Source organism: Scleropages formosus, chromosome 15 (genome assembly GCF_900964775.1).
Source record: "Scleropages formosus chromosome 15, fSclFor1.1, whole genome shotgun sequence".
Classification (NCBI taxonomy): Eukaryota; Metazoa; Chordata; class Actinopteri; order Osteoglossiformes; family Osteoglossidae; genus Scleropages; species Scleropages formosus.
Window position 1 is genome coordinate 8,653,961 of NC_041820.1, and position 135,190 is coordinate 8,789,150.

General features: G+C 40.8%; 3 protein-coding genes across 6 annotated transcripts; 2 read left to right on the forward strand and 1 right to left on the reverse strand.

Annotated features, from left to right (window-relative positions):
• Positions 1-26,451: 26,451 nt before the first annotated feature.
• plcb1 (phospholipase C beta 1) lies at positions 26,452-89,607 on the reverse strand. 4 transcript variants are annotated; one of them, XM_018733371.2, is made up of 32 exons: positions 89,255-89,607; positions 86,839-86,916; positions 77,082-77,150; positions 60,310-60,450; positions 59,821-59,900; positions 59,277-59,330; positions 58,845-58,920; positions 58,497-58,597; positions 57,883-58,049; positions 55,412-55,558; positions 54,827-54,984; positions 53,207-53,289; positions 49,099-49,183; positions 47,958-48,132; positions 45,581-45,648; positions 45,208-45,304; positions 45,032-45,116; positions 43,494-43,618; positions 42,973-43,127; positions 42,304-42,468; positions 42,092-42,191; positions 41,907-42,011; positions 41,078-41,187; positions 40,784-40,919; positions 39,570-39,623; positions 39,251-39,470; positions 38,137-38,317; positions 36,366-36,442; positions 36,120-36,209; positions 34,188-34,245; positions 33,837-33,923; positions 26,452-28,441 (listed from the first exon to the last, which is right to left on the reverse strand). In XM_018733371.2, the coding sequence occupies exons 1-32, from the start codon at positions 89,351-89,353 to the stop codon at positions 28,217-28,219; spliced, it is 3,651 nt and encodes a 1,216-aa protein (XP_018588887.1). In that variant the 5' UTR covers positions 89,354-89,607; the 3' UTR covers positions 26,452-28,216. The 4 variants fall into 4 exon arrangements, with proteins under 4 accessions (XP_018588887.1, XP_018588894.1, XP_018588879.1 ...); XM_018733378.2 differs by having other exon boundaries at positions 26,452-28,438; positions 38,137-38,320; XM_018733363.2 differs by having other exon boundaries at positions 38,137-38,320.
• Positions 89,608-94,901: 5,294 nt separating this feature from the next.
• Positions 94,902-107,361, forward strand: tmx4 (thioredoxin-related transmembrane protein 4). The gene is made up of 8 exons (XM_029258760.1): positions 94,902-95,211; positions 99,276-99,391; positions 102,601-102,646; positions 104,225-104,353; positions 104,961-105,006; positions 105,444-105,545; positions 106,101-106,164; positions 106,976-107,361. Exons 1-8 carry the CDS (start codon positions 94,970-94,972, stop codon positions 107,212-107,214), a joined length of 984 nt encoding a protein of 327 aa, XP_029114593.1. The 5' UTR covers positions 94,902-94,969; the 3' UTR covers positions 107,215-107,361.
• Positions 107,362-111,805: 4,444 nt separating this feature from the next.
• On the forward strand, positions 111,806-119,213 carry hao1 (hydroxyacid oxidase (glycolate oxidase) 1). Its single transcript, XM_018730800.1, has 8 exons — positions 111,806-111,995; positions 113,077-113,228; positions 113,939-114,194; positions 117,359-117,534; positions 118,060-118,151; positions 118,398-118,556; positions 118,713-118,782; positions 118,976-119,213. The coding sequence occupies exons 1-8, from the start codon at positions 111,859-111,861 to the stop codon at positions 119,041-119,043; spliced, it is 1,110 nt and encodes a 369-aa protein (XP_018586316.1). The 5' UTR covers positions 111,806-111,858; the 3' UTR covers positions 119,044-119,213.
• Positions 119,214-135,190: the final 15,977 nt, after the last annotated feature.

The window sequence follows — 135,190 nt, forward strand, 5'->3', positions numbered from 1 at the left end:
AACTGTAATTTAATTTTATGATCAGGGCCAAGGTGTGACAGGCACAAAGGGGAAACTCATTTTTAATTGGTAAATAATGGTAAGTAGACAAACCTGACATTTTAAGTAAGCTTTAACAAAGGTGTCAGCTAAATAACAATTAAATTAACAAATCATTTAACAATCTTATTCCCCTTTATATCATTTTTTTGACAGTGGTCATTTATAATAAGAACCTGTTTTCCAAACTGCTGGAAAAAAACTGAAAGAAAAAAATTGTGCCAATATGTTCCATAAAGGTCTGACTAATGCTCCTGCACTGCAGTCCATTTAAATACGTTCAGCCCATTTGTTCCACAGTTGACAAGTTTAGTCCACAAGCCAATATATTATTTAGTAATTCTGTGCAATGGGGTTACCCTGATAAATGGTGGCATTTGGCTCTAGTAAAATGTCAGAATCGCCCTCAAGAAACTCAGTTTTGTAAAAAGTTTCACCTTTTGAAAACAACCTTTGAGTCATCAGATTGAGCTGTAACTGTGACTAGCTACTGGCATATATTAAACACTTCCTAAGTACAACTCTTTAAAGGGACTGTCTTAAGTAGTGATTGTTATTTAAAGGTGGTGTTCAAAGATTTACCTCTCTTTTTTTGTTGAAATCGATAAGGGAAATGCGTTCAAGGTTCTAAGTTCATACCGACATTTAGTTGCTATAACGTAAAGTTTGTAGCTAGAGCTCTGCTGAACGACTAAATTAATTTCCTTCCTCTGTTATCTTTTGTTTCCATGAACATTGCAAAAAGTTTAATTCGCAGGTGTATTGATGAGATAAATCTTCAGAATTTATTTTATTAATTTAGCCCATACTTTAGGGTGAGGAGCTCAGTCACCCGGGAGGAGCTCGGAGTAGAGCCGCTGCTCCTCCGCATCGAGAGGAGCCAGTTGAGGTGGCTCGGGCATCTGTTCCGGATGCCTCCTGGACGCCTCCCTGGGGAGGTGCTCCGGGCTTGTCCCACTGGGAGGAGGCCTCGGGGCAGACCCAGGACACGTTGGAGAGACTATGTCTCCCGGCTGGCCTGGGAACGCCTTGGGGTTCCCCCAGAGGAACTGGAGGAGGTGTGCGGGGAGAGGGAGGTCTGGAGTACTCTGCTCGGACTGCTGCCCCCGCGACCCGGCCCCGGATAAAAGCGGAGGAAGATGGATGGATGGATAGCCCATACTTTTGTCCAAAGCAACTCACACTCTCAGGTTTGTGTACTAGCCTACTTAATTTACATTTATTCATTCAGCAGATGGTTCTCTCCAATATGACGTACATCTCAGAACAAAAGACAAAAGTGCATTACATCAACAGATGGAGAGAAGCAGATACAACAGTTGAGTACATTCAATTTCTCACATTCCACTCTATAAATCAGTGGACAATATGCAAGTAGCTGCATGTAGTTTTTTTTTTTTTTTTTTAAACATAAACAAGTAACATAGCATGTTTATGAAGCCCATAGAAGATAAGGGGAGAAGAACCTGAGCTCAAAAGAGATGTCTTTTGAGATGCTTCTTGAATGCTAAGAGAGATTTGGCAATTCTAAGAGAGGAAGGTTGTTCCACCACACTAGAGCCAGAATTGAAACCTTTGTGGAATTCATTTTTTTCAATTTAAGATTCTCTGGAGTTCTCAGTTACAAGACACAATAAGCTAAAAAAAACATTGGTTTATTACACTTCTCACCACATGTTGTTCATCATAGATGAGCACTTTTCACCAGATATTTCCTATCATTGCTATACATTTGCACATCTTTTTATGTTGGTAAACCAGTCTTATTTCTTTGCACCAGACAGAAAGATCTTCCAAAGTCTTCTTGACCCAATCCCAGTTCAGTAGAATTTTACCAGTAGAAACAATCTGTTTCAGAAAATTCTACAGCAGGCTATATCACAGACACGAATGAAGCACATACAGATGAATACAATATGGTGAAAACTATACAGAATAATAACATGGAAGAGGTAAATATAAAACTAAAGCATAATGCATATATAGGAGAAAGAAAATGATCTAGCCACAATATCATCATGTTATGATTTACTGAAGAGGCCCTGTAGAAGGTGTCTTTTAACAGGTGCCCTCCTGGTTTCGGTGACTGCTCGGCCTTCATCACTGCCCCATGGATGCACATCAAACTCTTAGCAACTCTTGTTTCACTTGGCTGCGGATCCAATCCCGTGTAACTACAAAGCCTTTGCAGGTCTCAGGGAGCAAAAGCGGATTATCTGCACCACTAACATGCAAGCCTGCGCTTGCCTAATTTGTATCTAGTATGTCCATCACGTAGCCTTGAAGTGAATGGAAGCAAATAGGCCCATTTAATTTCTCAGGGTCATACAATCCACGTAAATATATGTAAAGATGTATCTAAATATGTAAACAACTACCATTATGGTAAAAGGTCATGGGTTGCAATGGAGAAGACATGAGCTGGTGGATTATGGTGCCAAAAACATTTTGGATTGGGAAAAAAAAAAAAAAAAAAAAAATTGCCCAAAATGTTCAGAATACACACACACACACACATTTTCAGAACCGCTTGTCCCATACGGGGTCACGGGGAACCGGAGCCTACCCGGGAACACAGGGGCGTAAGGCCAGAGGGGGAGGGAACACACCTAGGACGGGACGCCAGTCCGTCGCAAGGCATCCCAAGCGGGACTTGAACCCCAGACCCACCGGACAGCAGGACTGTGGTCCAACCCACTGCGCCACCGCACCCCCTATGTTCAGAATATGTAATTAAAAATAAATAATTAAACCAATCTATGGTAACTGATGGTTATCAAACTCTGGTAATTCAGGATTACCTGTCAGAATATCAAATTGCGGCGCTGCTGGCTGAGCACACGGCAAGGCTCCAGGGAAAGCTTTTATTGCTTTCCAAGCATAATAAAACAGAGGCCCTAGCTCCAGGCCTAGGCCAAGGCGCTAAAAACGCTAAAAGTGGCAGCCAATAGCTACTTTGGCCATGTGCTCTGATCATTTTGATCAGACAAGCTTTTATTCTGCACCCAAAAATAACCGATTCACTGAACTTCAGACCGGAACAAAGACGCCTGAAATGAGATGGCGGGCCAATTATTTTTGCTCGTAAAACTTTTGGTGAAAAGGAGACAATCTGAGGCTATTCAGAAAGGGCTCAAATTAGAGCTAAGTAGCTGATGCCATCCAGACTACAACTTGTCAGTCGGTAAAATGGAACAAAGTACCCAAGGTGTTTTAAATCTGTTTTTCAGGTATCCTATCTAAGGGCGCAGTTTTTCTCGTTTGTGATTTTCCAGAAATGTACCGACCAAATATGGTAAATGGGAAAAAAGGGAAACTGAGCACTGCAGTTAAAATTATTGTGAAATAAACTGAGATCTGAAAGAAATGCTGTAGACCTCTTATATTTCTTGAGACTGTCTTGTTCAGTTTGCAAAAAGTTTATCAGTCGTATTGCATATTAATAGTCTATACATGCAGTCAGTACTAAGGTAATACTTTTTTGTTGTTGACATTTCTGAAAAGATGTGATTTAAAATGTTTTATTGTAATAAGCAAATGTACCTGTCTGTCAACCTACTGTATATCATATAATAATTATTAATAGTATTTTTTACTTTTTGCTTTGTGAAAGCTTTTCTGAAAAAAAACATCTTGTTAACATGTCCTCTTCCACATTATGTGCTTTTAAATGATTCTTGGAGCAACTTAGGTTAATACTAGTTCTGATAAGTCTTACAGAAGAACTTTTACTGAGACTTGGAACTGCAGCCATGTCCTCAACAACTGTATACACAGCTTTCAGCTCTCTCAACGTTTTACACAATTATTTTCCGCTAATATTGGAATTCTGTGAGGAGACCATGATTAAGCCTCTGTCTCTTACGTTGAGGGAATTTTACCTCCTTCATTAACAGGTCATTGACACGAGGTGGTGGTGATCCCCCCCATGACTATAGATTAGCATCTGAATATTTACATTTGCAGGTGTTAAATTATGCAAAGTAAATCAAAACTTTTCAGAGCAATAACAGACATTATTGAAGTTTCCTGTGAAAAATGAAAGTGGTCATGCCAGAAACAATAATAAAATAATAAATTAATCTAAATTGCTTTGCTGTGGGTTGTCAGTTTTTCTAAAAAGAGTTTTAATTATCTTTGTGGCGATGATTGATGATATAAATTGGGCAGCAAAGCAATCTTTGTTTAATGTGTTACTCCTACATATAGATTTATCAGCCTATATTAAATTACACTAAGCAAATCATACCCCCCTCCCCCCAGTCCTAGGAAAAGGCATCTGAGCAATTAATTAAACGATGATAACGCAGATGAAATAATGAATGAAAGCCAATTAGCAAGCATTTAGCTCATTTCGGAAGAGAGACGCTTAGACAACATGACTTTTTGACTTCCTCTCGGATTCTCGAGCATTTACAAAAAAAGACATACCCAGACAACTGGTACGCGATGATAGCTATTAATTATGCCTTTCTTTGTGTTGCCTCTCATGTAAAGTGGGACATAAATTCTTTCATAAGGCCCTGCACTCAGGCATTGTAATTATCTTTGGCAGCACAAGTGTTGTTGTAAGCGTCATCTCAAGCGTGACGTTACTGCCAAGCAACCTTGGAGAGCATCACACCTAAGGGAGACAATGGAGACCAGTGCTGAGATCCAGGCCTTCGAATTCCACCGCACCGACTCAGCCGACAAAGCTGACAAGATCAGGTACGCAGGGCTCGGCACACGCATGAAAGGGTGATGTCATAAATTGCTTAATTTAATGGATATACATGGAAAGGATTATTATAGAAGAAACTGCTAAGGAGACATGCTTGTTGCATGTATGGCTTTGCAGTGCATTCCAGGAACAATTTCAAAAAGTATTTCTTTTAGATGACAAGAGTACTCTAAAAATCACAGTAAACCGAGACTAGCTCTAACAATATATAATTCAAGCTCATAAAATTTGAATCTCTGATGCAGACGGAATGACACGAAGCAGGAGTTGTGCAGTCTGTACATTGCCATTCCGGATATAAGCTATCAAACCAGAGAGTAAAATTAAAAACCTTACCCAGTGAAGGAAAGTGACTGCTAGATGAATAAATGTAAATGTAAATGAAGCCACAGGTGCTGGAGAAGTCAGTCTAAAAGGAAACCTACTGCCAGCTAGTAACTAACCCACTTTAGGTACTCAAAGTGTATAAAAGTGGTATAAATAAGTGCATAAGTCCAGGTGCCTGAATTCGAAGACGAATCCTTCTCGTTGAAATGTAAAAACACAGTAACAGACAGACTGTAGTCCTCTGTGACGTTAAAATAACCATTGTTACGGCAAGTCAGAGGAATAGTAAGAGTCGTACCTCGAGAAACTTCAACCTACAAGAACTCGGCTTTATGGGGAGCTCCATTTAACTCCCTTACATTGTTTTATGAGATATTTCTTCACATTTATGAGGACTGAATTTTGCATTTTATGCACCTCCCAATAGCTGAGTGACACTACACATTTACATTTATTCATTTAGGAAGCACATTTCCCCAAAGTGACATTCAAGGATTATTAACTAATACTAGCAGGCACCATTATCCAAGAATACTTACATCAGAACACCAGGAGGAAATCCACGCAGACATGGGGAGATGCAGGGGGGATTTATTCATGGGAAAAATGGCCTTTATATGTGTTTACATTCCTTTATTTATGTTTTTGTATTTTCTGTTTTATACACAATTAGAGTTTATTTTGATAAACTTGATTGGTATTGAATTTTCTCTTAATTTTTATCTTAGTACAAGTTTATTGTAGCAGATCCCAAGTTTACGTGATGCACCATATGTTTTACGTGGTGTAGCATATTCCAAGTTTATGTGCTGTCATTTCCATTTGCAATAATTCACTTAGCAGGCACTTTTCTCCAAAGCAACAAAGAACTCAGAGTAAACAGAAATGCATTTCACAGACAGAATGAGTTATGGATGCAGACATGCAGTACAGTCCCTCAGTCTAAAACCACCGTTTTTGCCAGCGCACATTAGGAGTAGCTGCACATAGAGCTGATGACAAAACTTTGCGTCACATTCAACTTAGAAACGTTTTGAGCGAAGAACCAGCCCTCAGCCCCAATTAAGCTCGTAAATCGTGGACCAATTGCACTTTCCACTCAAAAGCAGAAATATATGTTTTGATTAATTAGAAATTAAGCTGACACATTTTTCTGAAGCAACTTACAATATGAGGTTTGTATATTGAGTAATTTATAATTATTCACCCACTCATGTAGAGGGGTAATATTTACTGTATCAGTTCATGGTACGTATGTTCAAGGGGTGGGATTCAAACCCAGGAGCTCTGAATACAAAGTAAGGACTTTAACCACTGTAAATCCATTATTCTGGGAGAACATTGTTTGCTTGATCATGAACAGAACACCCCCCTGCCCTTGTTATGCCAGTGATCCCCTAGTAGCTGACAAGGCGTTACATCCATGTTTTAGGCAGAAAAAAGTTGATCATCAAATTCAGAGTCAGTCTCCTTTGCATTTCTTTTTTTTTCACCCAAAAACTTCTGTAGAAGTTGTTCTGAAAAAAATGCAACAACAAAATATCCATTTTGTTACATGCAATTCAGCATTTCGGGGGCTCATATCTCTGAGACATTGGGTTTGCAGCAGAAACAGCTGCTCGACTCCTAGGCTGTGAAGCCAAAGTCACCAACAGCATATTTTGGAGGTGGAGGTGGGGGTGGGGGTGGGGGTGGGGATGGTGGGGGGAGGGGGAGCACACCTCATCCAGCTAACAGCAGATGCTCTCGCAGACTGTGTTAAATGAGCTGGATTCCTGGAACAGCAGAAACACACACATGGAAAGAAGAGATACAGTTCCAAAATTTAAAAGGTTTCACTAAAACAAAATGATGTATGATCCAAACGAGTAACACCGGCTTTCCTTCACATATTTTCATCATCCCTCCTATCACGTTTGTTCAATTTCCTCTCTTTTTTTAGATGCAAAATTAGGGCAGATCCCTGCCTGACATAGTATATGCTAAAAATAAATGTTCCATAGCAGAGAAACAAATCTAATACATATAGCAAATTCCAAATATATATTTTTTCTATCAACACTGGTCATACACTTTTTTTTTTTTATTCTGGCCTGATGAGATCTAAAGAGTAATAAGCAAAAACTGTCACATATTTTGGTGTGTAGTGTATTACGTGTATTCATGTCGGAACAGGCTGCAGTTGACTACAGTCCCATCCGGGCTGTACCTCTACTAATGTAATGTCCAGTGATTCAGGAATAAGCTCCTGACTTCCATGACTCTGACAAGGACAAGTGGTTAATGAAAGTGAGGGTTGTTTGAAAAAGTAATAATAGATGAGAAAGAGAAAAATACTGAAAAAGTCTGAATTTGTGTTATCATGGAATGATTTTATTACTTTTTTCAAAAGTTTATTCATACTTTTCAGATTAAGTAGATGGAAGAAGGCAGTACTATACTATGTAAAATCATCATAGGTGTGGTCTTTTGATACCAAACCTTATACAAAAGGTTTCTTTAATTATTTAGCAAAGGTAAAAGTGTGCTCCACCAATGTATGGATGAGTGACCCATTCTAAGTAGTGTATCTAGCAGAATAAGTTACCTTGGTGAATAAGGTGTGTGGGCTGGTAACACGACATAGGGTTCATTCGAAATCACTTTGGAGAGAAGTCTGCTAAATAAATAAATATGAATGTAAAAGTAAAACCAAGATTTCTGTGATTTGTCTGCTAACAGAATACCATGCTACACAGTATTATTACACCGATTTAATTAAAATTAGAGAAAATTCAGTCTCCATAGTTTATAGACGACAGTAGGCTATAAATCTAAAAAAAATCGCAAACTATAATTGCAAATAAAGGTTTTTGTTGGGCATGACACAAAGCAGACTGCTGTCAACCCTGTGAAACACAATCTCAAGCGTACTACAGCTTCAGCAACAATATGATTGATTTTGAAGTGTTTTGTTAAGTGTAATTGACACATGTATCTGTACTTCCACTTGAATGCATAGTTCTTAACTCTCAGCTTATGATTTTAACATTAGCATATTTTTTCTTGGGTGCTCTGTAGTTAATAGTTTTATTCAAGTTGTCAAACCTTCATTCAACCTCTATTCTTATATTATTTACTTTGCTTTTTATTTATGACTACTTACGTATACTGAAAACCATTACAAATTACACTGTAATCAAAACATTTGCATGTGAGTATCATGTTGTATGGCTAATGTGTGATCTATATTATTTATGAATAAAATATAAACAACGAATAATTAGCTATAAATGATAAGGTATGTGGCAAAGTGGTGCACCAAGGCAAATGTGTGTTATTTTCATCTGAACAAGTAGGTTATGACTTGCTAACAACTTTTTTTTTTTGTTTAATAAATTGCCAGTCCTTCCTTTATTTAGTCACTGATACTGTATTTTATTTTACTATATTTTCCTTATTTTTGTTTATATGTCTGTGTATGTACAGTGGACAATTTAAACATTACAGATTATACTGGTGAGACCTGTTCTTGTCAGTGTTGGATAATTTAGTTTTACGCTGTAGTGCAATGTGCGTTATGCATTATTCATTAATGAAACGAAGAATAATTAATTCTAAATAATGAAGCAAACTGAGTTCAGTCATCAGAAACTGAATAGCAATCAAAGAAACAGATTGTGTAAATAATTATAGTTCGAGACAAAAGGACAGTTAGAGATGTCAAACTAGTTGAGGAAAATTAACCAAAAAAATGTTAAAATTAGTTTTGGACATTTCTGTGTCTATTCCCAGTGCAGTATGTATTGATGGTTAACTAAATAGGTTTGGGTAAATTACCGGTGAGCTGCAGCACTGCATTGATAGCCTAGGAGTTCAATTTTTGGTAAATGCATAACTGCTGGAATGCTATCCTGACCAGTCAGCAAGGTGGACTAAAAGTATTCATAGTACAGCGGCTCCTATCGTTACCCCAGCGGCTCACAGAGATACACCGTACACCACCGTGTATAATAATAGAGACAATTATGTAGTCTCCCTACAGAGGAGAATCTGTCCTGATCTGCCACGACTAATGTGAAAATTTGCTGCAGATTTGTCTGCGTTTTCCACACTTGCCTTAATTCTTGCATTGTACCTCATGCTGCTTGTGTTAGATTTCTTTTTTTTTTTTTCTGTCAGAATCAGGCTCGAGGGCCCATTGTATCGCATCTGCATGAAAATGTCAGGCCGTAATGAATGGCAATTAGGCACATTTCAGCTTTCAGCGCCGACATTGCGCCAACAGTAACAGCACTTTAATCTTTTATCCATTGATTGTTCCGCTTTGTGAATCTCATTCTGGATTTCAGCGGCTGTAAAAATTTCATCAGTGCAAAAAAATAGATGGGATGGAAGACGCACGAGTTAAGGATGCAGACGAGGTTTAAGCTGAAGTGATCTGGATTTTTTCACAGATTCATTCCTTGGATTGTCGTAAATCTCAACGTGATACCAAAAATTCCTACATGCACCTGTTGTACAATGTATGATCTGTTTTTGTTTGGAGTGCTGCTTTTTCTAACTTTTATTTTTAACGATAACATTGTTCTTTTCTAAGTTACTGAAGATTTCTGAAAAAAGGGAATGCATTTCAGCAGTGTATACCATTTACTTTAATAAACTCACCTTTTCCAGACTCATTTAGCCCGTGATCTCTTAAGTTCATGTAAGGTGTAAATGTTCATGCACTATAACTTTACGATCATGTCCAGATAAACCTTTACATAGCTACTCCTGTAATGTAGCTTAAATGTTTATATGTATCTGAAAAAAAAAAATATTACTCAGAAGGTGATCAGGAATCGTGAATATTCTGATGAAGTTTTATGCAGATACTCGTGTAATGAACATTGATTCATATGCTGGAAAGAAACCAACTGACTGTACTTAAGAATCACGCGTCTGCATTTATGTCTCTCTTCCTGCTAATGTAAAGTACACATTGTATTTTGTACGAGATGTACGTTGCTTTGGAGAAAAGCGTCTGCTAATTGAATACATGTAAATGTAATTACTAATATTTTGCTCTGCAGCTACCCATTGTTTCCCATAAAGCCTCAGCGTCAACCTGAAGCTGTTTTTGTCCTAAAAAGTACTATATAAAATCAGTCTGGCTTAAAGTAGTCATATTGGTGCAAAGGTACATGGACTATTCCTTGCTGAAGATATTTGTTTACTGTAAAAGCAGTCTGCTACATAATTTGAGTCTTTATTTTTTTCATTCCATTATCCATTATCAAGAACTGCTGGTCCAGGGCAGGGTCACGTTGGTCCAGATTCTATCCCAGAAGCATTAGGTGTGAAGCAGGGTATACCTGAAGTGGGATGCCGGTCCATCACATTGGGTTTTAAACGTAAACTACAAATCTAAGACACATCTTACTTCACACCCCGTAATCCAGTCAATTCCCCTTATTTCTTTATGTTAGGCTTTTACTCTACTTATTATGCTGTCCTTAGACACATCCGCAACTCCATACAGCTACTTAAATGTTTTCAAAGAACTTCTGTTCTGCTGTGCTGCATATTTTGTCTTCATGGACTTGATCTCTATACAATATAATAAACTACTTTCCACATCATCCTGCATAAACCCTAAAAGTATTGTTTCCCATGTTAGGAAAATCGAACAGTTTTCGTTCTTATATAGTTTCACAGTGATCATACTTAAATGTGTGGTATTCTGTTTTAGACTAGACAGCACACTAAAGGCACAATGAAACTTTGTGATATGACATCCCAAAGTGCCTAACAGCTTAGAAGTATTTAGGAACCAGATTTGGTTTTTTGCAGTGTGACACTGTAAAATATAGTGTCACTGTTTTTCAGTACCACAGTATTGTGGCAGGTGTGCAGGTTCCAAACTCGGTATAGCACGTTGTTTTTACCCTGATTTTTCTGAATGCGGCAGAGAGAGCGAGGGCCGTGTTGTCCCTTGTTTCTCAAGGAGAAATAAATGTCTGTACCTGTCAAGAGAAAAATCCCCCAGCCAATTAACTGGCTTCTTTCATCGTACACTGAGATTCTCAGCACCGTCACATCCCCTCGGGGGTGAGAGAAGAGAAGTGGGTTTCCGAAAACAGCACTCTTACAATAATTCAAATCTATTTTTGAGAATTACACTACCTTATTCCGTTGATTTTTTTTTTTTGGACTGTAAAATTGACTTTAACAACAGGAGCTGCTTTACAAGAAAGGCATCCATACTATTTCATATGGAATTCGGCACAGGAGAAGTCTCTTCACTTTGGTTTGTATATCTGAAAATGAATTTGTAATCTGAAATTCTACAATTGCCAGCTGATGTATGCAATAACCAAAGAACAGCAAAAAATAACAGAATAACATAGATTAAAGCAATCAATCACAGCACAATGCAGTGCATCCTTGGGGTGTTAATACAGCATCACGGTGCAGTGTAGGCCTCAGTGCAGTGTGACATGGAGTCAGCAAAGATCTAGACCTCTGGATGAGTCATTAAACTCTCAGTTTCAGTGCTCCACTCCACACTTCATACCATGCTCCACACCACAGCAACTTCCCGGAGGAGGACATCACTGTTTTGCACACCTCACTCTCATTCTGTCACAGGAGTCACCAGTCCTGGTCCTGCTGGGCCCCAGTGCTTATTCATACTTTATTCGGCCCAAGCACTTGACTGATGCTTTTTCTTAAGCTATTTATATCCTAGATTAAAAGATTTTGGTCAGTATTTGACTGTTAAAGTTTCTGAGATCCAAACTGCTGAATATCTCTCCAGGTAGTATTGGAAGACAACACAAAGGTCATTGGAAAAGTCAGACCTGTCTTAAATTTTTCTATTTAAATTGTTATTTATTTACTCTTTGATTATTTCTCTAATTTAAGATTTTAAATCCATTTTAATGTTATAATTGTGAATAATTATTTTTTAGAAAATTAGGTGTAAATTTAAAATACTGATTCTGTCATTTGCCCATAAGCTAAAATGCCATACTTTTCTTTTTTTCAGGTTTGCCCTTTCCATGGAGTATTTGTTCTAGTTTTTTGTGTCCATCTGTTATCTCTTCAGTCTCTTTTACAGAAGACATCATGTCAGTGGAACAACTAGAAGAGTCATTTATGTAAACTACACAGAAATGACTAATATGAAAATAATGTCACATCCTGATGAAGTACACAGAAATATAACAATAGGAACTGAAACATCAGAAACCTACAAACTGAAAGAATGGAGCCGGTTACGAGTAAATCCATAAATATTTGGACAGTAACACAATCTTCATCATTTTGGCTCTTCACGCCACCACAATGGATTTGAAATGAAATAATCAACATGTGTTTTATGCAAAGACTTTTTTAATTTGAGGGAATTTACATCCACATTGGGACAGCAATGTAGGAATTACAACAGACGTTATATGTGGTCCCCCTTTTTTAAGAGACCAAAAGTATTTGGACAATTGGCTGCTCAAGTGTTTAATGGACAGTTGTGTTATTCCCTCACTATTTCATGTACAAGGAAGCAGAGAAAAGGTCTAGAGCTGACTTCAAGTGCGACATTTGCATTTGGAATTTCTTGCCGCAAACTCTCAATATGAAGTCCAAAGAGTTGTCACTGCCAGTGAAGCAATCTGTCATTAGACTGAAAAATCAGAAAAAACCCATCCGAAAGACAGAAAAAAAACATTAGGTGTGGTCAAATCAGCTATTTGGTACATTCTTAAGAAAGAATGCTCTGGTGAGTTCAGGAACACCAAAAGGCCCAGGAGACCATGAATAACAACTATAGTGGATAACAGAAGAATTGTTTCCCTAGAAAAACCCCTTCACAACAGTCGGCCAGGTCAAGAACACCCTCCAGGAAGCAGGCGTATCTGCGGCAAAGTCAACAATCACAAGTAGACCTCTCCAGAGTAAACACAGAGGGTTTACCACACGATGTGGTAAACCTCATTGGTAAGCCTCAAAAACAGGAAGACCGTATTAGTTTGCCAAAAACATCTCAAAAAGTCTGTATAGTTCTGAAATTACATCGTATGGACAGATGAGACAAAGATCAACTTATACCAGAATGATGGGACAAGAAGAATACAGAGAAGAGAAGGAACTGCACATGATCTGAAGCGTACCACCTAATCTGCGATGCACAGTGGAGGTAGAGTTATGTCATGGGCATGTATGGCTGCCGGTGGAACTGGTTCCTTTGTATTTATTGATGATGTGACTGCTGACAAAAGCAAAGGATGAATTCTGAAGTGTATAGGGTTATATTACCTACTCAGATTCAGCCAAATGTTTCAAGACTCATTGGATGGAGCTTCACAGGGCAGACTGACAGTGATCCATCGTAGCAAACTGCAAAAGCAACCCAAGACTTTTTTAAGGCAAAGTAGTGGAATGGTCTGCAATGGCCAAGTCAATCACCTGACCTGAATCCAACTGAACATGCATTTCACTTGCTGAAGGCAAAGCTTGGCAAAACACCCCCAAGAACAAGCAGGAACTAAAGACTACTGGAGTGAAGGCCTGGCAGAAGATCACCAGGGAAGAAACCCAGCGTCTGGTGATGCCTATGGGTTCCACACTTCAGGCAGTCATTCCTGCAAAAGATTTGCAACAAAGAATTTTTTTCTTTTTTTAATAATTGTTAGTTTGTCCAATTACTTTTGAGCCCATAAAATATAAAATATGATTGTAATTCCTGGTTTATACTTTTAAATTAAACCTGAAAGTCTACACTGAATAAATGATGAAAGTTGTGTCACTGTCTAAAAACTTATGGACCTAACTGTATGTTCTCAGCAATGAGCAAAACATTTTTGCTCAACATCACGCATATATATATATATATATATATATATATATATATATATATATATATATATATGTATATATATACCACCTACCTAGTGCAGGTAATTTCTTTTTTACTATTAAATTACCCACATAGCTTCACAGATGGGCTTCTCTGGTACATACCTCTGTTTATATTACATAACACAATTTTTTTTTTGTTTATTTTTTCTGGCATTCGCACAGTATGACGAGCACAGCATGCGCCACAGTTCAATCATTCTGATTTAACGCCCTCATCATAACGGGATGCATTTTGAAAAGGGAAATGGCTGCTTTCGATGTTCCTTAAAGGGAAGTGAAGCGCACAAATGTTAAAACCTGTACATTAATAATCATTAGCTAACAAGCTAGCGTGCACCATATGCTACCATTTCTCAAAGCACAAAGTGACAGTAGACAGTTTATACTGAGTCAAACTGCCATCTAATGTTTAATATAAACACTGCATCACCAGATTCATCACCAAATTGCATATTCACAGAATATCAACTGGACTCCAGACCCTCGTTGCATATTGGAGTGCAAAACCGCTTTAGGTGCATTTCAGGTGCTGGATTTTAACTTTGGTTTTTCCCGCAGATTTAGTAGATGGAATAAAATGCAGAATAAAGCAGCAATTCACTTCTGAAGCTGCTTTAAAAATAGCAGCCCTCGGTAGCAGCTCCCGTCCGTGAAGCGGCTTAATGTCACCGTGAGTTGTGGAGTAGTACAAAAAGTAAGGAAAACTTGCCTTCAGTAGCACAGACTGATCTAATGTTCCCAGGTCTCTAAGACAAGGATGAATTGCCCTTCCTCTGAGCTGCAGGAAAGTGGTGTGTGGTCGAATTAAACCGGGGTGTAGGTGCCCAAGGGGTTGAGGAAGACATAAAAGCGCTCCGCTTACGCCTCAAAATTGGCTTTTTCTTTTTTTTTTTTTTTTTTTTTTCTCGTGCTCATAACACTTTGGCATATTTGTGCTTATCTGAAGGATTGCTGCTTCTTTCCATAATTTCCCTTCATTAAATAACATCTGTTTGTTCAAATGCTCATTATGTACCCAGTGTCCATAAATGTTTGCCATTCCGGTGAAACGAGATTAACAAACCACTTCTTCAACACTTCTTCTTATAATAAATTTATGCAGCTAAAGCCAAGCAAGGAGCGTGACAAGGGCAGTTATCCTGAAATATGACACACAGCTAAGTGCCTCATTGAGACTTAATTAAAGGGAATAATTTTTAATAGACTTTCCTAAGTATAAATGGCCTCTCGGTGGCCTCTCCATTCCTCTCCGCTGGTGGTGGCAAGGAACCCACACATTTCCACTTCTGATGAAAGCTGACCTGAAAGAACCCCCAAGTTCAGAACAGGATCGGGTGACTGGACAGACACGACTTATAGCACACGGTTCACTAGTCTCGAGATTGAAGTGCAATCTGTCATAAAATCTTGGGTTTTTTTTACAATTTCAAGTTTGAAATTGATTCGCTTGAGCACTGCCAGCTGCTGACAGGAGAGAGGGGAGTCAGTGAAATGTTTGGCCACACTCTTAAAGAAGGGTGTCAGACTTGGTTCCTGTAGTGATGCCATGGAGGAGGCATTTTTGATTCTCTAAGGAACACATTAAATAGTGAGGAGAAAACCAGCATGGCCAAGTCTGACTCAGTCTGTGTCGAGTTCTCGCATTTTCCCCGGTTTCACAAGAGTGTCCTAGAGGTGCTCTGGTTTCCTCCCATAGTCCAAACACTTTTCAGGTTTCAGGTGAACTGGTGACTCTAAATTGACTATAGTGTGTGTGTCTGCACTGCAATGGACTGGTTTCCTCTTCAGGGTGTACAGCGTTGTACACATTTCCAGCATAGGCTCTGGACCACAGTGACTCAGCATTGGACAAGAGGTTATTGATAATCAGTTAAGGAATCAATGAAATCCAGAATGTACAATATGTCCTAACAACCTCTTGTAGGCACTCGCCGTCACTGCAGAAACAAGTGTCAGTTTCCATCTTAACACTTCCCTGTGTTTCCCCATCTGATACGAAATGAGACTATAAAAGCAAGCAATATGCTGACAGTTACTGGATACCACAAGTTGGAAAAAATAAAATAAGACAGTCTCTGCTTTTTTTTTTTTTTTTTTTTTTTAAATGTCCGTGCCCTCTCCAAACCCCGCGTCCTTCCTCCTTCAAACCGTTGCCAGAAAAGGGTAAAAAATAGGTTGTTGGTTTCGAGGGGCTCCTGTGAAGTACTGCTCCTGCGCTGTGCAACGTGGAGCAATAGGGTGTGTGAAACCTCGCAGCGTTAACAACGCACCGATGTGCCGGCGAGACGCTCCAAGAATTCTTGCTATGACCACTGGCTACAGTTGCTTCTGATGCCTCAGTTACCTTGGCTTCAGTTGCCCTAGAAACAAAACAAAAACAGGTAGTTCAGGAAGTGACACCTGATACCCAATGGATATTGTTTAGATTTCTCATATCTATGGCAACAGTTTGTGAGAAACAATGGAAGGGGTTGCATGCATGACCCTCCAGCACAATACTTGGAAGCCTTTCTTACATTATATTTTGCATCTGTGGACAGTTGAGGAGTGCGACTACTAGCGAACGCAGGAAAAAGTGGAAACAGATGACAGAAGTGAGGCGGTTCTGTCCAGCTGTGCCTTTCAGTGTTCTGCTACTATGTTTTACCATGCAAAAAAAAAAAAAAAAATTCATGAAAAGATTGAGGAGATACTCAGCTGGAGCTTTTTTCTGGAGCAATGAAGGTAAACCATCTTTCTCAAGGGTATAACAGCAGGGCCCTCTTGGGGCTCGAGTTGATATTTTTCTGGTTTCCCTTAGCCTGCGAGGCGCTTGGTTTTTAAAATAGTGCTTAAAAAAGCTTTTGGGAAACATGGTGATTGTTGAGGTTGATGAAACCACAAAAAAAGGAGATTTATGAAAACATTATGGACTGCCGTAGGATAAACAGAAAATGGATGTTGTGTCTTCGGCCTCAAAAAGGTAGAGAGTTATCAAAAACAAGCAGAGAGAGCTATCCAATTACTGGAAATGTTTCCATCCGTCTGAAGATCTCCATTCATAAGCCCTGGGGCTAATAAGTTATTATAAACATTGCACCAAAAGCCATGCATACTTTATATAATATTGTCGGCATAACTTGCTATATTTTTAAACCTGACCTGGAACCTATTCTGCCAAGTTATTAGAGTATTGCACTGCAAGAGCTATGACTTTTAATATCGTTAACATATTTTATAAGGTGAGTTAAATGCCTGTATCTGTCTGCTGTCACCCTGCGTGTGTTTTTCTTACACCGAGCCTCTCATTACCGGGCCAAGCCGCACGCACGAGTGAAAGCGAGAGCAATTTGTGTCAGCCTGAGCGAGAGGAGGAGAGAAAAGCAGAAAAGATTATTGTAATTCACCATTCATGAAAGCACCCAGCTTGGATCTCCCTTCTTGCTCACATCCTTGGAACTCTGTGCTCTTATACTGTCTGTGTAGCGTGTTCCAGTTTATGAACGTGTCGTAATGATCATGAGTGTTGCTGCAGGGGGTGTCCTAAAACAGGGTCGGGGAGGTCCAGAGTCTAACCTGGAAATACAGGCCGTAAGGTAGGAACAGAACGCGAGTCAAACACACTTGCTGACTCGCATACTGCCCTTCCCGCTGCACCACCGTGCTGCCCAGCAATATTTCATTCAAAGCAGACTGGTTTCTGCAGGTCGAGGCTATACTTTGAATGATATGCCTGATAGGGAAAATCATGGCCACGTGTGGATGGATGATCTCATTCACCACTGTCTTCAGCAAAGTTTGATGAGCTTGTTCATCCGAAGTTTTCCGTTAAATGCGTCCATTTATCCCACGCTTGGCGCAACATCACACATTGTGGGAAAACTTACTTGATGCCCGCTGAGGATTGTCATGGTTACTGAATGAGATACTGAAGAAGAGTACAAAAAGGCCGAGATGGGAGCGCGACACATGCAATACGAAGAGATGAACAGGTGTGGTGGGGCATGAAAGGTTCTATAAAGGCATCATAAAAAGTCTATCGTCTCAGACTGAAAGCTCAGTAATTGAGCTATATTGAGATAACTATTTTTCTCTCCACGACCAGAAGGTGTGTAAACGCAGGAGGTGGCATGGTGGTTAAAGTCGTCGCTTTGGGCTCGGATCCCTGCGGTACCATTGTTAAAAGTATGTACTATGGATTGTTCCAGCAGAAATGCTTCAGCTGTCAAAATTGGTAACATTCATTGCTAACTTTGAATGTAAATCTGAAACTATTTCACCTTAAAGGTATTTGCTAAATAATGTATAATGATTGGGTGGCATAGTGGCATAGTGGCACTGTATCATGCTGGTGTCTAAGTATCTGGGCTGTGGGTTTCACTTCCACTATGCCTGTGTTGAGTTTGCATTTTTCCGTGTTCACATGGGTTTCAAGTGCTCTGGTTTCCTCCCATAGTCCAAAGACATATTTCAGATGGGCTGGTGAATGACTGTAGGGAGCTTAATGTAATGTATCAAGTATTGTAAGTCACCTTGGATAAAGGTGTTGGCTAAATGCTACATAATACATTACTTTGGAGAAAAGTATCTCCCCAGTGAAGGAATGTAATCGTAAATTCCAATAACACTAAAATTAAATTAAATGTAAATTAAAAGCAGAAACATTGCTTTTAAAATCCTATATAAAAAGGGCACAAAACAGCTTGAATAATAATAATAATAATAATAATAATAATAATAATAATAATAATAAGCAGGAGAATGTTTTCTGCTCTAGGTAATGTTCTTTTGTGTCTCTGACCTGCTGGAAATTAATTATATCAGATTTGCCCCCAAGGAATGCTTTAATAATTTTGCGGCACACTAGAGAAAATTACAATGCCTTTGACATGCAGAATATAAAATAACCAATACAGTATTCACCAGACAACTGGAATTAAAATTTCTGCCATGTCTGTCAAGCTAGATAGGGTTGCCATTGTGTTATTATGTTTACATCGCTGGAGAATGTGCTGCCTTCTTGCTGATTAGATTCATGATGCTTTCAGAGGAAGTTAAAACTGATCAGCCAGCTGATTTCTTATGCATTCTGAATTTATCACCTAATGAAAATACCACGGGTGATTTCTTTCCCGTATTTTCATACTGCCAAAAACATATAATGCAATATTCTAACACCAATAAATGAAAAAAGTGAGAAACTTGTATCCTTGATTTGGTTAAGGTGTTAATTAAAATTAGAGTACTGTTTATTCTAGTTAAGGCTGTTGCTTTGTAATCCGAAGGTTTTGAATTGCCATTCTGCTATAGTAGCTTTGATCATGTTTCTTAAGCTGAACTGCTCGACTAAAAATATCCAACTGTTCTGTGTAATTGGTTAAAGCATTGTAAAGCTTCCAACACTGTAAGGTGCCTTGGAAACAAGTTTCACACATATAAAGGTTAATAACATTAAAATCCAGGTAGTGCTATATGCATCAGCTGTTGTTCACATTATTTTAATCCATCCATCCATCCATCCATCCATCCATCCATCCATCCATCCATCCATCCATCCATCATCAATAACTTCTTGTCCAAGGCAAGTTTGCGGGGTACACACTGCACTCTCACTCTCATACTCTAGACTCTAATACAGATTTAAGCACACACACTAAAGGCAGTTCAGAGCCACCAATTCACCTGAAAAACATGTCTTGGGACTGTGGGAGGAAACCAGAGCACCTGGAGGAAACCCTCAGGAACACAGGAAGAACATGCAAACTCCATACAAACCAAACCAGGTTCGAACCTGCATCTGCTGCATAATATTGTGCCACCACACCATTACAGATAACTGGTAAAAAATTTAACCAGACTGGTTGCGTGTTGATGTATTTGGTCCTGAATCACAACTCATGTATATCACAGAGCAGCAACTGTCTCTGCAGCATCTACCGAAAAGAAGCGTCGCAAACAAGGTTGTTGATGAACGTCTCCTACATGCATAATTTTCATTTTATCCGGGGGAAATTTCTCAGCTGTCACAGTTCACAGTAAGTCAGTACCCTGAAAATTCAGCGTGGTAATAAAGTCAGTCAAAAAAAAAGGTAAAAGGGAAATGAGCATACCATATGTGGCAATTTACATCTAATTTGAATAAAATATACAGTGTCATATTACATTAAAAAGGTTTGAGGAAAAGTCATAATTCACCAGTATCTTTCATTCTGCTCACTGATGAGTTATGTTATAACTGAAATATCATGGGAAGACAAGCAAAAAAAGCACATCTGTATTACTAATGCACTAATTAAATATTTTCCTGTTTCTATTCATTTCAAGATTAAGTGTGTAGAAATGACTGTTTAAACATAATTAGTACTGATAGAAGCATTGTTGTTTTTATTATCATGATCACCACTAAGATATTTTAATTACATCATCTGAGTGAAACATTCTGCAACAGATTTTTAGACACATCTTTCAAGGGCTTCTATGAGGAGTTATTATTTTAGAATATGCTGGTTTCAGCTGATTATGTGAAGCACACTATATTATTGTAATTAACTTTAATACCAAAATGAAAAGGATATCATGGGAGCTTTTAGTATCAAGTGAGCATAATCTACTGTAATTGTGGCAGCTCTGAGACAGTTTGTCATATTGAGTCACGCTACTCAGTAGCGGAAATCTGCAAGCTTGGATATATGTAAATAGTTGTTAATGTATATGTTCTGATGTTTTGAGTGTGTGTGTGTGTGTGTGTGTTTGTGTGCTGAGCACCCAGTGCGCAATGGAAAAATGTTCCTTTTCTGGTATGGAGCCACACCCTCAGAGGTATTCAGCACAGCTTTTACCGAGCATGTAGAGCATTTATCGGAGGTCAGTGGCTTTTAAATAAAAGTCAGAATGGAAATGTTTGGCAGACTTACTTTTAGAGATAGTGGATGGAACAGAAATGAATACCAAATTATTGCTTTTAGCCAGCCACTATGTTTATGCAAAATTTTAATCCATCCGTTATCAGTAACCACTCGTCTGATGCTGTTTCACTGTATTTATTAAGTATGGGATTTTTAAAAAATATCCAGCACTGGACAAGCGATTATAGATAAAGAATGAATAAATTATTTAATAAGCTAAATATGTAATAAACTAAAACATCTTAAGTTAAGTCAGGGGTGTGGTGGCGCAGTGGGTTGGACCGCAGTCCTGCTCTCCAGTGGGTCTGGGGTTCGAGTCCCGCTTGGGGTGCCTTGTGACGGACTGGCGTCCCGTCCTGGGTGTGTCCCCTTCCCCCTCTGGCCTTACGCCCTGTGTTGCCGGGTAGGCTCCGGTTCCCCGTGACCCCGTAAGGGACAAGCGGTTCTGAAAATGTGTGTGTGTGTGTGTGTGTATCCAGCACTGGACAAGCGATTATAGATAAAGAATGAATAAATTATTTAATAAGCTAAATATGTAATAAACTAAAACATCTTAAGTTAAGTCAGGGGTGTGGTGGCGCAGTGGGTTGGACCGCAGTCCTGCTCTCCAGTGGGTCTGGGGTTCGAGTCCTGCTTGGGGTGCCTTGCGGCGGACTGGCGTCCCGTCCTGGGTGTGTCCCCTTCCGCCCTGTGTTGCCGGGTAGGCTCCGGTTCCCTGTGACCCTGTATGGGACAAGCAGTTCTGAAAATGACATGACATCTTAAGAGCAAGGGACATATCATCATTGCTCTCACTGGTTGTAATGTGTTGACCCCTCATAGCAATTTCCTCCACTGCTGCTTTGCACTAGGGAAGATACACCCAAGATCAGTGTTCCAGTGAGGCCCGTATTGCTCTTTTCTTAGTTTGTTGTGCAGACAGGCCTTAGAGCTCCACTTACAGCTCACGTCTGGACTTTGTCACTTTCTGACTGTGACCAGGAGCCATCTGGTGGCTGAGCTGTAGCCTTAATACGCAGGGAGGTGGAATGCTGCAATGGGCGGCACGGTGGCACAGTGAGTAGCACTGCTGTCTTACAGTGCCCGAGTGGTGCGAGAGGACGTGGGTTTGACCCCCACTCAATTTGTGGGGAGTTTGTATGTTCTCCCTGTGCCTGTGTGGGTTTCCTCTGGGTGCTCTGGTTTCCTCCCACTGTCCAAAGACATGCTGTTCAGGTTCACCCACAGTGGGGAGGGACAGAGAGAGTGTGTTCCACTGATGTATGGATGAGTGACCCATTGTACGTAGTGTATCTAGCAGTGTAAATCACCACGGTGAATAAGGTGTGGGCTGATAATACTACATAGAGTTCACTGGAAGTTGCTTTGGAGGAAAGCGTCTGCTAAACAAATAAATGGAATGCTGCTCAAGATGATTCTAATTCTGAATTCTAACTTCCCCCCTCACCATTCTCAACAGCACCGTGTCAGCCGTGGAGTCCTTCAGGTTCCTGAGTCCTACAATCTCCCAGGACCTGAAGTGGGACACGTATATTGACTCCATGGTGAAAAAGGCCCAACAGCAGATGTACTTCCTTCGCCAACTGAAGAAGTTCAACCTGCCACATAACCTGCTGATCTGGTTCTACTCAGCTGTCGTTGAGTCTGTCCTGCGCACTGCAGTAACTGTCTGCTTTGGCTCGGCTACCAAATCGGACAGAATTGGGCTGCAGTGGACGGTCAAGACGGCTGAGAGGATCCCCTGCCTACCCTTCAGGTCCTGTACAAGTCCAGAATGAGGAAGCAGATGGGCAAAATCTTCAGTGATCCCACACACCCCGGGCACAAACTCTTCACACTTCTCCCCTCGGGCAGGCGATACAGAGCATTGTCCCCCATAACAAGACACAAGAATAGTTTTTTTTCCCTAGGCCATCACCCTCATGAACAGTTACACTCCCCTATAGGTCTCCTATCAGTACAATATATTCCATCACTTTTGTAATATTTTTTTGTATTTGTTCTTTTTACTCTCTAAATATGCTGTTTATTTACACACGTTGACTGAAACCGCTTGTCCCGAGCAGGGTTGCGGCAAACCGGAGCCCAACCCGCCAACACAGGGCACAAGGCTGGAGGGAGAGGGGACACACCCAGGACAGGATGCCAGTCCATCACAAGGCACCCCAAGCAAGGCTCGAACCCCAGACCTACCGGAGAGTAGGACCCGGTCAAATCCGCTGCGCCACTGTGCCCCCTGCTATTTATTTATTTATTTACTTATTTTTTTCTCTCATTTATTCTGTGTCTGTGTCAGCTGTCTTGTCTACTGTCTGTAATACTGAAAGCACCAAGCACCAAAGCAAATTCCTTGTGTGCGTCAGCACACTTGGCAAATAAAACCTCATTCTGACAAAGAGTAAAGCGGCACCACTCTGTCATAAGTAACTATGCTGCTGGCTCAGGACACGGTGTGGTGGTCAGAACTGTCACCTCGCAATATGAAGGTCCACAAAATGAATCACATTTCTCCTGTAGAAGATCCAGGTAGTTACCCTAAATTGATATGGTAAGAATGCCCTGCTGAATTAGTGGCCAAGTGTACAAAGCAGACAGGTAAACAGTGATGAAAAATGTTAAACATGTAATGAACTTTAAATATATTGTATCATATTGAATATTAAAGGTATCATAAATGTATCATACATCATAAGGTATGAAGAACATTAGATGTATCGTACCTTCTTTTACTGTATATCAGTTTCCACGCTTGTGAAATGTGATTTTTTTTTTTTTTGTCAGCTAGTTTACTTTCTGTCTATTATTAAATGTTTTTTTTTTTATTATTTTTACTTGTACGGCCACCGGATTGTGCAGTTATACTGTGAAATTACGTTTCTGGCAGTCGCACAAGGTTCTGTCTTCCGTATTTCTTCTCAACCTTTTCTGTCTTTGATGCTCTCTAGATTTTGATGTATGGACAGTCCGCGTGGTCTAAAACGTACCACTTGCCTTGATGATTGTGCCGACTCATGCTTTCAGATTTTTCCTCAGATTTTGCCATGTCTAGCTTCTCTTTCGCTAATGAATCTCGTATTTCATAAGATTTACTGCCTCCTCCTCGAAATACCTCCTAAAATGGCTTCAAAGCGATTCTCGCCCCTGAAGAACGCAAGGAGTACCGCAGCGTCCTCACCTCCTCCTCATTAGTATCACGGCCTTTTTGCTTCCTTTCTTCGATTTTCTTATATTATCTACTTGATCCTCCTCGGTATCAATACAAACTTCTCACATTTGTAATTGACTCCCTGCACATCTTTCCCTCTGATCTTCTCCTCCTCGGCTCCACATTTCCGTGTGCTTTCTGTAATGCACTTCATTCTCTCCTTTCATATTCTGCCCACTTGGGAGTCTTCGGTTGGGCATATTTTTGGTTCTCCTCCTAGATTTTAGATTGCTTCAGTCTTCGCTCTGTGTCTGCACACTTCCCCAAGGTAGTACCTAAATTATGCTTCTTTGATTGTTCCTTAAGCAAAGCAGACATATGGGATGAACACAGTACTAGGATGTAAAGGCCAAAAGCTGCATTTGAACATAGTAAAATAACTGCTTGCTCTAGCTCACTGCCATCCATATATATTTGAATATTTATAAGAAATGTGGTAATTTTTTTTTTTTTTTTTTTTTTGGTCAGTTAAAACAATTTGTTCATGTCATTTGGATTTTTTTTTTTCAATCCACTTGTTTTCTCACATAATCTGTGTGAAGTACTAATGTGTATATTCAATTCAATTCCATTTATTGTTATAGAGCCCTCTTCTCACACAGCGACACAGAGCGCTTGAACAAAAGCATAAGGCAAAGAAAACAAATACACCAAAGAAGACAGTTGACTACGGACCAGCGTAATACATTATCAATACATTTATCGAAGTTATAAGTATGCCTACTAGCCATGGAGGAAAGGAACAAAAAAACTCAACTGAAAGTCAAGGGATTAAAAAAAAAAAAAATCTCTGTGGGGCCAAGTGGCTGCCCACCCCTCCTGAGCATCCTAGATTAAACAAGACTTCAAGCAAGTACAACTAATAATAGCATTGTGGCTGTATGGTAGCTCGATTTTCCAGTTCACGAAGGTACTTCTCGTCCATCATAACGGTTGGTCATCAACTTCACTTGGCATGGGGTGCTTGTGTGATGGCCAGGGAGACAATGCAAGAAACAACAAACAAAAAATTGTTAGTAATTTATAACTTCAAGAAGTTAGTATTAAATCATTAGTAATATGGTTGTTTGAAAAACCCTCCAAAATTGTTCTGGCGTTACGTCTGAGTCTTCTTAGTTAATATCGCATCCTTAGCTGTACTGAAAACAGCATCAGAGAACATGTGCGTCAAGTCCCTAAACGGCTCCTTGCCTCTTTCTTGTGTTCCTCTTTCTTTTGGATTCCAATATCACCTTAAAGTGTCTTAGTACCCTTCTCCTTCTCCAAGAGATGTACGACTGACCCAAGCAGAATGACCCAACGGTGAATGAACTCTGATCACGCAGTGGACAGGCCATCTTTCTTGACACAAATATTGCTCCTGTTCAGATGGTGCAGGGAAGGACTTCATGGCTTCCTGTCAGCGGTGGTCCTCTGTGTAGCTCTTTGGCTGAACTTTGATTAGCCAATGAAATATATCTGATATTGGAAAGATGGACCAATAGATACAAATTTAGAAAACACTTCATAGTCTTGTACATCAACAAATCCATAATATGAATATCTGGAATAAAAAAACTCCAAACGCCCAATTTAGCGAGTTATTTCAGTTTTTATTGTTTCTTTTGAAGGAGGGATGGCAGCACATTAAAACAACACATGGAAGTCGTCATGCCACAAAATTGCATAGAATATTTGTATCTTCAGGAAAAAAAAATTGCCAATGATTTTTAGTAAATAATTCAGGTAAGCAGAACACTAGCTGTGCCATAAGCAAGTATAGTTTTGATCACATTATGGACACAAGAAACCAATCACAACATAAATAATATCAATTTTACACCTAATAATTCCTAATCATATTAAAATCTGATCAATTTAAACTGTGACATTTTAGATTCCTTGATATAAAAAAGAAAATCTGTCTTTAACAACTAAAAACATTATTTATACTGTATATTATTAAAGAAATGAAACAATATTATATATTAAAGTAAAAAGAGTAAACATCTGACATTTTAATATAATGTTCATTAAAACAAACCAAAATTCATCTGAAACTCAGTAGTGTTATTGTATTAAAATTGCACATAGTCTTAAAATACAAAATTTCATACCACAACAATTTACACAAAAATGCAGTTTGTACAATCCACGTCCCACGACAAATACATTGAAAGGCACAAGACTTTCACTTTAAGAAACTTTAAAAAAAAAAAAAAATTCATTATTAATAAAGTTTTTTAAAATACATTTGTTTTAAATATGAATATTTCAGCTCAACTCTTGACTTTTTGTAAATGTTCTGTCTTTTAATATGTACATTTTGAATGGACTTTACAGAGCTTACTTAAAGCAGAAAAGCTTTCTGTCATAAGAAACACTGTAGACAATTGTATATTTAAACGTGTTAATGTAGTATTAAGTATTTAAAAGCTTTATTTAAGTATAAACTGAATAAAAAAACTGAAATGTACACAGTAATTGATAATACATATTCAGTAATTTCTTAACATATGATATACAGTGGAAGAGTTAAAAGCCCCAGTGAAAAGTAGACCAACCAGATTTTAATTTTCAACCATACTCATTCTCAACTGTCACTCTGAACAGGCATATGATGATAATAATAATAATAATAATAATAATAATAATAATAATAATAATACACCTTGGATGTTTGTTTCCACTCTGAAAATTATGGAAGTAAAACTCCTTTCTGAAGGCCACAACTGCTATATAAATATATATATGAGGAAAAAAGAATTTGCACAGACTGAGCTAAACAACAAAAATGTAAGATTCAGCTCTGTTGCCCTAAATTAAAATGGTTTCATATAATGAAAGCAAAGCATTTTAACAAAACTAGTTTTGGTACTAACACCACTGTTAGCCAAATCCTTCTTTCTTTTTTCATAAAGTGTTCAGTAAAGATTGATATTCACCACGTCTTGAGTGATGTTAATGGTAAGCGAACTGAATGACCATTTTACAGAAACAATACAAATACATCATCCCTCTCAAGGGTCATGCCTGCCGTGTTATTCGGTTTCACGAGGCCACTAAAGTTTATTTTGAGTAATACTGATCAGTTGCTCATCAGCAGTAAAGTGAATACTTATCTTTTTGAACGAACAAAGGTCCTTCATTTTTAAAATAAAAAGGTGTGTTGTACTGTGTGGAATGTAAAGACTCATGTATAAAAACTAAGACCAACTTTTTTCTTGATAGACTACTTAAAAATAGTACTTGAAAATATAAAATTAAAAAAGTTTAAAAAAGGTCATTCTTTTTTAACCAAAACAAATGAACATTTAACCTTATACATTATAGCCAACATTTCACAAGTAACTCTGTAACATCACAAAATTAGTGCGAATTATTTTCTCATGCATTCATGGAACTTCAATAAACAGTCCAATACAGAACTAATAACCGGTATTTCAGAACAATGTACTGTATAAATCCAATCTGACAAAAAAATAAAAACTAGAAAACAGTTACAATAAATATCACTGCTATATTGATTTATAAGATGTAACTGAACTTGGCAAGCCACCAGTGCTTGCAGACCAAAGCAAATGTCCGTAATTTTTCGGTGCAGTACGGCTGCGTTTCGTGAGTTATATTGCATACACCCAGAAATGCGATATGATGGGTGTATCCTGTTTTTTTTTTTAAATCTGCAGTGGATAGAAACAATTTGCTTTGCCTGCCACTTAATAATATGACCACAAGCGTAACACCTACAGCATCACTTTAAAAACACAATTCAACATTCAAACTATTTTCCATGATTAAAAAGGTCTTAATAGTCATTATGGTAGCAGTAGACACAGAAATTATAATACTGACAGTAAATTCAGTCTTAACAATATCATACAGTAATTTATGCATAAATCCAAGAAACTAGCACCATGACCCACCACAATAAAAAATAATATGTACCGGACTACGCTACTCTATAGTGGTTGCTGTTAATGCAATCTATAAGAATAATGTGATCGTGTAAAAAGTTACTTCATATCCGTGACATAGTTCAAGTACGTCCCCCTCGATCAGTTTAAGAGCCCTTTTCTTAACCCAACAGGTGCATACACAACTGCTACTGTTTGTTTAAAGTTACATGTTAAACATAGAAACTTAAATTAATAAATTAGCCTGAATCCAAAAATGTGCCTAGTGTGTTACATCGGAGGGCCGATCTCTGCTCTCGCTCTCAGCTTCGTCCTCAGAACAGGCGCTCTTGTGGTTCGGCTGCTCGGATGTCGCTGAGGGAGGGAGCGGGCTGTGCTTTCCGTCCTCGTTGCCTTTCCCCTTGGTGGTGTCCTGCACAAACTCCTGGATCTCCAGAGGAAGCCTCCGGAACTTGTCCTGGTACTCCTGGTCGAGCTCGGCTTGCTGCTGCAATCACAGGGTACAGCGGTGAGCAGTTTTGGTGCGTTCTGGCACCGGGGAAGGAAGACAAGGCCTCGGCATGATGGCCGGTCTCCGTTAGCTTCTCGTTGGACAAAATGTTTCACGTCGAACGCATTCTGGCATCATGGAAAACAAGGGCTCCTCGTGATGCCCAGATTCTTTTTATTGAACTCAATGATTTACTGCAGAAACACCAAGGGGGTTTGTTACACATTTTACACTGCGCCGCAGTCCAGAGAGGGGACACACCCAGGACGGGACGCCAGTCCATCTCAAGGCACCCCAAGAGGGACTCAAACCTCAGACCAACCACACAGCAGGCTTCGGCCAAACCCGCTTCGCCACTGTGCCACCGCACCCCCTGCACTGATGTCATTATTTAAAAAATCAAGAAGACAGAATAAGCCTGCAGGTTTACACCAGTGGTGTTTCTCCTTGCATTTTACAACATACAAGATATATTTTAAGTGACACATATATAAGTGATCATGAAGACCATTTATACAGAATGACTTCATTGCACTGTTGTACTATTAGACCATTTAAATACAGGTGGTCCCCAGCTTATGATGGTTTGACATACAATTTTTCAACTTTACAATGGTGAACTGGTGATAGACATTCAGTAGAAACCATACTTTGAATTTTGATTTAGATGTTTTTCCCAGGCAAGCGATATGCAGTGTGATGCTCTCTCTCGATGCTGGGCAGTGGCAGCAATCTGCATCTCCCAGTATGTCATGCAGAGGTGTGTGTTAGATGTATTAAATACATTTTCACACACACATTTTCAGAACCACTTGTCCCATACAGGGTCACAGGGAACTGGAGCCTACCCAGTAACGCAGGGCGTAAGGGGAGGGGACACACCCAGGATGGGATGCCAGTCCATCACAAGGCACCCCAAGCAGGACTTGAACCCCAGACCCACTGGAGAGCAGGACCCGGTCCAACCCACTGCGCCACCGCACCCCCACTATGTATTAAATACATTTTCGATGTACAAAATTTTCAACTTACGACGGGGTTTCGTGGAATGTAACTCCATTGTAAGTTGGCGACCACCTGTAAATAGTTATGTTAGGAATTAACTCATTGTGGGACCAGTTGGTAGTTTAATGATTAGAGCTGCTGTCTTTAGAGCTGCAGGTTGCAGCTTCCATGCCCACCTCTGGCTGTAATACCTTTGAGGAAGGTATTTACCCTAAAACTGGGGAAAAAAAAAAAAAAAAACCAGCTGTATAATTGTAACCTTAATATTGTAAGTTGCTTAAGAGAAAAGCATGAATGTTGTTAACTGAGGGTCTATTCTTACAGGTCATAAGGTTGTATAATCAGTTTTTAAAAATTCAGTAATTTTTATGAAAATTCATAAAATTTACAAAGTTAAAATAGATTTCTTGTGAGAGCTAAAAAATAAATTATATATACTTCTTAAAAAGTAAAGTGTAAACAAAACAAAAATATTTAGATAGAATGTTTCTAAAAGCAGTCAAATTCAGTATTTGGAAGTAATAGTTTCTGAGCTTGCCAAGTTTTCCTTTGATTCTTTTTTTTGTTATCTGACAAATTTTTGGCCATGTCTAAAGAGGTATGACTTAGTTCATAATATATAGCTTCACTGGCAGGCAGGGTAGATTCGAATTTATAAAAGCTCTTTATTCCCAGTTAAAGTGCCCTAAAGCAGGTTTAAGACGCTGGATGTATCGGCTCAGTCCACATAACTGTGCTGTAATCGCCATCCATGGAATGAAAAGCTTTGTTTTTTCAGACTTCCTGCTACACTTGTCTGCCTTATGAATCCTTCATTGTGAAGGAACTAAAGAATCCTCTAAAGCAAGCCAAATCAAACACTTTGGTTTGAAATACACTCAGCGCCCAAAGGTCACAAAAATATTTTCAGACTAAAGGAAAAAGCAATTCATAAAAGCCCTCAAAATAAATCCATAACAACAAATTTATGCACTTAGAGTGAGATGAACTGTGAACTATTTTACTATTTTATTGTACAGCTACTGATACAAAACTAACATTTAGTCATGCAAATTTGTATTCTATATTAAGACTGTAGTTTATTGGAGGGAGGGGGGGTGCAGTGGTTTGACTGGGTCCTGCTCTCTGATGGGTCTGGGGTTCAAGTCCTGCTTGGGGTGCCTTGTGATGGACTGGTGTTCTGCCTTGGGTGTGTCCCCTCCCCCTCCAGCCTTGCGTCCTGCGTTGCTGGGTTGGGCTCCGGCTCCCCGCAACCCCACGTGGGACAAGCGGTTTCAGACGTGTGTGTGTGTGTGTGTGTGTTTATTGGAGCTATTATAATAATATCTAATACCTTTTTTGTACAAGGAGCTCTGATGAAGAACAGGCCACTAAGGGCCACTATAAATCATTATCATACACCATACTAGGTAAGTACTCCTTTTTGCTATAAAAATAAAGTCACAGCCTGATTCCCCATGCCTGGACTTCTAACTCGTTTTATTTTTAATGTCCTTAAAATAGCATGTACTTTGGCTATAAAACCACAATTTACATTCAAACACAAGTCGGGTACGCGTGTGGAGAAAAGGCTGCTGAGCTGAGAGGGATACCCATGCTTAGGGGCGGCAGATGTGGAGGGCTTTTGGCCACGACTGCCATGGTGGGATTCAGAGACACTCAGCCGCTCAATATTAGTCATGCTGCAATTGCAGAAGATGTTCTGGGTTGGGTAAAAGGTTATAGATCTACTAATATCCCATATCAAAGTCTTATTTATTGTTGTGCAAGGGTGTGTGGGCGCTGATCAAAGCGCCACAATCGGCCTGGAAGTGACAGCTGTCAGAATAAATCTGTGAGATTTGTGAACATGTATCTTGCGGTGAGCTTGTAAATGACATGTAAATGAAGTACTGACTTAGCAGTGATTTTTCTCATAAGTCGTGAAAGTCTGACAGAGGCAAACAATAACGAAGTCACAATGGCGATGAAATGGATGATAGACGCGGAAGAGCAATGATATCTGACGTCCTGATATTTCTGACAGAGGTCTTTGGCAAACGCATCAAATCGACGGAAAAGACGGAGTCCGCGCTGTTTTGGACGCTGAGATGCTGCACAGCCTCTCACCTAAATGAGGTAGAACACAGCAAGTGAGGAACACAGGATTCCTTATTCAGTTGTTGAAACCAGTCCGAAGCTTTTTCTTTCACAAAATATACAGTTCAGATCGAATACAGAATCAAAACTGTGGAAAAATCTATCACTGGGTTTCTGCCTTTCATTTATATGTGTTTATGTACCTGTTACAACACTGCAGTTCAAAACATAAGCAAGTTAGGTTATCAATAAAAGGTTACAAATATTTACATTCGCTAATTCAAATACAAGTATATATATTTACAAGTATACCCCAGTATAATGACTCCCAGTTTACAGATTTTCAGTATAGTGGCCCCATTAAAGTTGTACCCGTGTTCGGTATAGAGACCGAGCGCTCCAGGTATCACAGACTTTTTTCACGTTTTTCAGGCAGACGTTTGATTTGGAAGTCATTAGCCAATCAGGCACAGACTTTTCCCCGAAGATGTAGAAATCACAGGCCAGTAAGGTGCAGACTTTTCAGCGAAGCTCAACGTCTCCTTCTTTATGTTGCATTGTCAAGTTATTTTATTACAGTTTTGAGAAATGTTTTCCTTTAACGTTTTTTTTGTTCATATACCTGCCTAAATTCAAGAGGGCTCTCAAAACTCTCGCCTTTCTGACTGACCTCTCCCCTGATCTTGTAAGCGCTCCATAAGCATGAACGTGAATACATGTATATATATTTTATATACAGCATATATTGTGCGTTTTATATACACTGTATATAAAATACACTATTGTGCACGTTATACATAGTATACTGTATATATGAAATACACAACAGTGGCATAATGTAATGCCCATACAGTAGGTTTTAATTATGTATTGTGTGTATTACATATACTGTCCTATCATACTGTATAATTACAAATAAAATATTGCAGATTTCAATTTCTGTGGGTTAAAAAAGAATCTAACTGTTCACATCCACAACAGCAGAGTAACTGCAGACTACGAGAGAACACAGCTCTGAGTAAAGGCCACAGACAACTCAAACTCTGTCACTCTGCGGGTCTGCTGAGATTATTCCGGAACAGAGGGGTGTAGTGGAGTCACAACCAGTTTTCATCATCATCATCTATTCAGCAGCACAGCTGACATGTTTCTGCTTTAGTATTAATGGAATGATTTATTCAGGTTTGGATGCAACACGGCTTGTCTTCCTCATCAGAAGAACTCTCATCCTATAATAATAATAATGACTATAATAACTATAACAGCAATACAAGCTGCCTATTTGTGATTTTGAACTGTGCATACAGCTTTGGAGAAATAGTAATGATGAAGTGCAGAAGATGATGATACAGGTGAATAATGCTCTGATTATCTAAACGCTCATAGGAGATGTGCCAGTTGTGCAAAGAGCTGCATGGTTACCCAAATTGTAATTTGTTTGCTGAGTTTCGTATCATGACTACTTTAATTTGAATTAATTCACTCATTCTGAAAGCACAGAAATAACCGTTTTTAGTTTAAATTATACTTCTGCCAACACACAAGTTTTCATTATGGGCGCATATTGTGTAATTATGCCAACAAATGTGTACGACAAACGTTTTGAGGAGCTCTCGCATTAAAATAAATAAATGAATACCGAGAATAGATACTGTGATTTTGCAGCTTTATCATCGATATGAAAAAAAAGACTAGCCAGCATTTGGGAAACAAAAGTGTGTTTTTCGGCCATGGTTTTCTGTGGTGCAGTAGGTTTAGCCATGGCCTGCTCTGTGGGGGGTCTGGGGTTTGAGGCCCGTGGCAGACTGGCATGTGTCCACACCCCTCATGCCCTGTGTTGCTGAGTTAGGCTCCTGTTTGCCACGGACCACCGGGTGTATACTTATTGTATTACAAGTTCCGAACAATTGGGAGTTGCGTCAACTAAGATATGATGTGTTTCCCATGAGGACATGCATCACATCTGCAAAATTAATTATTATTCAGTAAATAGTACATTAAATATTTAATTATCTGAGTGGAAATTCAGTATCAGACAGGACTAAACTGGAATACACACCCTTGTTCAGGGGGTCAGAGACCCCTTCGTTCAATATTAAGAAGCTTTCAATATGAAATGCAAATGTTGTACAAGTAATGTAGGTTGTGAAGTATCAATTTCTAGCATAAGCTTAAGTGGAATGTTGTCAGGGCCTCTTTGCGAGATTCAACATCTTTTCCTGAAATCCACGGAGCGTGAGGCAGGAGACCTTCATACAGGTGTGTTATTAAAGCACTCGACAGCAACAGGCCTCTCAGTCCTGCTTACCTTTGGCTTTTCATCCAGGATTTGCTGCTGAATATCCTTATACTTCTCTAGAAGTTTCTCTTGTCTTTTGCTCTGGGCATCTTCTAACTATGGGACAAAATGCATTTGTGAAATAAATACATGATACTCTTTACACTGGTACTTTCACCTCAAAAATAAGGGAGGTTCTTATTACTGTATTAACTGTTCATAAAGCACGACATCAAATAGGCAAAGACTATCTATCGCATTTACAACTGCACGGATATTCCAAAATTAACGTAACGTTATACATTTATTTAATGCTATGATCATTTTTCAAAGAGCGGTTAGATGCCCAATCTGGGTCTGGAACTGGTCTCTGATGCTCACTCGTTTGATGTGCTGAACCACCTCATTGACGTAAGACCTGTTAATCTCCAATTTCTCCCTGTAAAAACAGACCTTTCTGTTAAGGACACTTTAAATGCATTGGCAGCACAACATTAAGAAGTATTACATTTGCATTTATTTACTTAGCAGATGCTTTTCTCCAAAGTGATTTCCAATGAACTCTATGTAGTGTTACCAGCCCACACACCTTATTCACCGTGGTGACTTACACTGCTAAATACACTACTTACAATGGGTGACTCATCCATACATCAGTGGAACACACACACTCTCTGTCACTCACACACTATATTAATATATCCAATCATGAGAAAAAAAAGCTGTACTGAAGGAAGACACTCCACTCATTTCACCTTCTGGTTCACTGTTCACCATAAAAATCAAAGTACTTTCAGGTGCAGGCCACCAGGTGGTGCAGTGGTTACAGCTGCCACCTTGAATTCAAAGGACCCAGGTTGAAATCCCATCTTCTGCTGAAGTACCCCTGAGCACAGTACACTCAATGAACCGATGAACTAAAAATTACCCAGCTATTTAAATGGGGAAATCATTCTAAGTACCTTAATGCTACAAGTCATTTTGCAGAAGCGCACCGGCAAAATTAATAAATCATAATAACATCCACTTTGCACTGGCAAGGATTAGATGTGGCCTCATATTGACACAAGTCCTCCCACAGCGTGAAAGTGTAATGTAGGCACTGAAGCAGGCCAGATCTGAGTGTGTTAAAGTTGCCTCTTGAAAGCAACTTTTTTGTGGAAAAAGTCAGGTTAAGTACCCTTACATGTGAGTTTCTGTTCTCTCCGACAGTTATCGAGGACGCAGAGGGAAGAACGATCCATGTCCACCTTTTGAACAAATGTAGAAATCGTTCTCACCGATTTCACAGTAAATGACACTGAAGCACATATTAGCACCGGAGTAAAATGGAAAAACGACCAATGTCCATGTATTTAGCAGGCAGTGTAAATATAGCCCAGGACGAAAGAACGATCAGAATCCACAGGATAAGAACGAGGCGATGTGCTTAATGGTGTTTTCAGTATGACGTGTGGTCGTGAGTCAAGTTGTTTCGTTGTCATCAGTTGATTAACTTCAGCTTAGAAAGAGTTTACATCTGAAAATTCTAGTAAAGATGGACTATTCTGGTGGACTTCCAAATCTGAACAAAGTCTGGGATAGCAACACCATGGAGGAAGAGGATTAAGTTACTTTATGATTGTCTGACACCCATTTCTACACCTTTGTCAAAATACTTTTACACAAACATAACTCTCTGAGTCATAGAAACTTAAAATGATTTTTCTTGGAATTATGTTTCTGGACCTTGATCGTTCTTCCCGCTGCATCTTTGGTTAATCCTGTTATAGGTTCTCCATGTCCTTCAAAGGTTCCTTCAAGTGTAATTTGTCCTTCTAAATTCATCAAGCAGATAAACTTTAATATAAAAAATGTATAAAATAAAATATTAGTAAAATACAGAGTCCTTTTATTGCCCATTTCCCTATATTTGAAACAAACTGCGGTGATTTAAAAGAAATACTAGTGTTGTGCTCGTTGTTATACTTCACGTTTAGTGCCAAGTCCAAAGGGAAGCTGCAAAAAAGCTGGCAAAATAAGCAAAGACTGAGATTCAAAGCAGCCAGGCTTTCAGAACAATATTGATTAGATTTTTTGTACATTACTCTGTGCTTTTCTAAGTGTAAAAAATACTGTCGGGCACACTGCAGGGATCACCCCCCCCCCCCCCCCCCCCCCCCCCCCCCGCCCCTTTGCATGCCGCTGCTGTCGGACTTACTTAAGCAAAACTTCCATTCGCTCCCAGGCAAACCAACAAATACCCCCAATTCCCAGGTAAACAAGGTAAAGCCTGCAGTACTTCTGCACTCGAGCACACAGTGCTGTACTCACTCCTCTGTCAGGTGCTTATCTTTCGATTTGGCTTCGTTCAGCTTCTCCTGCCTTTTCTTGTCCATCTTCTTCTTCAGCTCTTTTTTCTCTCTGCGCAAAAAGATAAGCGGCCAACAGCACGATAATCAGAGGGGCCCTGTGACCTCGGCGATGCGGGGCTTGCTTCCTGTACCGAAGTACAAACACACACGAGTCCCTGCTCCACTTCGCATTGCCCGGAAAAGCCCAGCCGGAAACGAAACTTACTTCTCACACAACTCTTTGAGTTTCTTTAACTGGTTATTCTGACATTCTTCTGTCACCAAGGTCAGTTTCTCCATGAGCTGTAAAAGAAGCAGAGGTTTCCCATCAGACTTCCCCTTCAGACGTGAACATTTTCAGATTCATAATTCTGACACACAGCTCTGTATATATATATATATATATATATGTGTGTGTATATATATATTTTTTTACCTTTACCTATGCAACTGCTCTACTTTATCTGAATTTTATAATTCACTTTTTTCTATTTCAAATTATAAGAACTGTAAATGGTGGGCATTGGTATAAACCAGCAAAAACAATTTAAATAAACAAAATTTACTTGAAATTATCAGGCTTTGTTTTATTGGTTTTAGTGGAGGCAACATCAATTTTAAACATCTGAAATAGTACCATAAGTCATAAAAGACATGAGCACACACAACCACTGGAATTTAGGGAATTAGCGCCCCCTGGTGTCCATTAGAGGTACAGCCGCGCTGGTTCATCATGCTGTCTCACACTTAAATTTATTCATCATCTGGTGCTTTTCTCCAAAGCAACTTACAGTATTAATCTACCTACAATTCCTTATTCACTTATACAGCCAGGTAATTTCACCAGGGCAGCTTGAGATAGGTACCTTGCTCAAGGGTACTACAGCTGGAGCTGAGATTTGAGCCTGCGATCCTTCGGGTCCAAGGTAACCACTACACTACCAGTCTCCCCCCCCCCCCCCCATTTTTCTCTGCTTCTCCAGGTAGTACAAATAAAAATGTTTCAGCATGATAAAACACTGGCCACTTGCAATTCTTCAAAAAACTGACATAGCTCACTGTAACTAGCATGAAAGAAAAATAAAAAGAAAACCTTGTAAGACCTACAGGTAAAGTAGCACAAGGCCTGATTTGACCCATATTAGGCTTTAAAATATATTCTGTACTACATTACATATATTCTGTATTTCTCAGGCTTAGTGATGAGCAGTTTGCAGCCTTGCACAGCATTTACAAGGTTAGGTGACCAGATGCTGACAAACAGGTTTATGTGGTGAATCAGTCACTTTCTTGCAGCCCGTGAAACAGAGGGGATTTTAAAAGTGAAATTCTTTTTCAATATGATGTGTGGAAAACAGGATATGTAGGATAAAAGTCTTAGAGCAAATGATCAGTTCATTAAAGGTTTAGAATCAGAATCAGATATATATCTTACATATTTAACAGAACGTTACCCATGAATGAATCAATATTGTTGTGATTAAGCTGTATTATTACGACTTCGTCCACTGCAGTTGATACACTTACAAACACTTCTGAGTTATGAACAGACCACTGGTCCGACTTGTGTTTGTAAGTTGAGGTGTAAGTGTATGTCTTTGATCATCCCAGAATGAAACAAATTTATATGACACTTTTCTCCTAAGTAACAATGTTAAGATACTTTTTTATTTTATATTTTTTTAATTTACTCCATGTTGAGCTATTATTTTTTGTATTACTTTTATTTACCCATTTATACAGATGGGTAATTTTACTGGAGCACTATAGTACTTTGCTAAAGGGTACTACAACTGGGCTTCAAACCTGTGATCTTTTGGTCCAAAGACAGCAGCAGTAACTTCTGCCCTACCAACTGCCCTTTTCCATAATACAAATTTTAATATTTAGGATGATGGCGATAAGAATAATAATAATAATAATAATAATAATAATAACAAGCATCAAAGTGACATCACTATTCCCAGTACGGCAGCAACTGCACAGCGCATGAGAACCTGCTTTATGTGCTCCTTCTTCTGGTACTTCTCGCTGTAGTACTGCTCTTGCCGCAGGTTCAGCAGCTGCTGCTGCTGCTGCTCTTTCAGCTCGGCCAGCTTCTCTCTGCTCTCCTTGTCGAGGGCGCTGAGTTCCTGCTCGACCGCAGACGGCTCGTGGCCCGGGCCCGGAGACAGGCACCTGCCGCACACGGGAGGACGAGGCAAAAGAGCGCTGTTGGAGAGCGAAGTAAACGTCGTGGCAGACAGCAAAGCAGTATTACAGGCGCAATACGCATGGAATGCAGCAGGTGGCATAGTGATCACGGTCCTTGCCAAACAATCTGAAGGAGCCTCGTTCAAGACTCATCCTGCACCTAGTGTTATACCTTTAACCAAAGAACTTATCTGGAATCAATAGAGTAAAGATTGTTGTAAAGTTGATTATCTAATGCTGTACATCAAAGGAGGCACATAAATAAAGAGTAATAGTACAGAACATGTGAAAAGTATGTACTGCACAGCTGCTGGAAAAAGTTTTTTTTGTTTTTCTTTTACACTGAAAGTACCTAGTGTAGATATTTCAACTATCACTTAAAACACTTATAGGTTTCATATACAGTTCTGCTTCAAAGTATGTGAATCCCTTGCGTCCCTTAGTTTGACCATGAAATTGTGGTCTAAATGAGAAGTGCTCTTTCTCATCTGGTGACCAGTTCCATATGTTGCTTAAGAGGAAATTGTGTGTATAGTAGAAACACGGAAGTAGTGCGGTGTATAAATAAGTGAACCCCAAGTTGCATTGATTAAACCGAGTAGGTAAGTAGGATCAGATGTGTAAATCATCGTCACTTATTATTTTATAAGGTTATTTCACGATCAAGTATTTTGAATTAATGTTTCTTTCAGTATTTTAGACTTTTAGGAATAATGACCATCCCTATAGGGTTCACATACTTTCAAGAAGCACTGTATAATATAATATAATATAATATAACTATGAGAACCACATGTATAAATGCCATTTGACATCGGGAAAGATCCAAAAATTAGCATGCAAAAACTGGTTCCGTTTTGAAAAGGAAATCCATGATGTGCGAACGCGTGGAAAGAGCACGTGTGAGAAGAGACCTACCTTTTCTTACCATCTCGTTTTGCCGATTTCTGGAGGGCGGCTCTGCGTCGCGAGTACTCGCTCTGGATGTCGTTGTACTTGACCGTGTGGTCCTTGATCATGTCCGTGGTTTTCTTATGGTGCTTCTTCACCAGCTCCTTCATCTCCTTGTACTGCCTTCTCTGCTCCCTCACATATGGTTTCTGCTGCTTCAGCTCCTCTAAAGTTTGGGGGTCCACTTCTGAAATGACAGTAGAATGATTTCAATAAAAAACTGCAACTTACAAATATCTATCTATCTATCTATCTATCTATCTATGATGTTTCTGATGCCTCTCACCTGTGAGGACACTTTGAATGAGATCTTCAGTCTTCACAGAGGTCTTTGCTGAGACTGAAATACACACATTAAAAAAAAATTGCAGTAATTAATTTTAACATGAGGGGAAGCTGGTGCTGTAGTGATTAGAACTTCTGCCTTTGCGTTGACTCTTACCTACCGCTGCAGTACCCTTGAGCAAGGTACTTACCCTAAACTGCTCCAGTAAAATTACCCAGCTGTATAAATGGGTAAATAATTGTAAATAGATTAACACTGTAAGTCACTTTGGAGAAAAGCAGCAGCTAAATGAATGAAGGTAATGTGACGCAATGTGTGTTTTCAGTGAAGCGTTTCAATAAAAAATAACTCAAAAACAAATACAACACACTAAACGACACTTATGAATTTACTCTTCTCCGTTCCTCATTAACAGTGTATATTCTTACACTGTGGGGTGCAGGTAAGCGCTGTCAAGTCAAGTCGACTTTTGGCAACCAGTCGGTGGGTTTTTGCCATGAAGGAGAATTCAGAACCACTCAGATTTACCAGGGCATTCTTCCACGCACGTCTTTGGATTGTGGGAGGAAACCCAAGCGGATACGGGGAGAACACGCAAACTCCCCGCACGCCGAGCTAGATTCGAACCTACCCAGGAGCTGTGGGCATCAGCGCTACCTGCTGTGCCACTGTGCTACAGTTTTCTACAAAGCCAGTGGCAAATGCTTTGAAAAGCTTCTATTTTTGAGGTCGTACTCAATCATTTACTTTAAAAACCCTTTTGTGTGAGACGTAAAGCTGTAATTTAAAATCGCTGAAAGTTCCTATTTTTCCCCTACATAACACACACACACACACACATTTTCAGAACTGCTTGTCCCATACAGGGTCGCGGGGAACCGGAGCCTACCCGGCAACACAGGGCATAAGGCCGGAGAGGGAAGGGACACACCCAGGACGGGACGCCAGTCCCTCGCAAGGCACCCCAAACGGGACTCGAACCCCAGACCCACCGGAGAGCAGGACCGTGGTCCAACCCACTGCGCCACCGCACCCCCCTCCCCTACATAACAATGCATCGATATTTTAGTTCAACTTTTTTTTGGTTTTTCAGTGGTGTTTGAGACAGGGGTGGTGTGGAGATCGCCGGTATTCCCGCTACACCGACTTGGTTTGGAGAGGTTCTTCGTGTTCCTCTGCACTTGACGGCAGTGTGGGCGATAGGTGGGGCATACCTGTGGACGGGGCCTGCTGAGTCACCTGAGACGCAGGCTTTGGCGCCGTGTTGGCCGCGTGGCTCACGCCGTTCTCCGACGTCACCGGTTTCGGGTCACTTTTGGGCTCCGCAGGCTGATCCGTCCTCTGCTCCACCTGGGCAGAGACACAGTGACGCTCACGGTGTTGTAGTGCAACATTTCATCTGCAATGGGCCAAATGTGGAAAGAAAATACTCCAAAAAACAGCAAAAATGAAAGGAACAAATAAAATGAAATCCATTATGAGATGTATGTAAGACAAAAGAACGGTACCTCCTTGACAACTTCCTCTTCCTCTTCCAAGGTCAAGGCGGCCAGTTGCTTGGCTCTCTGCTCCATTAAATTCACGTATCGGATCGGGTTCGATAGTGCCTCGATCACATCTGTACATAAACACATGCGGAGGGCAGCAATGCAACATGGGAAGAGCACAGAGAACGTCGGGGAAACATCACGTTTATTGATGTCCACACATACTGGTCATCCCCGAATTACGATATCCGACAGTCAATACGCATGATAGCTACCCCAACAACCTTAGTATATTATTTATAAGTCTTAATATTTTGTCATGACATCTAAATAACGACAGCTCCGTCCGCTCTATAGCAGTTCAGTTGGCCGCCCCGCAAGACCCCATGTCTCTTTATCGACTCAACAGGTGTGTCTATCAGAATTGTGTTTTATTTACAAAAAGCGTTTTTATTCAGTGGATAAATAATTATTTTTTCCTCATGCTAGCAAACGAAAATGTGAATACTCTTGCGGTGCAGAAAATACAAAACAAAACAGATTCAGAAAGTAGGGCAGCAATGGAGTAAATAATACCGTACAACATCTATATTGTTATTCATTTATATTAGTATTATTTTAACAGGAATAATATGGGAAATTTGCGAAAAAATAAAACAAAGGCCTATTATACTACATAGCATTTATGCATATTAATTGTTTACATCCCCTTATGGTTTATAATATAATACAGAGTAATGGGGTTTGTGACTTAACGACAAAGTTGACTTTGGACAAGGTCGTCGGAATGGAACCCTGCCATTAATTGAAGATTTGTACCGTAGCTGAGGTAGGAACTTATATAACTTACCGGCAAAGGTGTCTGGAACATAGTCTTTCACTTCGATGTAGACAAATATAGCGGGAAGCACCAGCGATTGGTTCTTCTCGTTCCTGAGGCCAATGTAGCGGTAGCCTGAAAGAGAGGGCCGTGCAACGCAGTACGTGACACGTGTGTGCGATCATACCAGTGAAACACCCTTACGATGGTCTCACCTGGCCGGATAGCGGACACAGGGATGATGCGGTGGCCTATGAATTTGCCACCTTCCTCGAACACTGCTATTCGCAGAGAGGTCAGAGTAGGCAGGACAACCTGCAGAAAGGCAGCTGAGCGTTGCTAACGTACACAAAGCGATCTCCATCATAGCAACCATATAAAGCATACCACTTGTGTTCTACCCGCTCCTCCCGACAGGTCGGCTCACCTTCTTGAACACTATGGGCTCCTCGTCCCACACCGGGTTGATCGCGTTGCCTTGCGAGGTCTTGGTCTTGAAAGCTTTCCTCCTCGTATCGACAGGCAGACCAAACATATCGATTTCTGCATATGTGCCGACTTTCTTGTCTGTCAAAAACTGCCCAGATATAATCTGTATACGGAGAAAATGTCAAAAATTCTTGTTAAAAATTCATGAGTTTTTCGAAAAAGGAACATGATTATTAAGGGCATGCTTTTCCCGGTGACTACTGACAGTTCCCTTTATCAGATATTTTTACCTAAAGGGGAATCATTCATCTATTCATTTGTTCAATATTAACAATGTCTTATTACAAAGATGTCATGATCTGGAGCCTATCCGGGAAGCTTAGGGTGCAAGGCATGGTACACCCAGGATGGGACACCAATCCATCGCAAGGAAAAAGGTGATTGGCTGGTTTCAAGTATGTTGAGTAGATGCTACTCAGGAAACCATTTACACTGTATTCTTTATCTTAGTGCATCTACTATGTGAAGAACCAATAGTTACAATTATGAACTTCCCATCCAAAAATTGAAGTTTTGAATTATGAAGCCTGTCGCCATCAATTCAGTAGCCTGGAGTCAAAACTGACATTTGTAGCAGTTTGAGATCTTATGTATGTAAAATATTCACCTTTACTGATAAGGTATTTGCTACGATTCCATCCACGGTGGTCTCCGTGAAGGGGTCAAAGTGTTTGTCCGGCCTCCTCATAAACTCCGGCTTCAGTCTGTATCCACTCTTGCCGTTGTACTCATACATCCCCAGGTTTAACTGCATAGGGAGGTCTGGATGGAAAAGAAACCCCATTAACATGTCAACTATTGGCATATCCTCATGACACTCAGCCATTCAATTTTTGAGGATATGCCGGTAGTTAATAAGCTAGAGGACGGCTTATTAAGGGCGTTTTCATGCTTTTAAATGATACCACACATTTGGATCTGGGCCTTAGACAACATGCTGTAAATCGAAGAAATAAATCCTTTGCAAGAGGACATATTCCGTTCAGCAGATACAACCTGCATCCATCTATTTCATATAGATGGTGTTTACATGGTGGGTGTGGGCCAAGTACCTAACGAAGTTGTTCAAAAAGACATTTTTTTCTCAGAAAAGGCACAGTTTAAGCAATGCGGTTAGCTTTGGCTCACCGATTGTTTGGAAGTTCAACGCCACTAGTTGGCAACCAGCGTTCCAGAACACTTGAGGCATGTAGTTGGAGGAATCCACGCGTGTTCCCTTCGGATAGATCCTGCTGAGCTGAGACTTGTTGTATCTGAGTGGAAGTTAAGGACAGCACCGGCAAAATCGGGAGCGCTCAGCAAGAGCCCCCCCACCAAGAATTCGAACCCTCAACACTGAAACAAAGCAGGGATATAAGTCACAACTTTGTGTAGCATACTGCAGTGCAATCCTTTAAACATACATCCAAGGCGCAATCAAAACACAAACTCCGGGCAATAATGAAGAAATTGTACCAAACCTGAACGCTTAAACTTGAACCCTTCGTCTCTTGGCAATAGACTCCTAGAGATTGGCAAAGATCAAAAGCGTCCATTTATTTCAAAAGGAGATCAAAGGTGGCACTTTTTACATTCATTTATGATGATAAATTGGAAGGAATTAGCATGGCAAGCTGTGCATGTTAATGTGCAACGAAAAACACTGCATGCTGGAGAAACTCGGGGCATTTCTTTCGAGCGGCGAACGCACTACTGGGCAGAGGCGGCGCGGTCGAGCTTCCGGTGCACACCCTCGAGGTTCGGCCGCCTCTTTCTCTCTATGATGTGTATGTTACCTCTGCGTTTGTGGGCGTTTTCGCACATCATCACAGGGCATGTTTACATTTATTCCTTTAGCTGATGCTTTTCCCCAAAGCGACTTGAATGTGAAGTTACTCACCATTACTTACCCATTTATACAGCTGGGTAATTTTACTGGAGCACTTTTTATAGTAAGTGCTTTGCTCAGTGATACTACAGCTGATGGTGGGGTTCAAACCTGTGACCTTTGGGTCTAAATGCAGCAACACTACCAGCTGCCTCCATGTACTGAAGGGTGTGTGTGTGCGTGTGTATGTGTGTGAATGAGAACGAGAATGGAACATCATCCATGGAGCGTCACCTATCCTTACATTGTTCCTAAAAAAAAAAAAAAATAGAGAAAAAAATGTAATATTAAAACCAGTGGATTGAAGGTCAAGTCTATTTACACTACACACACACACACACACACACACACACACACACACACACACACACACACACATTGTCTGAAACCGCTTGTCCCAAGCACGGTCACGGCGAACCGGAGCCTAACCCAGCAACACAGGGTGGAAGGTTGGAGGGGGAGGGGACACACGGAAGACAGGATTCCTAAACACATTCTTAATAATTGTTTTTTTTTTTTTTTTTTTTAAACATTTACATTACATGAGTAGCTGTGCGAGGGTTTAACTGTTTTTAAACAGTTACAGGTTCGAATAGGGATTACGGCTGTCACTTCTCAATCTTTAGGGTCCTGGGTTCAGTCCCACTCCTGCTCTAATACCCCTGAACCAGGCGTTTACCTCGAATTTATGTGTTGTATAGACGGGAAAATCAAGGCGAATGTGAGTACTGATTAATGTAAAACAGGTAATAAATAAAAGAAATAATTAGAACAAATTCGAATTGTATCGAAAGGATACTCGACAAACTCCACGGGGGTTTTTGTGAGCTGCTCCAGAGCTTTTGTTTCCACAAACGAAGACATCTGGTAACTACGGCTGATTTCTGCAACGCAAACAAGTCAGTGTTTCCTCTACATTCAGGAGCAGGAGAACGGGAAGAGTAGGGACGTTCGCGTCTTGACATGGTCGCTCACTTTTGGAAACCTCGAACGAGTGAAACTTGGTGGGCTGGATGTAGTTGACCAGCGTGGACATCTCCTCCGTGGCGACAGCTTCCCTTCCTGCTGTTCCCTGAACGTGATGAGTCAGCGCCATGATTATGAAATTTCAATGTTAAAATGAAACATTTTCAATTCTGATGACACACTCCATCCTGAAGAGATGAGTTTCCACGACGAACAAGGACAAATAGCTTTTTAACCACGTTTTAACATTCAGCAATACATAAAAATGCCACTGTAATTATGAGCAACATTTTAAGCAATATGATATTACGCTTATTGGCAGAACTGCAGCTGTCAGGGCTGATGAATTATGCTGAAGTCGTAAATGCTTCTTGTACTGTACCTCATCCATGGATTTCTTACAGTCTTCATCGTCGTCGTCATCATCATCACTCTCTGCCTCCACATCCCCTGGAAACAAAGCTGAATGTTAGTTCTGTGGTGCCTTTTTTAAAAAACTATACCCATACATCATGCAGATTGTGTCTATCACCTTAAAATTTTAATATTGTGAATTTACACAAATTTTAAGAAATCCATTTAAATTAATGTCCTGTATTTAAAATAAATGTATTTTATGTATTTAAAATAAGTAAATTAAAATAAATAAAAAAATGTATTTCAGACGAGCTCCCCGGAGGTGTCATTACGCTAACCTATTTAGCAGACGCTTTTCTCCAAAGCAACTTCCAATGAACTATGTAGTGTTATCAGGCCACACACCTTATTGACCAAGGTGACTCACACTGCTAGATACACTACTTACACTGGGTCACTCGTCCATACATCACTGGAACACACTCACTCTCTCTCTCTCTGTCACTCACACACTATGGGGGAACCTGACCAGCATTTCTTTGGACTGTGGGAGGAAACCAGAGCACCCAGAGGAAACGTACACAGACACGGGGAAAACATGCAAACTCCACACAGACTGAGCAGGGATCGAACCCACGTCCTCTCAAACCACCCAGGCACTCCGAGACAGCAGCGCTACTGCTGTGGTCTGTCAGTTACACACAGAGGTAATCCTCCCCAGAATACAGTGGCACCCTGAGGTTCAGGGTTCCAAAAAGTGGTCAAAGCTGGGGTCGCAATCCTTGTGGCTCTCTGTTAAACAATCCAGAGTGCAGGTGACACCGCAAAGAGGAAGAGCATTTCACTGCAGTGCACAATATCCTTTTTTCTTTTTTTTTTTTAAAATTTCGAACCATTACTGTGTGACTAAACACCCTTTGATTTCTTCCTTTCTTCCTCCACAAAATACTATTTAATCAAATCTTCTCCCACAAAATAAGGTCACTTCCTTCTTAGGTACTTTGCGACCGATGATCAGCTTCCTCAGCTGCAACGGCAATGCAACATTAGCGGTTCAAACGTAGTTCGGGTCACAAAGTATCGCCGCGGCATAATCGTGGCGTGAGCGTTTCGAGGAAAATCAACGATAGACCAGTTAGAGGACAATTCCAGTTGAGTTCAATTTAGGTTCAGTTCGGTTCAGTTGCAATTCCGGTTCGGTTCACTTCCCGCAAGCCCGGCAAGGCCAAGGCTGCGCTCTCCCGCTCCATTCATCAGAACTTACCGGAAATTCTAGCAGTGGCTGGCAGGTGCTCTATTATTTCCAGGAGTTATATAAGGATTCTGAATAGGTGGGATCAGCCACTTCCGTGGGCTTCTCACCGTGCATTTTAACATCATTACCCTCCCGTGACACCTGCCGCGCCGCATCTAGAAACCCCCGGTTAGTGGAGCCTTTTAGTCTGAGTCAATAAGCTCCATCTCCCTATTCATGTGGGAGATTTAGCCTCAAGATTGATCCCAATTCATGAATAATTCAGGGAGCGGATCTATTTGCGGAGGTTACAGGATGTCGGCAGTCTGCCTATAGACGTGATAAAGTTGTTACGTTCCTTCATTTTGCCCACACGCCTTGTTTAATAAACAGAGGAAGACGAAGCTGCAGTTGCCGAGACGGCTGATGTGCGTGTCGGCTGTACGAGCGGAGGAACGCGCCACGAGTGCGTAACGGCGCCAGAAGGCGTCGCTGTGGCGTAACCTGCCGCCCTGGCTGTGAGAGTGTCACCCCCCCGCGGTCAGCCGCTGGGTCACAGTAATAATTGATGCACATTTCGACCCATCTGAGAGGACGTGGAAAAACTAATTATTGATTCCGCCCTCTGTCTCGAGATATTTATGAACTGCAGTATTTTGCAACACGAGCCCACCATTTCCACTAACTCGAACCCATGTCCATCATGCATAGAGGACTATTTTGCATATTATATGCTTTTACAAAAAACAGAAAACAATGACATGTACTGTATATCTTTTTTTGATACAGGTGGAATGGTGGAGCAGCGGCTAGCGCTGGTGCCTCACTCTGCTTGGCCCTGCGTTTGGACACAGGTTCGAATACAACTGTCTGGAGTTCGCATGCACTCCCCATGTCCAGGTTTATTCCCAAAGTCCAATGACATGGAAGTTTTGGGTGAACTACAGTAGTGACTTTGAATTTTGTGTGTGTGTTACATTTCTCAATTGCTCACACTGGTGTATCTCACATTGCCTTGGAAAAAAAGAGTCCGCCAAATAAGAATTAACCATAATATCATTACACTGATATAATTGCATCACGTTTGATCTCACCACATTTGCATTCTAATGAGCACAGTTCTTCACAGTATAATACAGCCAGCGTGACCCCGCATTGCTCTGGGTACCTGTACTCGGGGATGAGGGTTCGAGCACACTCGAGGTGTCGCTGCACGCGTTGGAGGCCTGTTCGGCCAGCTTCTTCTTCGCGCTGCCGTCTGAGGGTTTGTGCGACTTCTTGTTCTTGATGAGGATCTTCCCCATGAGCTCCTGCGGGCTGGGCAGAGGGAACCCGGACTCCAGCTGGGGGGAGAGCATGGCAGGTGAACTCAACGGTTCACATTCAAGTGCACCCTTGTATTCAAACACTACGGCTGTAATACTTCTAATATGTGTTCCACCACATTTGCCCTGAAAAAGCTTCCACACACACACACATTTTCAGAACCACTTGTCCCATACGAGGTCGAGGGGAACCGGAGCCTACCCGGTAACAAAGGGCGGAAGGCCAGAAAACGCTTCCAACTAAACGAAAAAGGGTCATGTGTCAACAGTCTATGCACATCTTAGCAGCATAGCTTTGCGAAGAAAATTACAGTAAAAACGGGCTCAAATAAAAGTGCCCTTCAAAAAAATTTTTCTTTTTTTAAACTTTCTTCTTATCGATTATGGGAAGAAAACATTTCCTTGGGTCACTAATATAAATCAATACCCCAAACAAGAAAAAGTGTGGTGTACCATCGGGAGGTTTGAGTAGATACAGAACACAGCGTTCCAGCTTTGAAAAACTGAATTTCCTTGTACAACGGAAGGGTAACCAGGGCAGTAATTGCCTTTGGATTGCAGGGTGAGAACTGCAGGTGGGAGGGCCCCCCCGCTGTAAATGTTATTAGCAATGGGACTGGCTCAGAAAGTGCATAAACACAAAGTTGCAGTTGCACTGGCTGCAGGACTGAAAAGGTAAACCAGCCTTCAGTAAATATTATTCAGGTAACAATTCTTTTTTATGCGCTGCTGTTTACAAAGTCTCTAAAATATTAGGGAAGAAAATGTGAAAATGTGAAAATATATTTAAAGCTAAAGGTAAAGGTCTCTTAAAAAAGAAATAAATTACTGATGGCAAGAAATAAATTTGCATTTGCCAAAAAGATAAGGCTTTTCCAAGGTTAGAAAATTTTAATTTTACAAAATTACAGTTATCCCCGTGCTTTACACTAATTTCATCTGCAGAATGTGTAACCCGAGATTAATGCAGCCATATTTACTTACAGGGTATTTCTCAAGTGGTTCGATCAGCAACGCGTCGCCAAATATTGATCTGCAGTATTCTGCCATCTTGGCCTGCTGCTTGGGGCTGTGAAACAAAATGTCACAAATTCGATTAGAATAATCATAAAAACCAAAAATGATGATAGATTCAATAGAGACGTACCCTTATGAACCCCAGTGGTTTGTCCCTCAATTTCATTTAAACTTCTTGCAGGTTTTTACCATTTTTACCCCTAAGACTACTACTGCCTTCGTAATTTTTCAGTATATTCGTGCGGCATATATAAATAATAACGTTTCACGTAATACACAGTCGGAGATCAGCTTTGGCTTTTTAAAGAATTATTTAATATGAATAAAAAATATAATTTTTAGGATTTTTATGACTTTTTTAATATAACATTTTTTATTTTTATATTGTAAATTTTGCATTTCAAGCAAGCAGCCACCAGAGATGTTCCACTAGGTGGCAATGCAATCTGGCTAAGAGAGGGCTTTCAAACGATACCCAACGAGGGCTGCGGGCTTAGTGGGTTTTCACTGCGTTCTGCAACTGAACAGATTAAGAAAAGCAATTGTTTGGACAGAAAATAATATAACCTTGTATTTGGGAGTGACTCTGGGCCACTAATTTACACTGGCAAAGGAAAGAGTATTTTCAAATGTGCTGAGCCACGATAAAACGGCACATTTTACTATTTCCCATTAAAACTAACAATGCGACGGCAGTTTCAAAGCACAGCATCGCACAATGAGGACTGGGCACTCGTGTGCTGTGTTGTGTAAACATGAATCTACCGTTATTTCTGCAGATGTCCTGCGCATGAAGAGGCGGGAACTGTCCCCGAGTTTCCTAATGTCCTGAAAAGCACTAGGAGGCACAGTGTTATGCGGCCCTGTCCTACACCTGTGCAAAAAACCCAACATTCCTACAGGAAGGATAGAAGGTAATAAGCCAATAAGGTTACAGAAGATGTGTTTTTTCCTGCCCAAATTAAAGAGATACCGAAGATCTCAGTGACGACAAAGACTACTTTGAATCTAATCTAAGATGAAAAATGTCATCTCTACAAGCAAACATTTACAGGATACAATAAGGATTTTCCAAGACATTTTAATATCAATACCGAAGGCAGCATTTTCTCACAGTAAGTTCATTTTAGTCACTTTTTCTTTTCTTTCCTGACATAACTGTTAGTAGAGCCCAGCATGGAAATGTATTATTAATTTTAGAATAGAAGGTCTACGTGAAAGGCGTGTGTCTGAGATTGTCTTCGTCTACAGTTTTTGGGTGGATGGATTTTATCTTGGGTGAAAGAACTATTTTGAAAGCACCAGAATAAACTTGGAACCGCAACACCACCATCCAACCTGAGGCTTGTACATTATGGATGTCCTCAAGTGTCCATCTAAACTGCCACCCAGGGACAGAACGATATCTAGAACACAGAGTGTGTAGCGTCTGCATCTGTTAGAAATGAAGTCACACAGTACATCACTTGGCTGCTCCTAAATAACCCAGCGAATGGAACGGCTGCCAACTGATCCCTGTTTTCGCTCTTTCGTATCGGAGGCTGTCTGCTTTTACTGCTCGGCTTCATCTGTCAAAGGGCACATACGGATAATTTATAGCTCCGGCTTATTTTGCTTAAAGTGTGCACGTAAACACTGAATTAAATTAGAAGGGCACGTCATCAAAGGAAAAGCCTAAAAAAAAAGAAATAATGTCAAATGTGACAAAAACTTGGATACACACGTAAGCAGAGAGAGCAACAGTTCTAGATAACTAATATAAAATACCGTTACGAATTTGGAAAAGATTTGAAGAAGATTCTATATTTACATGATTATTTTGTGATGCAAGAGGGGTGAAGCCTAGCGTGCCTCTTATTCACGCTAAAGACATTTAATGGATGCTGCGTAGTGCAATGGGCCAGGAAGACCTGAATTTGAACTCACGCATCAGGGTTAATGTGAATGAACCTGCCCTGGAGCAGCAGGGTGAACATACTGGAGGTGTTGCCATAGCAATCAATCCAGCTCAACATAAAAGAAAAAAGTGAAAGTCCATTTTTATACAAAAAACAACTTTTCACTAACACCAGCCTTGTTAGACAGGCCTCAGGAATCCCAGGAATCCTATTAGAGCGGAGCATCAGCTAGTCTCAGCACCACCCGCTTGTCAGCAATTAGGCCAAAGTGACTCATGCTCTCACAGAATGACACACGTCCAGTCCGTATGCGGAGCGTCTCGTCTGAAGGCGGTCTTCCTCGCCGGCCGCAACGCAGAGCAGCGGGCAGAGGAAGAACACGAGCGGAACAGGTTCAGCCAGTAAACGAGATCTCGGCCAACAGCCGTCTTATGGTGGTCTGGGGTGAGAGCTAGTAATGAGAGCTTCTCCTTCCGCAAGCCGCGAACGGAGGAACAGCCACGGCAACGCAAAACCGGCGTGGAGGAAGAGCTCACGACCCGCCTTTCAGTACGAGACTCTGCTTCAAAACAGGCTGTGTGGACAGAAAGCATACCGGGGTAAATATTTAGTGAAACCGTTTTTCCAAAAAAATAGAGCTGTCTCATCACCATATTAAAAAGTGAACGGAAATATCCCGGAATTCCATACTTGCTTCACCTCTGAGACACCTGAGATATAAATATAAGCCTCAGATATATATTTGGGTTTATATAAATAGTATAGATATAATTAAGAAATATTTTCTCAGCGGGAATATGCTTGCAAAAACATCTGTTACCAAAAACACTTGAGAAGCAAACTAAAAACTCCCCAAAAAGCAAATAAGGGGAAAGAGCATGCTTTGGATATTTGGTTAAACATAATATGTTTGTGACTTGCGGAGCAATCAAGGACCGTACAAAAATAAGATACTGGAATGAAGAACTGAGTTCTAGTCAGACAGTTAGATCAGCTGCATTTTTAAATAAAAGGCGATTAAGGGGCATCATTTTTACAGAGCTCGCCGGCCCCAGACTATTTTCTGAGCCGAAATAGCTGAGTAAATGAACGCACGGCTAAACGGCTCATCGGCATTCCTCGGCACAGTTATAATTTTTCGCAGAGGGAGATTGTTTAAAAAAGAGGCCACGTGCGGGGGATGAAAAAAAAAAAAAAGAAGACCGGGTCGTGTGAGCTGGAGATCTGAGTTGTACCGTGAAAAACCCTTTTTGTCACTCTTTAAAATGAAGGCCCAACGAGTTAACGCTGCTTCTCCTGAGCACCTCAAGAAAGGCACGCAAACACGGAGAGCCAACAACCCAACTCCCAGGCGCTGTGTCACCCTTCCACTACGCAGTCCGAAGCCATAATCTCTGATTATTATTTGTATTTATTTGTATATCTGTTTAATCTGTGAATAATTTGTATTTGTCTGAGATGTACGTCGCTTTGGAGAAAAGCGTCTGCTAAATGAATAAATGTAATGTAATCGGAAATATACCGTATAACACACACACACACACACAGTCTGAAACTGCTTGTCCCATACGGGGTCACGGGGAGCCAGAGCCTAACCCTGCAACACAGGCCGTAAGGCTGGAGGGGGAGGGGACACACCCAGGACGGGACGCCAGTCCACCGCAAGGCACCCCGAGCGGGACTGGAACCCCAGACCCACCGGAGAGCAGCACCCGGTTCAACCCCCAATATATAATGCAGTGAAAAAGAAAAAAAAAAAAAACACAGCAAATATAACCAGAATAAACACAGACTTGTGAATATGATACTTATCTACCCATTGTCTTTTTTCTTGGGTCCCTTCGATACTATAGTAATACTATATTAATAAAAAAAATATGAGCTACCGTTATATAACAGCGACCTTGATGAGTTTCCCACTGGTAGCTGTTATAACGTGAAAAGGGAACTGGGCGGCAGGACCACTTTGGTGCCATATTCTCTCTACAGGATCTCACGCAAATGAAATGCTCCATATTTCGTGAGAACAATTATGGCAGATAAAGGAAGCGTTCGGATATGTGACGTTCCTGCTCGGTAGCGCCACAGAATGAGCCCACATTCATAGCAGAGCAGCGCTTTGGCGACGCGACAAGAACGAGAATCTGTGGGACGAAAAAGCGAAAGTCAAGACTTACGAGTCCACGTGGTTCTCGAAGGACAATATGACAGGAAAGGGGGAGGTTTTGAACGCGCATTCGGCGATGGCCTCAATAACTTCCTGCAGAAAGAAGAAGATAAAAACTGAGGGAAGTAAAGTCCCTTTTTAATTTATCCAGAGTAAACAGTCACTTCGTCCTCCCTATACCGAAGATGTGCGACATGTCAGCTCCGTTTAAAGAAAAGCAGAATCATAAGCATCCTGCTTTTTGTTCCATTTTATAAATCCTCTCGCATCGAGGAAAATTTTCAAACGCATGATTCGAATCATCTGCCACATTTTGACTCTTTCCCTTTTGAAAGTAAAAATACTGTCTCATGAGCTCTTGAAGCTGCTTACTAGGCTGGCAAAAGCATCTGCCATTTAAATTTGCTCTTCTTCCCGTGTGAAGGATCAGGTCTGTTCATTCCATATGAGAAAGCTTAGCGTTTGCGGCGCCTCATTGAAATCATCTGATCAGACCACCAAATTTTATTGTCCTTAGGAAACTCATTACTGACAAATTACAAACGAAGCACTCAAAAAATGTTTCAGTCTCTTCTTTGCCTAATTAAATTTTGTCAATCTGTTTACAAAATACAGAAAAAGCAGGAAAAGGGAAAGTATTATTTGCAATTATTATATACAAGAATATTTTTCGATGTATTAAATATATAAATTTTTACTAATCTATGTAAAATTCCACCAAAACGTGCTCAAGTACTGAACCGCTTGACCCATACGGGGTCACGGAGCCCAACCTGGAAACTCAGAGCGTAAGGCTGGAGGGGGGAGGGGACACACCCAGGATGGGACGCCAGTCCATCGCAAGGCACCCCAAGCAGGATTTGAACCCCAGACCCACCGGAGAGCAGGACCCGGTCCAACCCACTGCGCCACCGCGCCCCCCTGTGCTCAAGTAATAAAAAAAATATGTAGATAAAATGAAAAAGAAACCAATTCTGTTTACAGAATGGACAAAGGGACAAACACATGATATTGAATTTATTCTTATTTTTATGCAATTAAGGGCGTAGCTAGGAATTCTCAGCCCGCTGAAAGAATTCCTCCCCCCACCCCTCCGAATTAAATAAATTTGTGTAGACATCCCGAGTTTGAGAAATTGATTTTGGGGGTGTCGAGTAACTGGCAACGATATACTGTAACTGTATAATATGCTTGTGGACCCTCTGAATGTGTGGAATTGTCACAAGCATTCACCCCTCTAGCAACCCTGCATGCAGTGCTCACTACTGTCATATGATAATATGTTCATAACATGTGAATTTGACCCGCTGATCCTGAGACAGGCTAAGGACCCCTGTGACCCTGGCAAAGATAAGCGGTTAGAGAAAGTGAGTGAGAGGGAGTGAGAGGGAGGGCAATTTCTGGGGAAGGAGAGATTTGAAGGCATCTGGATTACAGCAGAATTGTGGTACCACATGGTGAGCTCAGCAACGCAGCTGCAAGGAGCCGAATTTGTTGTGAGATGCCAGCGGGACCCGCGAAGCCCACTTTTGAAATGAGAACTGCCCCACCACAGGCCACGGTGTTAGGAAGCGTAGCTGCAGCACCCGTTAAAAGCGATGCTCTTTGCACCCTAGAGCTGTCCGCTCACCTTGAACGAGATCTCGGAGGTCATGGTGAAGCCGTGCGTGATGACGGGCTCCTCCTCGGCCGTGCGGCCCTTCCAGCAGTCGAGCTCCACGCAGCGGCATCCCGACAGCAGCACTTGCCGGTACATCTCCACCGAGGAGTTTCCGGCCAGCTGGCCCGCTGCGCACACACCGATGTCCAACACTCACACTTTCCATCACGGTCACTTTCACTGTCTTTTAAGAATAAGTCGCTAGCAAAACAGGATTCAATAACAGTGCCAGCAGTTAACAAAGACATTAAGGATCTGGATTGAACACTAAAAGGTTGCCACTGTCAAACCCAGAAAACACATTTAGAATGAAAGATTTCAGTGAAATATGATTATTATTATTATTATTATTATTATTATGTTTCTGAGTAAGTCAATTTTGATGAAAGCATCTTTCCAGCACCTAAAATAAATCAGTAATATCTATATATATATATTTTTTTATGATTTCTTGTCCAAGCAGGCCTGTCTACATTCGGTGACAGTGGCAGCTTCGAGAAATCGACGGACGCATGTCATTTTATTTTTAAGTGTTCTAAAGCCACAGGAACCGACCTGAGAGATAAGTGTTGTGCGAGGAGTTGATGAAGTACTGAGACAGCGGGAAGCTCATGTCCTCGCTTTGGTCCAGCTTCTCCGGGGGGATGACCCCGTTTTCTTCGCTGAGGAGGTACGCAGCAAACCCATCCACTGATATCTGTCCTGTAAGGAAGCAATAAAACCAGCTTTGTGAATCAGTTAACGCACTTGACATTAAATGTGCAACCTACTGTTAGACATTGACATAAACCACAAATTAGTTGCGTTTTTATTTCTTTATTTTCTTTCCCCTGTCATCAGTGATCAATAGAGGAAAAAAAAAACTGTGAACATGCTGTATGTTTACAGAAACTAAAAACAAGAAAAAAACCAGTATGTACTTCCAAGAAATGATTGTTCACCTGGAGTCTTGTTCCTGAATATTTCATATTGGGAAAAAGCACACAGGTATATGTCTCAAGTAATAACTTGTAATGGTGAGATCAATGTTCTGGAGCTGGGATAATGGTGCTGGATGTACGATGGGTATCCCCCAGTGACAAATTTTCTTGGCCAATTTGTTTTAATTATGGCAGCTCTTTCCTCTTTAGAACTCTTAGGTAAAATGATTAACTGAGGCCTGATTTATGATAAGGCTTTGGAAAAAGATTACACCTATGGATTTTACATATGGACATATTCAATCTCTTGAATACACTGCGGCAGTGTGATCTCTGAGACACAGCATATGTATGAAGCATAGCTTTTCTTCAGGTGAGAAACAACGAACGCATAATTAATTGAGAGCAACACAAATGAACAACAGCAGCCTTACAAGCATGTCATTTGACAGAAGCTCCAAATTAATCTTAAAAATTGTAAACGCGAATGTTCACGTAAAGAAAAAAAAGTGGGGATGGTATGTGGCACTGGTAGCACTGGTGATTCACAGCTGCTGAGCTGTGGGCTCATATATGGGTTTAAACCCAGCTCAGTCTGGGAGGAGTTTGAATGTTCTTCTCATGTTTCTCTATGTTTCAATGGAGTGCTCTGGTTTCCTCCCATAGGTGAAAGACGTGTTGCAGGTGTGTGTGTGTGTGCGCGCGCGCGCGCTCAATTGCCCTGTGATTGACTGGCATCCTACCCCGCACCCTATCCTTCTCGGACAGGCTTCGCACCACCATGCCCCCGTCCTAGACAAGAGCATTCTGATGGGTGGATGGATGGAGGTCTTTCAACTGCAGATTTTTCTCATTCCAGAATATTTTCCTCTCTCTCTTAATTTTCAAAAAGACCAAAGGGTTAGTCCATCCTCATGGGGTTCATAGCTTACCAGATAATATATGCAGCGGTGCCATTTATGCAGACCTCCAAGGGTTCGTGCTTTTAGGAAAAGGGAAATTCCAAGTGTGCCTGTGAACTGCATGAATGCCGTGTCAAACCCAGCAGGGAGACATTTCTCATCCTTTTTGTCAGAAACGATTAAGAAAAATCGCCCATTTTGTTCTGGTTAGTATGTGTGTAAAGACTGAAATACAGCAAAAGCCTTCTGATACGCCACACACTGCAATTAAAACCCCGTATTTTAACTAAAGCGTATTATTGCGTAGCAGCACTGTGATATTTCAAGAGACATCTTTGATATTTTGTTTTTCCGTTGTATAACATCACTGAAATACAGCTTAAAAAAACTGTGAGAAACATTTTTTTCTCTCACTACAATACAAGTTCATATATGAAAAATAGTGTATGATTACAGATAAATTTTAAATTATCTTTTTAACAACAACTCACTGACTCACTACTTGATCATGGCTTTTGTCCTGTTGGCAGGTTGCAGTCCAGAGGCTATTCCGGAAGTACAGGACGCCAGTCAATCACAGGGCAATCTTACACACACACACACACACACACACACACACACACACACACACACACACACACACACACACACACACACACACACACACCATATAAGGTCACCATTTCACCTGAAATACATCTTTGGAGTGTGGGAGGGAATAAGAGCACCAAGAGGAAACCCACACAAACACTCTGCGTAGGCTGCACTGGGGCTGAACCTATGTCCAATCACATCGACATCTGCTTTTTTGTGTTGAGGTCACAAGTATCACACATTTCTCCACATTTTTAATAGACCGACATAAATTCAGAATTTTTCCGTCCATACAATTTTTAGGCATGTTTTGGTTCAAAACGAATTTTGCGCTTTTTACGGGAGATCTAAGTAAGCTGCATCAGTGGTCGAAATAATCAATCCAAATGCCGTGCTGAATCTCAGATTGGTGGGGTCTTACTTTTAAATACTGAACTCTAAATGGGGTTAGTTTAGTGAAAGGATAACTCATCTAAAAGCAATCAGCAGACATATACAGTATATTTACAAACACGCAATTCCAAATATTGCAGCAGATGATGAAATATACTGTAATAGTGCTATCGCTGTGAAGGTACAGGTGACTGCGAGTGGACACCCAGACACTGACCTTTTTGGACAAGGCTGCTGTTGGGCTCATATTTCTCAATGAGGAGCTGCACCTGGTCGGGCTTTAGCGGGGGGTACAGGATCTCATTGAGCCGGGGGTCACGCTGCTTGTTGTTCACAAAGTCCGTCATCTGCTCCAGCGTGAGGTACGCCCTCCCCTTGGCCCCCCTCGAGAAGGTAGGAGGGTGCTTCTTAGAGAAATTGTGTGTTTTAAGCAAATACAGGAGTCCCGTCTCTCCAGATTCGCTAACCATTCCCCAGCTGAAGCTGTCAGATTTACTCTACGGAAACTTGAGAATTTTTTTCTTCCGTATTTCCATTTTTCTTAAAATCTCACTTCTGAAGTCCTTGTTACACAATAATTATTTACATCTGCAGTGAATGAACGTGTTGAACACACAGGAAGTGTTCTGTAATTACTCTGTAATCTTAAACCCAACGGTGGGAAACTGTTTTTTTTTTTTTTTTTTTTTTAATTTAATTATGGTTATTCTTCTGGAGAAACATATAATCATAATAATATAAACAGAAAATAAGTCGAATGAACACGCTATGATATAAAACCTTTTTACGCAGTTGGTTTTCATGAGCTGCTTATGCAAAATTCAGACTTACTGGTCTGAGAAGATCTGGCTGATCTCTGACCTTGGGCAGATGTTACTGACGAACTGTTTGTACACATCTGGAGTAAAGTCCTCTTGAGGGATGGAGTCATTCTGCAGGCAGGCACAGAGGTTTCATACAAAGGAGCCACTGACGCTGGTTGCTATCCATCAGCGCGTGGAAATAAATACACATTAGCACTGCAGCGTTCCCAAACAAAGCATGTCACTGAAAATATAGAAATCCATTAAATCAGAAAAATATTAATAAGTTAAAAAAAAAAAAAAAACAGTGAATTAGCTACTTTAAAGAATTGACTAAATTAACTTGTGTCATTTGCTGCCTGAGGAGATCCCATACCCTGCCGGAGGGGAGGCCGCAGCTCTCCAGCGCCGTCTCCACACGCTTTCTGTCTGCAGAAAACATCCGATGGATGCTGCACAGAAGGGAACAAACGGACATTCTATCACACCTTTAAACCATAATGCTGATCATTGTTAACATGACATCTTCACACCGAGGAGAGATTTTTATGACAATTCCAACTAACACAGTTGCACGACTTGGCAATAATCTGCTATCAATGTGTGTAAACATTTATATAACCAGTGATCCAGAACATACTTTTACTGCAGTTTCTGGTAGTGAGATTAATATTGGGTTTCTTAATAAATTTTAAAACATTTCCTTTTAAATCTGAGACGTTCCCAGTGTTTAGCAGTTGAAAAGTAAAATAATTACTACTAAAAAGATATGAAGTTGCGATAAATCGACACGCGACGCTCGACTTACTTCTTTACAGGAATACGGCCCTCTGGGTTGAGTTGAAGCTTGAGTCTTGTGTACCTGTTTATTTTTTAGATATGAAATTTTAAAACAAAATAAACAAAGTGATTCACAGATACGTATGTACATACAGTTTCCAGTATTACCAGGCAGCTAATGGCGTAGTGCTTAGACCTGTTGCGTCCAGATCTGAAGGTTGCAGGTTCATGCGTCACCTATTGCTTTGGTACCTTTGACCAAGGTTCTTAGCCGAAATTGCTCCAGTAAAAATCACCCAGCAGGATCAATGGAAAAATGACTGGAAGTGGCTTATCATTGTAACTTGCTTTGGCGTAAAGCGTTAGTTGAATGAATGAATGTAGCTACACGTCCGGTAGCGACTGCATGCTGCAAATGAATTCCGAGTCGAGTTAGGATGGAAATTTGTCAAGGCAGCGGTGACGGTAAAAGCAGGGGCTGGTGTCGGACGTTTGCCACAGTTTGCAGCCGAGGTGTATCAGCTGTTACGCTGCCGTCGGTCTGCACAGCTGTTGCGCCGCCGTCTACTTACGCTTTCTCCAGACAGGATTCCCTTGACATGTTCTGCGCCAGCAGGTTTGACGCCAGGCTAAACAACTCATCTGCCCACTCCTGAATAGCAACAAAACAAAAGCTTTTCTTTCCCCCGAAGTGAAATATCTGATGTATCACGAAGCTTTCGCCACTTTCCATTTCAATGACAATTTTCTTTTTATCGTATTTCATTACAGCGAGTAAATGATTTGAAAATAGAATTCTGAGACAGAGGGTGACGATATGCTACCGCGGGCTGTTGGACTGCGAAATGAAAAAGAGAAATGACACTGCACTAAAGGTATCTGATATTCTTGAGTGTGTTCATTTTTTTATTTATTTTATTTATCATGTTATTATTATGTTTCTTAATTGGAAAAACCGGCCATTTGAATTAACTCCACATTTTCAGCTAACAATGAAATAATGAAAACACTAACACTTAAAACAGTAGTAATTTCCAGTGCTTCGTGTAAAAAGATAATACCTTTGCGACTTCCTCCTGGAAGGCCATGAAGTTCAGGTAGCTGATATTAACCATATCCGGCCCGGTCACCACCGTCAACATTTTGTTCTCTATCCGGCCGACCAGGTTCCCCACGTCGAGCAGCTCTCGCAGTTTGGCTTCCTGAAGGGTAACAGAACATTCTATAAAAACCACAGCAGAAACCTCAGCACAGCACCACAAAACATATTCTGACATATCAAATAAAGACAGATATTTCTTTTATCTTCTAGGAGGTATTGACATATATCCTCAGGATTGGGGCAGCAGTACATATTATAAAAAATCCTCATGTTCATTTTAAAATAATCCTGTTCCTGAATTACATTCCTTCTCAGGGATTTCTAAGGTACCTTTAGCCATTGACACAGTTTTTTTTTCATCATTAATTCTATTCTTCGTATAATTTTTCTTTAACTTACTGTATCTAACTGTAGATGTCTTTCACTGGGATACAATGGGTTAGAGAAAAGGGAATTTTGTAATAATTCCCATTATTTATATTACTGTTATTCCACAATGGATGTGGGAGGAGGAGGGGGCACAGATGCAAAAACCAGCATCTTTCTTCATAATGCATGTTATGAACAATTAACCCACCCTGCACTGAGAAACATGTAATTCGATTTCTAGTAATCGCTTAGCATTCAAAAGCCTCCCGTTAGAATGATTCTGATGTATAATGCATTTCAGCTTCATTCGCACTGCTTCCTCTTGACAGGTTCGTCGGCTCATCTCACGTGGACATGCTGCAATTTTAATTACATGTTGCCGGAGGGTTTAAATCCCAGGAGAGTTCCGAGTACTGTAACCTTGACAAAAGTTCCTAGTAAGAGTTGCTTCTCTTCAAGTATTAAATGGGTCAATTTAAAATGGGGAAAATTTAAAATGTTCCATTATGTTTATTTGGAGATCATGACCACCAAGTAACAGCGCATGTAACAGTCTTGCAACAGACCTGTATTTAAGTGCAAAATTCTTCTACGAAGTATTCAGTTCAAATCCACTCCATTGGTCTGTTTTGATCTTCCTGTATAGTTTGTGAAAAATTGCATGTGACAGTTTGTCACTAAGTGCTGTAGGTGACAACGCCATTTCAGAAATGCTCTCCCGTTCCATAAATATGTAATGCGGCTCCCAGGATGAAAAAGCTGCAGCTCAGAGGTGTACGGTGTCCAAATGTGACATAACATCTACGGGACAAGAGGGAGGCCGGCGCAGAAGAAGCAGCTACAGGGCAGCGTGTCCTCCCAAGTCCACCATTCCTGGGTCACCCGTCAAAGCGAGAACTGGCAGGGGCGAAGGAGCCCGTGTCTTCCTACGCGAGGGAGATGACCTTCATTTTGGTTCAACGTTTCCCTGGCCTTCCAGATCTCACCGAAGCTTCTGACAACTAATTTAAGAGCCCCTGACATACGTATAAGAAGATATCTATTCTCCAGAGCAGCTCCTTGCTCCTCTTGAACCCTGGCCAGGTGAGGCTTTGGGAATGGAGAGAGATTTAATTAGAAGAGCTGTTGATTCACAGCGGGAGAGCGGGGGAAGGGCGGGGTGGTAGGGCGTTCATTCAAAGAGCCTGCACATCGTGTTGCCGGGCAATGAGAAGCAAGCAGTTCGGAGCTTTCCTTATTTTCGCTGTGTAATCCAGAAGCTTCTTCTGGCAGCTTCTGAAACCTCCTGTTGCGCAGCTATTATCTATTTTGACCCTTGCAGGCTGCCGTCGTACGTGCCCGCGTTAACATTCAACATATGTTTGATGCACTGCATGTGCAACGCTGAATAAAGAAGAAGAGTCGTGCGTGGAATCAGACCCAGAATCGCCTCTCACTAATAACAACCTGTACATATACATTCTCGAAATTAGGCAAGTAGTCGGGGGGCACAGCAAGGAGTGCTGCTGTCTCACAGCGCCTGCGTGGTGCAAGAGGAAGCGGGTTTGATCCCTGCTCAATCTGTGTGGAGTTTGCATGTTGCCTGTCTGGGTTTCCTCTGGGTGCTCTGGTTTCCTAGCAGTGTAAGTCACCACGGTGAATAAGGTGTGTGGGCTGGTAACACTACGTAGAGTTCACTGGAAGTTGCTTTTGGGAAAACTAACCAATGTCCACAACTGCTTGTCCCAAGCAGGGTTACGGCGAGCTGGAGCTGACCCAGCAACGCGGGGCGCAGGGCCGAGGGGGGTACCCACCCCGGATGGGATGCCAGTCCGCCACAAGGCACCCCAAGCAGGGCACGAACCCCAGACCTTCCATGCAGTGCGCACTGGCCGAACCTGCCACGCCACCACGCCCGCCCGCTTTGTAGAAAAGCGTCCGCTAAACAAGTAAATGTAGTCAAAAAGCACCCAAGGTAATTCTTTACGAATACATTGCGGATACTTTTTGACTCGCCCTCGCGCGTGCGCGCATGCGTGTGCGTGTGCCCGACATTCCCTCATCCATTTTCACACTGTCGACCCATAGTGCAAAGTGCTGTATGTGGAGTGAAGAGGTGTGCCTTTCCACCCCTAATGTTCCCTGCCGGTGCCCCCGGTCTCTCAAAGGTGTGTAAAACCTGCACTTTCTTCATCAGCTGTCAACCGGCCGACACACTCAGCCGGAATGATTTCTCAACGCTTTCGGTAACACTCAGACACAGCTGCCTAAGAACAAGCAAGAATACACAATCTGTAGGGCGCTAAACGTTATTATGTTGTCCGTTCTGTTTTGTTCCTGCTGTCTACTCAGTTCCTCTCATTTGCATAGGCATGGTATGTAAATATTTACAGCGTCACCAGTCTACATAAATATTTATACATCATCTATAATAACACAGCACAATAACACGAGTACAATAATAGCCATTGCTGCATTATTCGCAGTTATAAACTTTATGATTGTTACTTGATGTCTCTAAAAGACAAAAAAAAAGTGGGTTTCGTAGTACTGCTTATATCCTATTAGGCTCTTTAGCCTCTCAAATTCGAACAACAATCGGAGATCTTTATGTAATGTTCCGGCTTCATACAATGTTATCAGAGAGCTCACTGGGGAGGACGATGAGGGATTTGTCCTCACACATTTTAGCAGAGGCCTGATCCCAATTAAAAAGGCATGTTGGGTGCTGAGCTTGGAGAGGATTATGGCGACTCATCGACAGCGACGCGAGCCACGCAGGAAAGGAGACCCGTGATCAGCAGTCCTGTACATGTCAGTCTTTCGATAATTCAACAAGTAAAGAGTCAGAATTATTCACTGAGACAGGTTTTCAAAGGTAATCACGATGGTTGAAAGAGGAGAAGAAAAACGCTCCTATATGGAGTCGAATGTGAAAAGAAGATGCAGGAATTTGCCCATGCTTTCTGTATGTTATGTTCCCGAAATAGAGCCACTGATTTATGAAACGGCAACGCGGGCTGCAATGATTCACCGCAAAAGGCCGTCTGCTGAGTAGCTGAACACGCTGCGGGTCTAATGAGGCCGGCAAAGTGCAGAACGCAAATGTCCCGGGGAGCGGTGAAAGGTGGAGAAAACCACTGCAAAGCACCGCAGACACGTCCATCGTGGTTTTTTTAGCGTCACAGACGCGCCCGCAACTTACTGACCTGCAACAGATGGAGCATCTGTGACCAACTGTGTCAAATGCTGAACATTTACCGTATACAGTCTGTGATTCCCAGCATTTTCACTTTCACTTATGAAACGCATATTTTGCATTCATTGAACAAAAATAATCAAATGTTTATCGTACAGTGCTGCCACAAAATGTGAACTTAAAAAGCATTTTGACCAGACTACTTTATTTCTTAATTTTTTTCTTATCATCTTATTAACCTCTATTTTATCAAGCATTTATAAACCACTATTTGTTATTACCATTAATTGATTACTGATTACATGTCCAATGTACAAAATGTTACATGTTAAACTATGCACTGTACATTGATTTATCAACTCATACAATAGGGTAATTTTTACTGTGTTCGTTCAGGGTAAGTACCTTGATCAAGGGCACTGCAGTGGGAGCAGGGACTGAAACCCATGTCTTTGGTGACTGCTATAACCATTATGCTACCTGCTGGCCCAAAAACTGTCTGAAGCTACATCGACTGGGCTACTTGGATTTTCGGACAAACCGAAAACAGCTGCAAAGAAACTTCTTCATAAAATTGGTGAATTCCTCACTGAAAAAGTGAAAGACCCTGCAACATCATATTTATTGTAACGTCATGTTTTTTATTTTTTCCCTAGAAAGTTACTGCAGTGTGATTTATTGAACGTGGCGTGTGGATGTACAAGACCGTATGTGGCCAGCCCTGTCCTCCAGCGGCTCCACAACATCAAAACTCATTCGTCAACGTAGCAGCAGCTATGGTTAAGGGGTATCTGGGGTCACGGGGGCCGTAGGCGACAGGGGCAATCTCACTGAACCACCATCATACAAGTCATCGGGGTAACCTGTATGTAACCGGCCGGTGATGATTGATGGCATTGAGGGGGCAGGAACAGAGTTCGGTCCGGAGGGAAGCCTGGCTTAACAATCCATCACGAAGTCCATGTAGTGTGTGGACATTGTGAGACTGTGGATGACAGATGTGACTGACAGTCCCTGCCCTGTTGTCTGCCAGTAAAAATGGACACCTTGAGAGACAAGGTGATAGATAACACTGATTTACTTTGACCAGGGGCCAAATTGACAGCAAACCTTCCTGACAACATCAGCATCTATAGTGCTCCACTCTATCATCCACAACCACGCAGACTCCGCCCCCCTGACAAGAAAACCACGCCCACAATTAGTAATACAGTTCTGGCTTCTTGGTTTTGTTCTTGCACAAATCGCGTGCCAATTCACGAGTGCGTTTATTGAAATTTTATCAGGAAAAAACAGAATAAAGGAAAAGATTGCTACGGATGGATGTGCGCGTACATTTTTACAAATCAACACATCTGTTATTCACTGTCAATAAGAAGTGTGGGTCCACCTGGCCAACACCTGTATGGGAGGAACTGGACAGGAGGAGTGAAGGCAAATCAACGCACAAGTGGAAGACGTGCAGGCTCATTTCCTGATCAAACTTGCTGAGAAAAAGTTTAGCGAAAATACTTTTCCAGCAAGTAAATTCATAATTGTAGCTGTATGTTGTAAGTCAGCCAAGCGGGGCGTGTGGTGGCGTGGCAGGTTCAGCCAGTGCCCACTGTGTGGAGGGTCTGGCGTTTGAGCCCTGCTTGGGGTGCCTTGCAACAGACTGGCGTCCTGTCCTGTCCTGTCCTGTCCTGTCCTGTCCTGTCCTGGGTGTGTCCCTCCCCCTTCGGCCTTGCGCCTTGTGTTGCCGGGTAGGATCCAGCTTCCCGCAACCCCGCTCAGGGCAAGCAGTTATTTATGATGGATGGAAGTCAACTGAGTTCTCCACCGCACTGAAGGTATCCAGGGAGACTCAGCCCAGTTGAGCCACAAGCAGAGACCCCTGGAAACCACATATAAATGCTGAACCGCACACAGCCCCGGGAGATTCTGTGACCCAATAATACACTAACGTCGTTGCTCGTTCATCCATGTCTGCTGTGTCTCTCCTGGCTGTGAATGCGTCTCCCAAACCACGAGCAGCTGCAAACTGATGGGGAGTCAAATGTCACTGGTGGGCAAATCCATGCAGCAGTGCAAACGGGATCACCTTTAAATACCGCGTGAATTTTCATTGTTTCGACAGATATCCAGATTGGAACCTTGGGTATATAAGTCACGGCATGTTTTTTACGAAGGACCGGTTGACGCGGTAAACACATTCTTTACATCTCTGCATGATCATTAAGTAAAGTCAGGCACACTTCTGAGTGCAGCTCAACCTTCACTTTAAATATCCCAGAAGCAACTACTCATTAACTGTAGACAATAAAAATAAAGACTGTCAGCACACTTAACGAAATGTAAGACGAAAACATTATTATTGTTATCTATCACTATTATTGTTACTATTTTAGCTGTTTTTTTTTTAGATTTTTCTTTTTTTTTTTTTATTTATTCTGACATATGGCAGTGGACAATCACACCCCCAAGGACTCTGTTACACGAGCAGTACGTATGTGCGCTCAAGGTATTTTGGAGCAGTGGTGGGAGAGCACACTTGAAGACGTTTCGTTCTAGTCGTGCGTCCAGAAATATAAAACGTCTTTTGGTCAGTTTTTGGAAGCGTAGTCTCCAATCACCGCTCCAAAATGCTAAATATAAGAGGGGTTTTCAAGCAGCCGAGCCCTTCGCTCCTTATTTTACTACCAGTTCAGCGAGTCTTTTGTTTTTTCTGTGCTCAAGGTACGAAATGACCAGCCACGACCTGAGACTCAGCGAGCAGGAACATTCACGAGTGCGACGATAAGTGGCGTTTCCATCCGCTTCACCGCAGCGCACCGCGTTACAGCAGCATGCGAGGCGACAGGCTCCGCGCGCCATTTGAGATGCTCGACTGGAAGATCCGAGCAGACTGAACCATGCGGTGTGCGTGTGTGTGTGCTTGTCTCTGTGTGTGCATATGAACTCCCCAGGCATTCCGTGTCGCAGAGCTACTGGAGTTGAAATGCGCAACAAAGCAGGTGCAAAACATTAGACTAGTTATTGTATTTGCAGTTATTCAGAAATAAGCGCTGGCGGAGCGCACCCTCCTCTTCTCTCGTTGGGAAGCGACACGTGAGTGTTGGCTCATTAGCCCCAACAGCCTTCGGGTGCGAGCAAAGCGAGAGCACTTAGCGAGGCCTATAAGGGAGGGGGAGAAGTGGAAGGCTGCTCCGGACGCTCCCTTTGCAACTGTGCCTAAAAATGTGTTGCGTTATTATTATTTTTCTGCGAATACATTCGAGTGGTCTTCTACAGCGATTAATAAAAGCCTAAAACTGGATCTCATCGTCACGCCTGATCACTCTCAAGCACACACTCCCCGACGTGTCACGCAAGCCTTCCCACGCACCCTTGTTGTTAAGTACAGAGTTTAATTCCGGGGTACCAGGCCACTACGAGATACAAACAGCACCTCATTACAGCACAATATTGTGGAAAATACACTGTCCAGTGTCCAGCAATGCGGTTAAACTCCCGAATCCACAGAAATAACATTACATTCAGATGTTTCACATATACAGCAGAGCTAAACCAAGAGGATACAAAAAGCAATACAATTTACATTGTTGTAACCTTGACTCATAGACAACATCTGCGCATCAATTCGGAGCCTTAGGCATTACGTGGAGGTGGAGGGTAACGGAGATTCGGAGCTTCATTGACAGCTCAAAACTGGTAGATCTTCAAGGCAGGGGATCACCTACAGCTTGCACATCTTCCGTTGGCTGCTTTTCCACCTCCACCGCACTTTTGGAAAAACTCAAGGCAGAACTTACTATTGGGATTGCCACCTGTCAGTGCATTGGGTGATGCTTTGGCACACAATTTCAATTTCTATGCTAGCTTTCTTCATGAGAACAGATATTAAAGACCTCTCGAAAAACTGGTAACGGTAAAAAGTTAGTTACTTAAAAGATCATAAGTCGGAGTCCAGTTGTACAGATGTCTATATATGTAAAGGAGTAATACTGTTAACTGTGATTGATAAATTGCTCTTTAGGACAGAAATTATGTTTGCGTAGATGAATCATTATTCGCAAATTCAGTCTGTCACGTCTGTGTTTTTGTGTCCATTATGCAAGGTCTGGTTCCAGCTTTCAGGGTAAAACCAGACTACTCAAGCCCAAACCTTTAAGGGGGAGTCACAGAGTACTGTCCACTTCAAGCATCATGGCGCAAATACATTTCAACAAGTGAAATTGTTCCTTATATTGCAAAAAATTAATAAAACTAATTTCAGCAAAGGGGGGGCTATGGAATATTCTCTCAATCTGCATGGAGCGCGGCTAGAAATGTGATCTGCACCTTGTGTGCAGTTATTCTGACATATAATAATTTCCAAGGTTCGGTGCTGGAGCTGCAACTATTGTCATTTTACATGCTATCGTTAGGTGACATTATTCCATTCAACACAGAAAAAAGTGAGATCTTGCTACTGACTCTTAAAATTATGTTGACAGGGATGTTACAACACCCTTGGGAACACCTGAGCCGAGTGGAAAACCCTCCAGATGCCAGGAATTGAAGAGCTGAGGAGACATATTGGCTCATTTCCTGATCAAACTAATTAATCAAGGGCCCTGTGAGGAAAAAGAAAGATATATCCCGAGAATAGTTCTCAAACTTTTCACTGCTACTGTATAGACATATATAGTATGGCGAATTATCATTTATAATTTTCAATTAACATTATCAAAGCCACTATAATAAAAAAATTGAGAACAGAGAGTTTCCTCATGTTAGAAAACTATTTTAAAATAGTGCAAGCTTGAGTGTTTTATAATTTAAATTTAGATTTGTAAAACGGATCACACATTTTTACTGAAATAAAAAAAACGAGAACAATAAAATACAGTTTCTTTTCATTGCAAAACATAATAAATGTAACACATAATTTCATTCTCCCCCCGGATTTTCCAGATGATTCAGCTTAATAAATAGAGTAATGAAAAATAAATTGGATTTCAAATTATCTCTGCACCTGCACACAGTACAGTGCACCAATGTGCTGACTACCGTACCGTCAACCGTTATAATTGACAACATTTAATTTATGGCAGAAAAAAATAACCTGAACTTTGTCACCTTAAAATTCATATGCTTAAATAAAAACTTCAAAAATGTTTAAGTATAAAAGAAATGTTGTTTAGCCTGTTCCACGACATATACAGTATTTACTCTCCCATGTATCTTAAGAAACATTGTTTTTCAACAATCGTTTGAGCAGAAAACGAGTTTGGGAAAGTGAAAAATTATTCATTCGGCACCATTATCCAAGGAGACTTGAAATGTTATCAAGCAGTCATATCGCTATTTTCCATTTTAAATAACGGCACATTCTTATTGCATCAATTCAGGGTAAGTACCCTGATCAAGGGTACTAGAGCAGAAACGAAGTTCTGAACATCGGATCATCAGACTATAAGGCCACAACGCTGTTCACTGCAACCATTCTGCCTGCAATACAGTCAGGCTCCTTGGGAATATTTCCCAATTTCAAAAATCATAAATTAGGAGGTGCAAACTGCATCAAGAAAATATCTTGATGTACAACAAACCGTAATAAGAAAATTGTGTTATTTCCCATATGTATCTGTAACAATTTTTATGATTTATTTATTGAGCTAGCCAGAGACTTGATTATTACAAAAAGAGTAAAACTGAGTAACTATGAACACAAGATACTTTTAATCCAAAACACATGGAATCATTTAATGTAAAACTAGGAATGAAACAGAAAGGAGAGCCACGATAACACTTTTCCCTAACTTTAACCTTGGGGTCACTTCTTCACTTGGGGTCTCAGATAATGATCGGCATTGATTGCTGTGTCCATTAATTGAAGCAGCAGCAGTTTGCAGAATCCATAAATGGGTTTCTGCTGCAGCTGACACTACCGAGACCCCGGTGTGGCCGTCGTGGTGGAGCGACGCTCTGGGCGCAGGACACGGAGCACACATGTGTTCTAAGAATAGAGTGTTTGTACATTCCCACCTGGTGAGGTAACTGTTTAAAGATGTACTTAGCAGCATTTTCCAAAATTACACATAAGCAATGGTGACTAAACTGGTTTATTTGGACTATGCTGGACACATTTTATGATTCTACAGGTTAATATATTGGGTGAGACTTTGGTGGCTTTATATAACTCCCCTGTTGTTATCCTCTCCATCAACACGGATGAGCTGTTGACCGAAATAGCGCCGATGATTTAAAACCTGCAATATCTACAAACTGTCTGCTGCTATGAATGTAACAATTATACTCTTGGACTTTGGCCAACTTCATCATTAACATACATTGCCGAGGACTGAGGGCCTGGCTGACAGTGTTGAGTAAAAATGCTGTCTGGAAGAGAACAAGTGTTAAAAGCCAGCCGGTAAATAAAGTCGCTTTGTTTGACATTTGTTAACACTTAATGACAAGACCCTAGTTGTCTTGTTCAGTTTTAGCCTCCTGTCCCCTCCTCCTCTCATCAGCACATTATTCTACTGTAGCCTTATTAAGGTATACGCCAATTAATATCTAGCTTGCAACACATTTGTCTTAAAAATCATGACAACTTAGACAGTCTGTTTTCCATTTTCCTAGTGTAGGGTCTAGAGTCTGTCCTTGAAATACAGGGTTGCAGGCAGGGTACACGCTGGATGGGAAGCCAGTTGACCACAGATCAATCAGACACACGTACGCATGCTATGGGCAATTCAGAGTTACCAATTAACATGAGGGACGTCTTTGGACAGCGGAAGAACATTCAAACTCCACCCAGAATGAGTCGGATTCTAACCCACATCAGAGCCTACAGCCCAGGAAAGAGAAGACACCAAAGCTTCTCACTGTGCTTCCATGCTGTCCTCTACTCAGATACGTTTAACTAAAAACTTACACCATATACCTCCATGAATAAAGCAAATGTGCTCATGTAAAGCTGAACTCCAGTTTCAGACATATAAGAAGGACACATGAATGGTTATCTAATCCGGTATAAAATATTTATAAATAATTCACAAATACATATTTCGATGGTCCCACATTCGCTGCCAAACCCTGTGGCTCTACATCTGTCCAAGACACAGTCACAAAGCATTATGGGAAGAGACATAAGAGGCTGGAACCGTTCGCAGGCCTGACGTCAGAAAGAAAAATTGGATCTCGCAATCTCTGATATATTTCCTGCAGGCAGGTTGTCAAGCTGTGACGGACTATCAGATCCTTCTATTTAATGATAACATCCCAGGAGGTCAGACATGATGGCCAGACCTACCCGCAACTGTGTGCAGTTCACAATGTGAAGGTTAGAGCCGGAGGCCATGGCACCCTGCACCGTTTTGCCCTAAGGATGATGCTAAGCGTGGGCAAATCTCCAGGAAGCACCAGATTGCTGAAAGCGGAATTAGTGGGTCAGTAGGACGTTTCCTTCCCCCCGGACCTAGCAGAAACCAGCGCCAAAAGCAGTGTTGAGGATACTGATGTTGCACATTGAAAGCCGATGTCCTGGCTCAGAACATAATTTGGGTGTTATGAACTGAAACAAACCCGTAGTGGAAAACTATGGCGGACCTGCAATATTCCAGCTGTAAGTGTGTACAGCAACCTTACAATGGAGTGGATCGTGAACTGCGACTCTATAAAAAATAAATATAAACATTTAACACTATAAGTTAGCTTGGATAAAGGCATCAGGGAGCTAAAGTATGATAATATTGTTATGAATACAGTTATGTCTTTGGCACCGGCAGTATGCAGATTCAGATCCTACTATCTGCTGTAGTACTCCTGAACTGCTGCAGTTAAAAAAAAAAAAAATTCCCAGATGTATAAATGGGTAAATCATTGTAAGTTACTTTGAAGAAAAGTAAATGAAGAAAAAGAATAAAAATGACCTCCTTGGATGACTGATCACCATCGAAAACTCAGCCTCTCCAAAACCAAGATCCTTTACCATGGTTCATCCACCTGTAGGGGAACCCTCTGTGAAACTGGACAACATGCTCATTTCATTCACTTCATCGGTCACTTGCACATCGACTCTTGTCTCTGCTTCTCTCAACCCGCTGATGTGATAACCTGGTCCTGCAGATACATTCTCAATAGCAGCCTCAGGATCCACCCTTATTTCACATGACACTTTATGCAACTTCTGGTTCAGGCCATGGTGATATTCTACCTGGACCACTGCAACTCTCTCTTGTCTGGTCTTCTAGTCTCCTCCATCAAACCTCTCCAGCTGATACAGAATGCGGCTGCATGAAGAGTGTTTGACCTGCCAAAGCGTTCCCTTGTATCCCCTCTCCCCATCTTTCTCCATTGTCTCCCTGTAGCTGTTCCTGTCGAGTTTAAGACTCTGGTTATGGCCAACAAGATCATCAACGGATCAGCTCCAAGTCCTACAGGACCTGATTGCTCATGATGCCCCAACCAGATGTCAATGCTCCTCTATCTCTGCCCTCTGGTAGTGCCACACAGAAGAAGTCCAAAATCAAAAGTCCAAGGTTCTCTTTTCTGGCTCTAATATGGTGGATTGAGCTCTTTTTCTCACTCAGAAACACTGAATCCCTCTCATCATTCAAGAAGCATCTCAAAACACATCTCCTTGACTAATTTCTTTCCAGATCTCCTATCTACTCCATATGTTTGCATTATATCATTAGTCAAAAATACTGTTGCATTCCCTTTCAACTATGCATGCTGCTACTCATGTAAATGTTACCTCTTTTAAGATGCTGTACTTTCTACCAATTCTATATACAGCTACCCAGTTACTGTATGCCGGTTCAAACTGTGACATCAGACAAACTGAGTGTGCTTGAGAATCGAGTGTCTGCATCTATGTCTCTCCATCTGTTGGTGAAATGCACTTATGTTTTCGCTCAACTGTACGTCACTTTGCATGAAAGCATCTGCTAAATGAATAAATGTAAATGTGAAATGCTTAAAGGCATTACTATGAAGACTGGCTAATAAGTACTTTATTTATTTATCTTCAGTATCTTTGCCAGTGTAGGGTCTCCGTGGTCCAGAGCCTCCTCCAGATGCATAAAGCATGAAGCAGGATACAATCTGGACAGATCACCACTTCATCACAGGGCAATCAAACACACTCACTGACTCACATACATTATAGACAATTTAGAGTCACTAACTGGAAGTCAAGAATAATCAATCGGAAAACTCTTCTTAGTAATTGCTACTTTTAATTTATCGGAAAACATCTATTCCAAATTGGAACCAGAAGTGTGATCCCCAATGGATTCAAAAAGGTCAGCAGGGCATTAAGATGTATATTTTCTGCACAACACTGACAGGTTATTCAAAAAGCCTGTAGAAACCAACCCTGCAGGTGACACAACACTTCCTAGTCTTTTAGCACAAATGCACGGCAGCTCATACAGCTACAGCAAACTGACCGCAGTGCCTCAGCAGTTTGAATTACCAGGGAAATTAAGAAACCATTGTTCCACACCCTCTCCACACATAAACACACACAAAGAGCACAGAGTACGTATTCAGATTTCGAACCCCAGAAGCCTGAGTCATGGCCATTAATAACCACACCATTCTGTGCCATGAATATCATTAGTTGCATTAAAATGGTAATTGATATTATTTCTCAGCTGGTTGCTTTGTGTTAAAGCTCACATTCAATTTGCCCATCTCTTTTATAGCGTTTCCTCTATACCAACTTCGTGATGACGGTGCATATAGCACCAGATTTTGGACTGTAGAGGTTTTTTCCTGCTGGTTCACTTTAACTTTTAACCACAATCAGAGACAAAGGTGACCTGTACTCAGTCTGAAAGGCACAGGGCAGCTTGATGGACAAGTTTCATTAAAATAAAATAGCAATTTCATTGCTGGGAAGTGTTTACGTTGCATCCAATAGGCGGCACAGAACACAGAAGTCTCCCAATTTGTTGTGTTCAAAAGCGCTAATGCATCCGGGGGTTCGACTCAGTTCTAACAATTATCCTGCTCATTACCAGGTTGGGCAAGGAAGATCAAGCTCCTTAAAATGACTGACACAGTAAGTGCTAAAGTGGGCGATGGATCAAGGACAGCACAGCGGTAAATTTTGTCAGCGAGACATTTTGTAGTTTGTCTCACAATTTGTCATCAGTGAAACTTCCTCATCTAAAGAATAAATACTGTATATCGAGCATCAGTACCTGCAGAGTTATATCATGGAACATGAGGAAGCTCATGAAAGTAAAAGCCGTCATCACTAAGAAGCTGTTGAAGTTTTTATTGTTTTGTTGTTGACACAATGTTTTGAACCAAGGCAGTGAAAGTTTTTACCCGTTCATACAGCAATGAGGACATGCATTCATTTTACAAGAGCACTTTAGGAACCATCAGCAGGTGCACAAGTATAACAGCAGCGCCTCGGATTGATACCTTCAGGTTACAGGTCTGTATTCACATCCGCTAAGCTTTCTTTCGTCAAATTTAATCATCTACCTTTTCTTGACTTCTTGCAAAAATGTTCTGAGAGCAAACTTGAAAATCATCATCCTTTACATTTACATTTACATTTATTCATTTAGCAGACACTTTTCTCCAAAATGAGGTACATCTCAGCGAAAATACAATTTGTGCATTACATTAGGAGAAAGAGACAGTTGCAAACATGTGATTCTTAAGTAAATCTAGTTTGTTTCTTTTCACTTGATGCACTTATGTTCATCGTTCGAGTAGGTGCATCGGTACAGGAAAACTTGCACATATGATCTGAAAATACTGCAGCACAATTAGTATACATTTTATTGTTATGGACATAATATGCTGCTCTGAAAAGGTGAGTAAAAAATGTATCGGACAGTAAAAACTAGAGGTTTGTTTTTTTAAAATTCTATTCTAGCAATCAGCCTTCTATTTTAGGCGAGCTGAGAGGAGATGACAAACTTGGCAGAACGAGGTAGCTATTGTCTGGCATTCAGCTAAGCTCGGTATAATAATGCGTAATAATAAGCATTGCTGGCAAAACTCTCAGTTGTCAACATATTTTTCCTGACTTTAAATCCCCGTCTGTTTCAATTAGAGATGCAGTTTCTTTCCTGCAAGACATCAGCCCTCAACCGCCATGATTTCTGCATGCATTGCAGTCTAAGACACGATGACTCTTTGCTGTGGTTCCCTGCTGGGGGCTTAGTCTACCATACAGCATGTCCTTAATCTTGTCGTGAAATATTAGATCCTTACTTATATAAGCCTCACGTTTTCTTCTGAACTCACTTCACAGTTCTATCTATCATATCCATCCAATCGAGAAGCCTTAATGAGCTGCGCTCACAATCTGTGCACTTCTTTCTGCTTTTATCCAGTGAAATATTTTGATTAGTTACATTCAACATATTTAAAAATGAAAAATGTGGGAAAATATAAAAGAATTCATTTTTCACTGTCATATATAGGGGATAGCTGGTAGTGTAGTGGATATACAGTATCATGGAATATGAGGAAGCTCTTGAACCCAGAGGTTGCAGATTTGAACCCTGCTTCTGGCTCCAGTACCGTTCAGCAAGGTACTTGCTCTAAATTGCGCCAGTAAAGTTACCCAGCTATAGAAATGGGTAAGTAGCTGTAGGTGACTTAACACTGTAAGTTCCTTTAGAGAAAAGCACCAATTTAATAAATAATTGTTACAGAGAAATGCCTGTTCGATAATAATCCCTTCAACTCTGATTTGGTATTTCTTGGTGGTAATCTGTTTAAAACACAGAAAAACTAAACATACAGTTGTTAATCAACAGGTGCCATCACAGTTCATCATCATAATGCTTTCGGAGATCAACTGTTGCACAGAAGAAGATGCAACAAAAGGGTTCTCAAATTGCGAGCACAAACAGAGTGATACTCAGCCAAAAAGTGCAAATGAAAATGAAAGCAGGAGGTGAAGATGAGAATGAAAGGAGATACCAAAGGAAGCATGGACTTGCACACCTGACTGCATACGGCCATGAGCCGCAGTCGCCTGCGCGCTCCGGAGTAGTTTGAGAGCTGTTGCTAGGTTACGCACCATGGATATTTCTGCAAAGGGAGACGCGGCAGCGAATTTCCCTCCTAGCTCGCAACCAGCTGACAGAAATGATTAAGTTAAGACAATAAAAGGGAGCAATAAATACTCCAGCAGGGTGCCCAACATCAGAACAATGACAAATTTCTGCAACAGGAGTCCGTGTATGAAACACATGCAGGTGAAGGCATTGAAAGGATGCAGGTTTCGAACCATATTGAAAAACATCTAACGTACCACTGGGCTTTCAAAGCACATATAAGAGTATGAAACTTCAAAACACATACGTGACAGTTAAAGCACAAACGGGGAGGGACGGGACAGCTTTGTGAACCTATGAAGGATGCACACTGGGACCTAGAAGGGTTCGCGTCTACTAAAAGTACTTTCCGTTCCAGTTTCCTGCCTTCTTCCATTTCCTACCGAAAGGTTTTATTTCCTAGTTCTGCTCCCTTTGTGTTCTTTCAGCCAGAAAGGCTTTTCTTTTTGGCTGGCTCTCGAGGCCCTCTCTGGATTCCGGCATTTTCCGTGCGGCGTAGCCTCGCTTGGCATGAAAGCACCCAGCTTACTCACCCAGAAAGGGGGCAGCTGCGCCACCGCGTCGCCACTTTTATTGCCACGCAGCGAGCAAATCGGCCAGCGATAAGCGGGGAGACGCGGGCAACAAGAACAGATCCCAAAGGCCCGGCTGGATGCGCAGAATTAAAGTTAAATTGCACTCATTTTCGAAAAGTGTCAAGTGAGTTGTCTGGTCAGGAGCACATGGCAGTCAAATGACAAGAGCCCAGTAAACAGTCAACACTGAACGCCGAACTCCGTGTTCTTTCTCCGTGTTCGGGACAAAAATAGGACACAGAAGAACAATTGTTCAGGGTTCGGACCGTGTTGTCTCAGGTCATTCATTGTAATGATTTCACACAGACTGGTACAAAAAGATACAAAAAAAAAAAAATCACAGAAATATATAGTTATATACTGTATATTTATATATACTTCTTACAAATACATACTGTACTAAGCAGTAAGATGACAGAAAAGTAATTTCACTCCCCCCTAAAAATGTAGGTGAATGATTAAACCTTTCTAATGGATGTGTACTGTATATTTATGCAAAAGTGAAAAATGTAACAGCGAAAACAATAAGAACAGTTGGTACCTTTGGCGTCTTTGTGCATTTCCCAGTTCTTGCATCCTTGATGTAGGTGATGTCCAAGATTTCAGTTTCCTGTAAAACCAAATTGTAGGAGACAAATATACAGTAAGGTGTAATGTCTCAGTGGGTTAGAGAGGCTAGTGCTCAACGGAGTAACAATGAATGAAAATATTGTTAAGAACTCAACCGTACTTCATTTGTAAACACTTCTTGTTGAGCTACACCAGAAAACATTTACCATAAGACTTACCATATGTTTCTAGTTTGCTTCTACCCATTCAGCTTTTGAAATCGGGTTGCAGAATAAAGGTACTGAAGTGAATTAATTATCAGTCATCAATTAAAATTAATCTCTAGCAATTTCTCAATGTACTAGACTGTGAGAACCATAATTTGCTGCTTGATTTGAAAGTACTTTTTTGAAGGAATGTAAATGAATGTGAAAGACAAATAAGTCTTTCAGATAATAAATCCTTTGGCTTTAAAAAGATACCAAGTATTTCTTTAATCACATGTAATCTGATGCCAACACACTTGGGGTTTTTAATTTTAACAGGAAATAGGTTTTAGTGACGTGCACATGGTTGCATTAAATATGCTGTGATTTGTATAATGTAATACACACACACACATACGTAGTGCAATAAATCACTACAAAGCATTACACAGTACACCACTGGCCTCTATAGAAACAAACTGTGGAACATACTGATATGATATCCAGTTGACAGCTGCATGAAATATGTCTAGTAAGAGTCAGCAGATGCCTTGAGGGGTCTGACAAAGAATCTGGACTTTATTCATTCATCTTCTAAACCCGCTAAACCCGCTTACGCAGAATAGGGTCGCAGGGGGCCTGGAGCTTATCCAAGAAACATTGGAAGCAAGACAGAAACCTTGGACACTGGACAGGATGGCAGGTCATCCCAGGACAGACTCAGGGACACACACAATCCAAATGCAACTTAATGCCAACAGACTGCTACGCTCTTCTACATCTGCCCGCCTGGTGGTCCCGAGAGCAAAAGGTAAAGCACGACATTTCTTGGTTCTGGCTCTGTTGTGGTAGAACGACCTCCCTCTCTCACTCAGAACCACTGATTCTCTGTCCACATTTAAAAAGAGTCTTAAAACTCACCTTTTCAGACTCACTTCACCCATGATCTCTTAAGTTCATGTAAGGTGTAAATGTTCATGCGCTCTAATTTTAAGATGATGCCCAGATAAACCATTACACAGCTACTCCTGTAATGTAATGCAAATGATTACATGTATCTCCAAAAAAAAATTTCTAGGAAGGTGATCAGGAATCACAGGGGGGCGCGATGGCACAGTGGGTTGGACTGGGTCTTGCTCTCTGGTGGGTCTGGGGTTCAAGTCCCGCTTGGGGTGCCTTGCGACGGACTGGTGTCCCGTCCTGGGTGTGTCCTCTCCCCCTCCGGCCTTACACCCTGAGTTGCCGGGTAGGCTCCGGTTCCCCGCGACCCTGTATGGGATAAGCGGTTCAGAAAATGTATGTGTGCGTGTGTGTGTGTGTGTGTGTGTGTGTGTGTGATCAGGAATCATGAATATTCTGGTAAGGTTTTATGCAGCTACTCCTCTGATGAACATTGGTTCATACGGTGGAAAGAAGCTAACTAACTGCACCTAAGTATCACACATCTGCATCTATATCTCTCTTTCTGTTAATGTAATGTACACATTGTATTTCCTATGAGCTGTACATCGCTTTGGAGAAAAGTGTCTGTTAAATGAATAAATGTAAATGTAAAATGTAACGCGACCAGTCCAACTAATCAACATATCTTTGTACTGCGGGTGGAAACAGAACCAGCAGCTCAGTCAAGAATCGAACCCGGGGCCAAGTACTTCACAGCTACCTGGTGTGCTCAGAAAAATGAAAAATAAGCAAAACTAAGATATCCTCTACTTGGAAGCCTCAAGGTCCATCCAAGGATTATGTTGTGCATCCAAGGCTGAATACGTGCAGAGCTGTTTTAATTCTAAGATAAAGACACATTTATTGCCAGTGAATACCATAGCAGGTACTCCATATAAATTATTTATTTACAGGTACGCATTATTTAATGATAACTATAAAAACTACTTCTAGCCACACCTATTCATTTACACCAGCTTTGGCTCTCTCTGCAGAGGTGCATATTTTGATGCAGGAATAAACCTTAATCCGCCTCTCACTTTGATACAAGGCTGACAGAGGAGCTGGTATTTTAAATATCATAGCCTTGAAGCTACAAATTGCACAGACGCTGGCAGAGCTGTGAAAATATTGAGCCTTATCTTGCCAAGTTTACTATGCTAAAAGAAAAAAAAGGATGACCTAAATTTCTGACACACTTAGCCATAAAACGGAAAAATGGGTTACACTAGTGATGTGAGCAAATTCCATATTGGGTACAATTATGGTTCTTTCAAGCCACACATACATGTTCAGTCCTATTTGCTTAATATAAGTAAGTACCAAATACGAGCGCTCGTATTATGGGTTATTTAGTGTTTACATTTCTGCCATCAACTACGCTGTCGAGGAAGGGCGACCACCCTCTGATTCGTTGCAAGGTATGTCAATCTGAGATTTACGGCCAATTGGAGACAAGGAGGTGTGGCTAGATCGAATTTCAATGCCGAATCCTTTTGTTTTAGATGCACTGACAAAACATAAAACAGATCTGTTCCCAGGATTTATGATTTTGCTTTTTATACCGCAAAGCTCTTGTTTATTTTAAGTGGTTTTTTTTTTTCTTTTTTTCCCCTCAAATCTTTCTGTGTACTTACTCCCTTACCACATTTATTGAAGCCAGTTAGGTGCAATTAATTTGCAGTCCCTCATTAACTAGACACACTGACTGAAACCCCTTGTCCCAAGTGGGGTTGCGGCAAGCCAAAGTCTAACCCAGCAACACAGGGCACAAGGCCAGAGGGGACACACCCAAGACAGGACGCCAGTCCATCACAAGGCACCCCGAGCAGGACTTGAACCCCAGACCTCCTACAGAGCAGGACCCAGCCAAATCTGCTGCGCTACTGCACCCCCTCCCTATTAACCAGTTTACTGATTTACTACACACAACTCCCTTAGCACACTTGTGTAGAAAATACTGCTTATCCATCCATCCTTCCATCCATCCATCCAATGGTTTTTCAATAACTTTTCACCCACTCAGAACAAAAGTTCATATTCTTTTGCTTTCTCTGAGTTGGGAATTGCTTTGGAGAAAAGTGTCTGCTAATTGAATAAATGTGAATGTAAATGCCAAATACTATTTAAACTGTTCATACTCTATTAACATTCAAATCACCATTACAGACTAAATGGAATTTGTTGTACAGCAAAATAATCAAAGTAATAAAAGGAATATAAAAAAAATGTAATGCGAAACAGATGACAGGTAAACACATATAGAACAACTTAACATGCACATTTGTCTAAAAATATGAGTTGTGAGTAAGATACAGAGAACTAAAATATTGACGAAGACAGAGCCTGCAGGCCTGATTTTATTTTAATTTACTTTACTCTTTAAGGCAGCTTGCCTCAAGAGAGGCATTGCCATTCTGCCTCATCTCCTGACACGTGTGTAAAGGGGCAGGATTGTTTAATGCACACCACCCACACTCTGCTGAGAAATAACCCTCCTCAGCTGGAGATCCCAGAGAATGGAAATGTTCCTTATTAGGGCGGTCTGCGTAATGAGAAGATTTCCTCACAAGTGACAAAGCATAGTGCGCAAGCCCTCCGGACCACCGGGTCTGAAGGTGCAAAATGCACCTAGCTGTCCACATCTACCCCGTTTAGGGGCACACACTTATGACATTTAGTCTAGACAAAGGGTGCCACCATGTGGAATGCATCAGAAGCCCCTCCTAACCCCCCCCCAATATCCAGAAGTGTTCCCATTAGGAAACAATCTGTACAGTTCCTTGACCTGGGGCTGGTTATCAGCTCTAAACTCAGTTATGGGTAAAGGTCCCAGACGATATCTCTGATTTAGACGGACGGGACAGAGGAATCTTTCTGGACACCAGAACACTAGAGAACTTCCGAGATGTTACTTATGACAGCACTTCTGAAAGCTTCTGACTAAAACTTCTGTTTCATTTCATCTTCCGTGTTTTTGCACAAAATAATTCACCCTTCAGTGCTTGTCCCATACAGAGTCGCGGTGGTCCAGAGCTTATCCAGGAAGTACTGGGCACGAGGAAGGGTGCATTCGGGATGGATGGGTTCTATTGCAATGCAATCTCTCTCACACACACACAAAGGGCAATCCAGAGCCCCCAGTTCACCTGAAACACATATCTTTGGACTGAAAACTCCACATAAACCAGATTTGAACTCAAATCTAAACCGACAGTCCAGGTACCATGAATGCACCAACGCTAGCCAGTGCACCACCATACAGCCCAGCCTTTTACTAAATATAAATCGATGCTGTAAATGCAGGTTTTGATTTTTGTCCTGCATGTTTCGTGTACAATCTATTCTTGTCTCTTCAGCTACATTGTTAGAAAGCAAGAAATTTTTTGCATATTCACTTGTGAACCCATTGCTTTAGCAATGCTTAAGACAGGGTGAATAACACCTTTGATAAAGTTCATGTGCAAGATAATAACCCACAAATATGTATTAAAAATGGCACTAAGAGACTGTGGATTCCAGTGGCAAAACTGTGAACTGGGTCTAGAACTCGAAACGTTTACCTGCCAGGTTAACAAACCTGCCACGCTTCTTCAGAATGTGCAAAAACATTGACTTTTCCCAGCCAAAACAGAGATGTTTGATTACAGCGAGCTATTTTGCACCTGAATAAGCCGATCGGTAACATGTTAAGTTGCTTTATGGTTACCGCCCAGTCCATTCAACCGCCCCCTGCCCCCAAACCAATAAGTACAATCACCTTGTTTTAAAAGGGACAAACACTGAGATTCACTCACACTGCTGTGCTTCAGCAGCGCCATGGCAACAGGCAAAGGGGTGATGCAATTTTAAGGCCACCATTCAGTGCTGCACAAATCAGCTTGTAGGGAGCGTAGCCAATGACAAAGGATGTGAATCAGCTGGGAGCTCAAACTAACTTTCCTGTCCGGTGACTCCACGCTCAAGAAAATCAGAAATAACCACGGTATCACGCTGTATGTGTGTATCCGTAGCTTTCTCCAATCTGTGCATTTTAAACGCAAAGTGGAGGTATTTTCAACCATAAGGGTATCTTTTCATATGGATACTTTATTTATTCTGAGCGTAATATATTTACTTTCCCATAAAAAATGCATTTCTAACAGCTGTAATAGCTGTACTGAAAGCCAAAGCTTCTTGTCCTCCTGGAGTACCTAAATGGTTTTATAGACCACAAAGTAAATCAACGTAATGTAACGTAACATCAGCATGACTCTGTCCTCACTGCCGAAGGTCGTATCATCCCGTGTCTGTGCCGTAATAAAAAAGTTCTGGTTCCTCAACGGACATGTTAGCGCGGTCTGGCGTTTTGATGGTTGGCCTCTTTGAAATGTCACATTATTCATCTTCTGGACGACAAACTTCAATGACTCATTCAAATATAATGTGATTCAATATGGCTGGCTAACTGGAGTGTAGCTGATTTACTTACGTAACCAATATTCTGGAGTAAGAGTCAGTCTGAAAGCAAGGAGTCCTGTTTTCCCCATGTTATCAATAGCACCTAACACAGCCCCACTTCCGCTGGCAACTGCTGGTTAAATACATTACGCTCAGCCACAGTTGCCATGTTAACTGGAATAAGAAAAAAAATACAAGGTCGCCCGGCAAAACCGCTGGCACAAAGCAACCAGGCTTTTGAAAAGGAAAAAAAACAAACCTTTGGGTTGCCTGTAACGTGTCTATTTTGAATGCAATGTTATGGACACGTCATTGTGTTGTCCGTTGTCGGTTCGAATGAATGCGAGCGCGTCGGAGGAGGGGATGCGGGCTGTCGGCTCGCTAGCACAAAAATACAATAGCAGATTGACCGTGCCGTTTGTCCGTTAGAATCAATATCTCCGAAATGAATTCCAGGACAGCTCTTGGGAGCGTCATTCCCTGTCAGATGCTGCAACTCTGACATAAACATAACTGGCATTTCGCTTAGCAAGGACTGAGCTCACATTATTCTAACTTTAATCAGAACGTTTTCTACAGTTGTATGTATATATATATATATATATATATATATATATACACACACATATCATTCATATGCTTTCATATGTTATAATACGATGTTATAGCATGTCATCCGTTAAAACACCATCAATTTTCTGGCCTGTAACAATATTTACTTGCCTGCACTTTGCTTTTCTACCCCACATGACAAAAATAAGGATAGAGGGGAAAATCTAACCTTGCACGTCTGGAAAGCTTTGCTTGCACTCAATGAAGATCACCGACGCTGAAACGTTGCCATTTCCTTTTTTATCCCGGTGACTTGACAGCAGTGTTGGAACATAGTCTTTTTCTTATGTAATCCTGTTGTCTAGCTACCCGAGTAAACTTACACAGACAGCTCTGAATCATGGAGGGAAAGCACTTGCACTCGAAAGATTCATGCAGAATTACATGACAACGCTGATCATTTTTTAACATCTTTGCTACCCATCAAAACTGATGGCGATCCACTATTCCGTGAAAACATAAAGGCCCGATTTACTTTTCCATAAATTATTTCTCAAAAAATAAAATGGTGTTCATTTAAAAAATGAATACCAAAAACTGTGATGTGAGCAGAGGACAAAATTAAGACGTGAAGTGCATGAGAACGAAGCTAAATACGCTTCTCTGGTGTACTTTCATATTAGACACTCTCCATACCTCTTCTATCCAAACTTCAAATAGGACTTTATAATTACAAAAAGTTTAGACAACTTAAAAATAGACCACAAATGTTATATTTTTATTCCATAATAAAATTCTGTTAAAAAATTCCGCTGAGGAATGTCTCAATTCCCTGAAGTTATAATCTTTATTTGTAAGATGGATAGATATACTACGTTGCTGAAGTCCGAGAGAGGCATTAGAAAATGAGTGTTTGCTTGGCACTGTGGAGATGATACGATGATTAGTACATTCCTATCTTAGCTATTAAAATATACGTACGTGAATTTTCTTTATATTTACAATGTCCTGTGACTTTCATTGTGGGCTTATATTCAAAATATTCCAATATCATGCAAATTACCCTGCTGCTGTAATTTGACCATTTGTTTAGTTGGAACCTCCTATGAGAGGACAGCTGTACAGCAATTCTTAATTTTACCGAAAAATGCAAATATCACCATAGTAAAAATCTTCTCACCTTAATTTGTTCAACCCAAGTAATAAGAATACTTGTATTGTATACAGGTACACTGCTGCAATATGGAAGTTTATTACAAGCACTCCGGTTGGTTTATTAAGTTAAACCGAGTTGTTTGCATCATAATGCACCTCAGTTGATTTGCTGGTGCTGCAATAACACACTTAGTACATATTGCAGCAGTAAAATACAAATCCTGGGGTAGTGCTCTCGAACAGCGTTGGGTCGACCGACTGCCTGCTGTGTTTTAGTCTGACTGCCTTCACCCAGTGTTAGAACATTGTTTGGAATACAGGAATACAGTGCAAGGAAGGCGCACTTGAAGGAAGTCATTTTTTGTTTATAATCAAGCCCACCTCATACAAATGGGTGTCCAAACATAATTGCGGAGACTGTCTGGCGGCTCTGAGTATTTTTACTGTGACATTTGGAGTGGCTGCAGCACCCAGGGTAATCACGACTCTGATTTAGGGGTGACTTAATGACAAATGGAGTGCCAGCACTCTACCATAGCTCCACTTCGGCCTGATGTATCAGACTGCCTAACGGCAACAAGTACGCCACAACAAGTAGGCACAGTACCGCTGTACAAAGCGAGGGTCTGTTGCCGAGGCATGTAAGTGAACCCTTTCACCTCCCATAAGACAAAAACAAAGACCAAGCATCTTTAGACAATGGTTTTTGTGGGGTGAAGCTGCCAATCAGAGCGAGCGCCTATGCAGACCAGTACCAAGAGCCGCTTGTTGGCTTCGGCCGCTTCTGCTTTGGCCAAATTGGCTCGTAATGAAAGGCTCGCCCTCCCTCCCTTCCCTACCTCTGCGTTCTGCCTCTAAAATCCCATTCCGCGCAGGGACACAGCTTTCAACAAAAAATTTTTAAAAAATGAAATTAAATAATACATGGTATGACGTTCATCGATATGCAGGATTTTTTGTTTCGAACACTGAGAGTACGAATGCTTCGCTTAAAAACCATAACCAGTCAGGCTGGAATCATGGATGAGAGTCCTTACAAAGTGCACCAGGACAAACGTGCCCTATACTCACATGGATTACCCTCAGTGACACCAGCCAGTCTATAACTAAATTTTAAAAACGGTCTCTGCCAAGTGACTATGAAATATTGTCAGTACAGTCAGCACTTTGAAGAAAATTTGGATTATGGATGTATTCTTAAGAATAGCTCATGGCCATATCTCACGCATGCTGGTCATTTCTCACAGGTAAATAGTGTGGTCATTGTTAACTGTTGCTTGCAGAAGTTTAGCAGACCGATGGGCTCAACGTTGTACGGATGAGTCCTCGATGTCCATGTCCACCCTCAGGTTGCGCTGAACGCACTGAGGAGAGTAATTACCCCCCATCCCCCTCCTCCTTACCCCTGTATTCATCCTGAGCCTCACAGTCTTTCTTCTTACCAAATAATGCAGTCTGAATGCTTATTGTACAGACGTCATGTACGACACTGGGAATAATGTATAACGGCTAATTTAAAGTTCTTATTTTACACCAGTGCACGTCTTCAAAAAATCTTCACCATCTACTTTTTAAGAAAAGATTTTCAAAGTCTTTATAATGCGAGAATGAAAAAAAAAAACATAACTTTTCTCTGAATGCTGAAAGGCACTTTGGTAAAGGAGCAGTTAATGAAAGTTACTGTATTTAATTAAACTTTTTAATTACTGGTGGGAGGTGGGGGTGCAGTGAGCGTTTCATGATGTTTAAGGATGTCTATTTTTAAGTGTTTCACTGCTGCCTGCAGCGTATCATGGTGATGGAGGATTTGATCAGTCCAATTTCCTGTCCATAGCAATAGAGGTATATCGCCTTGAGACCTTCAGTCAACGTTAAATACGGAAAGGTTTTAACACTTCTGAGTTTGGGGCTACTCTAATGTTTTAACATGATTCATACTTTTTAACAGATTTTTTAAAGTCTCTTTTATATTTAGTGAAGATGAAGAGAAGTGACCCTCGGTAATATGCTTTTTTTCACTAATATAATAATACCGTTGACATTTCAGAGGAGGAATGTGGTAATAGAAATTAATAACACACAAATCTGAGAGTATTTGTAATTTTAAGAATTAATGCCAGCATTATGCAAAAATTATACAACTTTTAAAGGAATTAACAAAACATTGCAAAAAAGTTCGATAATCTCTATGAAATATCTTGGAAGATTCATAATTTATTGGTTCCTTCCATTTTCATATATCCAAATGAACACTAATAAAGAATTCACGTTTAAATATTTAAAGATATAAATTCTTTAACGTGTTCATCACTTTTTAAAATGTTTTGGGTTAAAATATTTGTAACATACAATGAGAAAGCCCAGAAGATGTGGAGTGATTTTCTGATTGGATTAAACATCTAGGAATCACTGGACTGTGTGGGTGACAGTGAGATGCACACAAGTCTTCCTTACCTTGCTCTGATCTGTCCAGTACAGGAAATAGCCTTGCGGATCAACTCGTAAGGTCACCGGGGTTACTGTTGAAGCATCCTAACAGCAACAACAAAAGACAACAACTTCATTATAACCTCTAGTCTGTTTCAATAATGGAACCAAGTGATTTGAGTTCAGGGAACAAGTCCAGTAAGCACTGTTTTTGGATTGCTATTAAATTACATAGTGTTGTGACTTGTTGATTCTTACATTATTTTCACTTATTCACCAGATGATTGCCAGTGATTGCCTGCTTTCCATTTGATCAAATATTCTTGCGGAGATTCTTTGTGTGATTTTGTAATCTTTTTTCTTCTGCCTTTAGGTCTTTGCAGCCAAATCAAGTATTTAGGCTTGACTCAGCCCATTGCATAAGTGGCCCACATATGCATGATTCACTCTTGCTTGGAATAGTATCTTCTAGTGAAAAATCCCAAAAATCCTGGCAGCCAGAACAAAATGTACCTTATCCACAGATATCTCTTATTGATTGTTTTATTTTAGATCTTAGAAGAATCTGCCCACATAGCCACAGTATTTTAATGTTAGCCCATAGAGCGTATCTTGCGCTGATGTAGAGGAGGAAAACGGGAGATTTAAAGCATGGTAGTTGCCGTAGCAACAGCAAACTGGCTTCATTTTACACACAAATTAGCTTTACATTTCTAACATTTTTTTTTACATCAACGATAATTTTAATGATAAAACAATAATGATAAAAAAGTAACTGACAAACAGGGGATCTGTACTTCAAAGAGATATATAAATAAAACAGCACAAAAACTGCACATATAATCTAGTAATCTGACCATCCTGTCGTCTGCTTGGTCACAATAATCTTTCTCAGAAATCCATAAACTGTGCATTGGAATAGCGTAAAAGACATCTGTGATTGACATGCATGCCAGCAGATATCTCATATCAGCCTCTAGGTTTTGGAATTTATTCCAAGCTGTATATCGCATTATCATATCATATCTGAAGATTTCATATCTGAAATATGCTAATATACTGGTTTCATATAAAATAATGCAAAGTACCCAAATATTTCTAAGTTTTGATACTTTCACTCCAAGGCCAGATACATGTGTCGGGTATATATACATATATTAAACCAGTCTGTTGACTACACGCCAAGACAATATATGGGAGATAACAAAACCGTAAAAAGTTTTTGCCAAGATTAAGCAAAATAAAATGCATTAATGACCAATGTATATATGAGATGAGAACTATCAAACCACCTGGATGCAATGTGTGTCGCACTGCACCAAGCAATGAGTGCATTAAGCATAAAGTTATGTTTGCATGCTCAATTCAAAATCCCACAGGTCACACTATAGCATTCCTGGAAGAACACACCAGTTATAACCCATGGACTGGGCTTTTTTTTCCCAGCAACCAAACATTTCTACTAGAATGTGAAAAAAGACACACGACATGTCATAGGTGACATCTGGAGAGATGTTGCCCCATAAATCTTTCTGGGCAGCATTTTTCCCTCATAAACACATTGTCACCTTGTTGTTCCCATTTGTTCCCTTCATTTAACACCTTGCAACATGTGATGTCCTGGAAAAGGAGACAAAGCTGCTCACTTGTGGCCATGAGGCTCTTCAGAATCTGATGTTCAACAGCCCATAATATTATGAGCTTTTCTTCGGTTGATACAAGATAACAAACAGCTGCTTTTCACAACAAGTGAACAAGCCCATGGTGCGCTCAGCCCTAGTTATTGCCAACAGAAAATGAATATTCCATTAATAATATGGCTAAAATGTTTGATTCAGTGTCTGCCGCTCGTGCGGCTGCAGTCCATATAGACTAATAGAGGAGTGTTATATTTACTACAGTACTGTAAATCTTCCATGGCATATGGTAAAGTTGACACGGAGAAATATAAGGTCGATCGCCATTCGCAGCAGTCAGAACCCCTGATTTACGCCGTATAATATATCATATCAGGTTGGACACCGGCTGGAGGATTTAAGGAAGTGAAAGTGATTTATTAAATATTTGAATGCAACAACGGTAACTCACTGAGCAGCAGGACGGTGTCAAGTTTACCCGATCTACCATGGTATAGGAGGTGCCTTTTTGCTGAGCCTTTTTCTATAAATACATGTAATTTTGCAAGCCAAGTGTGCCTTTGGGAGCATATCCAGTGTGTCTCCGTGTTCTTCTGCAGCAGTTACACGGTGTTTAAGTTCTCGAATTGCTACAGAGACTCTCGAGCATCGCGCTCGCGGCTCCCGCGCCTGGATTTGCGTATTGCCGTCAGTACAATAGAATAAAAAATCAATGCACCTGCACTCGTCCGCGAAACCCGCGACTCAAGGCATGATCGCGAGCACAACGCGGGCATCATGACATCGCATCTGCCGCATATACTCACATCGTCCCATTTCATGAATTTGCTGCCCTTCTTGAGACTCTCCGACACCCGCACGGGTTCGAGCTGCAGCGCGTGCACGCCGGGCTGTGCTCCTGCCATTTACTCGTGCGATTCCCGGCCGACACGAGATGAACTTCGCAACAGTGCTTTCAGTCCACCCCCCTCCCCCGCCCCTCTCCCCACCAAAAACAAGAAAGAAGCCGGAGGAGCCTGGAATGGCAACGGCAGCGATCGAGAGGACCCTCTCTTATAATTATTTCGCCCTAACGGCGCATGGCGCACACGCGGCTTTTGACGGCTTCGCGACACCTGGAGAGCCGCGATGTGGAGCCTCGACCGCTGATTCCTGCCGATCGGAGGGAGGCTGCAGGCACACGGGGATGGGGGAGGGAGAAAAGGAGGGAGGGAGGGATTGGAGAAAAAAAAAGTGAGTGGGTGTCCGCTGACTTATTTACAGCACTTAATGCTTGGGCTATCCGCTCTCTGGGATGCGACGCCTCCTAGCGCTTATCTTGTCAAGTGAAATCCCACTGGGGTGGAACAAAGATCAATTACTACCCGTGTACTGCGTGGGGCTTCGGCAGAGAACAACCTGAACCCATGCATTTGAAATGTCCCCATTTAGTACTATTAAAAGTCTGGCCCTTTTCCCAAGGCGACTTACAGTGTTAGGCAGTGAATTTTACCATTATTTATCTGTTTAGAGAGTAGGGTATTCTTACCACGCTCAGTACCTTAATCATGGGTACTGGGGCAAGAGAGGGTTCCAAACTGGCAACCTTCAGACTAGAGTCCGAAGTACTACACCAGTTGCCCCTTCTGTCGACAAAGCCACCTGCTCAAAGGTACAGACTTTGGGAATATTCAGCCTTCTTAATACCCCTTGAAGCTTTTCATCTTTTTACAAAGCTCTCTCAGCAGCTGTTTGCTTGGAACTAAACTGTTATTCTAGCCTTTGTTTAAAAGTTCCCTTTGTCTTATTCCAAAGAATACACTTATTGCAGGTTGGTCTCGTGTTTGTCTCAGTATCATATTTCATCCTTTCACATTAATCAGCATCTGACTGTTGTCCTGTGACCTTGCGCTTTGTGCAGAGCTAGCACTGTAAGTCACCTTGGGTAAAGGACACGGCTAGGCTAAATAAATATAAAAATGATACATTGTTTGGTTTTAGATTTAAATTGCCAGGTGAGATTGTTCACTGTTGTACTGCTGATATTTTATCTGGCTTTTAAAAGTCAGAATCAGCAAAAGACTGCAAGAATTTGCATTCAAACACTTAAAACGTAAGTCTCTTCATGTGTGGGTGGACACCAGTAATCCTGCAGGTTATATTCCATTTCAAGTGCACACAGACATACGTTGCGCTCAACATTCAGTGGAAAAATGTACAGTACATGCACATCCCTATTACTCTGATACAGTTGTATATCAGTACAGCACAAAGAAAAACACACAGGATCAATAATAATATGTGCTTTAAACTTCAAGAGGGCCTGACTGTATACGTGGACATACCTTGTGCATCTTAACGGTGCTGTGAAAAATAGATGCAAAATGTGCTGCCATGCAGTGTGTTGTGATTATCACCTGGCTAGAATACAAATTATATACTCCAGATTAATCAAAACTCATTGTATTCATCTACTGAAAGATAATGGAATAATCAGCAACAATAACAACAATCTTGGCTCTGTAGCCAAGGGACATATACATAGCAATGAAATAAGTTCTTTAATTAAGCCAAAGATAATGCATTTATGTAGTTATTTTTGGGGATGCGGTGGCGCAGTGGGTTGGACCGCAGTCCTGCTCTCCGGTGGGTCTGGGGTTCGAGTCCCGCTTGGGGTGCCTTGCGGCGGACTGGCGTCCCGTCCTGGGTGTGTCCCCTTCCCCCTCTGGCCTTCCGCCCTGTGTTGCTGGGTAGGCTCCGGTTCCCCCGTGACCCTGTATGGGATGAGCGGTTCTGAAAATGTGTGTGTGTGTGTGTGTGTGTGTGTGTGTGTGTAGTTATTTTTTTGTTGCATTACATTATGAAACGATAACACATGAAAATACTATCCGCATGTGATTGTCTGCATGATTCCTGTTTAAACTGTGACATAGAGAGAGTGTGCTCCACTGATGTGTGGATGAGTGACCCAGTGTAAGTAGTGTATCTAGCAGTGTAAGTCACCACGGTGAATAAGGTGTGTGGGCTTATAACACTTCATAGAGTTCATTGGAAGTCGCTTTGGAGAAAAGAATCTGCTAAATAAATAAAGTAATTAAGTAAATTTTAACAAATATCTTTCATAGTTGTAATTCCATCATCAAAAGTAAAGGTCATTAGTGTAACTTAAACTTAGGGCATAATATGTATCATGACATTTATTAAGTTGCGCAGACACCAGTCTGTCTACTTCAACTTGATGTTTGCTTGGAACGGCAAACTCAAAACGTTTGAATTTCAATTTGTGAGAATGTTATCTTTCACAAAAATCACAGTCACAATTTTCTACACTGAATGACATTATGCAGTAATTCAATTCAGATAGTCACTCTAAGAAACTCGCAGTAATTACATCTTCTTTATTGCAACGACTGCCTGTTTTAAACCAGTCACATTAAAAGCTTTAGCCAGAGAAAGGAAAATAAGAGTTTCCTCAAGATAAATATCTGGTGACATTTCTACCTTTAGCATTATGCACCCACACAGATTCCCTGTTTAGGAAAATCTTCCCAGTAAAGGGTTGAGAAAATGATAGCACTAGTAAAGTGATCCCTCTTTCCCTTTTATAATCAATGTTTGCATTTGTCGTTATTAATAAAATGTAATATACATTGAGGTCTCGGTCCAGGAAGTGCCGGATGCTATTATTGAAATATAATATAGAGTCTTTCATTAGTACTGACCAAAGATAGCACAAATGATCAATACAGTGCATCAAGTGCTACAAACAAGCAAATAAAGAGTAGTTGAAGTAACTAACTTAATGAATCCCCATCTGAGATTTAACATGCATGTTATTTTCTCAGGAACTGCAAGCATTACTGTAGTGAAGCAACTAATAAAAATGTTCTGTTAATGAAGCAGTAATTGCAATTCTGAAACTGTTATCAAATTAACAACCCAGTAAATAGGATGTTATGTCCTTACATATAAGTTAATCTGAGGATAAGTTTTTTGTTGGCATACACTTCCACTGTGTTCTTTGAAAATCACAAGAGGTAGCACAATCCTTGAAAAGGATTTTTACTGAAAAAGAAAAAGCTGTTCAGATGAACAGGGGACATGGTGGTGCACTGGGTGTAGATGGAGCCTATGCTGTGAGGGGTCTGGGGTTTGAGTCCTGCTCGGAGTGCCCTGTGACGGATTGGTGCCTGTCTGGAGTGTGCATCCCTCACCCCCTGTGCCGCCAGGTTAGGGTACGACTCACTGTGACCCCACTTGGAACAAGCAGTTGCACGCATTGTTTGTGTTCAGATGGAAAGCTTTCCTCTTTTCTATAGTTATAATTATTTCAGCTGATTTGAAACAATAATGTTTCAACAATGCCAAGTGAGTGGACTCTTCAATCATAAATATCATACTAGTGACTTCAAAAAATCTAATTTAGCAAATGTAATGAAGGCCTAATGTTTCCATCCCTGACAAGGTCAGAATTACAGTATTCACTATATCGTATTTGTGTACTTCCTTTACAAACCCTTAAATTTAATTCAATAAGAAAGCAGTATCCACTCTGATAGATATTTTTGAAATTGTGCAGAGGAAAAACAATTTTTCTTTTTGAAAAATTCTGCTTTGCAGGTACAAGGTGGAGCCCCAAGCAACTCTTTTAGAGTAAACATGGGGTTATTTCTCCATGGTCTTTCTCAAATTGAGTCAAGCTGACTTCAGTGAAGTTTTTTTCAAGATTGCTGAGAAAACAAAATATTGATGATATCCACCTGCAGTAAACAGTCTACAGTTGAGTCTACAGGGCATCTCAGTAACTTCTTATACTCTAGAAAGTGCTGAATTATAATTATTCTGGGGAGGGTTAATACAGAATATATAGAGCACACATTTGGCTCTACCAGCTAAGCTCATTGGGTTATAGGACTGACCTCACATGGTTTATATTCTTAACCAATGCACCGTCTTATATATTTAGAAAAATTAAAGCAGGCTGAAACATCCCAAAATGTGTTGTGATATTGTGTAATGTGATATTGGCCCAGGATGGGTTTAATGTTAACTTATCATTATGTTAAAGACTTTGGCTTCTATTAAGGTCAATTTGAAGGTCCTTATGGAAAAAGTCTGTGTGATAGGCAGCTTTGAAACACTTATATTAAGGTGATCTAATGCTTCTCGTCGTCCAAAGGAACCATAAATAATAATAAAAAAAAAACCACTGTGTGTCTTACATCTTCCAGAACCCAGGTGATGTATAAAGTACATTATGTATTGTATATTTTATTTGATTTTGCATTTTTCCCCATTTTTCTCAGAGGTGCAAAGAAAGATATGTGAAAAACATCTTCAATGCAAATGCCCAAGTAGAGGATATTCAGTTTGCCACCCCTTTATTTTAACTTAATGTATAAAATGGATGTATGGATGGTTGAATTAACAGACAGACAAAGAGACAGACTCCTAGAGAGGGCAGCTGGTAGTGTAGTGGCTAGAGTTGCTGCCTTGGATCCAAAGGCTACTGGTTTGAATCCCACCTCCAGCTGTAATACCCATAAGTAAGGTACTTACTTTAAAACTGGTTTAGCACAAATGACTTAGCTGTATAAGGCAAATAATTGTAGGTAGCTTCACACTTAAGTCACTTTGGAGAAAAGCATGATAAAAATGTAGATGGATAAACCAATTTCCCATCAAGTGAAGTTGATATGAACTCATCTCATTCTGCTACTGTGATAGCGGTAAAATACAAGTTGCAGCTCAGAGAAGCCTAAAACAAGCGGCATCTGCACAAATAGCACAATTGAATTAATACTGTATCTCACTAGTTCCAACAGCTTAGTACTGGCACTGGGACAAATAGACATTATGTCCTCCTTAGGGACAGGATAACACATATTTTAGTGTCCATTTATCTACTTGCTCGGGTGGCAAGCTGTTGACAAGAATGAATGAATGAATGATGAATGAATGAATGAATGAATCAGTTATGTTTGCATTTACTTTTATTGTTTTATCAGACTTTAAGCGAGGCAAAACTCAGTTTTTAATGCCTCAAACAAGTCGTGCATTTTATTTAGACGACTCTCACTACAACACAAGAAGAAATGCACAAACAAGCAAACTAAGTCTAATGCAAACGCAACGGACACGTAAAAAAACATAAATAACCAACATGTTTATGTTGAACATGAAAAATATGCATTGTGTATGTATACACCATGGTCCATGTACGACAAAATATTAATATATCAATAAAAATAAATAAACACAGGAGGATATTATTATTTATAGATCATATTATCCAATGGACGACTGATTGCATGAATTAAAAGAATAATAAATACCACAAACAATGTGTACATATATTTAATGTCTTTCCTTTGGAAGAAAATTCACACTGGAGTAAAGATTAAAAGACAGAGCAGCAGAGCAGCAGGGCACTTAAGTTTCACAGCCCAAAGCACCGGAGCGCCGATCCGTCTCGTTGCTCCTTCAGTTCCACCTTTAGAAAAGCAGCACGCGCTCCGCTTCCTGCCCGCTGGCTGCCGATCATGTGCGCAGCCAACATGGCGGGGACGCGACGGCTGCGAGCGCCGCGGCGGCCAGCGAGGAGCGCGAGCTGCCGCCGCCGCCGCCGCCGCTGGTGCCTCCCGCTTCTCGCGTGCCTCGTCGTTGCACTGACAGTAGTAAAGGTGGCCGCGGCTGAGGCGCCGCGGGGTGCGCGAGACAGCGTGCAGACCCTTACGGACGCCAACTGGACTCTTCTACTCGAGGGCCAGTGGATGGTCATGTTGTAAGTGCGAACACGCGCGAGTGACGATATAAAAAAAAAAAAAAGGAAAAAAGTGAACCCCGCGGCTGCATTAAGACAAAGCGCGGTCCTTCCGACTGCCGAGTAATTGGCGCGCGGTACGCGTCGCGCGCTGGTAGCTATGCGCTTCAATAGTCATATAAACAGGATCGCCGTCGCCACGGTAGTCTGTGGACGCGGAAGTGCGGTTTTGGCGCCTAAGTGCAACATTGTAACACTTTTTATCTGAATTCTAAAAATTCGATAGCAGATTTTACAAAATACATGGCAGCTCAGTTATGTAGCGATTACTGCAACGAACATGTGTATGGCATGCTATTTAAATGCAGTAATTCATGTTTAGCGATTTCCTTAGTGTCTCTTTGTCCAAAAGTAGTGTAGTCATTCCTAGTTATTTGCAAGGGAGTTCCCTGCTGTTTTTAGCTCTGTGTTTAAATTGGCGTAGGGCGAGTTGTCTTTGTTTCGTGTGGGATTGTTTCATTTTGTCTGAGCTGGGAATTATGGTCCTGGACTAATCAGATCAACAAATTTATGAAAAAGGACTTGGGAATTTTAGGGTTAATGTACACCAGTCACTACTAGGTTGGCTAGATCCATTCAAGTTGGATATTTCTCTTAATCTGACTAAATCAAGTTTGGTATTTTCCTGTTAAACTACGTGTAGAGTTTTGCAAAATACAAAATGGAATGAGTTGCTTCATCTCTGGTAGTTCTTGTTGTTTTTTTTTTTAATATCAGGCCATTTTCTGCTGTGCACAATTTACACATTAAGGGTGCACATCTATCGTAATTGCATTAAGTCGAAATAAGAGCTTATGAAATACAAATAGAGTTGGTACATCGAAATGGAGCCTTTGCGTGACAATGCTGTAATCAACAAAACAATATAATTGCTGGCAGAAGGCTAATTTTTGGGCCCATATTACATACTAACAAAGCCTGTAAGCACAGTATGTAACTGCCTAGCAATGTAAGGGATGCAGTAACGTAGTGGCATTAAATATTGCCAAACTGCAATAAATTTTGTTGTATGTGCACTTATGGTTGTGATGTACATCCAGATAAATCTCATTTTCCAGGTACATTTGTGCAGCAAAATGTATGATACTTGAAAGTGCATAGTTGTTAGGCATTGTTTTGTCATTCTATTTAATTATTTTTTCTCTTTAAGAGCAGCGTTGCATAAGAAAATTTGCTTCTAATGGGAGGCCGATACAAATTTGTACCACCGAAATTAAGATTAAATGATATCCATTTATCATGATGGTAACTGATGATCAATGTTGAAATCAACATTTAGAGCAAGTTGAGTTTTGTGTTCTTTTACTTCTCTCAGGATCCTGTTTCTTTCATTACGGGGGGGTCCTCTCATTGCAGAACCAATGCTGTGTTGTGCAAAACTACAAATGTGAAGTGCTTCTTGTAGTTTTCGGGGCATGGGAAATTGCTAAGCAATTTATTATTGTAAAAATGGTCATTTTTGTAGATATGACCATTTTTACATATGATAGATATGCAGAGTAACTGCGGGAGAGAACATCTTGCTTAGTGGTTCTGTTGGCATTAGTCTTGTGTTCTAATGTTGAGGATGTGTATTGTAATACATATTATTACAGTAGTTACAAAATTTGCACAAGAAAATGTCAGATTGTTGTGAACAGTATTGCTTTCCATGCTATATTGCAAAAGTGCGAATTAAAATAGTTTGAATTTAAGATGCTTTAAAGTAACACTGGTGTCCAACACTTACTGTTATTTACAAGGTGATCACTTCTCCAAGACTATGAAATATAGTTTAAAAAAGTTGTAAGTATAAAGGAGAGAAAAATGAGGGTGGTGTGGCACGTTTGGCAAGTGCCTGCTGTTTGGTGGGTTTGGGGTTCAAGCCCTGCTCTCCCGCTTCGGCCTTGCACCGTGTTGTCGGATAAGGCTCCAGCTCATCGTGACCGATAAGCGGTTGTAGATGATTGGCTGGTTGGGGGATGCAGCAGGTGTGGCCAGTGACCCCTTCGGCCTTGCTCCCTGCATTGCCAGGTGAGGCTTCGGCTTTCCGAGACCCTGCTTGGGACACGTTGTTGTAGACATTGATTGGTTGGTTTGTTGGAGAGAAAAATGTTGTTTTGTAAATTATTACATCACTCGGACTCACCCCCAATACAATGAAAATCCTTTTAAATTCCTGTCAGTGACCCCCCCGGGTAAGGTGACATCGGCCTAGTTCATCGAAACACTAACAAAAGGAGGTGCTCACTTGACAACCTCAATGAAATACCCATGTTGGCCCTCTGGTTGAGGTGGTGGTCAGAGGAGGGAATTAAGCCGTTTGGTCTTCAGTCATGGAGAAGTATGATGGTAATTGTATGTTGGAGACAGCTGGAAGCGTAGTGGTTAGAGCTACTGCCTTTGGATCTAAAGGTTACAGGTTCGCTCCCCACCTCTGTCTGTAGTACCCTTGAGCAACGTACTTACCCTTAATTGCTCCAGTAAACTTACCCAGCTGTATAAATGGATAAATAATTGTAACATTAACATTGTAAGTTGCTTTGGAGAAAAGTGTCTGCTAAATGAATAAATATAATTCTGGATGTTTTTCTTTAGTTTCATGGTGAAGTCGATTGGACTGGGTCCTTGTGTACAGCCGTTGTAATATATGCATGGGGTGTAACGTCTTGCCCTGCGTATGTTGAATGAAAAGAAGTTTCTTTCCACTCCTTAGAGAAAGAACATTAGTTCTAGGGGATTTCGGCAAGAAATTTACTTGGCCAAGAAGGCCACGCACGCTTCTGAGACGGCCGATACACTTGAGGCTGGATCTTCTGGGGCCTTCCAGACTGAGTCAATGGAACGCCGGGAAGTTTCCGTCTCGGCAGCGCAGGGAGCGAACACGCTGCTGAGATTCAAAGAAAAGTAATGGAAGGTCAAACTGCTGTGCAAAGAAGCTGCAGGAGACGTCCGCCTTCGCAGCGACTCGCAGGGTGGGAGGGTATGGTTTTAGTCGAGGCAAAGACTTGAATTCATATCAACAGAATGGGCTGATGCCATGTGTCGTCGTTGCTGTCAACATAACAGCTGAAATCACCATCCGTGAACACCCGCGGGCCATAAAGACACAGTCTAGATATGTCGCTCTCATCCGTTGCCTGCAGGTTTACGTATGACATTACTTGACATTTTGAAGTTTCTTTGCTTGGCATTTCAAATGTTTTTTTTTTTCCCTTTTTTATTTGCCCCTCTCAAACAACAAATACCATAGATTTACTATTTTTAAAGACAGGAAATACACTTTAAAACAGAGCTTTGTAATGCATAGAAAAACAAAAACATGGTAAAGTCAGAACAGGTTGAATGATCTGTGGTGGAATTTATTGATCCAAGCACTTTTTCCCCTCATATACATCGTGTCTTATGAAAACCTAAAAAATAACATTTGAATCCTTTAGAAGACAAACTCTTAAATTTTAAAGGACTTTATAAATCAATTTGACTTGTGTTGTCATGAAGCACAATGATCAAATCTTCATGTTGCTGTATATATCCTGCTGTATATATCGTGTGTCATGTTGTATGAGGGGCATCTGGTAGCATTGTGGTTAGAGCTGCTGCCTTTGGACCCAGAGGTTGCAGGTTTACATCCCACCTCTTGCTGTAGTACCCTTGAGGAAGGCACTTACCCTAAACTGCTCCAATAAAATTACTCAACTGTATAGGGTAACTAATTTTAAGGAGCTTCACAGTGCAAGTTGCTTCTGTGATGGAAAGCATCAGCTAAATAAGTCAATGTGTCTGAACTCAGGATTAATCAGGTAGGGGGTTGCTGATTATTGAAGGACAACCATTGACTAAAATCTTCTCCAAACCCATAATACCATTGTGTGTGTCCAATTCTTTCACCCACGTTTCATACTAGCGGTACATTCCATAGAGTAATAGTTATGAGTTCATTATTTTATGTCCCATGCTTTTCTGACAGATTGTAGACCAGTACTGCTGACCACAACTGTAGTGGGATTTGTGTTTTTTTTTTTTTTTTTTTTTTTTTTTTGCAGCTTTGCTCCATGGTGCCCTGCATGCCAGCAGGTCAAAGCTGACTGGGAAGAGTTTGCCAGACAAAGCACAGTGCTGGGTGTCTCCGTGGGCAAGGTGGACGTCACTCAGCAGCCAGGTAGTGTAAAGTGTTTTTTTTTTTTTTTTTTTTCCTCTTCTTCTTCTTCCCCAGTCCGGCCACATGGTGATGGTTCACATCATGTTAGAGCTTTACTCTCTTCACGACAGCAGGTGGCATAGTGGTTAAAGCTGTTGCCTTTGGAACTGAAGGTGGCAAGTTCGACTCCCAGCTACTGTTGTGGTACCCTTAATTAAGATACTTGTTCTGTATTGAAAACGCCCATCTTTTTGCAGTAGGCATGTCTTTGAAAGTAGCTAAATATTGTAAGTCACTTTGGAGAAAAGCATTGGCAAAATGAATACATGTAGGTGTGGTCTCACTGATGTCAACATTTTATGAGATTATATCTTTGTAGTGTGTTCTGGAAGTGTGTGTAAATGCTCATCTTCTTTTCTACAGGCAAATCTACATTTATTTAAAACTGATATAGATTAGCATGAGGACTTTGTTCATTAAATGAAAAATGAGCTGATCGTTGTAGATGGAGAAAATTAGCTAACTGAAATGCCCCCCCACCGTCCATCTTAAACAGTGGCATCACTCAAGGGCATTACTGATCAGAATCAAATTTCACGCATGGGCTGCGTTTCTCAAATAATTTCTTGTGCTCTGAAACATAATTTTAAAAACCAGTTACTCATGAACAGAAAAAGGATTAGTACGGTAACACAATAAATGTGACTCAAAATAATACATGCTGTTTGACCTGCAATTAGACGACATTGCCTGCAAGCATCAGTTTCTGGTGTGCTGGAAGATATTTTATTTATGCATTTACATGTAGCCCTGTTTATTCTGAAAATGTAATAAAGCATTGCAAGGATGAGTCATTGTTTTTAAACGAATAATGTCTCTGCAACACATCAGGTTAGCTTCCGGTTGCAATTGAGATGGCCTTGTAGAAAATGAGATTAGATGGAATTTATAATCCTGTTTGTAATCTTTGTAATCCGTGTTAATGTCGAACACATGGTGTGCATCTTATGTCGTGACCACTGCTGTTGTGCTGCTTAGCCAGCAACCACACAACCGTATCTCTGCTTGTGTGTGTATGTATAGAAGGGTATCAGTATACCAATTTAAACTCAAAACAAGGAGTGCCCACATTTTATAGAACCGTAATTTTTACATCATTATCATTCGTCTTGTGCCTTTATTAAAAGGATCATAGTGTAAAGTTATTTATCCATTTATACAACAGGGTATTTTTACTTTTAATTTTTAAAATAAAGCCCTTTCATTATTCTCTATTTTTATTCAGCTCACACTTTTGTCCAAGGCAGTTTACCATGCAAGGCTTGCACAATGCATGGGTGTTTACAAGGGTACAGGGCATCAATCGGGTACGCTGCTTTTTCCACTCCTCCTCCTCTCCATGTTTGTATGAAAATCAATCCTCTCCTCTCTCTCCTTCACACTCACTAGATGGGAACCTGACAGGCTCTTTCTTCCGGGTCTTTCGAGCGCCGCGCTGCAACCATACGAACGTAGGATGAACTCGTAGAAAGTCTCCCGCGTGCAGCCTCGTCCATCATCATAAACATAGCTGCCGTGGCTCTGCGGTGGTCTCCGTTCCCTCGGTCCCACTGCCACAAATGAACATGTGTTGTCCCCCTCTTTTGCTTATCTGCATTTTAAAGTAATGAAAATATGAATAATTCATAATTTCAGCTCTCACTATACCTGAATTGAAGTTTGTTAAAACGTAATTTCGAGAGAAAAGTGTTAGACCAAGCTACACCTGTCCCAAGGACAGCTATAATAGCCCCACACCACTCAACACCTCTACTTGCGGTGGGTCACGGAACCCACCACCTCCCCATCTCCACCTCTCCCTATCTCTTGCTCGGCACCAGATGGAATGTACACCAAGCATGTTTGCGATACACATACCTAAGTCTAATACTTGTAACTCCTGTAAGTAAACCCGAACTAGGACAGCCGGTAACGTAACGGTTAGAGATGCTGTATTTGGACCCAAAAGTTGCAGGTTTCGGTGTTACCTCTGGCTGTATTACCCATAAGTCATGTATTTACCCTAAATTGCTCTAGTAAAAAATTACTTAGCTCTATAAATGGGTAAGTAGCTTAACATTGTAAGTTGCTTTGGAGAAAAGTGTCAGATACATGAATAAATGTAAACCTTGACAGCTTTATTAAATCAGAAAGGAAGAGTTATTCCCTTCTTTAAGTCTCAGGTTGATAGAAATTTTCAAACCGTTTGTTGCTGTGTTACACAGATTTTATTCTCAGCCCACCTGCATCCGTGGGTGAAACGGTGCAACTCGCAGCAGCAAGCGAAAGGACTTTTTTTGCAGAGAAACGGCTCTTTCTCGATCAGTCGGCTCTGTCTTCAAAGCGCTAAAATGTGAAAATTGCCTGTTTTGAAGGCATGTTCTTACGAAACAATAAGGCCTGAACTCAGACTGAAACTGTGAAGGTGTTTAGGGTCTGTTACGTAGAAATCGCCTTGTGCCTGTTTCACCAGATATGGTGAAATAACCACTAGACTCAATACATAATTTATGGAATTTTCTTGGGATCGAGCTGTAATGTAATAAATCCACCAGTCAGAAACAGTTAGAATTACACTTGAGGAGCTTGACAGTGATGTTGGCAAAAAGGCAGATTGTCATTCAGTTTGATATGGATCGATGGATTTATGGATTGATCGATTTGTGGCTTGTTTGATTAATGGATGGAGAGATGGTTAGGTGCTCAAAGAACAAATAAGCTGAAATAAATTAAAAGTACCATCAGCTCACTTACATTTTAAATACTGACAGGCCATAATGAAAGCAACGTATCGAGTGCAGGTTCGAGCCGTGCGCTGCGGACTTGCAGAGAGCCTCTTTAGCTTGCACTCATAGCCGTCCTACACCTGCAGTGGGGTTTTAATGGAGCCTTTCCCCAGCTGCGTGAGTGCTCAGAGACACATTATCCCGCCACCGCCTTTCACCAACAGGGATAACGGCTGCTTTTGAAACGGAGCCCTTTACCATGGTACGCAGTATGCAAAGCAGCACAGTAATATTATTGCAGTCTGTTCCCCTAAGAGTCTCAAAAAAATTTAAATTATAAAAAAGAAAAAAAAAAAAAAAACTCCCACGCTTATCTAACTGCACTTTTCACACCTAGCGATGGAGAATATGGAGAATGTGCCGCTTTGTTCTAATTCTTTCGCTTTTCGCTCCTCTTCTCTGTAGGTCTGAGTGGACGATTCCTAGTCACTACGCTGCCAACTATTTTTCAGTAAGTCTTTTCAGTGTGTTTTGAAAATATTGTTCCTGTATCAAAAGCTCTTTATTTAACAATTGAGGATGCATTCCAGGTTGAAGACGCGGGGGGCATTTTTACAGGAGTATGTGTCAGTAACACAGAGACAGCAAATTTTGAAAATAAGACACTAAATTCTAACTAATAGAATGTTGGTTCAAGTCCCAGAAGGAGCCCATTAGTTGTGTCCTTGAGAAAGACACTAAATATATGTAACCTTGAGGAAGACACTAAATCTCAATGTGTCCTTGAGAAAGAAAGTTGCTTTTGTAAATCACCAATAGCAACACCATGTAAGAATAATTACATTTTTAATTAAATTTTACCACCTCAGACTAATAATCTTTCAGGATTTTTTTTCTTGTTCATAAATGTAAAAGACAACTTAATCGGCATTAGTGTGGAATTATGTTTGTGAACCAACAGTAGTGATTTTTCAAGTGTAAGAACTAAGATTCCGACTAATGAAAACCACATTGAGGGAATTCTGCTTATCCTTACCTGCTGTGATCTCAGCACAAATAGCTGCAGCATTATGTAAAGACTTCACACTCCCCCGAAAAGACCCCATTATACAACTCTTGTGTCCCAATGTTTCGATACATATTCATAAACACAACAGAAGGCTGTCACTGCGTTTACATAAAGCAGCCTGTCAGAAATAAATATACATATATACCTTCAGTGTTTTATGATTTCACATCCTCCAGTCTGTTTTATGTAAGTTGACCAAATTGACTAAACACCTAGAATTTAAAGTAATTTGTAGCTCATTCATTGGTTAGTTTTTTATTATTATATTAACGTATTTATTTTATATAAATTAAATAACAGGCCAGTTTGGTATGATCAGTGTCTTCATTGTCTCCTTTCTGACCATATTTTTATGACCGTCTGAAGTCTTTGTAAAAACATTTATGAATGAGTCCACCTTCTGTAATGTAAGGTGACTGTTTTCCTGACTCGCGACACTTCTTTGACAGTGTGAAATGTTGAATTAACCACATTCGCTCCATCCAATTAACAAGTCCATGAAGGTTTACACCTCTGCATGTTCTCCCATATTTCATATTAATAGCTCCATGTTTTGTATTATCCTTAATGATAAAAGTGTGGATGGGTGAAATTTTTTGCCCTGTTTGAGTTTGAAGGGGTGAAAACAGCTTTACATTAAGTAAGCGGAGACTCCACGGTAGTTTAGTGTTACCCTCTTCACAGCAGGGCTACTTTACGTGACCTATCCAGGATAAGCAGTTTGTTGAAGTAATAATGCATAACCCATAATAACTGTCAGTAGCTCTTATCATAGCTTTTGCTGTTTCTCTTGAACTCTGATCTTTCGAGATCTTTTTTACTTTTAATATTGTTCTGATAACAGACAAGATAATGCAGCAGTAGACATTTCGCAGCTGTTTTACAGCATTTTAGTGTTTCTTAATGCTGATTCATATAGCAACTTTCGTTCCCAGCTCATAATTTTGCTTCTGTGTTGTAGCCCTCCGAGAATTTTATTGATTTCTTTTCCTTTTTTTTGTCCCCCCCCCTTTACCGCAGTGCACACGATGGAAGTTTTCGCAGATATTTGTCGTCGCGGGCAGCGGAGGACTTCCAGAACTACATCATCCAGAAGAAGTGGGAGGCAGTTGAACCAGTTCCAGCGTGGAAATCGCCTTCCTCTCTCATGTAATTAGCTCCACTCCTTTTGAATTAGTCATTTTCTTTCGTTTAGGTGTCCTTTTCACACTCTTGCCAACACTGGAAAACAACCTCTTACACAGGATGTACTAAAGACACTGGTCCAGCTTTGCTCTTGTGTCTTGTTGGCATCAGAACCATCACCTGTCAAAAAGTGTTGTAAGAAATCTTTCGTCTTTAAACTTAAGTACTGCACTTCATTGCTGTAATCAGGCACATAATTCACAATGACTTGTTTGTTCTACATGCTATAGGTTCAATTTTAAAACAAAAAAGGAAAAATTAGTTTTATTTACCCATATTAATGATAGTATTGGGGGGGAGACAATTTTTGATGCAAGTTGAGGGCTTCTGAAAGCTAAACTGTCAGTAGTTAGGCACTCAGCCCAGCTGTTGTGTTATGAACATCTGTTTTATACAGCACTTAAGGAAGAAAAGATGCTTGGTTAAGCAGATGGGAAATCTCAGCGTAAAGAAGGAATAGCAGAGAGCTGTACCCATCGTCTTGGTTGGAGAGTCTGCCTTTTCTTGTGTGCGCTGCCCTCTCCGCTATTAATTTGTCTTTTCTGCTGTTGGTTATGTTCCTCTGACCCAGAATGACAGGGATGGCAGGACTCTTCCGACTGTCAGTGTGGATCAGGGTAGGTGGGAAGCTTTTCTGCTTTGCCTTGGTATTTTTAGGAGCAAATGAGTCCATTCAACATATTTTGAGATTAAGATATTCTCCTTTTCCATTTTAATGTATCCCTTGGGATTGTTCATAATAGAATTTCTCAGTGTATTGCTGCATGTCACAAAGTCGGGATGAACAATATGAAGAGGTCTTCCTGCAAATGTCAGATTAAAAATGAGTAGTTCCGATTAGCGGAAAAACATGCATATACAGTACACTAATATAAGACTTGAAAGGGCTTTTTATGAGCTGATGAGTCACATTTCATGTCAAATCAGATATGACATCCTTGCCTAGGAGAAGATGAAAATTGTATTAAATTTATGATGTAAAGATAGTTATCCTGTATAAGGGGAACAAAAACTAGCTCCGTCCATCTTTTTTTTTTTTTTTTTGTCTTCATAGCAAATTCACAGCTACCTGACTGAGACTGTTGGAGTTCCAGTCTGGGGATCTTATATCATATTTGCACTCGTGACCTTGTTCACTGGCCTGCTGCTTGGCTTGGTATGTACATTACATTTCTTAATGGTTTCAGAGATAATTGCTTTGTGTTGTAATATCATGCATGACCTCAGTTTTTATTTAAACCCCCCCCAGATGACTATATATGCACATTATGCTGAACAAATTGATTCATCATGTTATGCTCCGCATTGGTCTGTGTTACTGTCTAGTGCCTCGAGGTGCTTTCTCTTACTCCTGGAAGCATCTCACCTATTTGTGAGAACAGCGAGTATTAACGGTGACAACAGGAATCTGACTGCAGTCCGTCACCTCAACTGTGAGCGTTTCAGTGACTCGGTGTTTTAACTGTAATTTATTCAAAAAGAGGCAAAAAATAGGGAGCAGAAGAAATTCCTACAGTTTATCTGCTGCACTGTTGCGCAATATGTTATGTGTTGCATAAAACCTTATATGATAAGTGTTTTGTAATATGTTCTACAAAAAAAGGTTATGTGCCTGCACTGAACACTAAAAATGGATTTACAGTTGACAGGGTTGTATATAGCAGTAGTACAGCTGCAAACTAAAAATGAATATTTATTTTTCTTTTATTAGATGCTGGTTTTGATTGCCGACTGCTTGTGTCCATCCAGGCCGAAGCACAAGACTATAAAATCTGGTAGGTCCAGTAATAATGGCCGTCATAAAAATAAAGGTGGTATTATTATTATTATTATTATTATTAAGCGTTTTTTATGTTACTTACAGCATTGGGTTGGCTACTAAACTACTTCAAATCTTTTGCCTATTGAAAACAGCTGGGTAGTTTTTACTTGAGCATTTCAGAGCATGTACCTTGCTCAGGGGTATTACAGCAGGAGCAGGAGTATTTATAGTACTTTTAGCTGCTAACTGCCAACCACCTATAACTATATTTTTTTTAATTTGGCGAACAGCAAAAATACGGCCTGATCCTGTATATTTTATAGGTTTGATAAACTTATCAAGCTCGTTTCCTCCTGGAATCATTGTTATTTCAGTGATGTGAGCTCAATTTGAAATGCAGCCAGAGCAATTAATGGGCACATTAGAGGAAAGTCTTCTGTCAGATGTGAATGTTTCATGCAGACAGAGCCGGTTAAAATGAAATTTGGAAACATTAAAAATGACAGCTTGGCTGTTTCCATTTTGAGTCAAATCTTTAGCACAGTTCTTATCTCAGATGAGAGAAAATGTGGCTGACTTTTCTTAATTTAAAAATGGGTGGCAGAAATAAAGTTAACAGATTAAATTTTGCTGTAAAAATGTATCCAGCTATGTGAATCTTAAGCTACGCAAGTTTGTTGCGGTGTGCCTAGAATTATCACTTCTTTAATTTCCTAGGGCTCCCTTGGATTTTTTTCTAAGTTATGTTTTATTTATCCATTAGTTCTGGATCATATGTTCCCTCGCTCTCAGTGGACTTCTGTCCGTCTTATGTCTTTCCGTAGAAGTGTACACGAAAGAGGACGGTTCCGAGGACGACGTGGAGGACACTCTGACGGAGGAGAGGCAGCTGTCAGATGCAGAAAACGAGAGTGCGAAGGTGTCGGGAGAGGAGTCCGCCGGGGAGGAGGGCCTGGCTTCGGAGGGAGACGTTGGCGCCGCTCAACACCATCTGCCAGAGGATGCGACGGAGAGCTCCGTTCGCCAGCGGAAACCTCAAGGGCCAGAGGCCCAGGAGACTTAACCGTTCGACATGACGACATGGCTGTTCTCTTAATCGGATGGGTGACATCCAGGCATATTGGCCGTCGGTCTCCAAACGTTCAAACGTGTCGAGTTCCTTAATTCAGCATTAAAGACCATCGAGCTGTCTTTGTGGGCGTCCACAAAACCAGGTGTACTTTTTTGTCTCTTCATCCAAACACCAGCTTTGTAGACAAATTAGAACAAAGTGTTTTTGGACGTCAGTTTACAATTAAGAAAAGAAACTGAAGCTCTTTGAAATTAACATTGCTGTCAGCCTGGACAAAAGTTAGTCTTTTGTTTCTAGTTTGATTCTCCTGATTTCAAAAGTATGCTTCTCTTTTTACAATGTTTGAACAGATCATTTTTCAGTGCTTAATGTAGTGCTTTAAATGAGAAATGTTTTGTGGGGGGAAAAAAAAAAAAAGAAAAAACATGGTACAAATTTTTTTGCTTAAACCACGCATTCTTGGTCACAGTAACATTAAATGTCTTTCATTGTATAATTTTTAAAATAGAAGGAATACTATATGGCGAACTTCACAGATTTTGCATAGTCTACTCGTACTTTGTACTGCTTTATTCCAGTTAGTTTACATTCTACACCAGCCTGCCTATATACAAGTCCTTTTCACTATTATTTTGGAGGCTCTGTTCTCCAAAAATTAAAATACTTATGAAACCGTAACAAAAAAAAAAATGTATATAGATGAAATTCTGTTTTACCTGATAGTCAGAAGTTTGCTTTTAACTAGCACTGTTAAAAGTTGAGTATCTTAAGTTTACCTTGCTGGATGTATGGATGTTTTTGCATCCTGTTATGATTTTAGCACAAAAGCCTGGGACAAGTGCTTGAACTCTGTCAGGTCTAGTAGGGCAGCACCCGCTGTCAAAATCACTGGGAAACTAATAACAGTGAGCAATACAGTGAGATCCCATCTGAAATACAGGTGTCGTGACACAATGGGAGATGCTGATCGCTGCCGCTGCCCAGGGTCGCTGGAGAGTATTGCTTTGCAAATTGTTTGCCCGGGAAAAAAAAAATCAAAATTCAAAATTCGATGTACGATTTCTACTGAATGTCTGTCGCCAGCTCACCATCATAAAGTCAAAAAATTCATAAGTCGAAGCATTGTCAATAGAGGACCACCTGTAATACATAACTCCAATAACATAAAAAGAAAAATGAAATTTCCTTAACATGAATCACTCTATTCTAGCCTGATCATGTGGAAAATGTAAAGCATTTACCTGTTTGCTGCAGCTCTACCAGGAATTACATTTTAAAATAGAAGTATCATCCTGGAGTATAAAAAGGACTGTGCAACACAAATTTCAGAAACAACACTTTGAAATCCTTTGCGTCCTTAGTACCTTCAGTCAGCAGATGATGTATATTTTTAAGACTTGACAACACTCCATCAAAGCATAGGTCTTATTGTTTTGTTATGCAGTTGAGTTAACTATGATTATTGTATCTGAGATACTCTTTTTCTTATGGTTACTTACTTTTAGGGCTTTTGAAGTTTAAATGTTACCTATATCACAATGAGATTATACTGGGGAAGGGGAAATGTGCATTAGTTTAAAAAGAAAGAAAAAAAAAAAAACCATAACTATCATTTTATTTTTGGTGTTTTATGACAATCATTATTGTATATGTAATTCAAAGACAGCTCAGTAACTTTTATGAAGGGCCCTAAAGTGGCTTAAGTGCCCTTAAATATATTTTATTTATTTTATTTAGAATTGATTTTCATATTTATTCAGTTTTGTTTGCATATGTCATGCATTTACATTTTAATGTATTTTAAAATGTGCTTTGACATATTATACCTTTTTTTTTGCTTTGAGCAGGAGTGTCTTATTGGTATTATAGTATTCCAGGAAAGTATTCAATATCTGTGAGATAAAATATGGTTATGTAAAAACCAGAAGTAGAGGAGCTAAGACATTACATTCAATAGCATTGACATGTTGACAATTGTCTCATCGAACACACGAGAAAAATTAATTGTACAGTATTCTTCAGTTTTATTCCATCCTTTGTGCATACGAGATAGACCAAATGTAATGGCCACATGCTTTTTTTCATTACCCCCCCCCCCTCCCCCAATCTTAATCCTGTCTTTTCTTATGATTGTAACTTCTAAATCTCAGCAGTGGTGAGCCATGGAAGTTTGCTTTCTTTTTCTGTGTTTGGCAAGGATGTGTATTATCCAGGTTATAAAGGCCAAGTTTTGTCCCAGTGAATTCTGAGTGCCATAGTACCGCTTACTCTGTGTACTGACGCAATAAACAATGTTTGTTTTTTTTTTTTTTTTTTTAATTTTAATAAACATTTTCAGTACTGTAATTTGGTTATAAAAGACGAGTTGGTAGAGTCAGCTGTATGCTGATGGTATTTTATATACATTATAGGAAATTACCATTTCCCGCCTTTATATTGCAGCCATTGTGGTTATTTTTCATACAGATTTTTACATGTCAGTGAACCTGAGTTTGTGTTTTGTCCAAAAAACATACCATACTAGTGTGTGTAGATGACATTAATATTGCAAAAATAAATTTTAAAGGAATACATGCCTATAGAAATGATCTGCTGTGAAAATAGTAGGCTGAACATATTTTCAGTTTCAGTGCCATTGTCAGTGTAAAAAAAAATATGTGTAAACATCTTAGTTTGATCTTTTTTAAAATATCTATTCCATTGTTTGTTAAAATATAATTTTTGCTTTTAATGCACTGCTGAGTTCTGTCAAGTAACTTATTTATGATACCATCTTGTGATCTCTATTCATTTCAGTTACTACGAATTTATTTTGAAAAGTGCTGCTCACCTTAAAATGGTAATAATTAATAACTATCTTAAGAATGAGTAGAGTAAATCCAAGCTAATGCAAGTTTCTATCTTTTACGAGGAGGGAAAATGTACTAAAAGTCTTTCGTGCTCTAATCACAAGAAATGAGTCTTGTTTTGGTCCTCTGTTAAATTTGCCCCTTTTTTCTGGTGTAATCCTTTGTGTCTGTGTGGGGGTTCGAGAGCTGGGTGCTGCGGCAAAGCGCAGTTATATAAAGCGGATGAGGTGGGTAATCCATCAGTATCGACAGGCTGCTTCCTACACTCATCAGAATTTGTTGGGTGTTCGCAGAAATAGTTTCTCGGTAACAAGTCCCCGAAGTTGTTCAGCGCTTTGCGAGAAGCACGGGTGCTTTGTCAAGAGAAAATTAATAACGTCCACAAGTGTTTTCAAATTTACATGTATTTTAAATACAGTGAGTACCAAAATATTACAAAACGACTGTATTCTTGTACTATATACTACACACACACACACATTTTCAGAACCGCTAGTCCCCTACAGGGTCACGGGGAGCCGGAGCCTACCCGGCAACACAGGGCGTAAGGCCGGAGGGGGAAGGGGACATACCCAGGACAGGACGCCAGTCCATCACAAGGCACCCCAAGCAGGACTCGAACCCCAGACCCACCGGAGAGCAGGACTGTGGTCCAACCCACTGCGCCACCGCACCCCCTTACTATATACTACTTTGCGTTAAATGACTAATGTATGTTGCAGTAGCAATTTTTAAATTGATTTTAATATTCCTTTAGGCTTGGCCTTGTTATTGTGTGTTTGGTCAAGATGCTTAACCAAAATTACTCCAGGGAAATGAAATATATGGATGGGTGAAAAATTGAAAGTGGATTTAAGTGTAGGTCTAAGCTCTAAATAATATTAAACACCTTATACAGCATTGATTTTTTTTTTTTTTCTCTTCCCTTCTCCTTCTGTGTTTGGCTGGAAAATCAATACTGCAGTCTAACCTGCTTGGGAAAGAGAGACTGATGGAATAATAGTTGTGCAACTACACTGAGCAAAACTGTCTCGTTTGGAAAAGCGGACAGAAATGTTAATGATTTATACGTGTCCTTTGAACCCTTTGGCAGAGTTGCTCGTTTACCTGTAGGGATGCCAGAAACACTAGCGTGTGTCAGCTATTATGACTGATTAATTATTGTTAATATTATTTCCACATCGCCTTAGTTCCATAGTTTGTATGAACTGAAAACACTCGGTAAAAATTAATTTCCCACTGACACTGTGACTTGATCAGAAAACTGAAATAAAAGTGAGCGACGAGCATCTGAAAGCGCAACATTTCTGAAGGTGTATATTTAAAAATCTGTTACAGCAAAACCCTGAAATCACACTTAACGGACCCCCTTAAGACACAGCAAACTTCGACGCGTTGATCCAACAGAGTACAGCTTTTCTGGAAATGCTTCATAAAAAAATGAGGATTTTTCCATTAGTCTCTGAACAGTACATGCTGCGGGCCGAATTCAGAGAACAACGACGTTGCTACCTGTGAATATTGTAATTCTTTTGAAGACTTGTGATAATACCATGTTTATGGATTGTTTCATCCAGGAAAAACTGGGTTCCCTAGCGTAAAACTGTGGTGCTTTAGTACCCGCGGATTTCACAATGTTCTACAAGTAAAGCTCTGCATCAAGTCTGTTGATGAGATAAACACGAGTTTAAGAAGTACCGCGGTGTCAATCATTGACAGACGCCTCTGCCGCCCGCGTTAGAAACGTGCAGGGAGAGGTGTGCGCGGTGCCCTCGGTAGCAGAAACATGTCTGATGTGCCCGTGTGCGTGAGGGATTACGAAAAGAAGGCCGAGGAAACGCTCCCGAAAGCCGTGTTCGATTACTACTTCTCTGGAGCCGATGAGCAGCAGACTCTGGCTGACAACGTCGCCGCCTTTTCCAGGTAAGTGCGTCCGTGCCCAAGTAAATACGTTTACAAGCACCGGCACCACAGGTGTCAGAGATGGTTTTCAGTATTTTTTTTTTTTTTTTTTTTAAATACCCTTCTACAGTGGTTTTTCTGGAAGGGTAATGGGGGGGTCTTTCCTACTTCCTCAGAAGAAGGTACAGCACACATAGCGGAACTTCTTCCCTGCTGCATAAAAGAACATATGGTGTGTGTATTGAAGTAGGAAGCTGACATTGTTGCGCATAACTGTATTATGATGCTTTACGGAACGATACAAAGGGCCAAATTTCATGCAAACACATGTAGTAAATCAGGTTCTGACACAGTTGCTTCACATTTTTTCATGCTGCCAGTAGCTGTCAGTAGTCTCCTTGACTGCCACGAAAGGAACAGCCACCCATAAAGGTACCTGAAACATAATGCAAAACTTCCTTAATATTTGTGTTTTTACATACAATATATACGTATTATGTATGGTGGTGTGAGAGGACGGGGGTTCGATCCCCGCTCGGTCTGTGTGGAGTTTTGGAAGTTCTCCCCACGCTTGCAGGGGTTTCGTCCAGGTGCTCCCGTTTCCTCCCACAGTCCAGGGACAAGCAGTTCAGGTGAATTATGTGACCCTAAGTTCCCTTTATTGTGTGAATGGGTGATTAACTGTGTGTGTGCTTATTGAAATTGGATTACATACACACACACACACACAAGTATATAGTCAGGTATATATACGGGTTCCGCGAAACCCATCAGAAGTCGAAAATGCATTTAATACACCTGATACACACCTCTGTGTGACAGACTGGGAGATGCGGTTCACTGCTCAGCATCATGAGGGAAGATCACTCCGCATATCGCTTGCCTGAGAAGAAAATCAAAATTCAAAGTATAGTTTCTACTGAATGTCTATTGCCAGCTCACCATCGTGAAGTCGAAAAATCGTTAAGTCGAACCATTGCAAGTCGGGAACCACCTGTATGTATACGTATATATACACATACATACATGTGTGTATATATATATATATATATATATATATATATATATATATATCTAAAAAAAGATTTTTCTTCTTTTGAAGGTGGAGGCTATACCCCCGTGTGCTGCGAGATGTCTCCAATGTGGACCTCTCCGTCTCGGTCCTGGGACAGCAGCTCAGCATGCCGGTGTGCGTGGCTGCCACCGCCATGCAGAGAATGGCCCATCCTGACGGCGAGACGGCGACCGTGAGAGGTACGGCCTGCCGGGGATCCGTGGGCCGCAGACCGTCGGCCTTCCTGCATTTCAGCTGTAAATAATGGCTGGTGACATGAGTTAAAAATACTTTAGAGTTACACCGAAAATAAGTGATTTGCAATTACTGCCCACTGGTACCGTGTTTGAGCTGTAAATTTAATTACCAGTCTTTATATTGTGGTGCTGAAACTTGTGGCTGAATTACAAATTACAACATCCATTCACTTCTCACTTAAAGCTGCAATGAAAACTGAACATTAGCACTTTATTCACAGATCTGAAAAGACATTTCTCATAGCTGCGTAGCCTGGGGTTGTCGGGGGGGGGGGGGGATACTCGAAAATCTTTTCAGTTCTGGATCAGAGTGAAGATTTTCTCCACGTGGTGGCGCCATGGAGCTGTCATCTGGGGCATGGGGTTCCTGCCTTGTCTATTTTTTTGGGAAGCATTTTGCAGGATTTGACACCTGGATCAGTATTTCATCATGGACTTTACCATTTACTGTGTCAAAAATTACTTTGTTCAGTAAGTGCTTTGAGTAAGAAATTCGTGTGTGTGTGTGTGTTTGTATATAAATTGAAATATATGTATTTATATACAGTATATATGCATATATACACACACATATATTTATATATACTGTATATATGTATATTTTGTTTTTATTGTTCGAGAAACATTTTGATGACAGCAGTCTGTTGCCTCAGCATGCAGGTCTCTCGGGACGGGAATGATGCTGAGCTCCTGGGCCACGTCTACCATCGAGGAGGTGGCAGAAGCAGCGCCACATGCAGCGCGTTGGATGCAGCTGTACATCTACAAGGACCGCAACCTCACCCTGTCGTTGGTCCGGAGAGCCGAGAAGGCTGGGTACAAGGCCATCTTCCTCACAGTGGACACGCCTTACCTAGGGAAACGCCGAAATGACGTGCGCAACCGGTTCAAACTTCCCGCTCATTTAAGGTGGGCCCTCCTATATCATTTGTTCCTTCTTCCAGCTGTACTGTCCATCCATCCATCCATCCGTTAGCAAAACTCCTTGTCCAGTGCAGGGTCACGGTGGTCCAGATCCTGTCCTGGAAGCATAGGGTATGAGGCAGGGAATACCTTGGAAGAGATTCCAGTCCATCACAGGGCAATCAGACACGCTCATATTTACACACGCACTACAGGCAGTTTAGAGTAAACAGCTGAAACACATTTTTGGAGTGTGGGAGGAAACCAGAGCACCCGGAGGAAACTCACAGAACACAGGGAGAACGTGAAAACTCCCTGGAAAATTCACATCCAAGGCCACGTCCCAGGAGCTATGAGGCCTGAGTGCTACCCGCTGTGCCACTGTGCCCCTCAATCACATTCTAAGTTAGTTCCTCAGCCACCAGGACTGAAGAAATGGTGCTACTGTGTTTGGGAACCCCCTCAGCCATATAGCTACGCTCTGGGAGGCAGGGCTCCAGAAAACACATAAATCAGTAGTATGTGACATTTATTTAGTTATTTAGCAGATGCTTTTCTCCAAAGTGACATACAGCTCAGGGTAAACAGAAGTGCGTTTCACTGACAGATAGAGAGGTACACATATTATTCGTAGATATTGTTCGTTTAATTGCCCGGGGCAGTAGGTACGGAAGTGAATGGGTTAGAGCTGCTGCTTTTGTCCCCAAAGGTTGCAGGTTCAAATCTTACCCGAAATTGCTCCACTAAAATTACCCAGCTGTATAAATGGGTAAATACGCTCCAAGTCACTTTTGAGAAATGAATGAACGTGAACGTAAAGCCGCTGCCTCCCATGTTGGAGGTTGTCAGTTTGAATTCTACCTCCTGCTGTAATTCCCTTGTTCAAGCTACTTATCTGAAAGTGCTGCAGTAACAGTTTGTTTGGTTTGACCCCCATTCAGTTTGTGTGGAGTTTGTAAGTTATCCCCGTGCCTGCGTTGGTTTCCTCCGGGTGCTCTGGTTTCCTCCCACACTCCAAAAGCATGCCATTTAGGTTCACCCATAGCGTATGAGTGACAGAGTGTGTTCCACTGATGTATGGATGAGTGACCTAGTGTAAGTAGTGTATCTAGCAGTGTAAGTTACCTTGGTGAATAAGGTGTGTGAGCTGATAACACTACATAGAGTTCATTGGAAGTTGTTTTGGAGAAAAGTGTCTGCTAAATAGGGGGGCACGGTGGTACAGTGGGTTGGACCGGGTCCTGCTCTCCGGTGGGTCTGGGGTTCGAGTCCCGCTTGGGGTGCCTTGCGGCGGACTGGCGTCCCGTCCTGGGTGTGTCCCCTCCCCCTCCGGCCCTACGCCCTGTGTTACCGGGTTGGCTCCGGTTCCCCGCGACTCCGTATGGGACAAGCGGTTCTGAAAGTGTGTGTGTGTGTGTGTGTGTGTGTGTGTGTGTGTGCTAAATAAATAAATGTAAACATGAAGTGTTTGGTGGGCTGGAAGAGCTTCTACGTAGAGCCCCCCCCCCCCCCCCCCCCGCTCTTCTGGAGATGGTTCAGGCATGTGGTAAGAATGCCCCCCTAGTCAACTCCTGCTGCAGTTATACAAGGTATGTCCCACTGAGAGGAGATCCAGGATCTGCTGGAGAAATTACAGCTCCCAGCTGCCCTGGGAACACCTGGGGCCCCCCAAGGGGGAGCTGGAGACTGCGGCTGGGGAAAGGAAGGTCTGGGGCCACCTGCTCAGGATCCTATCACAGCAACCCTGACCAAGACAAGAGGAAAGAAACTGAGTAACACCCTTAAAGAAAAGAGCGCTCAGTCAGTCTCTTCGTCTTTACTGAATGTGTCGGTCAATATATAACGACCGATATAATAACGATTCTGACTTTGATGTGTCGGTCAATATAATAACGGTCCGGCCGAAGGCACGGCTCGCCGCACAGTGAGCTTCACGTATCGCCTGCAATTAGCCGTCAATTGCAGGTCAGCATCGCCTCTCCAGAGCACATCTCAATCGCTCAGCCTCAAGGAGAGGCCATGGCTGCAATTAAAGTCCGCGGTATGACGCGGTTCCAGTACCGAAGCCACAAACATCCAGTGTCAAGGCAGACGGTCCAGCCACAATTCCAGAGAACTGGATTCCCAGCCCTGCCAAGCCCATGAGCCACAAAAAGAGTGAAGAGTAACATCTGTTTTTTATTAACAAAATTCAGTGTTATTTCGTCACGGTCAAACAGCGGAGTTTCAGAAGTCAGTGAAAAGTCTAAACAACGGATAAGTCAACCTATCAGACCTTTTTGATCGCAAATGTGTAAAAGGACTTAAGTCTGCAGTGCATAACCCGTAAAAAAATAAGTGTATGGAGGGGAAGAGCTGGCATGCTGTTTTGGCGCACCTCTTCTCGACCATTAATATCATATTAATCGGTCATGACCGGCATTTTAACAACCACATTTGAGATTATTTTGATAAAATGTATCAATTCCCACAAGTTAACAAACAATGAACAAAATTCACTTTCGAAGAGCGTCCGCGACGCTGGAAAAGCTGAGTGTTAAAAGGAAAAGTTAAATCAACGCAGGATGGAATTTTATTCGATTTAACGAAACGTGATGTAGTCACGACCTGTTTTTCTTTCAGTTCAACGTAATAAATAACACGTATAACGGTTCTTTGAAATTTTACCTTGGTTTGAGCGCACATCGGAGTCCTAGAATCGTTCCATATATTTATGGAAATAGTTAACTCCCTCCCTGCGTTCTTGGAAAATGTGGGAAACCTACAGCCATAAATTAATAGGGTCTGTCTTTACTAACACTTATTATAGCATGCTGTTCGCTCAAGGAAACGTCCAGATTTTTTATGAATCCAACATGAGAGGGACCTCTCCTTGTCTACTTGCTCATTTCCTCTTTCGGGCCTCCGGCTGAATTATTGCAATCTGATGACTCAGAAACTTTACGCGTGGACCGTATTTTTGGTAACAGTGGCACCTTTTCTGCTTTGAATGTCACCGCTTGAACTTCTCAACCCTTCGAGGCTCTTTTTCTTGGCCGCGCGCATTAAGCGTGCAAAGAGGCAACAAGGTGCTATTGAGAAAAGGAAGCAATATTCGGAAGGGGAGCTCCCAAACGAACCTGCCAATGACTTCAAAGCTCCAACACAAATATTAACCGATTTTATTTCAGGATGGCTAATTTTGAAACCCCTGATCTGGCGTTCTCCTCGAAGGAAGGGTACGGCGAGGACAGCGGCCTGGCGGTGTACGTCGCTCAGGCCATCGATCCCACCCTAAAATGGGAAGACATTGCTTGGCTGAAAAAAATGACAACCCTGCCAGTGGTCTTAAAGGGAGTTTTGAGGGGTGAGTGTTCAGTCTCTAACTAGGCTGATGGAATTCTTGGTTTTCAACAGTACAAAGTCTCCTTTCACCTCTTGACACTCTATATATCCCCACTGCCTCAGAGTTCACATTTTGATAATGAACTCATTCTGAGAGCCCCGTAAACATCCTGGAACTGAAATCACGTACGCCTACAGAGTATCACCTTTTTACAGCATAGATATGTATTTTTCCTTGGCCTTTATATAACCGCAGAAATAAAACAATATAATTAAGAGGAATATATCGTGTGTCATTATAAAAAAATTTTAATATTTAAATGCCTTATTGGATGTGATTTATTACTGAAGTGTCGGAAGAGCTATTTTCTTTCCCTGCTGTTTAAATCTTTGCATGTTTCCTAATGGTGCATATAAAGTATCGCCAAAATACCTTGACAATGTAAAAATAGAAGCACGGAAAATTTCTTCCGTTTAGGTAACAGTTGCCATTTTGGTTTTTACTCCTAAAAATAACTTGCCGCGCTCGGTTCAATCTTGGTTTCAGCCGAAGATGCAAAGGAGGCTCTTAAATACGGGGTTGATGGGATACTTGTTTCGAACCACGGGGCTCGACAGCTGGACGGTGTGCCAGCCACTGTGAGTATCAGCAGAACCTTTTATCAGGAATGGACAAGAGGGCCAGAGGGACTTTGTCATTTCCTTCCCAATGCAGAAGGGCCTGTAACCATGGAAACAATAATACAATAGCACCGGTGCAAAAGTGAGTGATCACACATGGCCTTTACTCCTCGCCTCATTTCTCTGCCGTGCAGCCTGGAGAAATTACGGGACAACACGCGAGCAGGAACGGCGTCGTGAAAACCTTGATTTGCGTCTTTACAGATTGACGTTCTCCCGGAGATCGTGGAGGCTGTTGGAGGCAGAGTGGAGGTCTTCCTGGATGGTGGGGTGAGAAGGGGGACTGATGTGTTGAAGGCCCTGGCCTTGGGTGCGAAAGCGGTGTTCGTGGGCCGTCCCGTTCTCTGGGGACTCGCCTGCGATGTAAGTTTTCTCTCGTTTGGAAATCTGCATTCTTTTGTGCCAACCATTTTTAGGGCACAACACACAACTTGGAACGGCAGCGTGTGATTGTCCTTTAAAGTGTGGAATTAGAAAGCGGAACATATATACTAATATAAACGCTACTGCTCTAAACAGGGTGAAAAGGGGGTGAGAGATGTTCTACAGCTGCTGAAAGAGGAACTCCACCTTGCAGTAGCACTTGCAGGTCAGATTTCATTTATAGGCAGTCAGTAAACACAGTAGGTGTACTGAATGCATATGTAAACGTACACCGATGCATTGATTGATCTCCTCCCATGAGATGTACGTCGCTTTGGAGAAAAGCATCCGCTAAATGAATAAATGTAAATGTAAATTGATGCACATTTTCTATTGTATAATTGTGCCTTTTTTTGTAGGTTGTTGCTCGTTGAAGGAAGTTAACGGATCCATTGTGAGAAGCTCTGGGGTTTTCTCTAGAATATAAGAATCCAGCAGTGCGCTTACATGGGTATAAATAGATCAGACATGAACAAAAGCAATAAACCTCTTCCTTTAAAATATAATGGAATGTTGATATGATTTAGTGAAATAAAGAACATAGAACATACAAGGATAAAATCTGTTGTACAAAAAAGGTAAATAAATTCCTGAACAACTTGCTATAATGTATGAATGTGTTTTTTTTGAGAATGCAGGTAAAACAGTGGCTTTTTTTTTTGTTTGTTTGTTTTTAACGTTGGTGGAATTTATAAATCTATGAAAAGAGACAGAAATTGTTCCCAATACTAGAGATTGTTGGGTAATGCACTGCAACCTTCTCAGCCTCAGAGGATTCTGAATATGATAATAAAAGCAGGAAACAGAAATAAAAATGTCACAAATGCAATAAATATTCAGCAGAATTTCCTCGCTAACACCGTCCATGGCAGGCAGCAGCTGCTCAAAGCCTCCTTTATATATACCTAATTTTAAGCCACTAACCCAGTTCATTGATCACCTGCTGAACACATGTCACAATAGTCATCAACCTTATTTACCATCTGCTGCATTAACCATACATGTAATGGGGACTGGGGATTTTTTCATGGATTATGGAAGCCAGTGCATGAAAATGGGCAGCATGGTGGTACAGCGAGTAGCACTGCTCTCTCACAGAGCCTGGGCGGTGTGAGAGGACACGAGTTCGATCCCGGCTCAGTCTGTGGAGTTTGCATGTTCTCTGGGTGCTCTGGTTTCCTCCCACACTCCAAAAGCATGCTGTTTACGTTCACCCATAGTGTATGAGTGACAGAGTGTGTTCCACTGATGTATAGATGAGTGACCCAGTGAAAGTAGTGTATCTAGCAGTGTGAGTCACCTTGGTCAATAAGGTGTGTGGGCTCATAACACTACATAGAGTTCAGTGGAAGTCATTTTCGAGAAAGTGTCTGCTAAATGTAAAATAATTTCTTTTCATAATGTTCAAGTTCTCTTGATGGTTTAGTCAGGCTATTATCAGCTGGTAGCGCAGTGGTTCGAGCTGCTCCTTTTGGGCCCAAAGGTTGCAGGTTTCAATCCCACCTCTAGCTGTAGCACCCTTGAGGAAGGTACTTACCCTAAACTGCTCCAGTAAAATTCCTCAGCAGTGTAAATTGGTAAATAATTGTAGGTAGCTTCACACTGTATGGTCCTTCAGAAAAATGTCAGCTAAATTATAATAACAGTAATAATAAATGCAAATTTTATTTATCATTTGCCTTGTCCCACAATCCCCGAGTTGTGCCAAAATGCAAAAACCATTATTCTGGCATTTCCTATATTGCGGTTCAAAACATATAAATATTGGAAATACCGCAAAGCCACAAGTACAGAAGTACGCAGAGGGTTCAGTCTTCTAAGTTGTATTTTCAGCATAAATCAAAATAGTCCAGATAGCACAGCTGTTGTTCTAATTTGTCTGAGCATGTGCAAATAGAACAGCGACCACACGGTGCATGAAAGGGAGCCGAGGTTTTGCTTAACAAGGCACTTTTGTTTAAGTAGAGGGGAAGAAACCATTTCCAAGAAAGAAACACATTAGAATGAAAAGCCACATATTTGGGTATTGAAATTTGCCTGCCGGAAACCAAAATAACTAGTTGAGTACATGTGTGCTGTGCCACTTTGTGATGAAATGTTGAAATAATGTTAGGATATGGTTGAAAACACTCAGCTCTCTCTTCCAGTACAACATGTAGCATTTTGAGGGAGGTGTTTACATCTTCACAAAATGAATTAAACATTCAACGTAATAATTGTATTTTTTGAATATTTCAATGCGATGCTTATGCTTTAGTGCACCTGGAACGTTCGGATGCCTTCTTCTGTGTTGCTGAGCACCCAACAGAAACCGTTTCTGGAAACAGTAGAAAAGGATGTTTTACGGAGTTTGCATTTTGAAGGTTCTTTGCACCTTTCTGTTCCGCTGTCTACCAGCTCTAGTAGAAGCAATCAATGCTTGTTTTTAAGGTGCATAATTTGGTTATGGATCCATTGTGTTACTTTGAGTATGTATAGTATCTATGGTGGAAAGAAACAACCCACCTGCACTTAAGAATCACACATCTGCAACTATGTCTCTTTCTCCTAATGTAATGCATAAATTGTATTTTCTATGAGATGTACGTTGCTTTAGGGAAAAACGTCTGCTAAATAAGAAATGTAAATGTATAGGAATCGATCCCAACATGATCGGTCTGCCAAAATGTCAGATCTTTTCCGGCACCACTAATCTCAGTCTCTGTAAGACCAACCATTCCATGTTCTCGCAAAGGCCAAATTGTCATTTTTGATTTGTTTAAAAAAGTTTTTTGCTCACAATACAGATGGAAGAGTTCCATCATATATGGCTTATGGTTTGGTTTTTCCGGGAGGACCGAGAGGGAAGCCAACACGGAGCACAGGGTGTGTCCTACGGAAGGCTGCGGTTGACGTGACACGACACGGCTTCAGTCGCAAATCAGGGGCCGTGGGATCGAACTCCAGATGGGACCATTTATTTGCGCAGCTCTGAAATGACTATATTTGCAGCAGCTCACCATTCTGAGCTATATATAGTGCTGTATGAAGCCAGATCCAGGGGGTGTCCTCCAAAGACCTTTTGCCAAAAACTGAATAAGAAAAAAAATCTCTATTTCACCCATTAAATATTGTAATTAACTCTTAACCACAGGTAATGATTAGCTTTTGTACCTGTACACTGCTACAGCTGAAATTGCTTTCTTTTCTACTTGCCCAAGAACTTATATTGTATATGTTTTACATATTTATATTTAGCTGATGTTTTTCTCAGTGACTTACAGTGTTAAGCTACTTCATAATTTTTTACCCATGCATACGCACACAATCTGAAACCACTTGTCCCAGCAAACCAGAGCCCAACCCAGCAACACAGGGCACACACCCAGGATGGGATATCAGTCCATCACAAGGCACCCCACACAGGACTCAAACCCCAGACCTGCCAGAGAGTGGGACCTGGCCAAACCCACTGCACCACCCTCAATTTTCCCCCTTAATACAGGTGAGTAGTTTCTCTCCCCCCCCCCAAAGCACTTTTAGGGTAAGTACCTTGCTGAAAGCTAATATAGCTACAGGTGAGATTAGAACCTACAGCCCTTGGGTCCAAAAGCAGCCACTGTAACCACTACACTACCAGCTGTTCCTGTATTCTTATCTCTGATACATATGAATGGAAGAATAAGACATTTTCTTTAAAACCGTTTTCCTATTTTTTTAATTTATGTGACATCTACAAAATTGTAACGGCTTTGCTGTATTTAAAATTTTGTATACATTCTGTATGTTACAACTTGTTAGAGCTACTGAGCTACTGTTGCTGCAGAGGGCACTGTTGCCCCACAGCACTTAACAATATTCTGCAATATTATGTAAGGAATAAAAGTAAATATTCCCTACACACTGCTCACTTGCAACATCCCACCAAGACCTCAGCAAACAGACAAGTGGAACTGGAAGATGACGATGGCTAGTCATCTTCCTGTCTCCTGAACTTAAGTGCTGTGACCATCCAGCTCAGAGCCTTGTGTGTCCTCAACAGAACTTAGAGAAGCGCAGGTGGGGTCAAAGAGGTGTACACTAAATATGGTGTTTATATACAGTATAATAACATATAATAACAACTGTACGATAGCTGTGTAACTTGTGAAAATGGATCCAAAACTTTACTCCATATTTTTCAAGTAATTTTCTAGATTTTTCATTTCAGAAAAGAACACCCAGGTTTAAAATAATTTAACAGGTTCTATAGTCCAAACAATTATAATTCACAACTAGAATGAACTGATTTTTTTTATGTCCAAATAAAAAACCTATTTAAATTTAACCATTGTCATGTTTTTGTATTTTCTTAATTAGCCAAATGTAATCTTTTTACTGATAATATTCTAAATATAAATAGAAGTCTAGTACTTAGCATTTCTCTTATACACATGATTTCGAGCACTGGCATGTTGCTATAATTATTATTCCTGTAAGCTGTTTGAACTTCTAAGAAGTTCCCCAAATGAATATGAGCCTTGTGAAGCCAAAACTTAAAATGGTATATGATTGCAAAAAATTCCACTGGTTATGGGTTTACTTTGATTTAGAGCATGTCTTTGCACATGAGCATAACATACAATACTTAGAAAAGAATGAGAATGACGTACTTTCGGCCATTAAGAGTCATTTTACTGATCATTGAACAGTGGAAACCACCACAGAACGGTTTCCATTTCACCGGATATAAATTTTCGGTCATCCGTCCCTTACGTTGAGCACAAATAAACCACAGGTTGGAGCTCGGTTCATTATAGTTACTGTTGCTATGGAAACACTTTTTGTATGGAAAAACAACCTGGAAATAATGGAGGAAATATTTTCCATTCATAATTATCAATGCAATATGTAGCAGTTTACAATCAATGGAAAATTCTGTGATGACATGATGCAATCCACACAACATACAAACTCCATACAGACAGATCCTGGCAGCCAGAATCAAACCCACGATGCTGGAGTGTTGGCCCATGGTGCACAGTAACGGCTATAATTCATCAAAGTACCAAAAATATATGAATCAGTCTGAAGTAAAATTAAAAATGAATAAACATAGGGAAACGACACAAAAAATTTAAAAGAAATCAGTTAATTTCTGTGCCTTGAACGGCGTTGGCATGATGCGTTGAAAGAAACGTGATTTTACACTGCTGAGCAAGAATATACAGTCAAAACAGTTGTTTAGGTTTAACTAATGTCGAACGCTGAACATGTGGACGGGTAATAACAGGTCACCACTTTATGTTGGAACCAACAAGGAGGAAAGAGGAGGGATAAGTAAATTGGGTTTTGGAACACCGAGAATGTCGGGGGGAAGGAGCACATCTGGTGACTTGAAAAACTGTGGAACCTCAAGCTTTTTTTTCCATTGTGGTATTTTACAACCATGCACCACTGCCCAACATCTGCTGCTGTTGTTTTACGAAATATTTTGTTTGTTCTGAGATATTTTGTTTTTTTTTTCTATTTATTGACATTAAGATCAACACAAGGCTGAATCAAATGATAAAAAGAATGCATGTTTGTGGTTTCTTTGGCATAAAAGGACTCAAACCAATATGGATATAAAACCAATATTTCCAAATGATTACAGCAACCACTATTTTGAGTTGGGATGTGGTCAGAGGCCAGCAGATGTGAAGCCTGGAACTGCATACTTCACCTCCCATTTACCAGCAGATGTGATTCAGATCCATTATTTAAATGCATAGCAACAACACATAACACAGGTGGAAAATCTGTTGTATTAGTTAAAATTATCTGATACAAGAGATTTGTTTCAGATAATAATTTTAACGGTTTGGAGGTTTTTAGAAAAAAACTTTCTAAAAATATCTGCTATTCTTATAATAACAAATGGTTTTTTGATTACTTTCACAGTAATTTTCCTATGCCCTTCTTAAATTTTACAGTAGTATTTCCTTACTATACTGTAATCTACCTGATAACCGCTATACAGGGGACAGTTTTTTTCCTCCAAAACAGGCTGAAGAAATCTCAACACATTTTTTTTTTTTTTTTTTTATTTCTGGTCAAAACATTCCCATGTACTGAAGGCTTAACAGGTATATCTCATACAGACTTCATGTTAACAGTATCCTGGTATTTTATACAGCAACTTGTGAGTCAGACTAACCAGCTGAGGTACAGTAGGGCTCTGTACAACTCAAATGGGAACACTATGAACTGACACAGCCCTTCTTATGGGAAAAGAGGTACTTACCAAGAAATGTTTAGAAAGCAAGGCATATTCTCATGGTAGTTCAGCTCACAAGCCCAAGGCACAAATTCAAAATGATCTCAAAACCAGTTGAAACCAAAACAGTATTATATTTAAGTTTCTGTTTAATTGATCAGTCAGTGAAAGGATGGGGGCAGCTTATCTCACCAACAAATATTTCTAATTGAGCAATGACGACAACAACAAAATGATCAGTGAATCATTCCAAAAGAAGATTTTCAAGTGATTCCCATCTTCAAAATATGAGGAAATGAATAGCTGGGTGAGTTACTTGCTATCTTGAAAATCTTGATTGATAGTATAATTTGATGATTCAATATATTGTATGTGATGCTGCAATGCCATAAAAGTCAATGTAAAGATACCAAAAGCAAGCTGAGGCACAACTTGGAAAAATTTTTATCTGCGACAGGGATTCCTATTTTGTGAATGGAGCCTTTTTCACTCTTGGCATCAGTGACACTGACTCACTCTTTGTTTCCTTCTCAAAGGCCTCCTTTTATATCAAACCTCTTTGTTTTTTTGGAAGTTTGCACCAGCAGTGCACCTGTTTGTCTGCTTTTTATGTGAACGTCTGAGTCAACAAACCAACCCTTGTCACATTAAAGCTGCTTACATGGAAAGTGAATGTGAATACTACACATGTACAATATGTGTTCGGATTAATTATTCTGTGTATCTCACTATTCTGTAGTTTATGCTTCCGCACGTAGTGAGGAATGGCCGAAGTTGTTTCCCATGGTGAAGTCAGAATTAAGGCTTTCAGCTGTCTTACACTGGCCTGTTTCAATCACACTAGACTTTTCAAATTTCATTCATCTGGCAATGTAAGTCCACGACCGCACGGAAGACCGCGTTTACTGTTTGCAGACAAAGTCATAATTACATTATGTATCGAATTCAAGCATTTATCCTGGCAAGTATTAAGTAGCATCTCTAGATGTAATATGTGGAAATACAGATGACAGAAAAAACTTCCATCAACAAAAGTAAGGTTAAACTGCATCTAGCTGGATCTGAAAGATGGACTGCTACTGGTTTTCATTTATATTTAACACATTCCACAATAATGAATCCCACCTGTACTAATGATTGTGTTTATAAATGTCTTTTTGTATCCTGGCAGCTGGTTTTAATGGAATGCTTTGTGTGGTTTATTAGCAGCTCATGCTCCTTGAATGTAAAGAACATGTGATATTCATTATAAAGAACCACATTTACATTTTATTGCATTTTTTATGTAGCAGCACCCTGTGTTGTCAAAACTCCTGTCAAGCAACATAACGTGGTTGCTTGATGGTCAATTATGTAAACCATCGCGCATTTCATAACTCATATATCTTACATTCCAGGGAGAGACATATTGGCTTTGGTGTGTTTTCAGGATAAACTATTGCAGCTGTGCTGTTTTCATTCAAGAATCTGATGGGAATTATTTTCCTTTGCTTTTTGTCAGAATAATTTTAAATGTATTTTTATGCTAGTTTGTATAATCATGGTAATGAACATTTTGGGCCTAAATTTTGAAACTGACGCAGAATGAAATTTCGAGTTATGCTGGTTATATTGTATGTCTTAAAGAGAAATTCTAACATCGCATGCATGTCGCACATTAACTTTTATTATTCAGCTGTTCGAAGATTGCTCAGGTTTCTTAAAACATTAAAAACACATGCAAATGATCATAATGCTAAAACTGTCTTAATACACCTGCTGCTGACATGTCAGAAAATTGGGGATTTTCTTTGCAATATCCCACAATTCGGAATAGAATGACCTAGCTAATTGCAGGAAAGTTTCATAACACGTAGTGTAACTATTCGTCACCTAGCACATTCTCCTGATCTCCAGGCACATTTTGTTTGGTCACAGCTGAAGCTGAGATGAGAGGAAAGATTATCAGAATGGGATCAGCTTGGATGTTTTTTTACACAAAGAGCATTCTGTGGCTTAACAGGGCTGTCCTGTTTCGGGCAGATTTACGCAGGTCCAAAAGCACATTTCATGGAACAGCCAACAAGGACAGTGTAGCCTGTCAGTGATGTTGATGCTACAGAAAAACAAGGTTTAAATGAGGTTAATCTCCTCTCTTTTAGACCTCTCAGGGCCTTTTAATAGCAAAAAAGTTCTTTACACTTTTACAATATACTGATATAGTTATAAACCTGGAATATGCAGGTGGAAGTCAGCCAATGCAAAAGAATCTCCCAACAGAAAACATTTTAGATTTATTTTTGGGGTACACACTTTATCGAAATGCTCGGAATTCAATTTAACTGAAAAATGCACGTTAAAGAAAAAAAAAGGGAAGTAGCAAATATTCACAGTCATCGATTTCTTCTTCGAAAGGGGGGGTTGAGGGATACTTGACGTTTTACATGTTATTCTATTGGTTTAAAGTGAACGCTAAATGTAAAAACTGTGCTGCTGAGGAGAGTGCAGCTGGGTTTCATACGCATAGCTACCTGATATAAAATGCATCCAGCACGTCTTCAGTGTTCGGTTGTGTTTGAATGGAGAACTGAAGCCAACACCCAGCGTGGAGGACGGACGAGGGCACTAATTGCTAGCTGCTAATGAAAGGGAGAAAGAAAACACTGGCTAACACTGCGAAGTGTGAAAGGGTGTGCACCTGGATGATGGAAATGAAAGGCGGCATTCATGCACGGACACTAAAGTTCAGGAATTACACTGAAATAAAGGCGTTCTGCCATCGGTCTCCCCCCAACTTCTGCACAGTTTAGCTGCTAAATATGCTGCGAGTTTTTATTGTTATCATCGCTCTTTGTCTTTTCCATGTGGGTTGTGTGCGTTTGTGTTGCTTGTCTTGCGGAACCGGAGCACTCAGCCACGACTGCGTTGATGCCGCTATAAAAACCAGAGGTGTTTAATTAAGCAAACTTAACCAGTTCCAGCTTGTGGATGATGTCTAGATGAGCGGACTGTCTTCGCGTAAAAAAATATCAGCTGAGACATATCCTGCCGCAGTGCACCCAAGTAACTCGATAGAGAAAAATATATAAAACATAGTTTAATTAAGCCATAACATAAACACTGCTTTAACTGCAGCTTTAATTGAATATTTTAAAAGTCTCTTTGGAAGCCAAGAAACATATTGGCAGAAGCTACAAGTGCTACTGAGTTGTCTGCCAAGCTGATCACAGAAGGAGTATGGCAAAGCTACCAAGTACTGTATCATCAAGGCCAAGACCTTGAGTGGTCAGTCAGGAGTAAAATAATGAACAAGCCTTTTCACCCCCTGGTTTGTCGCTCCGAAGCCGGATCATTTCTCACAGAGCACAACCATCACATTGAAATGTGCCAAAACCAGCACCTGGAACTCACAGCATCAATCACGTGTTGCTTCAGCTGACTGATATCTCATTAAAAGTCGTTTTTACCGTTCATAGCTTCGTTCGCTAAAGGGGAGGCTCTTAGGTGGCGATGGACGGGAAACACAAGCGATGGGTTAAGCAACTCGTTGTTAAGCTAGATGATGTTATCCCGCCGCAAGGCCGCGCTTCCGAATACGTTCTCATCTTAACGTCGGAGGCAAGCGCAGAGGTGAAAATCCTCAGGCTTACATATCGCAGGACTGATATTCTGGCAGAACATGTCAAACCCAATGCTGCCTTGCTGCTAGTTGGCCCCCTTGTACAAGGAGGTCATTGTTCAGTGTCACTTAGCGCTGATTTGCGCCTGTCAAAATAGTTTTTGTTTTATGTCATTGTGCTAATGGGCCTCGCTTGAGTGTGAGCCGCAACCCAGCCACACACACCAAAGAGAGGTCAGGGGTTAATAGAAACCGTCTAATGTGACGGGGGAAATTTTTGCAACCGTTCACTAAAAAGGAAACAAGTAACAAGATGCGTAGCAGGGGGTAATGTATTAGAACTAGATGGAAAGGTACAGGGGTTGAATTCCGTAAATGAAAGTGACAAATAACGACTCAACTGAACCACCTGAGAGACCTTTATGCCAACTGGCATCAAGCAAGTACTGTGATTTATACAAACAGATACATCACATACAAGCTGCGTACAAATACATATTTTAACAGAACTGCCTCATGGAATCAACAAGAAGTAAAAAACTGAGACAAAAAATAGGCACACTTGACCTTAATCACTATTTATATACGTATGTCTATATATTACTATTTATAGATGTCTTGTCTTCTTCCAAGGCAACTAACAGTGGTCAGATGTGAGTACTGTTTACAATGATTTACCCATTTATACAGCTGGGTCATTTTTGGTGGTGAAATTCAGGCTCAGTACCTTCATCAAGGGTACTACAGCGGAGCAGGGATTTGAACATACATCCTTTGAGTGGCTCTAACCACTACCTGCTGTTCCTTACCTCTCAGCCTGACTCCTTTAAATACAAGGTTACAGGCAAATTTATAGACCGAGTTTCTCGAAAAAGATCATGCTGGGCTTGGTCTCGGCTTCCTTCTTCAGCAACGCGCATGAATGCGTGCAGAGATTTATGAGTAAATAATAGGAGGCGAGGAACATCACGCAGCCGTAATTAAATCAGTCGGCTTTTGCGTCGAGGCAGCACGGGGTTATCCGACGGCAGCCGCGTGGCACAGAGACCAGCTCCTGAGGTGAAGATTGCAAATATGGACCTCCACGGAACGCATGCGTTTACTTATGAGCCACTTGCTTTTATCACCCCTTAAATTGAACATTTCCACCCAATGGCTTACATAAACAGATTGCATCAAGGAAACGTTTGGTTTACATCGTCCTGTGAGATGCGTATCACGTTTCCTTTTGGAGCAAACAGGAGGACAGGGCAGTGACTCAGTTTCTGTGACATAAGCAATGCGGCAGGAAACAGTGGAAAGACGCCTGCGGACGAAGATCTTATCGATCGCAGACTGCTGTCTTTAATCAGGATATTGCGGCCCACGGTGGAGTTCTCTAGAGCCGGGCACCATCTACTTTCCTTCTGGGTCGGTCTACGAGAAGAGCTTAACATCATCTGATCTGATAATCCGCAGAATTTGACGATGATGTCAGAAGTTGGTTTTTTAATTAAAAAGGTCCTTTCTCAGGACATAGAGGGAACAGGATGGACAAAAGTGAACATGATATCTTTCATGGATTTGCCGTTGTAATTCTGCCACGGAACCTTTTTGTGATTATGACAATTCAGTCCGTACTTGACTTAAGACATTAGAAGCGTGGTAAACAAATTCGTGGTTTTCTGAAACAAATATTCTGCCCTCTTTATTGCTGCCACATGTTGCTGCTCAGGTGTTGTGTTCCAGCACATCTTGTTCTCCAGGCATTAAAAACAACTCTGATACAAATAACGCTAAGATTATGCATGCAGAGTTTGGAAACAAACACAGTCATCAAACTCCTATGACGGTTCGTGAAACGTCCAAACGCATAAAACGACGCACGGCCTCGTCTCCGATTACTTATATGCATTAGTTCAGGTGTGCGACATCTAAAGAGCCTGTAGGTATTTGCGAAGAACTCACAACTTTAAAAAAACCCTGAAGTGCCTCGGATCAATACGCCCCCTGGTGGCTCGGCACGAGACGCCCTCCGCACTGCTTATTGCTTTTATTTCTGTCGGAATTCTGGCATTAAAATACGATCTTGACACAAGACAATCAGCCTCGTACGCATAGGTTATTGTACCTTTTGCCCGAAAATGCAGAAGACACTAACAATTTCACCGAATGTAGTGTCACTCAGTTGTTGAATCTCATCCATGATTAAAATGGTGACATTTTCTAAAGAAGGCCTGACCCAGCTCTAATACAATTTGTACTGAAAAAAAGACTTCAGCACTTGACGGGTTTAATTTGGGCGCACTAATGCAAAGCAGTATCTCACCATTCTTTGTCCTGTGGGAGGGGTGGCCTGGGGGGACGGCAGCGTAAATTAAAGTCCGGGATCAGGCAAGAGTGGGAACAGGGGCCACACTCGGCACCCGGGGGGCTGGGCTCTCTCCAGCCCAGAGACTTTATTACCACCTGCACTTATCCCCTCAGACAGCTGACAGAGTGTGATAAAGTCAGAGGGCCGGGACAGGAGGACAATGGGCCAGCGGAGCACGATGGAAAGGCGACAGCTCCACAAAGGAGGCCGGCTTCAGAGAACGCCAACCTTGGAGGGCGGCAGACAATGGGGGCCCGACCCCGGCCTCCGCGTGAGACAACATACTGTAATGGGAAGGTAATCATCAAAGAAAAGGCCCATCAGTTATTCAAAAGGTGTCCCGGCGGGGAATTGATTAAATACCGACCCTCTTGAGATGCTGTCACGTTCCACCGTGTTCCGTCACACACCGACACAGCCGGTTGTCATGCTCGAAAATATGCAGGGCATTTCTGTGCCATTTTTAGACTGTAAAGTGCACTAAACCACAGACACAGTGTGCCTTTAGCATTTCTTTTTTTACCCATCGTTTGTCACTGCTCCTGTTGCTTGCTGCACTCTGTTTATTACAGTGGTTAATATTTACTTTTGAGATAATCTATCTGTCAGCAAGTGAGCTGAAAGAACATGCTTTTAATGTGTTTACTGAGAGGGGTGCACAAAGTAATTGATAATTTGATGGCGGTTTATACATTAAGCAAAATTAAGCAGTTTCTTACGTTTCGATATAGCCGAGTGTGACATTTTTAATATGCCATCAGAGTCAATGAAGTAAATCTTGGCAGCAGTTACACCGAAATGATTAATGGGCTATAATGTCTGTTGCAGTTTCCTTCCTGATTTTAGGTGTGGTGAAATTACTCAAGGTATGAAAACATGGTAATTTGATAATTCAGCTGTCCCTGATGGTGTGTAAGTGCTCACTTTGGCTTCTTTGTTGTAATGATAATAATAAAATAATGCAACGTGCATCTGCACTGATCACACGATGTGTGTTTTAGTCATTAAGGTAGTGTTAATGAGTTCTCTGTTCTCAAAGAGAAAAATTAAGTTAATTATTATTTATTAATATTATTTTAAGATTTTGTCTCACTCCGCTGAGGTTTGAACTGTTAAAGAAATACCTGCATTACGGCCCAACTCATACATTTCGACATACGCTGCCAAGAATATTTTAATGCAGCGGGAAACAAAGATTTTCACTAGTGCAATTAATGTGATGTGAAAATCAGCTTTGGCTACACTTTGGAAGCAGCTGGCCTCCAAATCATTTCAGGTCAGTACCGTGAACCCTCAGACAATTGCTTGTGAAAATGAGGAAATCAATTACACAACTCTACCTAATGTACCATGAATTAGACAAACATGTGCTGGAGGTCAAGGGTTACCATATTTTTACATTTAAATATGATTTACCTTGCAAACATTTTAACTTTTCACACTTTGAGGGGCAAAATTACAGTATTAATCTTGCAACACACTGGAACCATTCATGAGAGGAATAATATTAGTTGGGAAAAGCTGGATGGGAAATTACATCATTGATATAAACAAATAATTTTGAGAAAGTACCTTAGTTTGTTAGGAAATAAATTTGACACACATGGTTTAAAGAAAAAAAAAATATATGTATATAATAGATGGATTCTATTGTATCCAGAAAATAACATGTTCAGTTTTGACAATGTGCAAATAAATATATAGGTACATATGTCTATAATGTACTATTTTGCAGGAAAATGTACTATTTTGCATGAAAAATTCTTGACAATGCAGGTTGAAATCTATGGGTTAGGCCATAATGCTGGTACTTTTTAAAGAGTGCAAACCTGTGTGTATATATTCAAAAAGCAACAGAAACTCTTTGACTTACCCTTATTTAAACATACAAATACTGTTTGACTCACGATATATATATATATATATATATACACTTGTGCGTGTGCACACGTTTGTGTGCCTGTGTATAGTAGGTGCAACTTTATTCAATAAATATAAATTCATGTTCGTTTCATGTATCTAACCAAACTTTAGTCATGGTTAAAGCTCATTCAAGTGACTCAAGTTGTATGTTTTTAAAGCCTCAATTTCCTGGCTTAAATGAGATCTGCAGGAATTAATATTTCTTAACATTTTGCTCAGATCTTATGTTGTCTTTTGTAATAAAGAAATTGATTCTGTTTGTAAGGTGTGGGTTCTCCTGTTGACCTTACACTTGTGTGGTTGTAACGTCTCTGTAGGTTGTGCTTGAATAGGATGGGAGTCCCTGCCAAGCATCAGCTGGTGTACACTAGACTGGGTCTCTGATCGGTAAGTGCCCCTTTTAGAAAACTGGATTAAAGGTTTATGTTTGTTTTTGTTGCTCCTTAACTATTATAAGATGTCTTTGACCTTGGCGTAGTCTAAATTAAAAAGGTTATGTCAAACATCCACATTTTAAGGCGTATAATCTTCTTCGCCTTTGTAGTTCTCGGAAAGGATTAAACCACATCCTCACAGCCGAGCTGTTGCATAGATGGGTGGAAAACATAGATTATTTGTATTATTTCTATATAATCTGTGGCGGGTAACTGTGTGAGCCAAAAATAAAACTTCACAACTTTCCCTGTATGTCAGCATGAGGCCCCTGACACATACTTTCACTCGTACCCTGGGCCAAAGGAAATAAGGCTGGCTGAATGTGTTTGGAGATGAGAAATCATCCATGCATGATAGCAACGGTGTGCTTTTGAAGTCAAACAGTAATTTTATGAAAATGCAGGATTTTTTCCTCCCTGACCTCACTTCTTCAAATGCACACTACATCATACTTAATTATAAAATTTCTTTCTGCGTTATCTTCACACCGTGTTTAATAACCTTCCGAGCATCGCCTGCTTCAGTCACTGGCGACTAGTTTCTCAAAAATTGATGTTTTCAGTGTTGATCAGTTTTTTGTCTCGAGCTTTTGTTGATTTTTAATAAACGGTGCGCGACGAGTCGTTTGTCGTCATTGTTATCTAATGAAACAATAACTGTGGAATAATTGATCGCTATCAGAAAACAACATTCCGCATGAAGGCTGAATCTGACCAGCTCCTTTGAGAGGAACACAAGAACGGATTACAAATAAGTGAGAAAGGGTCTGTTTTGTCATCAAAGTAAGTAGATTAAAACACTGAAAGGCTTCTAGTTCAGCTGAACAAATCCAATCAACACGAAGCACTGCCTCATTATTCGTGGCTAGAGCACCAGAAAATTCTGAAGTGGCTGGACATTGATTCAAATGGTAGCTTCAAATATTTCTATCATGCTTTCCCAGGTCACTAAACAGATTCAGACAAGAGCTTAGTGATTTTTAATAGGCTCAATCAGCATTTTGTTAGTTATCCTTTGTGAACAGATTAATTTGATCACAGGTTTGACTCCCACCAGGAAAGAAATTGCTATAAAATGATATCCTTCTGTATAAATGGCTAAACCTGAATGGAAGGGAGATGGGAGTGTGTGTGTGTGTGTGTGTGTGTGTGTGTGTGTGTGTGTGTATGTATATATATGTATATATATGATATGTATATATGTATAGATATTCATCCATCTCTCATCAATAACCACTTGCCCAGTGCAGGGTCACAGTGGTCCAAAGCCTATACCAGAAACATAGGAAGTGAGGCTGGGATTAGTATGGATAGGACTCCATCCTTTATTATCTGGGCTCCAGATATCTGTTTTTTTCATGTATCCAGTTCACATTTATTAATGCCTCTTGCCATAAGTCGATCTGGATTTTCATACATCCGGTCTGAGGCATTGGGTCTGGGTCCATGATATTCAGTCCAGTATGATAAAGTGAGACCACACTTGAAAAATGTGCTAAGCAGCTGTGTCAGCGAGACTGTGAGATGCACTGTGTTGTGGGAACGGCGTAGCCGAGCTCTCAGTTGAATTTTGCCATTCTGCCGTCTCGCAAGTGTGTTTACCGTGTTTCTGTTTGAGTCCTCTGCATAATTGTACTTTAACATTCTAATAATTTTTTTATGTAAATTAGACATACAGCCTTCAACTTCCTCATGCCAGTCCACGCACACCATTACCGTGTTTACTTTATGAAATTCTTTTTTTTACATTTATTTTATATATGAGTCCTCATGAAACTGCAGCCATGTAAATAGAATGCTGCCTTTATTTATAACTTAGAGTAGAATGAAAACAGACCTAAATATAAAGACATGAAAAGGAAATTAATTGTTCTTACCTTTATACTAAATGTAGACACAAGTGTGCAATTTTTTTTTTTTTTTTCATATACAGGCCCATGTTCAGTACTATAACCACACATGATTCAAAAAAGCTTTGTGGATATGTGTGATTAAAAATCTTCCGCAGACACACATGGTATTCAAAAAAAGCTCAGCAGACAGGGCCAA

What these genes read in the sequence shown, in the direction of transcription:
- hao1 (XM_018730800.1), top strand. Translation starts at nt 111,859, where the DNA reads ATGTCTGATGTGCCCGTGTGCGTGAGGGATTACGAAAAGAAGGCCGAG. An exon ending in TGGACGGTGTGCCAGCCACT is followed by an intron (nt 118,152 to 118,397) that starts GTGAGTATCAGC and finishes GCGTCTTTACAG; the next exon opens with ATTGACGTTCTCCCGGAGAT. An exon ending in CCTTGCAGTAGCACTTGCAG is followed by an intron (nt 118,783 to 118,975) that starts GTCAGATTTCAT and finishes CTTTTTTTGTAG; the next exon opens with GTTGTTGCTCGTTGAAGGAA.
- tmx4 (XM_029258760.1), top strand. Translation starts at nt 94,970, where the DNA reads ATGTGCGCAGCCAACATGGCGGGGACGCGACGGCTGCGAGCGCCGCGG. An exon ending in GGCCAGTGGATGGTCATGTT is followed by an intron (nt 95,212 to 99,275) that starts GTAAGTGCGAAC and finishes TTTTTTTTGCAG; the next exon opens with CTTTGCTCCATGGTGCCCTG. An exon ending in GACTGTCAGTGTGGATCAGG is followed by an intron (nt 105,007 to 105,443) that starts GTAGGTGGGAAG and finishes TTGTCTTCATAG; the next exon opens with CAAATTCACAGCTACCTGAC.
- plcb1 (XM_018733363.2), bottom strand. Translation starts at nt 89,353, where the DNA reads ATGGCAGGAGCACAGCCCGGCGTGCACGCGCTGCAGCTCGAACCCGTG. An exon ending in CAGCAGCCTTGTCCAAAAAG is followed by an intron (nt 55,559 to 57,882) that starts GTCAGTGTCTGG and finishes GCTTCCTTACAG; the next exon opens with GACAGATATCAGTGGATGGG. An exon ending in AACCACTTGAGAAATACCCT is followed by an intron (nt 48,133 to 49,098) that starts GTAAGTAAATAT and finishes CTCTCCCCCCAG; the next exon opens with CTGGAGTCCGGGTTCCCTCT.